Below are 142,925 nucleotides of genomic sequence, written 5' to 3' on the forward strand. Positions count from 1 at the left end.
CTGTGCTGGTTGTGGGGAGGGGCTGGGCAGGGCAGGGAGCTGGACTGACCTCTCCCTGTGGGTGGCAAGGGGCTCCCCCTCCAGTGGGGCTCCGTGGGCACTGCTTCCATTGGGACTGGGGCTTTCTCACCCTGGTGCTTTTTTTTTTTCTTATGTGCTTTGAAGACCATTTTTGCATTGTCAGGAGTGAGGAAAAAATATTCTGACATGATAGAAAAGATATTTACATACCCTGGTGGGCCGTAAGGGGAGGGTCAGCCCGAGGGGGAGGAGCTTCTCAGACTCCGCCCCCTCTGCTGTCTGCTTGGGATCAAGTCTGGGAAAAAGGGTCTTGGACTCTGAAACCTGGTTATCATATGACCTTGGATGAGGCCTGCCCATTCTCCAGGCCTCAGTCCACCATGTGGTACAGGAGGGGTGAGTGTGGGGATGGAGCAGCTCAGAACTGGTGCTCCCTGGTCCTGGGTGTGGTGGGGGCTTGGCAGCAAGAGGTTGGCAAGGGACCTTCCCAGAGGAGGCCCGGGTGTGAGGAGGGCATCAGAGACAGAGAGGGAGCTCAGGGCTCCTGGCCTTGGCCAGGCAAGACAAATTGAGCCAAGGGCCTCTCAGGCGCTCTGCTATGATGTCTAAAAAAAAAAAAATGGCCAGAGGGGCTGGCCGGGAACCCTGTTTTCCTGTTTGAGCAGCGGGGAAGCCAGGTGGAGGCTGCAGGTGGCCCCCAGCAGGAGGGGGGGCCTGGACCTGAGGTACAGCCGGGGGTGGGCTCACCCAGGCGGGATGGGGTGGGCCTGGTGCTGGTGAGGTTTAGAAGTGGCCCAGACTGCAGCCTCCAGGCATGGGGGAGGTGGTGGCGAGCCTCTGCCAGCCCCTGTGGGTGCTGGGGCCTGGGCAGCGTCACACCAAGTTCCCTACTTACATCTTTCATAGCTCATCACTCGTGACCTGTCACCTGTCACACACACACACACACACACACACACACACACACACACACACACATGCAGCCTCAGTCCTAACAGACAAGCACAGGCATGAGAACATGTGTACATCTGTGCCGGGCCCTGGCTGGGGACACACATACAATTACACACATCTGCAAGGGTTGCTGTGACCTCGAGAACACGTCACCACGTGAGCCAACCTGAGCACGCATACGTGCGCTCACACACTTGCACAGAAGCAGCACACATGCACATATACACACACCGGAGCGTATGCACACACATACAGACACAGAGGCAGGTGAGCGACATCTCTGTGGAACTCTGGCTTTGAGGCCCCAGACTCTGGAAGACAAAAAACTTTTCACCCCAGAGGGAGGCAGGTGTCCTGGCCACTCCAGGCACCAAAGGCCGCCCCCCCCTCCAGGGGCTTGAGCTCTGTGACTCTGGGTCCTGTGGCAGCCCTAGTGCCTGAGAGGTGGGCAGCGATGAGGACCCCAGGTGGTCCTAAAGTCTTCTGACAGGGGGCCAGCGGGGGAGGGCCTCACAGCCGCTGTCAGAGGTGCCGGCGGGGCCCCTGGGTGCCGGTCAGCTGGGCCCGCATGGTCTGGATGCTGCCCAGGATCTTCTTCTGGTGGCCCATGAGAGTGATACCCAGGGCACGCACATCCCTGCGGACAAAGCAAGCAAGCTGCTGACCAGGGGCGGGCGGGGGGGGGGGGGAGACTGGCACCGCACCCATCCCCTGAGCTGCCCCTCACCAGACTCTCCCTCCCTGCCACCCAAGGCCCTCTACACCCCTCACTCACTGAGCATTCATGTGCAGCACCATGCCCAGGGAGGAGTAGCCCCCAGCAGCAAAGTGGTCTCGGTAGCGGCCCATGCGGATGGAGTCCAGCCAGTCCCCCACGGTGAGGCCCCCGCCACCCCCACGTAGGTCAAAGCAGCTTCTGGCCAAGGCAGGAGGTGGGCACCTGGGGACACGGGACTCAGTGAGTGGCCTGCCAGGGCCTTGGCTCCGGTTGGCACTCGGCCGTGGGTGGAGAGCTCGCCTGACCGGGCTCCTGCTCTGAGTGGGCAGGGGCTGGGACTCTGGCCGGGGCTGCAGCAGGGGTCAGAGTGGAGCCAGGCCAGGCTTGGATTGAGGCTGTGTCTATTTGGGGGGGGCAATGCTGGGATGGCAGCCCAGCCTCTGTGATGCTGGGGCGGGCGCTGGGTACCTGCCAGCGGTGGCTGTGGCCCTGAGGTTCTCGGGGCTGTGGATCAGCGCGTCCAGGACACTGACAATGTGGGAGAAGCGAGGCCGCTGCGCTCGGTCCTTGTGCCAGCAGTCCAGCATGAGCTGGTGCAGGGCACGGGGGCAGCCCATGGGTGCGGGCAGCCTGTAGCCCTCCTCCACGGAGCTGATGACCTGTGGGCACAGTGCTGGGCTCGGGCCATGCTTCCCACCCAGGCTCCATGGCACCGCTGCCCAGGGGACCCCACACTCACGTCCCGGTTGGTCATATGCCAGTACGGCCGCTCCCCGTAGGCCAGCACTTCCCACATGACCACGCCGAAGCTCCACACGTCGCTGGCCCAGGAGAAGGTCCTGAAGGCGATGGCCTCGGGCGCCGTCCAGCGGATGGGGATCTTCCCTCCCTGTGGGGTGGGTGGACCAGTGGGGCGAAGGGGTGCCGAGGGCTGCCCAGGGCAAGGAGCAGAACTCTGAGGTTGTTTTCCGGTGCAGTGGGGGGTGGCAGACAGCTGCCACCTTCCAACACATCTGTTCTAGGGATGGGCGAGAGTGGGGAGCGGCCCAGGGCTCCCCACATGGCACTTGCTCAGTGCATGCGGGTTGAGATCAGGGCCGGAGACAGCACAGAGAACTGGCGGTACCACTGGCCAGGAGGCAAGTGCACATGGGAGGGCAACGCTCCTGGCTGGGAGGACCCAGGGTGCCACCTGCCCCAGGGAGGGGGGGAGAACGCACGGCAGTGGTGTAGGCGGCGTCGGGGTCGTCCTCCAGTGCCCGGGAGAGCCCAAAGTCTGACACCTTGCACACCAGGCGGCCATCCACGAGGACGTTGCGGGCAGCCAGGTCCCGGTGGATGTAGCCTAGGTCTGCCAGGTAGCGCATGCCAGCGCCCACGCCTCTGAGCATGCCCACTAGCTGCACGATGGTGAACTGCCCGTCGTGGTTCTGTAGGGGGACACAGCACGCCTGGCATGGGCAATGGGAAGGCACTGAGGGCGCCTGACCGGGGGCCAGAAGCCCTTGAGTGAAAGACGAGGACGAAGACAGCTCCTTGCGATGCACAAGGCACTCTGCTGCCTGGGTCAAGCGGATGAAGCGCTGGAGGGCCCGAGCTCACAGAAACCTTGTGGGGTGGGCAGACCTACGACCGTTACTGTCCGGTTTCGGGAGAAAGCCCAGAGAAATTAAGCCCTGTGCCCAACAGCACCCAGCAAATACCTGGAATCTGCTGCTTTGCCCAGCTGGCGGGGGGGGGGGGGGGAGGCACGGCCCAGAGACAGCCTTGACCTGGAAGAGGTCAGCAGGGACCCACTGACGTTGGAGATCCCGCCTCACACCTGCCTCTGCCTTCTCCAGGTGTGTGGAGTGCAAGCTGGGGAAGGGGCTGGGGGCTTTGCACCCCCTTCAACACCCAGACTGAGGCTCCCCCGTGGGCTCGGGTTGACACGTACCCTCAGGAAGACATCCAGAGAGCCATTCTCCATGTACTCTGTCACAATCATTGCCAGGCGGCCTACATGGGGGAGGGGGAGAAAGGGGCTCTTGGTGATGGTGGTAGTGGAGGGCTGTTGATCAGGCGTGCCAAGAGCATGTACCCCAGGGGCTGGGTCAGCACGGAGAGTCCCAGGGAGTCTACATACCCCTCTGGGGATCTGAGTACCCTAGAGTCATGGCGGGGGCGGGGGCGGGCGGGAGAGGCAGAGCAGGGTGTCCTGGGGGGGACACAGGGTCCACTATGGGCAGGAGGGGCTGGCAGGTGACCTACCTCGGGTCACCACGCCCTCGAGGCGGATGATATTGGGATGGTCAAACTGGCCCATGATGGACGCCTCACTGAGGAAATCCTGCCTCTGCCTCTCTGTGTAGCCAGCTTTGAGCGTCTTGATGGCCACGGGCACGTCACGCTGCCCCGGCACCTGCAGCCTCCCATAGCAGACCTCTCCAGACTCCCCTGCGGACCCCGCAAAGGTGGGCAGGAGAGCGGTGGGACCCCCCCTCCCACTCCCAGCCCTCCTACCCCAGCTCGCACACTGTGGCCTGGAGCTTTAGTCCTCCCCCTCGATGATGGCCCCTCTCCACAGACCCCGAGGCTCACCAGAGCCGATGATTTTCTCGATGTGGATCCGAGAGGCTTCGATCTCTCGGGTGAAGCCCCGCCCCGCCCGGCCTGGCTCCTCATAGGTGTGGGGCTCTGCGTAGAACTGGGGTTCTGGAAGCTTCCCTGGAGGGTGGTGCAGTGGCAGGAAGACAGGTGGGGGTGCTGAGAATGGGGAGTAGGACTCAGTGGGGTTCAAGGTAACTTTCTCTCCCAGCATTCCCTGGGGTGAAGTAAGAGGTATTTCGGGGAGTCTCTAGATTTGGGAGCAAACAGCAGGTGCCCCATAGGTGCTGGCCAAGGGAAAAAAAGGGTTTCCATGATCATCTCTTGAGTCTGAGTGTCTGATGAATTTGAGGTAGACTTTTGTTTCAGGGGTCACTTCTATAGGCCCCAAGATCTTCCTAAATTGTTCTGGGGTGGCAATGTGCCCCAAAAGGGCTTCTCTGCAGTGTCAGTGTTGGCTGACAGTGGCTGCTCGATGGACAGATCAAGGATTTCGGTGGGGCAGTTCAGTCCCGGGGGCATGGTGCCATCCATGAGGACAGTGATGGGCACGGGGTGTGGTGTGGAGGTGGGCATCCCCAGATTTGCCATGCTTTCTGGGGTCTCTAGGTTCTCTCTGTACGAGAACCCCCTGAAGCCACACAAAAGTCCTGGTGTGCATTTCCCCAGCCAGAGGGTCCTCAGGGGTCTGTGAACCAGGCAGGGACAGGGCAGAGCCCCTGAGAGTGACTCTGTGACATCTGGCATTTGTCTTGTGGGCCACTGGCCCCTCTCATGCCCACCTCTGGCCCCACACTCACCCTGCCCATTTTGGTAGTGCATCTTCTCCTCATCCGAGTCCTGGAAGGCCTTGCTGTAGCCACAGTGTCTGCAGAGGACAGAGGTGGTCACCATTCTGCTGGACCCAGACTGGATCCAGCCCATCTGGTCTTTCCCCTTCCCCTGGCAGGGAAGTCTGTGAAAGAGCTTCTCCATGCCTGGCTCACTACAGCTGGACTGGCAGCTGGGACAGTCACAAGGCAGTTTTCAGTCTACAAAGCACTGTCCAGCCCCAGCTAACCACCACTGCAAAGTCCCAGTTTAACCCCCACCCTGGGCCCCCCACTGTCTCTGGCGGAGGGTTCTGATATCAATCCCACTATGCTATCCTAGCCAGCCTCTTCTCCCTTGCCTCCAATCTTCACACCCTGGGATCCGAACCCACATTCGGTATTGTTCCTCCTCCACCGCCTTCCAGGCGAGAATGGAATGGGAGAACAACTGAGAGCAGCAGCCTGGATTTGACAGGCCTGGTGTCCATGTGCTGTGTGGATGGCGAGTAGCTTAACCTCTCTGCTCTCAATGAACTCACCTGCAAAATGAGGCCAACTCTACCTGGAGTGTCACTGAGATTAAATGAGATGTTTGTAAGACAGCCAGCCCCAGGTGTACAAACCTTGGCAGGGCTGGAGCAGACTGGGGGGGGAAGGGCGGGGGGGGGCAGAGCACCCAGAAGGCCAGCCCCACCCACCTCTTCTTGCAGATGAGCAGGAGCAGAAGCACCACCAGGCCGGTGATCAGCGTCAGACAGATCCACACAATGGTCCGGGTATCATAGCGGGGCCCTGCAGGGACAAAAGGAGGGGCCTGCCCTCAGCCCTAGCTCCCTGGAGCTGCCAGGTAGACTCTTCAGTCATGAGCCGGCCTGTTTCCACCCACACCCTCTGATAAGCTCCCTTCTGAGCTGGGTTGCTGGGCTGCTAGGCTTCCTGAGGCAGGAGCTTGCTGCGTCCTGGGCTGTGGGTTACTTCCCCTCTCTGAGCCAATGAGCCAGAAACATCCATCCTGCCTGATATTCTCACAGCACGCTCAGGAGGTCCTGTGACTAAACCCCCCACCCCCCACCCAGACACTCTGCCTGTGAGAGAGACCTTCGCATTACTGCACCTTTCAGGTGAGAAGATTGAGGTTCAGAGAACTCAAGTGACTTACTTGAGGCCCCGCCAGACAATGGGATGGAGGAGGCAGAACCTCTACCCCCAATCTGCTCGGTATCAGACCTGTGGGCATTTTAGATGCACAGGTGGGGGCAAGTAGCCGGTGTCCTGTAAGCAGAGCAGCCTGTGGGCTGGAGGCTGAGGCCATCTGGAGTGGAAGGCCAGCCTCTCCGGTTGGGGTGGGGTGAGAGTATACACAGCCAGTTGTGAGACACCAATGAGGCCTCGTGGAAGGCATATGTGACTAGACGATCACATGCCAATGACTTAGCAGGTTTTGTGTAGTCCAAAGGCCCTTGAAATGCCATTTTTTTTTGCAAGGCCTGGGTCTTGAACTCAAGGACTGGGCACTGTCCCTGAGCTTTCTCAAGTGCTCTGCCACTTGAGCCACAGCACTACTTCTTTCTTGCTTTTTCTGTGTATGTGTTACTCAGAAATAGAACCCAGGGCTTCGTGCATGCTAGGCAGGCACTCTACTGCTAGGCCATGCTCCTGGCCCCAGCTCATTGAATGCCTCATTGAATGGGGGCTTGTGAAATCCCAGGACCCCATTGCCTGGGTTCTGACTCTGAGGGGTTGGGGCCTGGGAACCAGCATTTCCCACCAACCCCTGGGATACTCAGGCTGTTCGTGCTGTGGCCTGGGCAGTCACCTGACCCTTGGATCTTCGCATTCCTTGTCTGTAAAATGGGGCTGTGGGCAGCACCAACTCATAGGTAATCTCTGTGGCTAGCAGGACATGAGGTTGTCACGCATGCTGTGGCCTTGGGCAAGAATCTTTCCTTCTCTGAGTCTTATTTTACACCTGTAAAAATGTCACCAACAGCCCTTTTCAAGCCAGCTCCCTCCATATCTGCCAGGCCCTCCCTGGCCTCAAATTCCAGTCATCTCCCCTGCCCCCTGCCCCTCAGTTTCCATACTTACGGGGCTTCCCTGTCTCTACCTCCATGGCCTGGCTGAAGCGGCCACAGCCAGCCGAGGTGCGGGCTCGGACCTGGAACACGTAGCGTGTGCCCGGCTTGAGGCCTGACACAGTGGCGCGGGTGGTGACAGCCTTCAGGGTGGAGTAGCTCTGCATCTCCTTGTCCTGTCCGGGGAGTGGGGTACCAGAGGATGGGGGGCAGGGGAGAGGGGATAGGGTTAGCCAGGCCCTGTTGCACCCTTATCTGCTGCCAGCCACATGTTGAACTTGATCTCAGCCCCCCCTGCACCTTCTCGGAGTACTTTGTGTAGCACCTCTACCCCCTCCCCCCACATCTTCTCATGGTTCTTCCTGACCTCGTGCCCCCACTGCACCCCAGCACCCGCAGTACTTGACCACGAGCCCCTCACCCCGCACCTTCTCGTAGTATTTGACCTCGTACTCCAAGATGATGCCGTTGGGCTGCTCGGGCTCCTGCCACAGCAGCGACACGCTGGTCTGCCCAGCTCGCTCCTGCCGGATCACCACCACCTGAGACGGGGCTGGAGTGACCGGCCAGCCGGTGTCAGGCCGCGGATGGCCCTGGCAGGCCTCTCTCCCAGCCCGCCCCTACCCCTCCTTCCCGAGTCTCAGTCTGCTAGGAGGTGTCAGGCTCAGGTAAGGCTCAGAGGGAAGAAACACTCACTACTCCCTACACCCCCGTCCAGCCCTAGGCCTGGGGCCCTCTGCTCATCTCTGCTCTGTACCTCCTCGGCACCCACCGCCCTATAGGGTTATGCATCCTGTTTCCCCTGGGCACTCTCTGAAGGCAGAGACGGCACACAGTAGGTGCCTAATAAAGGCTTTGGGCTGACTGCCATGAAAAAAATATCAAGTTATTGGAAAGGTCTTGGACGGAGGACCCCTGCCATTCTGGAAGTCAGGTGCAGGGCCCCACCTGCCCCTCCCTTAGTAGTAGGAGTCTGGTCAGTCATTTGCTCTCTCAGGCACACAGGTGCTTCGCACTGCGTGCACCACGCCTAGTCCAGGACGTGCTGGTGGTGTCGCTCCCACATGCTGCCATTCACGAGTCTCCCAGGTGCTGCCTGGGCAGCGGAGAATGGCAGGCTCAGGAGTCAAGCGGGGAGTAGTCAGATCTAGGTTCAAGTCCTCATGTGCCTTTGTGGCCAGGTGGGACAGGGTGCTGTGGGCCAGGCCTGGGTGGTCCTGGAAGCCCCTGGTGCACCTGAGGGAGGTGACATCGATGGGAAGGCTGCCCTGCGTGTCTTCTAGGTGAAATCTGACAAGCAGACTGGAGAGAAAGCGTATCCAGGGGCTGAGCCAAGTCTAACAACTAGCCAGAAGCAGAGCAGTGGCCCCGCTCCAGGCCTGGAAGCCAGAGCCATGCAGAGCAGCAAGAGCAGCAGCTCAGGAAAATGGCCGTCACCGTGATTTGAGTTTTTGATGCCATGTACTGAATCAGTGGCCTGCGCCAGGAGCTGGGGGTACTCTCTGTGCCTCACAAACCCATCAGGTGGGTGCTAGCATTTCCACCACACCAGGGGAAAGCAGAGGTGTAGGGAGAGAACATTCTGGAGCCTAGGCCTATGACACCCATCGCGCCTGCCCCTGTGTTTTCGTTATCAGGGCCTGACTTGCTAGGTGTGGGCTCTAGCCCGAGAGCCAGATCTTCATACCTCCAGCCTCTCTCTCTCTCTCTCTCTCTCTCTCTCTCTCTCTTTCTTTTTTTTTTTTACTTTGAGCCATATTTCTAGCCTGTTTTTGCTTTTCTTTGTTTATTTATTTTTACCTAGGGGCTTTATTTATTTTATTTTTTTGCCTCATCTATTCATGGGCTGTGATCCTCCCATCTTTGCTTCCTGAGTAGCTAGGATGACTTGCGTGAGTCTGTGTGACCCACCCACGTCTTGCTTTCCTCTAGGGAGGAAGGCTGCTGCCTCCAGCCCCCAGCAAGTTCCCAGGCAGGTGGCACGCTGAGCTGGGCTGGGGCATCTTGCCTACCTGCCTGGTTCGTGGTGATGTTGACCACAGCGGCATGGCGGGGTTCGGGGCTCAGGTGGGACACTCCATTGACAGCCTCGATCCAGAAGGAGTAGTTCATGTGGGCCAGCAGGTTGGCCACCAGGAGGCTGGCCTGCACCAGGCTTGTCTGCTGTGGCACGAAGCGGGTGCCGCTGCCGCACGCCTCGCAGTGGCTCAGAGCCCAGGGGCAGCGGCGACACACGGCGTTGTAGGTGATGTCACTGCGGCCACCCGGGTCCAAGGGAGGGGCCCACTCCAGGGTCACGGAGGTCCCGTTCACACTGGAGATGAGGTTCACGGGGGCCGAGGGTGGTCCTGGGGTGGAAGGTGACAGGCAGAGCAGTGTTTATTTGGGCGGGTATAGTCTCCTCATCACCACACTGGAGGTCCATGGTATACTGGGAGCTGCTGGAGGTGAGGCATGTCTGTTCTGCCCTCTGGAAGCTCCTACAGGGCCAGGCCCGAGAGCCCAGCACCAGCCTCTGGCAGAGGTGCCCAGCTCCCACACTAAGTAGGACCACAGAGATTCCAGGCCAAGCCTCTGAATTCTCATCCAGGGCTGGTGGGAGGTGGTCTAAGCCCGGGGCATCAGTGGTGTCTCTCCCCAACATGTCTCAGACCCTGTGTGCCAAATGCCACTGAGGCCTTGGTGAAGGACCACGAGGAACCCAAGAAGCTGCCATGGCTCACAGCTGTGTGCTCCAGGCAATGCTCCCCGCCCTGCCCAGTGTAGGCAGCATGAAAATGCTGCAGGGAGGCGTGGCCATGGGGTTGACCCACTGCAGGGGGTGGGGCTGGGGGCGGGCAGTGGGGGGTCATTTGGAACTTGAGGTCTCAGAATCCCTGCAGGGGATCTTGGTCTAGAAACTAGACCTGCAGGATCTCAGAAGGGCAGATCATAGTCTACAGGGAACAGCAAAACCGGAGGGAGGGTGTGCGCCTCAGCCCAGCCTTTGCCGGGCTCCTGATCTCGGTGGCTTCATGAATGTGGTTTGGGAAAGCTGCCAGGCTAGCCACACGCAGAAGCCTGTAACTCTCTGGCTGCTCATGTTGGCTGTGGAGTCCAGACTGCCAAGGTGTCATGCCATCACACACACACCCTATGCAAGCCCAGCCTGTCTGGATACACAGCCCACGAGACATTCGTGTTCAAGACTCCCACCCCTACCTCACAGGCAAGCCCACCCAACCTCAGCACTGACACCACGGCCACACCGCAGGCCACCCTACCAGGAAGGGCAAATCCAGCTCACGTGTGCCCCCTGGACAGACAGGCACCCCAGAGAGAGGGCAGGAGACACCGTGCCTGGGTCCTCAGCCCCGTGGGATCCGGGGAGGTGCAGTCTGGGCATACTCACGGGTGCAGGCGGCAGACGGTGGGTCCAGGGCGGCACGATAGTAGCTGAGGTCGCAGTGGCAGGCCTGGGCGGCTGGGGCTGCAGAGTGGCTGTGGGGAGGGCAGCGGGCACACAGCTGGTCTCCGGGAGCTGACTTGTAGAAGCCCAGCTCACACGCTGTGGGGGAGAGACAGCTGCCAGTGAGCCAGCCCCCCTGGTGCCCTGGGGACAGGGCTCCTCGCCCAGAACTTCCTGGTGGCTCCTGGCAGGAGCAGCAGTGCAGAGTCATGGCAACAGCAGGTGCTGCACCCATATCCAGAAGCACAGAGAGGACATTTGGCTTATAGGGGACCGCACAGCATGTTAGGGGCAGAGCAGACACCGGAGTCCTGGCCCCACTCTTGAGCTCTCCAAATCCTCACACCACTCCTCAGCCTCAGATTCTATCCTTTGTGGGGACCAGACAGAAAGGACAGGCCCACATCCTGGGCATATTTAGTGGGGTGTAGGATGCAAAAGCAAGACAGGAACTGGAGCTGGGTAGGGAGAGACACATGCAGAAGGCCTTGGTTCCCAAACCTGGGCAGACCGGGATCCCTCCCTGCGAAGACAGATTCTCAGTCCTGCTGGAGACCTAATGCCCGGCCGAGTCCCCAACTCTCTGGGGAAGCCCACTGCAGGAAACACAGGCTGGGCCCTCCCAGACCAGCCCACCGTGGCCAGGGCTGCCCTTCCCCATCTCCTCCCTGTCCTCTCTCCTAGTCGCCACCCGCTTCCCTCCTCCCCTTGCAGGACAACGTTGCCCCCCACCCCTGCCTCCAGCCCTGCCCGTACTCTATGCCAGCTGCCTGTGAAGTCACTTGTTCACTCAATCACTGCTTAGAAGCAGAGCCCTGAGCCAGGCCTGTGCTGGGCGTAAGGACCATCCCGAGCGGGAGCCTGGTGCCAGTCCCTCCAGGGGCAGGCACGTCAGAAGGTGTTTAGCACATGGGACTGTGTCTGGGAGGGAGGCGGGAGCTTAAGTGAGGGGCAGTGAACATGAGAAGTAGGGCGTGCGTGATTACAGGCTGAGGGTCAAGACCAAATCAGCACGTGGAGAGTGGAAACACTCCAGGAAATAGGGGCCTCACAGGACCAGTGCCGGTTCAACCCTTCAGAGGCTTCTCACAGCCCAAACTACAAACCTGACATTCAAAACCCTCCCTGCTGCCGGGCACCAGCTGAGAATTGCGGTTCGAAACCAGCCCAGGTAGAAAAGTTACAGTGAGACTCTTATCTCCAATTAACCCCTCAAAAATTGGAAGTGGGGCTTTGGCTCAAAGCTGTAGAGCACTAGCCATGAGCACAATTGCTCAGGGACAGTGCCCAGGCCTTGAGTTCAAGCCCCACAAATGACCAAAAAAAAAAAAGTCCTCCCTGCTAGATTCTACCTGCATCCTCTTTCACTTCTCATTCTTGGGCCAAACTAAATCTCTCACCATTCCCTGGGGTGATAGGCTGCTTCCAGCCTCAGGATCTTTGTATATGCCATGTTTTCTTGGATGCCCTTTTCACTGTACCCACCTGTTTAATTCCTCTCCTATGATTTGTTTCAATTGTTCCTTCATTGCAGTTTTCACAGACACACCACACACACACACACACACACACACACACACACACACACACACACACACACACACACACCACACACACACACAGGGACTCCCCACCAGGAACTCCGAGGATATATGTGTTCATGTGTTCATCTTTGTATCATCTGTCTCTCCTCCTGGACTGGGTATAGTCCTTACGGGCAGATGGTTGGGAATAAGAACGGAGCTGGTAGGGGCCAGGAGTTTGGCCTAGTGGTTAAAGTGCTTGCCTAGCATGCATGAAGACCCGGGTTCGATTCCTCGGTACCACATACATAGAAAAAAAAAAAAGCCGGAAGTGGTGCTGAGGCTCAAGTTGTAGAGCTCTAGCCTTGAGAAAGTCCAAGGACAGTGCTCAGGCCCTGAGCTCAAGCCTAGAACTGGCAAAAAAAAAAAAAAAAAGAACGGAGCTGACTTATTCACCTCAAAGTCCCTGGCACTGGACCCAGAGCAGAACCTGGGAAGTTTCCAGAATAAGCCAATCCCACAGTGCTTGTTATGGTCAGAGAGAAACCCCAGGGGTTCAGGTGGACCCAATGTCACACCACCAGACAGGTCCCACTTGCATGTGTGGATTCTCTGCTTTAAGCTCTCTTCTGGAAAAAGTGTGCAAGACACTGAGTCCAAGGCCAGTGACTCATGCCTGGATTCCTCACTACTCAGGAAGCTGAGATCTGAGGATCACTGCTGGAAGCCAACCTGCACAGGAAAGACTGTGAGACGCCTATGTCCAGTTGACCACCAGAAAACCAGAAGTGGAGCTGTGGTTCAAGTGATAAGAGCGCTAGCTAGCCTTGGAGCAAAAAACGCTTGGGGGACAGGGCAGAGGCTCTGAGTTCAAGCTTTAAGACTGGTATCTGTTTTACATAAGAAGATAATTTCAGAGTATTGCGTATCTGTTTAGCTAAAACTAGGTTCATGTCTAAAATTCTGCAGATTCAAGGGAAAACCTAGAATCAGAGAAATGACAAGCCCTGAGCAGCTGCAGGAGCGGGGGCTGTAGCGTGAGGGTGGGGCTTAGCAGTGGCAAGGTGCGGACAATATACCCCCACGTTGAGGTATGACTCCATTCCTGGGGAGACTCAGGCTTGACTGGTGGCTGGGCTGCAGGCTGGGACTCCTCTCATCTTCCCAGAGATCCTCCCCTTCTTTCAGTGCCCCCACCCCTATGTCCTCCAGGCTAGTACTGGGGGCACAGCTGGTCACAGGCTCCAGCACTGGGAGCCATGGGGGTGGCACCTCAGCAGAGGCCTGGCAGACCCCTCACTGCCCTGTGGTTGAGCTGGATGCTATCGAAGCCACTGTGAGCAGCAGAACCCCAGCAGCCCAGCAGAGACCCCCCGCCCCCCGCTGGCTGACCTGTGCTAACATCCACGCAACCTCTTCTAGGGACCAAGATCCAGAGCAACAGACCTGCTGTCAGGAAGCTGTTAGAGTGCACAGGGACAAGCGAGTACCCCAGGTGGCATCCAGTGTGCTGTGAGACACTCATGAAGCAGAGGGGAAGACTGCTCACGCCCTTTCCTGCTTACCCCACCTCCAGAGCCCCGTGACCGGGGGCCATGCTATGGGACCTTGGTTTCCTCATGGCGTGCTGGCAACTGCCTGCCCTGTAGGCGCCAGTGATGGTCACATGGGTGAAGTTGGAAGTTCAGGCCCGGCTGGTGCCTGCCATGGATGATGGAACAATGGGAAGGCGTCAACAGCCAACACCACTGGGTTGGCTTTGGCAGTGCTGGGGATGAAACCCCGGGCCTGGCGCATGCACAGCAAGCACTCCACCACTCAACCACAGCTGCCTGACAAAAAGGAGATGGGTCCAGGGAGCGGCAGCGCCCTGCCCGGGGGTCCCAGCAGAGCTAAGCCCCATCAAACACACACACACCTCTCCTCTGCACACCACCCCTGAGCTCAGGGATCCCATCACTTAGTAGTTCCTGCACATTGGCTAATACCCATCTGGCTATAACATGTCAAGGCCAGATTAATCCCCACAATGAAAATAAAATAATCTTTAATAAGAATACTAATCACCAGGCCTCAGGGAGCCCGGAGACCTAGAAGCTGGGCTGGGAATTAGTGGCTCAGACAGATGGAGACACTCTAGGCCAGGGCCTGGACCTGCCCAAAGACCCAGGGTGCTTCCGGACGGCCTGTGAGCCTGTGAATCAGGGCCAGGGGCCAGAAGGGGCTACTGCCCCTGCCGAGGGCACCTTGCCCAGGCTGCTTGGCAGGCTGGCAGCTGCCTGTGGCCCCGGCCACCTCTCTGTTCCCCCCTGCAAAGAGCTGCAGATTTGACAAATAAGGTGTCCACTGGTGGACGAGCAAAGGAAATTAATTCTAAATCAGATTTTAAACACAGTCAGGAAGGCAAAAGAGCTCATTGTGCCCGCTCCCCCTCTGAAACGAGGCTCTGATATTTATAGAAAGATGATTAGGGCCGTGGAGGGTGATTTATATTCTGTGTCCAGGTGACAGGAAGGACGGTGGCTGGGACATCCGCTATCTCTCCGTGGACGACCCCTCCCCCTTCAGAGGAGTTGGGGGAGGGGAGGAAAGTAGTTACCATTTGTCCCTGAGGTCACTGGGTCAGGAACTGGATAGCCGGGGGAGATTTGAGACTCCATCTACCACTCTTTTGCTGTGTGTCCCAAGGCTAGTCACGTCACCTCTCTGGGCCTCCATCTCCCACTGGTACGCTGACAAGGGTTGTACTCTGGGGCCCAATGCAGTCTAAGCAAGGTCTCTGAAGAGCCATGTGACCTGGCAGGGCCCATTTCCTCCAGGGACTTTGCTGTCTCCCTCTGTAAAGTCCAGAGCTGTCCAGAGGTTCTTGGGGGAATTCTGGGGAGTAAGACAACACAGGGAGCCTGGATGGAAGGGGACCAAGCTGCTTGGTACCCCTGCTATACGCAGGTCCTGGGCTCCTAGCACTACAGGAAGAGGCTTAGGGCCTGACAACCTAAGCCCCTTTCTGCAGCTTGCCTCCAGAGAACTCCCCAGCAGGAAATGGGGGCCTGGCACCGGCCAAGGGTGCTGGGACCTTGGGAGACACCCAGGAACCTACCAGAGAGTGTGGAGGACAAACAAGTGGCCAAAAGGGGTACACAGTGCTCCTCCGCTCCTCCTGGGCCTGATCGCCCACTCTGGCTGCCCATGGAGGAGGCGATAAGGCTGCAAGAGGGACCAGAGCTTTCCGTGAGTCAGGTGTGGCCACACGGGAAAGGCTGCAAGGCCAGGCCCTATCTGTGAAGGCCTGGCTTGGGGACCTGCACGGCTCCTTCCCAACAGCCAGGTGGACTGTCACAGAACCCCCAGGCAGGGTGGGGCAATGTCTTCCCCCTCACGCAACTTCAAACAGGCATCAGTTCCCAAATCTCCCTGCCTGCAGCACACTAGGAATTAATATTTTGATAAAACCTGTAATTATCCTGCATCTAGCATAATTACGTTGCATTATGATTTAAATGTGAAACTGAAAATTATGCTGCAATTCCCTAACCCGGCATTGGCATTTGTTATTATTACTTTTTCTTCTTTTTAATGGCACTGGGTCTGGCTGCGGCTTCTCGGCCCAGGGAGGTATGGCTACCTAGGCCTGGAAGTTCCCTCTGCCAGCCCTTGACATGCTGTGGAGGCTGGGGCAAGACCCAGTCCTCTGGGCTCCATCTCCCACCTCCAAGTCCTTCCCACGGGCTAGCATGTTGTAGCACACACGAGAACTGGAAGGTACAGATGATCCAAGCAATTGTGCAGCCGCCTGTCTGCTTGGTCCTCCCAGCCTGTGCTGGGCCAGTCAGTAGCTCCAGGGAACGGCAGTGGGCTTTGGAGAGGGCTCTGTGGACAGTTTGAAGAGTCGCAGGCTCAGGAGCATGGTTGTATGAGATCAGGCCCCAACTCTGCTACTTACATTCAGGGGCCTCAGTTTGCCTCATCTGTGAACTGGGGATACAGTACCTCATTGAGAGGGCTGTGCTGAGGATGGGAAATTCGTGGACTCTCAAAGGCAGGTTCTCCCTGTCCAGGCCCCTGCTACCTGGGACACAGTGCTCAGCAGAAGGCCTGACCTAAGACCTATGAGCATTTATGCCCATGCTGCACGTGGCAACCACCCCACAGCATGTCACCTGGAGACCAGGTTAAAAGCCCCAACCCGTGCCTCATGCCTGTATTCTCCGGCTTATCAGGAGGCTGAGATCTGAGAATTAAGGTTCAAAGGCATTCCTAATAGAAAAGTTCAAAGACATCATCTCCAATTAACCAGCAAAATGATAGGCTTGAGTCGTGGCTCAAGTAGTCAAGTACCAGCCATGAATAAGAAAGCTGAGTGAGCACCAGGCCCTCCATTCAAACATGAAAGCCTCCACTTGGTCAGAGCAAGTACAGGCCTGACTTCAATCCCCAAGCTCCATGCCTCGTCCTCAGGGAAGACTGAGCAGGGGGCAGGACCTCCAATGCCTCAGTTTCCCTGATTGTAGATGGACAGATAATGCCCGTCTTCCCACCCTGGGCTCATGAGCACTGTGGGGTGAGTCCTCGTCACCTCCAAGGACTACAGGGATGCTGTGGGAGTGCTAAGCCGGCAGCAGTCTGTAAGGGAGCCAAGTTGGAGTAGAGGGAGCTGGATACCAGAGGGCATAGAACAAAGCAGACAAGACAATGCCATGGAAGGTGATTTGGGGCTTAGATCCTGGGACAGGTGACAACACATGGCAACTGGGGACATAAGGAAGCCAGAGAGCCTCCACAGAAGGGCTCAAAGGCCTGGCAGCTGGAGGAAGGCCCAGTGCCAGAAATTTCTGATGATGCCTGAGCTTGGAACTGGATGGACTCAGGACTGCCCCTGTGTCATGTGAAGTTGCCAGCCTCCACCCTCTGCTACACTTAGCTCTGTCCTATCAGCACCAAGGGACCTGTTAGGACCTTTGCTGCCTGTGGGGCAGAGGGAGGTGAGCTAAGGGGGATGGCAGGATCTGACCCCTGACCGTGGCTTCCCATTGCTGAGGGCGATCCCAGTGGCTGACAGGGCCCAGTCCTAGTTTTCACCGGGGAGGCTGGGGACAGCTCTGGCTTCTCTCATCCCTGCAAAGGGACAGCTCCTTGTGGCACCTCAGCAGCCTGCAGGTGGGGACAACAATGGTCTCAACAGTCAGGCTTTGCTGTGTCCTGATGGCTGCATGATAAGCGTCCAGCCCCCGAGGACCAGGGAGAGCCGAGGAATGCCAGCCAAATCCAATACTAGCTGGGCACCAGCTGTGAGCAGCCACAGAGCGCTCTGGGTGCCTGCCTGCATGGCCCCACAGGGGCCACATGTGTCAGCTGACCACACACACATGCACACAGCCTGGGATCTGGGTTCCCCGGTTGACCCAGTTTCAGCACACCGAAGGGCTCAACTGTCCTCTTGCTCTTTTCCTGCTGGGCAGCTTGGGTCTACACAGTCATGGTCTACTCTTGACCATGCACAGTGCCCTTCCTGCATGTCCCTCCCTCCCTTCACTTGAGGTCCAGTTCCTTCTCTCTCCTCCTAGTTGACAGGTTAGGGGTTTAGTGGTTTCTAACATAGACTCTGGAGGCACAGAGAGAGTCTGGCTTTGCTACTTGCTGGCTATGTGACCTTGGGCAGGTCATTTCACCTCCTCTATACTTTAGTCTCTCTATCTATAAAACCAGAAGAACAGTGCCTATTTCACAGGGTGGTGTGGTGGGGATTCAGTGACTTCTTACGTGCGTACAACATCTGATATGTGCATATGTTGAGTTCACTCATACATGCTAACAACGAAGTGCTAGCAGCAGAATCTGGCGTGAGTTAGCCTGTAGTATTGTTCCCTAGCTTAGGTATATAAAACATCCTGTGCGCACTTCCCTGTGCCTTTGGAAAAACCATGTCCAGTGCATCAAGGGCCCACCTGCTTCTCTGTCTCTGCCCTGACTCTCGCAGGTGCCAACACTGAAGTTCCCTCCCAGGTCATCTGGCCTCTCCCTCCTCCCAGGTGCAGGGTGTGCGCCACAGAGAAGACCCTTAGGCGGGCAGCCCCGCCCAGGCACCACCCCTAACACCGCGGTCCCGCCCACTTCCCTTTCCCTAGCCAATCAGCAGCCCCCGACACCGCCCCCTCCCCATGCTCTGTCCCATCATCCAGCAGCTCCTCCCACTTTCTTCCCCTAGACACCCTCCCAGCCTCAGTCACTTGGAAGCTCGGTCCAGGCCCCGCCCCACACCCGGAAGTCCCGCCCACTCCCTTCCCCCCAGCCAATCCAGCCACCCAGGCCCCGCCCCGTCACAGGAGGCCCCGCCCCGGCCCACGAGGCGCGCTCACCCACACAGGCATCCCGCCGCTCCTCGAAGCCCGCGCTGCACACGCACTTGCCGATGGGCACCAGCCACTCGCCCTCGGCGCTGCAGTACATCTTGGGCGTGTCCCGCTCCTCCGAGTGCCGCACACACTGGCCCCGCACCTCCACGAGCGAGGACGAGTCCGCCCCGGTCACCGCCTCCGAGAAGGCCGCCAAGTTGCGCACCATGGCGGGGCACTTCTTGTAGTAGATGCGCAGGGAGAGGATGGCGAGGCAGGCGCCGATGTCCTGGAAGGCCAGGTAGAAGCCGCGCTTGCCGAGCGGCCCCACGCCGCGCACCTCGGTGTTGAGCTTGAGGCGGCGCACGCCCAGGTCGGCGCCCGTGAAGCTCTCGTCGGCGGCGATGGTGTCGATCTTGAGGAACTGGCTCTCCTGCGTGCTGGCGCCCAGGTCGCGGTCCGACTCCAGGTAGTAGAGGTTGAAGGTCTCCTTGCAGGTGCCCAGCACGCCCGGCATGCTGTTGCAGTCGCGCAGGGTGAACTTGATCTCGGCGTAGACCCGCCGCGCGCCGTCCCGGGGCACCCAGCTCGTCCGCAGCCAGTTGTTCTGGTTGGGGCTCATGACGTTGCACACCTGGTACGTGTGGATGGGCCGGAAGGACTCGTCCACCTCGTTGATGGAGTCCCACTGCGGGCACGTGGAAAGCAGCCGGTTAAGCGGAGATGGACGGCACCCTCTGGTGTGTGTCAAACCACCCAGGCCACCACCGGGCCACACGACAGCCCCCGCCCAGGAGTCCTGGGGAGAAGATAGATGCCTGAGCCACCTTCTGATGGATGGCCCCTGCTGTCCAGCCAGGCATCTAGGGTGACCTGCCAGCTGCCAACCCTCCGGGAAGGCCTGCCTTTTTTTTTTTTTTTTGACTTATGACAGTGTGGCTTAGGTGCTCAGATGCCATGGGGGCTGGGGTCACAGGGTTGGAGTAACTGCCAGCACTTTTTGTATGGCTTTGCTTGTCCTTGCAGAGCAAAATGACTTGCTCCAGCAGCTTCCATTCGCTGCTACAGGAGTTCTCTCCACCCAACAGAAGAGCCAGGCGTGGAACACTGTGTGTGCCCCATCTCAAGGCCTACACTGGAACTGGCTGATATATGACTCAGTCCTGATGTTTTAGGGGGTCTCTGCCCCCACTCAAAGCTAGGGACACCTAACCCCCCCCCCGGGGTCCCCACTTATGTGAATCCCAAGATGAAGGACTCTACTGCCTTGACCTGGTCAGAGTAATTCAGAAAAGACAAACAAACAAAAACCCAGGCACTCTCCACTGAGCACACAAGGGCAGCCCTGGAAGCAGGAGAGGACTGCCCATCTCTTATCATTGCCAGTGATAAGGGATTCATACCTAGAGCAAAGAACGCTTTCAGCTCAACAACAGAAAACAAACGGTCTAATTAAAAAAATGAGTTCAGGACCTAGATAGATATCTTTCCAAACACTATACCCAGATGGCCAAATAGCCCATCAGAGGCACTCAACTTCACTGATCACTGGGGAAATAGAAATCAAAATCACAATTAGATACTACTTTGTGCTCAGATTTTTTTTTTCTAAACAGAAAATAGGTGTGGGTAAGGATGTAAGCCCTTGTTTTTATTGCTAGTGAGAACATAGAATATCCAGATACCATGGGAGTCAGTATGCCACTTCCTCAGAAAAAATTAAAAAATAGGATTACCATGTGATCTGAGTACATGCCCAGAGAAATGGAAGCAAGGGTTTAGAGGAGATTTTTGCAGTGCAATGGCAGTGGGCTTGTGAGTGTGCTTGGGGACTCTGGGTCTAACTCCAGCATGGCAAACCATGATAGCCCAAATGTGGAAATAACATACGTGTCCACACGGGTGCATGGACCAAAATGTATATTTGCATTCACTGGCATATTACTCAGTCTTTTAAAAAAGGAATGACCTTCTAATCTTCAACATGGGTGAGCCTTGAAGACCTTATGCGAAATGAGATAGGCTAAAATCAAAAGGACAAGCACTGTAGGTCCACTTATAGAAAAGTACGCAGGTTAGTGAGATTCGTAGAAGCAGAAAGTCCTGGGGAGGTTGCACGGGGCTGGGGGAGGGGGAAGGGGAGCTCCTGTAATGGGTATGGAAGTTCAGTTTGTTTAGAGGTGGATGGTGATGGCTCCACAGCAATGACAATGCAGTGATGCCGTTGAACTGCATGCTTAAATGGCTTAGATGGTAAATTTTGTTCTGTGCCTTTTGCCACAGTAACAGTGAGTAGGGCTGACTGTGGCTCGGTCTGCCTAGCATGCTGGAAGCCCTGAGTCTGATCTACTGCACCCGAAATGAGTAAAAAAAAAATGGAAAGGAAGGTGCTTGAAATATCCCCTGAACTACTGCCCCCCACCCCACGTACCCAGCAAGGTGGTGGAATGTGACCTACCTGAGGCAGCCGGGGAGGGTGGAGACTCATAGCCCCCCTCCCCAGCCCTCCTGCATGTGGTGTGTGCACATTTCCTGGCCAGCCTGCCCTTGGGTGCAGCAGGGATCACAGGCAGGGCTGGGGCGGGAGGAGCCCAGCTCTCCCAGTGGTACCACTGGCCAGCGGGGAGCGGAGCCTGGCTCCAGTCCCAAGGGCTCCTAGTTGAGCTGGGGCGGAGGGCAGATGGCCAGATTCGACTGTGACACAGATGCCATGCCATGACTATTGTGCTGTATGTCCTGTGGTTGTCCTTGAACTAAGGATCCTGTGGCTGAAGGTGGAAGGGAGCCCTGCAGACCCTCCTTGTGACGTTCTGGGAGTCCAGAACGAGCTTGCTCCACGAGCACTAGCATGGGCACCATGGGCGTCCCAAGACCTTTCCTGACACAAAGCTGTGCGTCTGTCCTTGTCCTTGCCAGCATGGTGTCCACCCCCAGCCTCTGTGAAATGGGCTCACTCAGGCTCAACTACTCGAGGCCAGAGAATGCAGTGATAAAATTCAAGTGCTGCAAGAACAGGGTGCCAACACCCTACAGGGCTGCCCCCATGTCCCCAGGCTGCTCGCGGCCCCCAGGCCAGTGGCAGAGTCCTTGTCTGCAAGGGCTCTGGGGATCACAGCCTTACCTCCAAGGACTTAACATTTCCTGCCTCCAAGTCAGAAAAGACCCCTGCCCCACTCCATCCCCCATGGCAGTGGGCACTCTGGGAAGCACTGTGCCACATCTGGGGTTAGAGTCATTGTCACAATTAATGGAACACCAATGAGCCTGCCAGCTGCTCCCTGTCTGTTTCCTGCCAGGGGCTTAGATAAATTAATCAGTTTGATCTGAGCCTGCTCCAGCCATTCCACCAGTGCCAAGGACCTAGCCTGGCCTGCCAGCCCAGGAGCCCCTCAGATACCTAGAGAAGCCAGATTCCTGGAAGCCTGGCACAAGAACAGATCAGCTACTCCATGCTGCATGCCACCCCCACCCCTCCAGCTGCCTCTGGAACCCAGGTAGCCGACTCTGGCACACCGTCCCCTGACCTTGTCTGATCTTAGACCAGTATATGGCAAACAAGCTCTGAGTCCATCGCAGCTCCTCTCTGAGCCTTGGGCATCACATGTTTGACATGGGGTTGCAACGGCCTGCTCCCTCCAGCCACTCCTGAATGAGTCCTGTGTACAGTGACAGGCATGGTGCAGGATGTCCCAGTGGATGGAGTTCCCAGGAGCAGAGGGAAGGATGCCGCTGGTTACCAGTGTGCAGTGCAGGCCCAGCCTCCCCTGCCCGCTAGACAAGTGGCTTCACTTCTCTAGCTCCGGCTTCTCATTGGTCTTGCATCCCCCACTGTGGACAGCTGCATAGGGCACAAGCACCCTCAGATTACAATGGAGGAGGAGGAGAGGGAGGCAGCACACTGCCTGGCAACCAGGTAGCTTTTCTGATGCAGATAGCCTTGGGTGGCCCTTCTGCACAGGTGGCTGGGAGACTCCACAATCAGAGGATGGGGGAACCTCAAGCACCATCTCCAAAGGTTCCCCCTCCTGCTAGGCAGGAGATCAGCCAGAAAGCAAGCGCTGCAGGCTCCCTGAGCCAGCCTGGCCAGGACTTAGGGCCAGGAACCCTCTTTGTTCCTCTCAGGGCAGTCCCAGGCTCCAGGATGGAGTTTCTCTTGGGCTCCACAGGCATGGCAGAATGACTGTTCACCATTTACATTTTTTGTGTTTATGTGTGTGGGTCCTAGGGCTTGAACTCAGGGCCTGGCAGCTCTCCCCATGCTCTTTTTTTGCTCAAGGCTAGTACTCTATCACTTGAGCCACAGCTCTCTTCCCTCTTCTTTTGGTGGCTTAATTGGAGATAAGAGTCTCATGGACTTTTCTATCCGGGCTGGCTTCAAACTGTGATTCCCAGATCTCAGCCTCCTGTCTAGCTAGGATTACAGGTGTAAGCCAGCAGGGCACTGCTGCATGTCCTTGGGTAAATTCCTTCATCTCTCTGGGCTCCTGCTTCCCTTTGATATGTCTTAACTTTGAACCTGCCTCGTGGTTCACTGAGGAGAACATTGCTCCAGCACTTACCCCATGAGCCGGGTATGTGAGCCAGCCCCAGTCCCCGTGGATCGTCGATGTGTCCAGCAAGTTCACTGTAAAACGAGAAGGAGGGTGTCAAGCCTCTGTCATCCCCCTTGGCCAGGGTGTGCAGCCTTCCCAGTGGCTCATGCAGTTCAGAATGCCTTTTCCTGAGATGCGAAAGCAGTCACAGGCATGCTGGGATGTCTCACTGCCCACCTGAGGACAGGCCTGTTTTTTATGGGCCTCCCAGCCTTCCAAGAGGTGGCTCAGCACATGCTGGGCCCTTATGCTGAGGGATTTAGATGGACCTCGTGTCGACCAGCTGTGTGCTGGGCTCTGCTTCCTGTGATCCTCAATTGAGCCCCTGATGGTCACTTACTTTTGCTATCACTATTACTAGTTTGGGGACTTAGCTAGAACCCCAAGGTATGGCCAGCAGAGCAAGGACGTGCCAAGTCAGGGTGTGGGCCCAGGGACCCTGCATGGTTTCTGTGACAATGTAAAGAGCCCACGGCTCCTGTCTCAACACAGCCACTTGTTAACAAGTGATCTTCATTCTTGCTCAGCTGTAGAACAGGTTGGTAACATCAGAGGCTGTGGATGAGGGTTAAGAAGCCTGGGGTAACAACTGGGATTAGAGCCTGGTCCAAAGCTCCAGCCTCTGCCCTGTCACTCATGCCGAGGTGCACGGAGCCATTCAGAAGTCAGCATTCCCATCGCAGCCGTATCCACGGCTGTGTGTGCCGGGGTAAGTCCTTCCACTTCTTGGAGCCCCTGCTTCCCCTTCATCTGTCTGGTGGCAACTGGATGAGAGGGCTCACAGCTTTCCTGTTTCCTGGCTTCCACGAACTTCCTTCCAACTACCCCAGACAGCAGGCTTGGGCAAGCCACGGAGGGAACAGCTGAGGCTTCTCAGGACTGTCCCTCGGGAGGCAGGGCCTCCTCCTGCCTGGGACTGGCATAGCTCTGAGCCCGGCTCTCAAGATGGAGACAAGTGTTCTCAGGAACTGTGACGTGAGGATGCTTCTGTTTGCTGATTGCCTTCTTGCTCCCCCCTTCCCACCATAGTCAGGGCATCCTGGATACCAGCTGGAGAGGGGCTGGCAGACCAAAGAGGGGGTGTCTGGGCTCAGGGATGGGGTGAGGATCAGGGGATGGAGCAAATGCCCATCAAGGGATCCCCTTGCCTGCGCCAGCCCCACACACCAGGGGCACAGGCAGAGAAGAAGTCTTCCCGCCTCCCTCCCTCCCTTTCAGGCAATGGAGAGAAAACTGGGTCAGGCAAGCTCTCTCCTCCTGCTGGCTGGTGGGAGGGGGAAGGGGCCCGCACTGCAGTTCCCCCAGACCAGCAGGGGCCCCACTGGAAGGGAGGGTGGGGAAAGGGCACTAGTGGGCTGCCCCCACCCTAACCCCAATCCCAGATGTGGGGCTCAGGCCCCTTCTCCTGGCATAGAACGGGCTTAGCTCAGACTTGCCCCTACCCAGATGAATGTCCACTGCCCAGGGTTGTCCCCAGTGGTGAGAGGGGAGACATCCAGACTTAAGGGCCACCTTCTGAGTCCTTCCCTCCCTGATAATGCCCTATCACATTTTGGGGTGACACTCTATCAGTCCATTAGGGGGCTCAGATGATCCACACCTAGGTCAAAAGTCAATTCCACAGGGTGCAGAAAGCGCTATTGGGTTCCTGAGCTATTTGTTGCAATTCTTTCTAGCTCCTTCTCTGTCCCTTCCCTTGCCTCCTCCCTTTCTCTCTCTGGAACCCATCTCCATCTCAAGGGAAGCCCCAGGCTGGTAAGAGTTGATTGGGGCAGAGTGGAATTCCCACAGTAGGCTTGCCTGGCAGGGGCCGGAGTCCTTGAAGAAATTTAGGCCTGGTCACCGCAGCTGGCAGCTGTCCTGCCTCTTACCTGCCGGGGGTGGAGTCACCTGCTGGCCCAGGGCCCATCTCTGCCTCCCTACTCACATTTGGAGGCCTGGACTCAACACTTTCTGGGGGCTCTTCAACGCAGCACATCACAGAATCCCTCCGGGCCTCAGTTTCCAGATCTGACAGATGCCCACAGGCAGCCCTCCTACGCCTGCTGCCCAGGCTGGCTGGGGGAACCAAATGGGTTTCTCCTGCTCTAAGTGGCACAGATAATTCTTCAGCTGCTCCCATTTGACCGTGGAAGGCATTACCCGATTCCTTTCTTTCTCCAGCACTGACACCTTCCCCATTCCATTTCGCTGAGACTAATACTTAAATTGATTTACATTCCCCTGGGACACAGTGCATGGTGGTGAGGCTGGAGAATTTGGGGTGGTCAGGGGGTATAAGCCAGGATGCAAATGCCTAGGAGACCATGCTAAAGTGGAGGATAATTCACCCCCGAGGGCAATAAGGGGCCATAAGCCTGGTGGGGTTTGGAGGCTGCAGGGTCTGGCCGAGCCCACAGCTCATTCACTGAGAGCAATGGTGGCAGTCACGCGGGGTGCAGTCACCTCTTCCCTGTGTCCTGCACTGTCAGGGGTGGGGGTTACCCTGGGGTTTGCATCCTGTGGCTGGCTGACTTGTATGGGGAAATCCTGCCCAGCTGGGCACTCTGCTGCACTGATGCCATGCTGGGCTGCTCTTCCCACTCCTCCCTTCCCCTCTGTGGCCACATCCCTAGCCCAAAGCTTCCATCTGTCCTCAGATGGGAGCCTGGGAAATGCCCTTCCCATAGACACTGGGCCTCACAGCCTGTGACTTGATAAAGGGGCCCTGCTATCCCACAAAGAGGGTGAAGAAAGAAATCCTTACTCCCAGGACTTTGCTGAGAGATGGAGAAACTGGCCAGCCCTTACCAAACCCACAGAACTGTCCTCTCCGGCCAGCCCCAAGAGCCCTAGGGCCACAGCCCTGTGCTCTTCCATCTGACCTTCTCTTGGTGGTCCTCAGAAATCTACCTCATCACTGCTCACACAGCCAGCCCACCCCCGCCTGCCTGCCTGCCATCCCACCTCTCAGCCACCCTGCAGTGACCCCTGCTCCCTGCTGCCCCAGGTCTCGAGGGGGACTGAGATACATTTCAGTGAGCAAGTCTGAGGGTGCTGTGACATGCATGCATGCATGGATGTCATGTGTGTATTTTGTGTGCATGACTGTGTATAGTGCTGTGTGTGTGTGGGGAGGTGTCCATACCCAGAGTCTTACTGGCCTGTGTCTGCGGAGGTGAGCCCAGAGAGTGTGAGTGTGTGCGTGGCTGTGGGTAGGCTGCCTGAGTGAGTGGGGCTGCTCTGGTGGATCTACCCACTCGGCTGGTGGAGGACCAGTCCACGCTGCAGCTCCGCCTCCGACATCCGCTCTCTCTCCTGCATACAGCACCAGCCCTGGCCTCCTGCACAGCAGGTGCAGTCTAGGGTCCCGGGCTTGGGAGGCAGAGCCCGGTGGCATCACCAATTAGACCTACAGTGTTTGGGGGGTAGGGTGAAATAAGGAAAGGTGGGGATTCCCAATGCCTGTTTCAGCTCTCCTTATCCACGAGAAGTCAACCTTCTAGACCCTTCTGATCCAGAAGACTCTTTCCAGATCTCCCCTCACTCCTCCCCTTCCCCCTTGACTGGCTCACTCGGTTTGGACCCAGGGCCTGCCTCAGTTTCTCCAGCCTCTACTCTCTCTTCATCCCACTCTCCTCTCATCCACTCCTTCTGCCCACGAACCCCCTCTTCTCCAGCTGGTCCTCTCGCCCTGCATCCCTTCTCCCCCACTCCCAAGACACCCCTCATTCCTGTGTGTCCCCCCGCAAGCCGGGTCCTCTTCTCTGCTGGCCGCTCCTCAGTGCGTGGCCCTGTCTCAACGCCATCTGCAGCCCCCCTTTCCTTCAGCGATCAGAACCTGTCCCTCAGCTGTCCCCTGGTGCCTGCTGCGCTGTCCTGTCCCCTGCCCTGTCTCTGTCCCCTCTCGCTCCGTGCTTCTCCTCTGGTCTCCAGTCCAGTCCTGGCTCCTCGTCTCCAGCTCCGCATCCCGGTCCTGTCCCCATCCCGTGTCCGCCCCTGCCCTCCCCTCCAGCCTCCGTCCCGCGGGTCCCTTAGCCCACGTCTCTGCCCCGGTGCCACCCGGCCTCGCAGCCCCGGGCTTCCGGGACTCTGGAGCTCCCCAGGGTCGGGGCCGGGGAAGTTGCGCCGCAGGCAGCCAGCGCGCGGCGCCCCAGCCGCCCCCCGCCCCGGGCCGTCCCCGCTCCCGGACCCCCGCCGCCGCTCACCTTCGCCGCGCGCCGCGGACACGCAGGTGGCCGCCGCCGCCGCGGCCGCGACGACCCAGAGCGCGAGGGGCAGGCGGCCCCGGGTGGGGGCCATGGCCGGGCGGGCGCCGCGCACCCCGGGGCTCGGCCGCGGCGGCCGCGCGTGGCGCGCTCCCTCGTCTCCGCACCCCGGCCGGCCGGGCGGCGGCGGCGGCGGGCGCACACCCCGGCGCACACGCGGCACACAGCCACGCGCGGGCACCCGCGCCCGCCGCCGCCGCCGCCGCCGCCCCGGGCGGGGGCCGGCCCGTCACGGCGCCCAGCCAATCGGCGGCGAGCCTGGGGGCGGGCGGGGGGCGCCGAGCCTGACCGCCGCCGCCGCACGTGCGCACGCTCGCGCCCTCCACCCGCACCGGGGGGACGGCGCGGCCCCGCCCCCGTGGTCCCCACGCGGACCCCGCCGCGGCGCGCCCTGACGCTGGGCCGGGCCTGCCACGGGGCCCCCGGAGGACGCCTGGGAGCCGGACACCCACCTGCGCGCCCCTCTCCAGGCACCCGGGGGTGACAGCGGGCGCGCGCGCACAGTAACCCCCCGGGAGCGGCTCAGCTCGGAGGCCCCGCGTGGAGGAGGCAACGGGAGCGCTTTCAGAAAAAAAAAAAAAAGAATCGTTAAAAACAATGATTTTGTTAAAGCCTCTCCAGCGAGGAATGATAAGGGTGGAAACCAGGCTAAGGGGAAAGTCCCCGAGATATAGCTCCAATCAACTACCAAAAAGCTGGAAGCAGAGCCGTGGCTCAAGTGGTATAGCACCAGCCGTGAGCAGACAAGCTCAGGGACAGCACCCAGACCCAGCTCTCAAACCAAAATCCCAAAAAACCTCCGCCCCCTCCCAAGGATTAACATTAAGTAGCTTCCATAACTTCGGGAAGAATGGCATCCAGTACAGGCAGCGCAGAAATCCTGGCAGTGTGGCTTTGAACATGTGCCTTGGCCTCTCTGAACCCCAGCTTGCATGTTCACAAAGCCGGGCTCATAGCCCCTCTTTGTGAGCTCTTGTGGGAATTAAATCCAAGGGACAAGGTTAGCCAGGGTCCCCTCCCTCCAGGTGCTGTCCATGAGGAGCACTGGTTCCTACTTTGCCCTACCTTCCACCCATGCCCAGGAGGGAGAAGGGGTTGCATATGGAGAAGAGACTGGCTTGAGGGAGCGGTGGGTGGCGAAGGACTCTTTGCCCCCTTCTCTAGCTCTTGTGCAATGCTGGACCAAGGAGTCCAGCAAGCAGGGGAGACACCTGCAGTCTCACCTCCAGCCCCTGAGCCCCACCGTCCCACCTTGTGCCTTCACTCAAAGCTCTGGGGGCATTGGGAAGAGTGGGGCCTTCTAGTAGCTACAGGTCACATCACTGATAATGTGGGAAACAAATGTGGCATGCGCACGCAGGCATCTTAACCACCTGCTCTGCTTGAAGCCCCAGGAGCTCTGCAGGGTGGGGAAAGCAGGGGAGGAGAGTGACACCCAAAAAAGCCATCAGTGACTCAGGTTGCATGGTTAATTAGTTGCTAGAGAGAGAGATCCAGAGAAAAAGCCATGTCTCCATAGCCCATTTCTTTACCCTGCACCTTTCTTTGGCCCAGAAACGGGAATGTTGGCTCCATTTAGGGGCCCTAACTAGCAACTCAGACTATCTCAAAGAACGTAAGGAGTCTCCTATTTCCAGAAGCTCCCCAGCAGATGCTAGCTGGGGATTTGAACTTAGATGTCCACATGAGATGGGCAAGTGCCTGGAGAGGGTATGGCTCCCCCACCATTGCCAGTGACCTTGGAGCCCAGGTTGCTGCATTTTCAAGGGCAGTTGTCTATGTGGCATGTTCCCATGGTATTCTCTGACTTTTGTGAGCAGCTAAATACTCTAATAAGGGCCAACCTGTGGGCAGGGTGGCACAGGATCCAGGACCCAGGCTGATTTCCTGATCCAGGCCACTGGAAACGCATGCAGATAAGGAGGCTCTGCTCTGGCTGGGGAGGGGTTCATCCTATGTCTGCCCACTGTGCAGGGGAGAAAACCCAGGGCAGCCTGTGTTCCGAGATAGGGGTCTCAGAGGAACCAGGGAAGCTTGAGGGTCTGTCCTGTCCTGTTCTGCTGGAGTTTGCTCCACACCCCAAATCCTCCTTAGCAAAAGGAGTTTATTTCACCCAGCCCTCCGTCTCCTGCCCCTGTGGAACTCCCAGGTGTGTCTTCTCCGTCTCTGCCTCCACCCCTCCCTTCCCCAGTCCTGTGCGGCAGAGGGCCTCATGGGGATGTAGAAGCCACTAGTTTGTCAGCTCCCATAGGGTGGGCCCATCTTGGCAGGTGACATCCTGCATGCTCTCCCAGGTGACTAAGCAGCCACAGGACACCAGGGTAGCCAACTATGGGACAGTGGCCCCTTAGCACTGTCACTCACTGGGCCCCCTCCAGGCTGGTCCCCCCCACCCCTCTCCCTTCCCTACCCCCTCCTCCTCTCACTGAGTCCCTGAAGACAGGGCAGAGGAGTTCTGTGAGGGAGCTGTGGCTAACTGTTCCCTCTTCTGGGGACAGGGAACAGAGTCCAGAGCTGGACCCTGGCTTGGATTGTCGAGATTGAATGACTAAGTGACCCATCCTGGCATCCAAGATAGATCTAACCTAACCTCCGGCTGTTCCTGGATTTCTGATTACTGCTCTGCTTCTGGGTTGCTGCTTAGGTGTTGGTGGCTGGTCCTGCTGAGGAAGGAAGGTTTGGCCCGAACTCTCTAAGCCGAGAGAGCAACTCTCATGCTCTCCCCTTTGCACAGTGGCTCTGATGTACAGAACAGGCGGAGTAGGGTAGGGTGGGCAGGGAACTTGGCCAGGCAACCAGACCCTCCCTTGTCTGAGCCCCCACAGACTGAAAAGCGTTTCTCACTTGTCATTATGCTTTAAAGGAGGGACACCTTCCCAGCAGCTCTACACCCCTGGTGTGTGATTGAAGATGGGTGTGCGGAGGATGCAGGCATCAGCCAGCTCCTCAATCCACCCAGGGTGGGGCCACCGTCCCCCATCCATCCCAGCTGGTCATCTCGTTGTCCACATCTTCATCTGTCCAGTGCTGGCAGGGCCCCCTGTGAGTGGCCGGAGAGGGGGCGGGGCAGGCCTCACCTTTGCATATCATCCCTTGGCTGGAGGGAGGATGGAGCCCTCGGAGAACCTAGGAAGAGCTTGGGTTCCAGGCAGGTGACCTGGCTCAGGCCTTGGCTTCTGTCTTGTAGTGTGCCACCCCATTGAATCGCTTCCTGTCACCGTGGTAATGGACACCGCTGGGTTTCCTAGTCTCAAGGTGTGCGCTTGGGGCTGAGGGGAGGCGGCTCCTCAGCAGCAGAGAGTGACACCCCGGCCCCCCACTCGTGTAGACTGAGGGCTAGGCCAAGTACCCAGCACTACTTGGTATTTGAGCTTTGTCCTCCCCCTCCAGAGTCTGGGCAGGAGCATCTTCAGACAGAAATACAAAATGTGCCACACATGAAATTTACATTTCTTCCACTATCACATTCAAAAGTAAAATGAAATAGTGAAAATAAATGTAAAGCTGTATTTACTGACTCACTGTTGCCTAGGTTTGAAATCTCATTAACCAGGTCACTAATCCAACAAATGCTGGGCCCTTCTGTGGCTGGCCAGCACCTGGGAACCACGCTGACCAGTCCTTTGTCCTCCCTAAGCGTCCATCTAACCAGGAAGCAGATCATTTGGCAAGGACCACATCCTTTCACATGTGAGGGAATACCATAAAATCAAATATACAATTAAAAATATTTTTGAAAGTTCCTTTGAAGCAGAAACGCTTGAATATAATTTATCCCTTCCTTGTGTCACAGGCTTCACAGTGAATCAAGAGATGGGTAAAGACCCAGAGGTATGTTTTCCAGAGCCACCGTGGTCGATGGTTTGAGGCAATGGCACTCCTGGGACACAGAGGAAGGCAGGCTGGTCCCCTTACACAGATGGATGGAGTGACTCCTGGCTGGGGAATTTCTCTGGCTTCCTCTCCTATGTCAGCTGCTTTTTTCTCTGCGGTCTTACTGCCCCTGAAAACCACTGTTACTAATCTCTTGTGGACTTAAAACAACAACAAAAAGCAACCCTGGTGAGAATTTGTAGGTAGTATAGGAGTCCGTGGGATCTAAGAGAGGAACTAACCCCATGTTTGCAGAATTTGAGTTGAATGTTAATGGGTGAGGTCAGTGGTCCCTTCTGCTTCCTCCTGGCTGTTCTCGGGGATCTTTGTTCTCAGGTTGGAGGGAATGAGAGGTGGTGTTAAAAGTACATAAGAGGCTTATTAATGGCTAGGCATGCACCGACTAATTGCTTGATCCTGTTTACACACAATCAATCACCTCCACCATTTGGAACCCGTGGCAAGCGACAATGTGCAGCCTGAAGATTCCTGGATGGTGGGGTGACAGCCTTGGATTGCTCCATCCTTCACATTCTTGCTTTAACTGCCTTAAGAAAAACAAACCAAAACAACCTTCGTCCCTCATTACCCAGGCCTACAGCCTTCGCTCCCTCCCCGCCGCCCAGACAACTCGCAGGCTCTTCGGGTTCTGTTCCTTTTTGCTTCCAGTTCTCCATGTCCAGTCTGTCCTCCTCTCCTGGCCACCTCCTCCCCCAGGCTCCAGAGCCACAGGCACAGCAGATACGCCCCATCTTCCCCCAGCTGCACACAGGTCAGGGGCTCGGCTTCCTCCTCATCTGGCCCGCCTCGAGGACCACCCGGTCATGAGGATTCCACCGTGATCTGTGCAGTGCCCAGATCACGACACCCTTGCCCGTGACCTCCCCTCCCCACTATAACCCTTCTACCCGCAGGCGCTGCCCGGTGGTCTGGACCCTGTCCCCTCCTCTTTATGGAATGCAGGGACCCCTCTGGAGTCTGGTCTTTCCTGGAGTCTGCCCCTCACCGTCAGCACCTGGGCTCAGCTGGCATTCTGCCCACCCAGAGGGACCCTGTGATTCCCACCCTCCTGCAAGTGCTCTGAGACACCCCTGCCCCTGGCAGACCCCAGATCTCAACACAGGGCATTAAGTGGGCGCCTCTGGATGTGCTGAGACTCCCTTTGAGGCCTGGCCCAGACCTGAACCTGTACCTGGGTTCTCCTAGCCACCAAGTGTCTGTGGGACTTCAGCCCCCTCCCGTGATACTCGCCCTGGGGGAGGTGCTGAGGACTATGCATACCTAGGCTGAGGTGACAGCAGTCACCACTCTTCTTAGTCTTAATAACAACCCTTTGAAGAGAGTTCTATTCTTATCCGCATTATCTCTATGGAAATGAGAAGCCGTGGGGGAGGGGTGACATGACTTGTCCAAGATGTCGCGGTGGTTAAATGGTAGATGAAGATCTTCTGCCTGGCCCCAAAGCCCAAGCACTTAGCCAGGAGACCGCTGGGAACAGGGGAGGGGGGAGCACTCCGGAGTGGACAGTCCTGGAGCAGGGGCAGACGGACCCCACCCTTCACCTTCAGAGGGGAGCAGAAGAACTCCTGGCTCTGAGGAGAGGCCCAGGATCAGGGCAGGGAAGTTCTGCAGAGCCCAGGGGCCAGAACTGGACGTCACCTCCCAGATGGGTGGGAGGCAGAGCCAGGAGTCAAGAGGGGACAAGGGGACAAGAGACAGAGGACAGGGCTCCAGGGCAGCCCCAGACAGAGGCCTGAGATTTGCTAAGAGGCCGCAAGGAGTTTGCACTCTGGACGTAGACTCAGGTCTGGCCCTTTCTGTGAGCTGTGTGGCTTGGGAGGTCACTTCACCTCTCTGAGCCTCAGTCTCAATCTATAAAATAGGGACACAGTCACCTGTCTTTTAGGCCTGTGAGATCTGAAAGGACACCTGGCACTGAGACAGGCTCTGTGTGTTACCACCCTCTGCCCCTCTCCCCAACCCAAGCCCTGAGGCAGGCAGCAGGAGGGAGCTGGGCACAGCTTGTTATGGGAAAGGGGGGCATCAATATCCCTGATATTAAAAAATAACCTTCTCATCATCCTGCCTTGTCGGGAGGTGTGCGCCCCGGTGGCTGGCAGCGGGGAGCAGCTCTCTGTTTGCTGTGGCCAGAGACAGACAGACAGAAAATGAGAAAGTGTGTGTATGTGTGTGTGTGAGAGAGAGAGACAGAGAGAGACAGAGACAGAGAGAGACAGAGAGAGAGAGACAGAGAGAAAGGAAAGAAAGATGAAATTAGAGAGGCAAGGCAGGAGAGCTAGTAGGCAAACACGTGGCTCTGCAGGGTTTTTGGGGTACCAGTGGGGGCTCTCTAGAGCCCAGCACTGGTCATCAGGAGCACTCCACAACCCTGGGGACCTGAGCTTGCTTTTCTTTGCAGCTACCTAGGCAGATAAGTGGCAAGTGGGGTGGAGGTTTGTGTCACTGCTGAGAATGTCTGGATCCAGGCAAAGAGCCAGGGTCATGGCCGAGGACAAGCTCTCCATCCCCACAGCCCCGATGTTGCCCTCCCAGTGATTGCCGACCCAGCCAAAGCCTCAGGAGAACAGCCCTGAGGAAACTCTGGCCCCACACACCAGGCCTTGCTGGAGGCCAAATGCCAGCCTCAGTCATTACCACTGCAACCCAAACCCCTCCTCTGGACTAAGATACTCAGATGTCATGGGCCCTTCTCTCTCCCAGACTCTTCCTGGGTTCTGTGCTCCTGGGGCTGACAGTGGGGAGCCTGCTGCTGGGCCTGGCTGAGCTCACAGTGGCCCTGGACAGGGGATGGGATGGGGCATGTTATCCTGATCCCAGCTCGGAGGCATGCACCATGTCTGAGAGCTTTGCAATTCTCCTCGGCCCCGAGCCTCAAACCCTTTGTATTAGATTGCCTAGGATTCTGCGGGGCAGAGTAGCATGTGAGCCCAGGTCCCACCCTGAGACAAGATGCTCAGAATCCCTGAATGCCCCCTGCATTTGTTCTCTTGGCCAGATGACTAGCAAGAAGATGGGGGGGGGGGACTTGCTTGAAAAAGAGACAATGGAGCTTAGAAGCTGGAGGTCTGTTCATGGCTCGGGGGTTCCCCAGAGCCAAGGGCGAGGGTTCTGAGAGTCCAGTTAAATTTGGATTTGCCCCAGATGCAGATTTACTCCCTGGAAGGCAAGTGGAGGTGCGGTGCGGGGAAGCAGGAGCCCAGGCCTTTCCCCACTGCAGAGCCGAGGGGCCCAATCAGATGCCCCTGCACCCAGCCTGGTGGAATCCCAGCCAGGCTGTTCCAGGCTGGCCCAAGGTCAGTTGTTCAGGAAGAAAGGTGGCTCCTCACCCTGGGCCTTGTCCCTGGCTGGAGCTGGGGCGGAGCTGGAGGATGGGGAAGTATCCTGGTGAAAGCAGACTACTTGGACAGGGGTGGGCTGGGTGGATGACACCGTGACAATAGATCCATTGAGCAGGGGGTGTCTCCGTGGGGGAAACCCCCATAGGCTGTAGAGCGGGGTGAGGTGGAGTGAGCCAGAGCTCATCTGCTTCCCCATGGACTCATGGGCAGGGGCAGAGCTTCTGATGCTCCCTTCTAAGAGCTCCAGGCTTCACTTGTCCCCAGACCTGCCCTAGATCACCCATCACATCCCTTCCTCCCCCCTCCCTCTCCTGATCACAACCAGGAGGGAGGAGACAGGGAAGAGAACTCTCATCTTTTCTTTCCAATCACAGCTGAAATGACCTAAAGCGGACTACCCCACTCCCTAGCTTTTTACCGAGCAGTGCCACTGTCTTAGAACACTGTGTCTCCGCCTGATCCAAGCAAAGAGACTTCTGTGTTTGTGGGAATGCCTTATTCCCCTCTGCCCTGCCAGGTGCCTTCCCCTCCCCTGCCACCCTGGCATCTCCCAGGAGCCCACTTCTATGACTGCCACAGGGCCTCCGCTGAGACATCACCTCCTCCTGGAGGCCTTCCTTCAACAGAGAGCACCAATTCAGGTTGGGAGCTCCGGTGCACCCCTTGAGAGTGTCCCAGGGGCCCTTAGCTCTGTCTGTCAGGTCTAATTACATCCTGGCGCTGACCACAGTGGAGCCGTACCTGACATTCACTTCATCAAAGGAACTGGAGTTGCCTTTTAAATAAAAGAAGAATGAGGCTCAGGGCAGGTCGTGCCACGTACACAGAGAATTCAAGGATTCTGATGTATCTAGAGCTCTGTGCCAGCCCTGGGCAATCAGATCAACCAAGGAGTGGCTCTCCTCAGGCAGCGCCTCTCCTACCATGCCTCCAGGAGCTCACACCCTCCTGTCCCCTGGTCTCATCCCTGGGTCCTCGAGCTAACCTGGCAAGTCTCAGACCTTACCCAAAGTGCCCCCCCTGGCTCCGAGCCTCACCTCTCGCGTGTTCTGGATCCACATCTCACTTCTGATCCACACTCGACCCCACCCCGCTTGCTGTCTCTGTCACAGCAGGAACAGAAGCGATCCAACCCTGGCAATAGCCAGGGTCCCATGCGTTCCATCAGCCTGGGTTTGGCTTTCCTGCCCATTGTCCCCAGCAGAGCTTGGAAACACAGGGGGCTCCAGCCCCACTTCCTCCCCTGCAGGCGGCAGGCGGAGGGCAGGGGGGCTCGCAGTGATGAAGTCGTCAGGGAAGGAGGCGGCTAAAGATGTAAACGAGCCCGTGAAATCCCCGCTGACAGCCGTGACCGCCGTGGCTCTAGCCATTAAACACGGAGCTTTAACGGCCCTGAAGTACACCTGGGGCACTTGTAGCCCTGCCTGCTTGACACATGTGCACACACACACACACACACACACACACACACACACACACACACACACACACACACTGGCTCAGCCAGCTGCCCAGAAGCATTGGAGATGGGACCAGTAAGCCCTCACGCTTGTCTCTAGTCTGTATCCTGGTGGCACCGTTCTCTGTCACACTTTTTATTTCAGGGGCACCTCCCATTGTCCCTGGATCCTTCAAAAGGCTTCAATGGGAGCCCTTGTGATTTATCATCAGGGCTTCCCATTCCCCAGCCCAGTCGTGGAACAAGCAGCCCCAGGCCTGGTGTTGAGCCGGCACCAGAACAGATGGGCTGGCTCAGTGTGTCCTGGGCCTTCTCTACCAAGGGAAATTGCAGAGAATCTCCTGGCTTATCTGAGTCCCATTTCCCTGTCCAGGCTCCATGTTCTGGTCTTATCTCCAAGATTCTGTGGCCATGCTGCCTCCTCCTCCCTGGGTATCAGTTTCCTTTTCTGAGAAAGCTTTGTCCTGGGTGCCCTGGGCATCTTCCCTGAAATCAAGTAGTCGCAGGTCAGTCGCAGAGGTTCTCAGAGCCTGTTGGGCACGCAGGTTACCTCCACTGTGACCGTCACTTCCATGAACAGGGCCCACAGGAGGCCTGGCTAATCTTTTACAGGACAAAGTCAGGGGGCCTTCCATCTGCACCACCCTGCATCCTGGCTCTCTCTCCCTTCTCCGAGGCTTCCACCACTCCTGCCCCTGCCCTAATCAAGGGCCACCCTGCACCCTATTTCATAAAGCCTGTCCTGCTTCTCTTCCTGCCTCTCCTGTATCGCCAGAGCTACCCAGCTAAATGTGAGTCTCCCAGAACGGAGATGGCCCCTGCCTTACTTTCCTCCAGATACCCAGGATCTCAACAGGGCCATTGGCTTCTCTGAGGCCCATGGTGAGCTGACCAGCACAGCCCTGTTGGACTGGTGACCGATCCAAGGGCAGCTCACAGTGGGCAGGCTTGGTGTATCCCACCTCCAGACTCCAGTGTCCTTCCGCCTGCCTGCCACCAGATGGTGGCCATTTCTAGGGCTGAGGCTCTGTTGTGGGACAATGGCTCTGTTCTGATTGGGTTCTTTCAGTGGTGTACAGGCTCATTTGGGGTCATCTCTCTAATGACATGTGCATGCCCGCCAACCCTTTCCAGCTCCCTGTTGCGTGCTGCAGAGGGCCACAGGGATCAGCTTTCCATCTCAGGCCAGTTCCTTTTGCCTTCTCCAACATCATCTAGCACAGGAATACAGTGTCCAGGACTTCTATTTTGAAGTTCCTGAGCAGAAAGTTTCCCCTCTATCTTGGCCTGCTGGTAGCTAAACCACCAGCTAAAGAGCAACCCTGAGTGAGCTCTTCCAATGGACAGGGTCAGGCAGGTGGGAAAGAGTGACCGTACCTGGCTACTGCCTGTTAGGCAGGTCTACTGGAAAGAACAGACAACAGGTGGACAGGTGGCAGCTGGTACAGGCTCCCTATTAGAGGGGAGGGGACAGTAGGATCAGTGCCCTGAAGATGTTGCCAGGGGAAATTTAAGTGTAGGTAGGTGGCAAAGAGCAATCCAGGGGTAGAGAGCTACCGCTGGGCCCAGGGACCCTGACGGGGTATCTGGGTGTGTTTGAGCAGACGTAAGCAAGGCACTTAACTTCTCAGCCCCATTTTGCTTAACTGTAAAATAGAGTATGGATAGTAACTGTGGTTTTAATATCTTCCCGGGGGGTTGCTGTGAGGTGAAGGGTTTGCCAATGGTTCTGGTTTTTGGTTTGTTTGTTTAAAAAAATTGTTTTTGTGTGTGCCAGTACTAGGGTTTCAAGTCAGGGCGTAGGTACTTTCCCTTAGCATTTCCCCTCAGGTTAGTGCTCTACTGCTTGAGCCACACCTCCACTTCTGGCTTTTTGGTGATTAACTAGAGATAAGAGACTCAGGGACTTTCCTTCCCTGGCATGCTTCCAACCAGATCTCAGCTTCTGAGTGGTTAGGATCACAGGCGTGAGCCACACTGCCCCTGCTCCTTGTGATTTGGCTGTTGTTGTGATACTGATTAAGGATTCAGCAGTGTCTGTGTCCGGATGCCGTTCATGGCGTCTCTCTCTGATGCTTGCTACAGCCTGTCGGGGTTTGCAGAGGAGATCATTGTAGTCTTAGGTCACATAGCAGCAGAAACGCAAGAACTCAGAAGCCAGGGTCTGACCTGAGAACTCCCAACACTGGCCCTCCTGCCAGGTGCCTGGGGCACCTTCCTCTTCCTGGCTGCTTCCTTCCAGGTCCAAGGTTGGTATGACCTGGGGTTGCAGGGCGGGGGACTGTGGCCTGCTGAAGCTGGTGGCTGGCTCGGGGGCCTGCTGTGCCAGAGTCCCCAGTGGTGACTGGGGTGTCTGGGTGTCTGTGGTTGAGGCGAGGGCCTACAATTCCTGGCTCTGAGACAGGACCCTGTCCAGAGCCTCTGCCCACAGCTTGTTTCCCGTGGGGTCCAGCTTGCTAGCCGACTTCAAAGATAGTATTTGATGAGTTTTTAGCAGCTTCCACAAAACTCTAATTTGAATTTCAGGCACTGGTGTATGATTTCCTCAGTGACAGCTCCGAGGGATGCTTTAGCATGGCTGTCATGGGGTGGGGGTGGGGGCTCCTCGCTGGCTTGCCACCTACCTTCCCTGGGAAGAGGGGAGGCTGAGAGGGGCTGGGTTCCATTGAAGCTTGGGGAGGAGGGGGAAAGTGGGAGCTAGGGAGGGGACCTGGGAGCAGAAAGAAAAAGGGAGGGAAGGAGGGGAGGAAGGGAAGAGGGGAAGAGGAGAGGGGGAAGGAAGGGTGGAAGGAAAATGGGAGGGAGGGACAGAGAATGAGGGTGAGGCTGGGGGGCCTCAGGGAAACATAGGAACAGAGAACAGCAGAAAGGCGACTCCGTGTGTGTGTGTGTGTGTGTGTGTGTGTGTGTGTGTGTGTGTGTGTGTGTGCGCGCGTGCGCACGCGCGAGAGCGCATGCATGTGTGTAAAAGAAGATCCAGGGAGAAATAGCAAGAGAAGAGAGTGAAGGAGAAAGGCAGACCAGTCCAACACTAGTCCAAAGGAGATCAGAAAGAGACAGAGACGCAGTGAACTAGAAATACAGAAAGAGGGACAATGAGAGGCAGGAAAGGACAGAGCAGGGGACACAGAAGACAAGGAGAGGAAGATGAGGAGGACGCAGCAGAGATGATACTGTCTTGTGTCAGGCCTGGTGGGCATGTGGCCCTGGACTGGCCAGATTGAGAGAGCTTGTGTTGGACGGCCAGGGTTCAAGGCCCTGGGGTGGCATGGGCGAGACTCTGCCTCCCAGCCCTCTCCGTGTTCACCCTAACGCTGCACTGCTACTGTAGTACCACAGTCCTGTTCTGCTGCTCCTCCACCTGCTGCCCCGACCCCTCAACCAGGCGATGGGCAAGCAGGGGCTCTGCTGCCCAGTCCCCGGATACACCCAGAGACCAAATGAAAGTGGGATGTGGGGGGAGAGCATCACACTTTCAAGGACTTCTGGGTCGAATCCAAGTGGAAGCTGTGCTGTCCCTCTGAATGGAACCGGGTGGTGAGGCCCATTCTCCCCTTATTGTTTCCTTTCTGAGGGAGCAAGGTACCTTTGTCCCTCCTGCTTTCTCCTCCATCCAAGGCCACCCAGGACTCCATCAGATGCAGAGCCGAGCTCTCAGCGTCGCTCACAGGCTCTGAGCTGCCACGTAGACTGGCACTCAGCCAGGTGGGGAGAAAAGCAGTCCCCAGTCCAGGAAGGACTCCCCCAGACTCCTGTGTGGGTCTACGCATGAGGAGAATTCCAGAGCCATACTCTGCACGGCAGCTACTGGCTCCGTGGAGTGCTTCAGATACAGGTATTTTGGATTGAGATGACTTAGGGAAGAAAAGGTAAACGAATCACTATTTTATATTGATTCTGTGTTAAAATGAAAACAGTTCTCAGGTTAAATATAATCAAATTACACGGGGCAAGATGTACCATAGTTGCAGTTTCTCAGAAAGGTTCCGTCCGCTGTGCTCAGAAATCCAAGGCCAACCTGGGTAACACATCAAGAATGTATCTCATAAAACCAGTTTACCTGATTCAGAGCCAGAGGTGTGGCTCAAATGGCAGACTGCCCGCCTAGCAAGTATAGGCCCTGAATTCAAATCCTAGTACCCTCCCTCCTGCCATGTTTAACCCTTTCATTTTCTCCATTTAATGTAGCTCCAAGAAGACTTCACATTGGGCCAATGGCTTGCAGTGTATTTCGGTTGGTCTAGACATTCTCAGCTACAAGAGCCACTAGACCATGAGGCTTCAAAAGCAGGTGGGGAGACTGATATCTTGCTCTGGATGTCTGTCAGGAAGCTGAGCTTGGGTCTAAGGAGCAGAGTAGGGAAGCCAAGCTTAACGCCTCTGGTGCTAAGTGGGCTCACTATTCACTAGAATGAGATGAGAAGGCATCATTTCTGAGTTCAAATACCTGCCAGGTGGATTAGCAGCTTGAAAAGGCTCCTGCCAGGGGCGTCAGGGGCGTCAGGGGCTCTGGATCTCAGCTTGAGACCTCCAGGAGGCAGCAGCCAGAGGCTTAATGAGGCCACATCACCAGAGGGCTGCACTGCAGAGTTTAAAACACTGCCCAGGCCGGGAGTTTGGCCTAGTGGTTAAAGTGCTTGCCTAGCATGCATGAAGACCCAGGTTCGATTCCTTGGTACCACATACATAGAAAAAAGCCGGAAGTGGTGCTGAGGCTCAAGTGGTAGAGCTCTAGCCTTGAGAAAGTCCAAGGACAGTGCTCAGGCCCTGAGCTCAAGCCCAGGACTGGCAAAAAAAATAAATAAATAAATAAATAAAAAAATAAAACACTGCCCAGAGGGCCAGGAGTGTGTCCTAATGGTAGAGTGCTCACTTAGCATGCACAAAGCCCTGGGTTCAATTCCTCGGTACCACATACACAAAAAAGCTGGAAGTGGTGCTGTGGCTCAAGTGGTAGAGCACTAGCCTTGAGAAAGCTCAAGGACAGTGTCCAAGCCCTGAGTTCAAGCCCTAGGACTGGCAAACAACAAAAACAAGAAAATCACTGCCCAAGAGGAAAGATGGCAGTGCTGGACAGGCTTTGATCAGGAAGCCTGCAAATAAAAGCAGAAGGGAAGTCTTGAAAATGTCACCCAACATCGCACAGCAGGCCCTAGAAGAAGGAGGCCAGGATCGTGAACCCCAGCTGGCTGGCTGACCGTGGGCTTGTAGGCAGGATGCTTTCCTTCGTGGCTTCATGCCTAAACTTGGTGGTCCTGTCATCAGGCTCTGGGTACGTGGAGGACCTTGCCTGTGACAGATGTGCCAGCCCATGCAGAATGCCGATTCACTCAGCCTGGGCACTGCCCAGTGAGCTGGCCAGGCCCCACCCTGTGTGCCTTTGCAGGCAGAGACAGGCCAGCAATAGGGAATTTACCAAGTGTTAGATGTAGACTGCCAGCGGCCAAGGCTTGTCAGTGAATGAGGGGGTGCTGTCAGAATAGGGAGCCCCAGTGTTAGGGGTCTGTGGAGGCTGCCCATGACACAGCAGAGCTGAGGGCAGATGTCAGACTTCAGGGTTTGCACCCCATTTCCATCTCCAGTGCTGTGTGACCCTCCGCGAACCCCCCTCTCCAAGGCTGCATAATGCGACAGTGCCCACATGGAGGCTGCCTCTGCTAACCAATGGTAGCCAGCACCAGTCAGTCTACCCCAGAGCCCAACTCTGCCTGCCCACACTGTTGGGCCTTCTGCATGGGGAACCTCGATGACTGCTCTAATCACAAACTGGGGTTCAGTGCTGGGGGAATGGGTTGATTTATCAGTGCTATGATAAGCACAAGGTAGGGGTGGGACAGAGGTCCAAGCACGGAGATCCCGGGAGGCAGGTGGAGGGAAGAGGCAGGAATAGGCCACGAGGTGGTCAGAGCTGAGCTCTCAGATCCCTCTGACAGGCTTGTGACAACAGAAGACAGCTCTCGGCTCCCTGGGCTGCCTCCTTCCCAGCTTGAGGTCTCCAGAGCCCTCTCGCAGTCCAAGCCTATCTCCCAGCACATGCTCTGCTTACAGATGGCCCCCAGAGAGCCAGAGATCGAAGCTCGCTCTCATGTGGACAGCGCAGGCCATCCATGAAAGGAGGAGCCCTTGAAGACTGGTGTGTGCCAGCCTCCCCCAGCGGTGAGCCTCCCCCTCACCGCTGCCATCTCCTCATCCAATAGCATCTGGCTGCTGGGCTCAGACCCTGCCTCTCTACTATCCTCAATCGTGGGTAAGGACTGACTTCTCTGGGCTGCCAGCGACCTGCAGATCCAGACGGGATCCCTGCACCCCAGGGCCAGTGAGATCCCTTGGAGGACAGGATAGCAGGTGGCCAGTGAGGCATGGGTGGAGGGGAGGTTGAGGCTGAGAGTGAGGTTCCAGTCTAAGGACACTCAGTGCATTGGAGATGGAGCAGGGCCAGGATTTAGCTGTCCTGGCATCTGATCTAGAATCTGTTCACTAAACTAGGTTGCCACCAAGAGCACATTGGCTGCTGGGGAAAGAAGCTCTGATGGGGCATCTCAGCATGTTGTGCTGGCAAGGGGTTAACCCTGAGTGGAGCCGATTCCAGCTACTTCAGCCTCCCCTCCCCCTCCCCTTCTTCCTGAAGGGGTCCTCAGCCTATGGCCTCTCCAACTCTGCCCTCCTGCCACAGACTCCCTGTCCCTGGAGGCTTCCTGATGCAGGGTGCACATGGCTGCACCCTGCTTTGGGCCTGGCTCTAGGTATTGGGGTCATGTCTGTGGATTTCCTTGTAGGGGTCTCATGAGACTGGGGTAATTTAAAGGTAGTGCCTCTGAGTGTGGCCACTCACATCCGTAGCATAGGATGTGCCCTTGCTGTGTGGCCATAGGATTGTGCTTCGGCAGGCCTGACCCCATCTTCCTTTCTTTGCCTAGCCTGGGGTTTCTCACCCTTTCTGCAGTACAAAGACATTTTTTCCCTTAATGAAATTTTAATACATCAGATAGAATGTATAGCTGTGGACGCACTGGGTTGCTGCATGCACATCTCTGTGTGTGTGTGTGTGTGTGTGTGTGTGTGTGTGTGTGTGTGTGTGTGCATGCAAGTGTGTGCCACTAGTAAAGCTTGAACTCAGGGCCTGGATGCTCACAGACATTCCTGCCTGAGCTGGCTTTGATCCTTGGCCTTACATACCTGTGCTTTGTAAGGAAAAAACAAAACAGCGGGGTTTTCATCCTCAACAGCTAGTCATGGTCCTGCCAAGACCTCACGTCTCAGCTCAGGCTACACTGTCAGGGTACGGCAGGCACAGGTACCGCCTGGCTGCCCTCACAGAGTTTGCACTGTCACTTCTCAGTGGAACCTGCAATTAGCAAAGCTGATGTCAGGACACATTTGCTGGTCAGATGGGGGACGGAGAGCCTGACTCAGAGCCCTGCTCCCCCAACTTACAGAAGGATGAGGGTAGGCAAGGGGAACTCAGGAAGTTTAGGGGGGGGTCTGAATCTGTTGTTCATTTAAAGTCTGTCTGGTTTAGTTTTTCTAATGGAGAAAGTGGAGCTAAGGGAAATGGGGGGGAGGGGAGTTGAGAATCTGTGTGACAAAAGCATTATCCTCTGAGGGGAGTGGTCAGCCTGGCCCAGCTCATGCCTGAATCCCATTGGCTGGCAGATGCCCAGAGCCGATGTGGCGTGCAAGTGGGTGGAATGGATGGGTGGATGGATGGATGGATGAGTCTGGTCTGTGTCACTGGGGAAGAAGATCCATGATACTAGGTGGTGGGGGACTCTGGTGTTCAGCACTCAGTACAGGCTCATCTGCTTCATAGGGGCATGCCAAACTCCACTGGCCCAGGATACCCCTTATCTCCCCCTGAAACCTGTCTTCCCCAGCCCGTCCCCACTATGGTGCCAAAACCCTGGGGAGTCACTCTTGAATCCTGTCTTGTCTCTCAAATCCCCTGTCCAATCCGCCAGCAAATCCTGTTGTCTCTAACTCGGCCACTCACCAGCACCAGGTCTAAGCCCCCATCATTTTGTTTGCTTGGGAACAACAAATGAGTCACTCAAATTTCTTTTGCTTGGAGCTTCATTTTCATTTTTATGGAACTCTGCTGCCACAAGATAGTGCAGTAACCCCTTAAGTAATTCCCCAGCCCCAGCCCCTTTCCCTTCTATTTATTTCCCTGCACAGCAGCCAAGTAGCAATTCTGCACAGAACCCTGCAACTGGCCACATCTGTGAAACGATCCAGAAGGACCTACATAACCAGGCCCTGAGTACTTCTCTAGCTTTGTGTCCCATGAGTCTCTTCACTGCCCTGCCCTGTTCCAGCCACAACGACCACTTTTATATCCTTCACAAGGGCCCCTTGCCTCAGGGCCCTTGGACTGGCTGTTCTTTCTGCCAGGAATGTTCTGGATCATTCACATGGCCTCTCCCTCAAAACTATCAGAGTCTTTGCTAGGGAGATCTTTTCTGCCTATACATCTGCTATGGCTTGGGTAAAATTCGAACATCTCCAGAAGGCCATGTGTTGGAAGCTGTCCCCCACATGGCAGGGTTGAGGTGCTATATCCTAAGAGGCAGGGTCTAAAGGAAGTGAACTAGCTCACATAATCTGTCTTGGAAGGGTTTGATGCTGGTCTTAGGAAGGGTGTTCTTGTGAGAGCTTCTTGTTACCAGGCAAGTCCACTGCATGCACCAAGCCCTGCTGCATGCAGCATGCGGCAGGTCCCCTTTCTGCTTATTCAATGTGTCATGATGCTGCCACAGGCACCTCTCTAGAGGCCACAGGATGGAGCCTCTTGAAAACTGGATGTTACATTAATCTTGTTTTATCATAAACCATGCATCCTCCAGTGTTCCATCATAGCCACATAAACCAGTCAGAGATACATGGTAAAGTGGCAACATCACCCAACACTTTCTGCATGCCCCTCCCCACTCTAATTTCCATCCATCTCCCCTGCTATCATGTGAGCTCCAAGAGAACCACAGTGTCTCCAGTGCCCAGAACACCTCCTAACTATAGCATGTGCTCAATAAATCTGTGTGAATGAAGGGATTCTGATTAAGGGATGTGTGAGTATGGTGTGGTGGGTAGTAGTGGTGTTTCAGGCTTTGTCCCTTGCCTGCAGTAGGGATGGAAGCCAGGACCTCATACATGCCAGGGCAGCTCTCTATTGCTCAGCCGCACCCCTGCCCTCTTTCCTCAAGCCCTTGTCACAGGGCTTTTCTTCAGCAACACCCAAACACAGATACCACCGGACACACTGCACGATTCCTTATGTGTCAGATACCTGGATGGGTCAGCTTCACAGACAGGGCGGAGCCTGGCTGCAGGGCTGAGGGTGTGGGGTAAGGGCAACTGCTGACAGACCAGAAACTTCTCTTGGGGGTGAGGAAAAATGGACGTGACGGTGAAAAGGTCTTAGGGCTGAATGGAGACCATGGCAGAACCACCATCTGTGTGTACTTTCCAACACTGCTGAACTTTGCCCTTAAAAATGCTTTAGTAGACTTGGTGCTTTGCATATTTCACCACCGAAACAAAGTAAAACCAAACAAAGGAAGCCCAGATCATGGGGATGATATTGCAGGTTGTGCGAGGTGACCTTTGGCAGGGTCACAGGCTGGCTGCAGTGGAGGCACTGGGGTAGGTCTTGGAGGGCAGGGAGAGTCTGGGTGGGAAAGCTTGTCTAAGAGGAGGTATGGCCAAAGGTAGGGCAGTGACCCCAAGAATATGTGCTTGGCTGGGGAGCATCTGTTCCATGTGGGCTATGATTCTGCCCCCCTTGACCACCAGGAAGGCTGTGGGGAAGGTTCTGGTCTGGAGGTGTGGCAGCCATGTGGCCAGGGATCCTATCTTCTCAGGCCTCCCTTGGGATGGATGAGTCACCACTACAAGCCAGGGTCTCCCAGCCGGCCTGGGGTGGCCTGGAAGATGGTACTCAGGAGCATGGGTTCCATCCTTTCCTGTGGCACTGAGGCCACAGCCTCAGGAGTGGGCCCAGGAGCTCCAACGCTCCTCCCCAACCCTCTGGGTCCCTGAGTCCAGTGAGACTAGGAGGCACAGCCTGGTCCTGCAGCAGCCTGCCATCCATCACCAGACCCCTCTGCCTGTACCTCCAGCCAGGGCTCAAAGACAGTGTCATGTGTCCACTCCAGAGTCCCAACTGTGAAGTACAGCCTCTGTACCAGAACCACTGTCCTCATGCCTCTCTCCTGGGCCAGGCCCTCCCCAGGTTGGCCAAGGTTCCATCCCCTAGATGCTGGGCAACCAGTCCCTGCCAAGTCCTCCCGGCCGAGCCTGCAGCACAGCCCCAAGGCCCTTATCCAGAGCTGTGCCACTTGGCCCAAGGAAGCTACATCTCCCTTTGCCCAGGAAAAGGAGCTCCTTTATCATCTCCCCAGTGGGAGAGCGCAGTGTCTGGAGTACAAAGCACACTGCGGCCTTCACTCTGCATGCACCAGCAGGAAGCGCTGACTGGACTTTCCAGCGAGGGCTCCCTCCGGCCCCACAACGCTGCTGGTGACATCACTACACATGGGGGTATGTGGCTCAGACAAGTCATGACACAAAAGGGGCAGGGTCTGGTCCTGATTTCTCCAGCACCTGTGCAACACAAGGTGCCATAGAGTTCTGGGGAAGGTAGGGCTCTTCAAAGTTATCTGGTCCACTCGTGGGTGAGAGTGGGGCTGAAGAACCAAGGTTGCTGAGCTTAGGAGTGACAGGGAATTCAGGTTCCCCCGACTTCCACTGTAAGTGGACTGGCATGTTCCCACATATGTTGTTAGTTCCAATACAGAACAAAAAAAAAATCACATTTACAATTTTGATATAGGGCTGTTGAGGCACAGTTCGGATGGTAGAGTACCTGTCTAGCAAAGCCTGAGTTCAAATCCAAGTCCTCTAAAAAATATTATGTCAGGTGTGGGTACCTGATATTCCAGCTACTCAGGAGGGTGAGGCAGGATCCTAATGAACCGAGGAGTTTGGGGACCAACCTGATCCCCAGAAGGACCTCATCGCAAAATAAAATTATGATATGGGGCTGGGAATGTGTCTTCATTGAGTGCTTGCCTAGCATGCATGAAAACAGGAGCAAGTATAGAACATTTGGTATTTGTGCAAGACCCCCTGTAGCAAAAGCTGGGGTCTCTGAACAAGATTCCACGCTTTCCTTTTTGGGACACTATGGGGATTTACCATCCTCCCTAAACCAGAATTTCTCAACCTTCCTGAATGTTCCTTTAATGAATGTCAGAAAGTCTTCTGAACCTCTCAACCTGCGCCTGCTACATTGAAGCACCCCCTCTCCCAACTCTGGGCCCTAGAAATGGGATCTGAAGGCCTGGGTGGCATCCATCTAGTTCCGTGGTAGCTACATATGACCACTGACGTGAAAATGAAAACCTTCCGTTCCTCAATCTTATTGGCCATGCATCAGTGCTCAGCAACTCAGGCCATCCTGGGACCCCAGGCTGAGGGTTGACTCAACCCTGCAAGGCACAGCCATTCAGTTGATGGGACGAATATGTTCTGCCACTGTGAAACTGCACAAAAACATAGGGTGCAGCTCATCCCGCTCAACACCAAGTCTTCCTGTTTCTAGCAGCTGGCAGATATCAGGTGCCCACTTAGCCACTGCCCAGGCCAGACCCAAATGTCTGTGGATGTGGACCTCTATTCTGATAGCCAGGAGTGATGGGGCAGGCAGAAAAAGGAGTCGGTCGATAGCCTTGATGCCTCATAGTGAACCTCGAGCCCTGGGGAAGTTCCAGACCCCAGAGTCATTTGACTACTTTTTCCTTCACCTAAAATACATGACTGAACATGACTCACAGAGGGCAAGCCCCTAACTCCAGAGGCAAGTGGGGCAGACCAGAATCCTCCTCCCAGAGGGTTCCTTTAACACCCAGAGGCCTGTTCCTTTGCATGGCCCTTCAGCTGTGAGGCCAGAGAGTTCTGAGAGGCCCTGCTTCAACCCTGGACGTGGTGCTTGGCAGGGGTGGAAGGGAAAGGCTCAGGATTAATTGCAGTATAGCCTAAAACCCCACCTCACCTTGGTTTTGGGCATTCTTTCCAGCCCTTTAAAAGGACCCTAAACAGCAGCCATCACTTAACAATGTGAGTAGGTTAGTAAGAAAGGAACCAGGGCTCCCATGTTCATCCCTTCCTGCTTGCTGTACTCCTCTGCCTCTCCAGCCAGCCGCCCCTGCTCGCCAGGGAACGCAGGGCCCATGTCATGGCAGCCCACAGCAGCATATACCTTCCTGGCTGGAGCTCAAACATAGGCTATACTTACCCTTGTAGCAGCCCGAGACACTGTCAAGAACATGCCCAAAGTATGAGCTGGCCAGCTAACCTCTGCAAAGCGCCCCAGAGGCAGGGGCATTGTGTGGGCTGCTCCAGGGCTGCCCCGGAGCCGCAGGGCCTCAGGCAGTGCTCTGGCTCCCCAGGCAATCTCCCCCTCCTCAGGCGCCACGTACCTGACCACGACCTGACCACGGCCTCCTTCTCATTTCCTGTCCGCTGCCAGCAACATGACATTTTCAGCTGCTCGCTGGGAAAGGTTTCTGCTTACTTTACACTTATCTGCTCAGTGCTTGGTGCTTTGGGGCAGCTGAGATTCAAGAGATAAATGAAATGTGGTGGGGAAGAGGAGACAAAGGTGGGGAAAGGAACTAAATCCAGACTTCTAATTCGTCCTGTAATTCCATGGGGCAAATGCAATCATTTCCCCTGTTTTAGAGCTGGCACAGGAAGCAGGCAGCTGAGTAATCACTAGCCCAAGGTCACTCAGTGACAGTGGCGCTGTCCAGGTGGGACACCGAAGCCTGTGATCTGAAATGGGGCCACACTCGCTCCTCTGGAGAAAGACTCTCCACGACGGTGTTCCCAGGCCTGAGCATGGCCTCTCCCACGGTAACACCAAGAGGCCAGGCCTCCTGAGCCCGCGCCACCTCATTCCCCGCAGCCCCCCACCCCCCAGCCAGAGAACACGGGCCTATAACATAACAGTCCAGCTGAAACTCACAGAGTATCATTTTTTAAAGTACATGTTTTATTTACATACATTAGTGTACACTGAATGTGAGTAACTGTTTGTAATCTAACTTATACAACATCATATATGGGGCGGGCTGTTCCAGGTGAGACTGGCTTCCTAAGAGAAACCCTGATCATGTCCACCACTGGGAGGAACCTACACTGGCCCCGGAAAGGGCTTTCTCAACAATGTAGTTCCCTAGAAAACAGACAGCTTCTCTCCTCCTCACTGGCCAAGGTCGTGTGTAACAAGTTTCTGTCCCAGCTGTGCTTCTGAGCTTCTGGCCTTTAGAGCAGAAAACAGTGCACTTTGCTCCCATGGCTCCCGGCACTCAGCGTCTTCTCCATTCTGGCCAGCTTTTTAGCCCCGATTTAATGCAGACACGCCATGTGTGTGCTCTATGCCAGGCTGGCAGTTTCCTCCATCCTTCAGTGCACACAGGTTCTTAGGCACAGGAGTTAAAGGCACAACCCTCCCTGCCTGGGTAAGAGGCAATCCTTAGGATCCCCTGTTCCCGATTCTGGGAGTTCACGATTAGAGCGCCTGGTCTCTCTACTCACCACTAGACATCCCTCTTTGTTCCCCAGCCTCGGGCCCTACAGGTCTAGACTGAGGGATGAAGCCGCAGGGTGTCAGCAGCAAGCTGAACTCCCTCAGAGGCATAGCACTCACATTTCAGATCTGGTACTTGCTTTAGAAAACAAACAAGAATGAACTCTGACACTGCTCTTTGCGGCCCTTCTGGACCAAGTTCCGCTCAGTGTATTTGGACAGTAAGTCTCATTTGCCTAAGTAACCCCTACTGCTCAGTCATTGATTTGCTTTCCATTTACCTGTGGTGGATACATCACACTCCACAATGAATACTGCCAGTCCGAGATGCATATTGCAGCTTGCAGCTTGGACTTCGCCTTTCCTTCTTCACAAGCTGGAGCTGGAAGATGAGCTCTGGGAACCAAGGCCATGTGGTTGAATAAATAAATCCACACGTTCCAAGAAGCCACTGAGTGTCCCAGAGCTCAGCCCTGGGACAGGCAGCGAGCATCCCAGGGCACAAAGCGAATGGAACACTGCCATAGGGCAAAGGAAGCACAGTGGACTGAGGACAAACAGTGGTTCAGAGGCAGCTGATTCAGTATAGGTCAGTCCCTCACTGCTGATAAAAACCAGCACCAGGTTTGTGCCTCCGGCCCGGAGAGCTTGGCAAGTCCAGCTTCACTGCCAGTGGCCCACAGCGTCTTATCTGGCCATCATCTAGGTTTCCATCAAAACCTCAGATGGGGTTCTCAGTGCTGACAACCAGGTTTAACACTTAACAGCAAAGTCAGTCAAAAGCTCTTAAAAAAATCGCTTACCCCTATAAGCTCCTCAGCATTTTTCATTTGGCAGGACATTTTTGTGACAGTATAGTCCCAGCCCCATCCCATTCTTGCCAGCTGGCCTTGGCAGCACAAGTTACTCCATCAACTTCAAGCTAAGATCCGCTCTGCTTTGCAGGCCTCAAGGCTGAACAAGCTCAAGCAGGGACAGCTGTGGAGGAACAGCACGGGTTTCCTAGGGAGGCAGAGTCTTAATGTGTGAGCACCATCTTCTGGTCACTGTTTAGCTTGTGAAGATGCTTTAAACAACTTCACTGACTTCAGAATGGGAAGACTGGCAGGGTGTGGTGGTACACACGCCTCCTACAATCCCAGCCAGAAGGGCAAGTGTGAGGCCAGACTGGGAAATACAGCAATATCCCAACTCAAAACAAAAACATAAACAAAACAACCCCCAAAACACAGGAATGGGAAAATCTTTGCTCAAGCAATCGGCCCATCAAAATATGAACAGGACCATGGCTCGGGGCAGTTGGTAGAAAGCTGGTCAGAGCTGGAATCCAGCTGTGGAAATGGTTAACAGGACTGCCTGCAACAAGCCAATGTCAGTGGCCAGCCCCCAAAGAGACTGAGCAGTGCTAGGATTCCACCTTCTGGCCCTCTAGCTATGTCACTATTGTTGCAGGGTGGCAGCAATAGATCAACCTCAACCCCTCACCTCTACATGGCCACGGGCAATATGCTTGAAGAGAAACGGTGGGCTTATCTGTCACTGAGCAGCTTGAGGGCGAGTGACCAAATTGATGGAGGGATAAGCCTCACACAGTGGCAGCAAGCTGTCTGGTGTAAACACTTCAACCTCTGGCCATCCACAGAAGATAAGTGCTACTTATTCTCTAATGGCAGGATCCGACATCCATCTAATTGCACTTCATAATGGATTCCACAAACCATTAATTACCAGATTATGTTTTAGGAAGTAAAGATGAAAAGCTTTGTGAAATTCAGAGTTGGAAAAATCATTGACCTGCAGAACACGCAAGCCTGGGATTGCTGAGGGCCGGCCATGCACAAGGCGCTTGGGCCCTGTGGCTGCTCCTCACCCCCAGCAGACAGGACTGCCTGCCTGGGCTGGTTCACTCGTGATGCTGTGTTCTGCAGGAGTCCAGCAAGAGGCCTCCAGGTTGTGGGGTGTTTCAGCCTTTGATAAGAGGGAGGGATGAGGATAACATGGAAGCGCTCTTGAAAAAGGAGTACCATGAAGACTATCCTAGGAAGGCAGGGTTGTCTTTGCAGCTGGGTGGCCTCAAGTGAAGCAGTTCCTTCTGACACAAATATTCCACAGGCTTTGTTTGGGAGGGTACAACTTCCCTGGATTAGGTGTGACCAGCACGAGGCCTTCCTGTAGTGTTAACATGGCCCCTGGCTGCAGGAAGCCCTGAGCACAGAGAGGATGAGGGAGGAGAAGGGTAACTGCTCAGGGCCAGGCTCCCTGGAGGCTCTGCTGGTGCTTCTTTCTCCATTGGCCAGAGGCACTGGCAGCATTTGCAGCCCCACTCCGTGGGTTCAGACTCTCTGCTTTCTGCCAGCTAAAGGCTGCAGGCACTCACCGGCTCACACCCCACTGTCCTTTCAGAAGCCCTACTTCTCTGGGGTAGGGCAGAGTCTCAGGTCTGAGCAAGCCCGTGGGAAGGACAGTGGTATTGGTGTGCCCAGCTCACACACCAGGAGTTTGATGTGAAAGAGGCTGCCCTGTTTCCAAGTGAGACTGCCTGAGTTGGTGCTAAGCTGGACTTCTCTCTGGCGTAGCACAGGTGCCCTCCACCCCTCACTTGGCCTCACCACAGATCAGAGTGACAGTACCATCCAGCAAATCCTCCACAGTCACTGCCACAAGCTCAGAGCTGGCCTGAGAGGTCTGTGAATCGGGCAATGTCACGAACACTTGTGAGCCAGCAAGCTGGGTCTCCTCCAAAGTGATCACCTGCTCAGTGGGGGTCGCCGGCTCTGGAGCCTGAATCACCTGAAAGGGAAAGACCAGGAGGCTGCTCTGGCAGTGTTGATAGTGGGCTCCCCAGAATTTACATGGCTTCTGTCTCATGCTGTAATGATGATGTTTATATTCTCACCTGAGGAGAGCAATTACTTGCGCCTAATGGGTACAGGCAAATCTAACACACTGGTGATGCAAAAGAGAAGGCAGGCGAACAATTTAAATAACTCTAGGTGCTGAATTGCTTCAATTGCTATAATTTTGCTCAGTGTGCCATCTCAGGGCACACGGACTCTATGATTACACACCAGTGAACGCAGGCTCAGCTCTTTATACTGGGTTTTCTTGTCTTTACGATGACACTGCAGAGGTGAGTGTCATGTGAGAAGAATGCCACCAAAGGTGAGGGGTGTCAACCTAACACACAGAACTGGAAGTGACTTAGCAGACACCGAAGCCTGCCAAGAGGCCATCCTTGGCCTGGTTGGGAGCTGAGATGCTCGTTGGAGGCTATGTGGGAACTCAGAGGGCTCCTAGCGCACGCGCTCCAGCAGACAGGCGTGCCTCACCATCTCTGCAGGCCTCAAATGCTTCTCCTAGATGTGCACGGTCTGCTGGAGATGGGCCTCCAGTTCTGAAAGAGCTGTTCTGTGGTGAGGCCTGCCCTGCTCCTCACCTGTGGATCCCAGGACAGTTGATACCCTGGATGCTGTCAACCCAGTGTGTCTCCAGAGGGCACAGCCATTTAAAAGGGAGAGCAAGCAGAGGGAAGGGGCTGTGCTCGGCACTGCCTGTGCTCTGCCAGTAAGATCAGTCAATAGGCATTTCCAAACTGCTCTGTCTCTCAGGACTGGAGCTGCCCTGTCCCTACCAAGGACAGCTTGCCAAGAGCCCTAATTTCTAAAACAAGATGAAAAGAAAGTGACTCTGGGATGGCAGCCGGCATTACCAGATGTCTGTGTGCCCCATCTTGGCATCACCAGAGGCCTATGTGCCCTATGGTGCCCCGATTCCTAGAGGCCACAGAAGATGCTTAGTTTACACATGGCTTGTCCAGCAAGCAAAGCCTCCATCTTCAGCAGCACAAGTCATTGGCAGGCAGCACAATTCACTTTCTTTCCTTTCTCTGTCTGCCTTCTCTGAAGAAGGAGGGAGAGGAAGAGGGAACCAGGGAAACAGAATGGTGGGATAACCTTGAACTATCGGAAAACTATCAGGAGGAGGAGATTTTTTTTTTCATCAGGTGAGTGGCTCACAGGAGCCATTCACAGGCTTCTGCTGCTGGGGCTCTGCACGACAGAGCTCAGCCAGCTTTCTCGTACAGTGTTTTCTCAGAAGGTGGGACATGTGTGAATGGGGGGAGAAACCGGGGCCATTCTCCTTCTAGAAGTTCTTGGGTTTAGGTTCTAGTGGCCACAGAAGACTCAACTTTTCTGGTCTGTTTGGTCAGTGATCCTCTGCCTGTGGCCACTGAGGAATCCCTTAGAGTCCCACAGAGTAAGACTGAGTGGTGAGACAGAGGAGCCTCCAACGATGCCCTAAGAACCCTGAGTTTGAACTTTGCACCTGGCAGCTGCAGACTCACCTGTACCACCTGTGATGTGGCTGCCTGCGCCTCCGTGCCTGTCACCTTTGGGTGCTCAGACTCCACGTGGCTGTCAAGCTGAGACTGGGAGGTGAAGAGCTCTCCACAGAGCTCGCAGGGAAACGTGCTCTCTGACTGCTTAAAGTGCTCCATGGTGACGTGGTGCTGCAGGGCTCCGGGGAAGCGGAAAGTGGCCGCGCAATACAAACACCTGAATGGCTGCGCCCCTGGAGGGGAAGGAGGCAGAGCAGATGGCTGTAGGTGGAAAGTAACCAAAAGTGGAGGGAGGAGCAATGGGGACTGTGGTGGAAGGACAAAGCTAGGTTTCATGTGACGAAGGCTGGTGTAGTTGTGGGGAGGGTCTCCCTATAAAATGATACAGAGCTAGATGCAAAGCCTTGGAAGGGTCCTGAGAGCAAAAAGCCCTTAAACTACAGTTTTGCTAGCTTGTGGCTTGGGCTGAATCTGCTCAAGTCCATCATTTTTCAGTGGTGGACAGTGATACTGACGGTACTAAATTTCCATCAGTCCTAGGCAGTCCTAGGAAGAACATTTAGGATCCTTGAATAGGCCTTGCTGTGGGCCAGACAGTTGTCAGGTACACTTGTTAACAACATGGCAAGGTGTGTGCCTGTGGTTTGGAAGAGTATTCCTATGACAGAGGATGACTGTTACCTTTAACCCACAGGGACCGAGCACAGTCCAGGAGGGAAGAGGTTAAGTGCGAAAGGTTTAACTACATCCCCAAACCAAGGATCAAGGACAGTCTAGTTTTATATTATATCCAAGAGGCCAAGCCAATGACTTCTGGTTCTTGCTGGAATCCTATACTTGGTACTCTACTAGAAGAGTAAACTTTGAGGGAACATCTCCCCAGCAGTCAGGACTGAGAGGGGCTGAGAGGTAAATTGATTAACAGGAAAATATAACAAGAGAGAGTGACATGATAAAAACCAAAGTTAGACTCAACTAGCACTGAGAATAACCTACATATTCTAGTTTCATCAGCAACACTTTTCTTTCTTATTCATTAAAATGGTGTGTCTTGTACGATGGCACTCTAGAGTAGATGAAATACAGCAAAATCAACCACAGTCATGGCTAACGTGAAGGGATGCTTCCAGGTGCCAGGCCTGTCACCCTGTGTGGCTGGTGCTAGGACTGCTCCCATCTTCCAAAGAAAGAAATGGAGGTGCAAGTCCATTAATGACGTGGCCTGGGATGCACGGAGGAGCACTGACCTGAATGCTGGCCCTTGACATGCACCTGGAGCAGAGCCAGCGTGGGGAAGAGCTCCTTACACTGGTCACACTCATGGAACTTCAGGTCTGTAAAGTCGAGAGAAAATGTGATTGGAAGAATAAAAGATGGTCCTTCTAAGGCTAGAGGGTAAGGGGCTGAGGTGAGGCAAGGACTCGAACTCCACACGAGCATCCAGAAACCTGTGCCTGAGGAGATTTGTGTAAGCTGGACACGAAGAGTGAAAACCAGAAGATAAAATAGAGTGTGTGGCTGGCGCCTGTATATAGGAAATGCTCTGGAACTGACAGCTGCTCGGACTATCCCCAATGGACCTAAGAGGTAGGAAGTAATAACCCCCATTCTTGAGAAAAGGAAGCAGACTTAGTATGAAAGGCAAGTCACCTGCCAAGGTCATGCAGCTGGTAAGAAGTGCTCGAGTCAGGATTTCCACCCAGCCCAGCTGCCAACAAAGCTAATATCCTCCCAGGTGCTCCGAGGAGCTTACACTGTTCTAGGCTTCCAGGTTTAAGAACTGCTGCCATATAAGCTATAGCCTCCAGGCATGCTGTGCAGAGCAGAGGAAGCCCACCATACCAAAGCGAAACAGGTTGGCATCTCAGGACAGTAGCTGGGTGCTATGTCACTGAACTGTGCCCAAGTGGCAGCTTGCCCTCCCGGCACCAACAGCACCTGTGTGCTCTGCTTTGATGTGTGCCTTGTGTTCCATCATGCTCGAGAAGGTTTTGTCACAGGAGCTGCACTGGAGTGAAGAGAACTTGGATGAGCGATGGTTCTGCGCAGCAAACACGTCCGGGTGGTGGGTCCGGTTGTGGTACCACAGACCAGACAATTGCTGCAAGGATTGAGACGAACGTTAGAAAGTTCCAACAAGCTGGAAAGCTCACAAGGTCTTCAGGAGAGCTACAGTTATACTTCTACCCATCACGCTGAGTGCTGACATGAGAAGCAACTCTGAATTCATTGACAGGCTGCTTCAGGCAGGGCTGAGCCAAGCCTTCCCTAAGCCCTCACTCCTGCATGCTCATGAGCAGATGCTAGGGCTTCCAGGTTGGCCAGAAGCTGACACCTCGAGCTGACTTGCCAGGGTCACATGGTGAGTAAAGAATGGGACCCGTGGACCTCTGTTCTTTGCACGGGGCCACATCTACTGCTTCCCAGAGCGCAGGGGTGTGGTGGAACACCCCGCCAGAATGCAAACTATGGGCTCTTTGAGTAGAGCAAGCGTTCTCTTCCCTGGCTCCAGAGAGTACTGGGAACACCTACAGTTCCTGTCTTCCAGAGACCATGCCCAGGTCTGAGCTGTCAGACATCATGAGGCCAGGCATGAAGTCAGCCCTCCATTTGTAAGTCTGCTGCTAGGCTTCTGTGCCCTCAATCTTATACCAACAAGGGGCACTCTTTTCTTTGTGACTAATTTCTCACAAATGTGGTTTTTTTGGTTACATTAGTATGAAAACAGAGCCATTTTCTGGAAGCTCAACAAATAAATAAACAAGAATTGTGTTAAAAAAGGTCTGGGTAGTGTTTCATTCTACATTATCATTCTTTTGATTCTTTCATTACAAAAATCACTTTATTACCCTGTAGTTTCACACTGATTGATGAGCAGTACTGGGGTGTGAACTTAGGGCCTCAAGCACACTAGGCAGATACTCTCCTATTTGAGCCATTCCCCCACAAATAGGTTTTATAGAATGTGAGCATTCAAGGGAAACAAGAGCAATAGCTCATGGCAAGGCTGAAATCCAAGAGGAGAGACACAAGCTTTCTGGTCTCCCTGCATCATTCTTATCAGAGCTTCTCAGAGAATCTGAATTATAAGCTTCTTCTGATTGCTTTCTCTGTACGAGGTCTTCAACTGAGCTCCGTCCCCAGCACACTCTTGGTGAGTTACTCAAACCGCCACATCCTGAAGATGAACTAGGACCGTGTGCAAGCCATAAACATGGGCAAGAGGGGAGCTAAATGGAGAGCATGTGGGGTCTGATGTTACCTGGTAGGCCTTGTTGCAGATCCCACAGCTGAAGGGCTTTCCTCCCACATGGGTTACCATGTGCCGCTCCAGCATGGAAGGGGCACTGAAAATCTTCCCACACGTGGGGCAGGGGTGGTACTCTTTGGAATGCACCTCGTGGATGTGTTTCCGGTGATCCTGTAGAGTAGGGAAACTCATCCTACATTTCTTGCAGTCATAAGGATCTTCTATGTCTGGTGTCAAGAGGGCCATCCATGGGAGAAAGGAAAGGAAAAAACAACACAGGCAGTAGTTAGTGAAACACTGTTTGCTGTGCACAGCAAGATGTAAGACTGTTTAGATTCTAGGCCAGCCACAGACTGCAAGGGTCACAACTCAGCACACAGTCCCTGCCTACTCCCACTGTTACCCCAGGAGGAAGGATTCTGCATGCTTTCTGGATTAACCACCTCTGTAGCCTCAAGTAGTTTGCCTCAATTCCTCATTTTAGGTCTAACATGTTAAATTCGACTCTGCTCTCCAGGGAGTATCACCCTTGTATTTTGGAGTCTTCTAGTTCCTAGTAGAGATTTTGAACATATTCTCAGAGCAGCACTGTTTCTTTTGCCATCACCAGTAGGAGAATGCCTCCTGGTTGCCCCCTGAAGATTCCCAGGTAAAACCTTTGTGCAAATGCTTGAGTGCTCTACGGCAGGCATGTGTGAAGTACTTTATGTGTATCAACTGCTTTAATCTTAACAGTCCTATGAGTAGATTCTACTTTTGTTCTCCTTTAGTAGATGATAAAGTCAAGCAAACCAAGTTAGGACCTTATCCAATGGCACAACAGGAAAATAGCTCTCACTGAGCCATATGTATAACTGGACATTTTAACTCGTAGGAGGAACACACAAAACGAGAGCTAGTGCCATCTGGATGGTAGAAAGTTCAGATTTCTTTATATAACAGAAGTAGAAGTATTTTTTTGTGTGTGTAAGTACTAGAGCTTGAACTCAGGGCACTGTCCTTAGCTCTCTATCACTTGAGCCACAGCTCTACTTCTAGCTTTTTAGTGGTTAATTAGCAATAAGAATCTCAAGGACTTTCCTGTTCAGGCTGGCTTCAAGCCATGATCCTCAGATTTCAGCCTCCTGAGTAGCTAAGACTATAGGCATGAGCCACTGGCACCTGGCAGAAAACAAAAGGTTTTAATAACAAATTTTTTTTCTCCACAAGGCCTTAGCAAAGTAAAGAAGTTTAAGGTCTCAATAAAAGTAAGTGGCAGGGTCAAGAATCAAGTCAAGCTTGTGTGCCTTTAGCCCAGGCTCTCAACTCTCCTGCTGTACTGTGTTGATTACACTTCAGCTGTTCGAGGAAAGCTGAAGAAAATGTGAGGTCAGCCAAATGCTATACCATTTCCTTCTGGATGTGTACGTGCTTGCACATACTCTATAGAGAAAGCAGAATAAAAGCTGTTGGTCTAGATGGTCTAGTGGAAAGTAAAAAGGTGGGGCAGGCTCTAAGAACGGAGTGAAGTACAGAGGGACTTGAAGAAGGCTGGGCAGGAAGCTTCCAAAGGAACATGGCAGGCACCACCTATACAGCAGCCTTTTATTCAGGAAGGGTCTGCCATGCTCTTCTGGTCAGGCCAGCATGCTTGGAGGGCAAGCATGGAGAAGGACAGTGCTCTGTGAGCCTGTCAGTATCAGACTTTCTCAAGCATAATTTGCCTCCACCAGTCAAACAATGTTAGCTTGGCTAAGAGGAAGAAAAAGCCACAGACCAGACACATAAAGAAGCATCAAGGTGATACAACTGTGGGTTTTGCAGGAGAACTAGGAAGGAGAAGAAACAGAACAGGGCTCAGCCCTTGTAGAGCCATTTAGTAAGATGTGTGTTCTCATGACATCCAGAATTCTAGTACATACTGTGAAAGGTGTGCAGGTGGATGGAAAGGCCATTGGCTTGCCGGAAGCCCTTGCCACAGTCCCTGCAGACATATGGCTTGTCGCCAGTGTGGGTCCTCACATGGCGGGACAGCTCAATGGACTGTGCGAACACAGCATCACAGTATTGGCACGCGTACATTTTCCCTGTGAATACAAGAGCTTATGCATTAGGCACTAAACATTTATTTCATTCTTGTAAACAAAATCAAAACTCTAATGCACACACCAGGGAAATGTCATATGGGAGAAGACATAAAAACCTCAGCAATCTGTAACACATGGTGGGGGGGGGGTCAGAGCCATCCTGTCAAATACGTGTATTTCTTAAACACAGCACCTCCTACAGCGTGAGGACAGCTGGTAAGAACGGGGCAGGGGCAGAACTCTGAACACAGAGAGAACCACTTATTTATCAGGCTCATAAGGAGAAAAAAGTGTTCATGCCACTGCCAGCCAACAGATCCATCTCCTGCCCAGAAAGGGGTGCATTTAAGTCTCCTTTCACAGCAGTACAGTGTGAACTCCCAACGGCAAACAGAGGTGAGATGCAGAACAGGAGAGAACCAGAGACTCACTACACTCATCACACAATATGGTTTTCTGTTTTCTCATGTGCACAGAGAGCACAGTGGGTAAACAGAATAGGTAAAGTGTGTGTCTGGAAAGCTGGCTGAGGAAGGGACCAGGAAAGGTAAAGAAACTGTCCTTCCAGACCCTAGCTTGATGATGACCTCCCCCCCTCTAACCACACCTTGAACTTCCTTTGCATTCTTCTCTGTCCTGCTATTAGCTCTCTCCTGCCTGACAGCCCACACTGTGACATCCCATCCCTTGGGCTGTTACTCCTCAAGCACAGGATTCCAGCCTAGTCTGTGGTACCCTGCACGGCCTGATCCACAGGAGGTGATCTACCAGGTCTTTCTCATGCTTGAAGTACATCAAACCTCAAAGCTTAGAGAATCCCTGTCCTTACATAAATATTGTAGCTACAAAGTGCTGATACTATACCAGCCAACTTCCCTTTTGAGCCCCCCATGGAGAGTGTTGGACATGCCTGTGCAGACAGCTCCTTGGGCTTTTATATGCGTGGGGATTTGGGGTTCTGGTTTGAATTTCCCTAAGAGCTCTATCTGCTGGGTACTGAGTGGGTTAAGTGGTGGCCTTGGGGAAGTCTATGGGTAACAAGCACACATGTCTGCCTCACCTTCAGAGTGCTTCTTCTTGGTGTGGTAGGCCAGGGCTGAGGCCTGTGTGAAGGTCATGAGGCAGTGCTTGCACATAAACGGACGGTCCCCGGTGTGTAGGCGGAGGTGGTTTTTCAGGGTGGAGTTGGCTGCAAACTTTGCCCCACATTCCTCACAGGAGAACGGTTTCTCATCAAAGTGCTCTGTCAGCTTATGATACTGCATGCCTAGAGGCATGCCGAAGACCAAAAGAGACCTGTGGTCAGCACAAGGAGGCCAGCAGGGGACACCTAAGCAGTCCTAGGCCAAGCTTAAGAAGCCACAGTGTGAACCACAAGAAGCAGAGTCATGCTAGCTTCTACCTTGCACACTACATTACTCATGTGCCCACAAGGTGAATGCCCAAAGTCACCTCCAGGCAACTTCTAGTTGAAGCAGGCATAAAGTGATCTGGAGTCTATTTTCCCAATCCTTTCCTCTCTCTTATATTGGACTTGACACCCCAAATAGGGTGTTTAATGAACATAAAACATGCATCCAACATCCAGAACAAGGGGCTACAAACTCTGACTATACATCCAATGTTTTCCTTGACTCTGGTTTAATAAGCAAGAGCCAAGAAATGGGGCGGGGGTGGGGGGGGGAAGAGAAGACTGGGTGTTCAAGAGTTGGTAACTACTATAAAGAACAGCTGTGTGTGCTAATTCTATTGTAGGCACTATTCTAGGTGTTTAGCTCTGCTAGTTTGAACTTCATAAAATGGCAAAAGGGTAAGCAGTGTCAAGGACCCATTTCATGGGTGGGAAAGCAAGGCTCAGGGACATGGCTCTCTATAGAGACTCCCTATGCCCTTGCTGACCTCCACCGGCCTCTGCAAGAACCCGTTCTACCCTCTAGGACCAGCCAGGCTCCTCATGGCATACAACTAAGGTATTAGAACCTAAGCTACCCCATTGTTACCTACTATTCTTCCTGACTGCCTAAAGAGAATGTACCTGAGGCATGGGCAAACTCTCTTCCACAGAGGTCACAGGTCACTGGAAGCCTCTTCTTCTTCTTCTTGGGGACATCAGGCTCTCCACTTGCACTGTGGGCCTCCAGCTGATGCTTCTCCAGCTCCTTCTTTGAGTCCTTGGTCTCACTGCAGTCTTTGCACTGCACCTGCTTGCTCTTGGCCACCCGGCAACGCTTCATGTGTACCTTAAGGCGGCAGTAGAAATGGAAGCTCTTGTCACAGGCCTTACAGACAAAGCTCTTCTTGGCAGAGTCTGGGGAGGCAGAAGTGTCCTTTTCTTGTTGCTCTGGCAGGGAACCAGTCTCCTCCTTTTCCTTTTGTTCTGTGGGCTGGCAGTCTTCTCCAGTCACCTCAGCTGCCTTCCCATTTTCTTTGTTGCTGGCTTCATGGTGAAATTTATCACTTGGCCTCCACATTCCCTTCTCTCCATTTTCCTTAGCAAGGAGGCCTGCATAGAAGAGAAACATAGGACTCTGGGAAGTCTGTTTCTACATTACTTTATAACCTTTCCAACATACTCTTAGAGTAGACTGGAGACTACTTGAGAATCTAAAAAGCCTAAGTATCATCACTGTCATTTTTACTTCCCACTAGACAAAGATAGCATCATGTCATATCTGTGTCCCCTGGCTGATAGGTATTAAGCATATAAGAGGAACAAATATCTTGAGGTATGATAGCCTCTTACAGAAACCTTTTCTTTTTCTCAACAAAGATCTTGGGTCCTGTTGGCCTCTAACCCCTGCTCCTTACCAATACATGCCAGCTCCTGCATGACAGGCTGTAGGCCAGGGAAAGATCTGTGGACAGTGCACAGGAAGTGACAGATTTCAATGGCTGAGACTGACTTTTCCATAGCTCTGTTCAGCACTGCTCTCAGGGAAGCTTCAGGGCCGACTGTCTCAGAGGAAATGCTCAGAATCTAAATGAACACCACAAGACAAAGGTACAGGGTCAATATCAGCAAATTTTATTTTTCCCCATGGTCTTCAACTTATAACAAACCAACAAAGCTAACTACAGAAGACCCAGCTCTATCTATAAGTAGTTTACAGTTTTCAAGATGCATAGATGGAGAGCCCTGTGTGCCAAAGGACTGAAGATTAACCAAAGAGTAAAAGGAGGCACATACTGAGAGACATATGCAAGTACAAAGATGGCACACACAGGGGCATTACTGTCTTCTGTAAGAATCTGCTCAGCAGCCATGGATTTCTCAGAGAGCTTTTCTGGATCCTCATATAAAAAGTCTGAAAGCTGTAGGATTTGGCTACTGGTGTTTCTGTCATGAAGATCAGGATAATTTTTCATAATATGTAATTGTCTCAATGTCTAGAAATAATTCTGCACCATCAGTAGCTTCATATTTTTAGACACTTAGATGTACCCTTTTAAACACCACTTTCTTTCATAAAGACACAGCAGGTTCAAATAGGGGCTTTAAAGAGGCCAAGAATATGATTTCAAAGCCATCCTCTTTCAGAATGTTAACACTATCGGCAGAGTCAGCACGCAGAAAATAAATTGAAACATCCACAGATGGCCACATGGACTTTGCATTTTGGAAGACATTTTACTTCTGCTCTTTTCAAGTCCATCTAAATAAACCCGATGTCCCTGGAGGCAGGCATGAGACTAATTAGTGAGGCTAACATGACCAGCTGCAGGAGGCCAGCTCTGAAGTGTGCAGTTGGAGAGGCCGGCAGCAGGTGAGTCTTGCCTCTGGAGCTGTACTGGAACATGAGTCCCCTTCTTCCAAACCGAGAGCAGGCAGAGGCAGAGCTGTCACCAGGGCAGTTAACACTTTTGCCCTCCTGCTAGTCTGGATCAAAAGGACACTACAGGTGCATCTGTAACTTAATTTTATGTCCTCTTATTATTTTATCTGTTCAAGAAGCACTTGATCATGGGTTGGACATTCACAAACCCTCCCCACCCCCACCAGCTTTTCTGGGATGCCAGCCACATTGTAAGAAGCCTCACAGAAAATGAGCTGGAACTACCTGCTACCCCATATGGGCAAGAGCTTTGTTCTTTCTGTGTTTATCTTAATTCTTTCAAGAAGCTAGAATAAAAATGTAATAAGACAACAACTTTACTTCCATCATCTGAGAAGTTGTTGCTTAGAACATGTTAGAGCAGAAAGGAGGTATTTCTAGGTTTATACAACAGGAATTGGTGTAGGATTGAGTTGTGTGGCTGGCCACACTTTTTACGTGAAGCATCTGAGACATGTGACTCAACTCTGTGGAGCTGAGCCTGATCACCTGTAAAATGTGATGACATCAACCTCAAGGTTGGAGGTGAAAGCCTAAAGGTGCTAGGAAACGCTCAGCACAATGCCAGATACAGAGCAAGGACTCTGCAGAGGTGGATCCTCCCTCAGAAATGAAGACAGGCCCATGCAACACCCTGCCAAATTCTCCTGCCTTGCTTTTATTGCTCCGCACCTCTTTGAGGGCCTCCACCAGGCGCTTCTCCTCTGAGGAACAGTGCTGGAGCACAGTCCTCTGCTGGATGGCCTCCGTGATCAACCTGCTGTGCTTCAGGATGGCTTCTAAGGCAGCACATTCAGGGGTGATCACTGAAAGAGACGGAGACTGGAGACTTAAAACAGCAAATCCTATTTCCCTGCACTTTACCTCTTAACTCCAAACTCTCCATAAAGGAACACATTTCGAAAATCTGTTCAAGGGCTGCAAGTGAGGAAATGGCAAGCAGCATTATAACCAGGGTGAAATAACAAATATAAGTTTAGAATAATTACTGCATAATTTTTCTTGAAAAGCTTACAAATGACTGTCCTTAAACAAAAATGCCAGGCTTTGCTTTTTTAAAAAATTGAGACCTAAAAACAGTATATTTATGAGGTACCATGTGATGTTTTGATACATGTATGTGTCGTGTAATGTTCAAGTCAGAACAAGCAAACTTAATGCTTCTCTAAATATACTCCATGTCTCTGTGGCCTTCTTGAAACACAGTATGCAATGGTTACCTCTGGCCACCCTACTGAGCAAGAGAGCAGGAGAACTGTCTGTCCTTATTCCTAGGGGTAGGGATGTGGACAGCTCTCAGAAGACAGCTCCTTCTTCTTCCTGGAAGGGCCAAGAAGTCTAAGAGGCAAACCCTTATGGAGGGCAAGGACTCACCTGCCTGGAAGAAAGCACTGGCCCCAGGCTCTCTTTCTATTTGTTCCAGGAGCAAGTTCAAGGGGCAGGTCTTTGTTTCTCGAGCTGCTAGCAGTAATTGCCAAATGGTTGTTGCTGGGAGAGTCTGCTTTTCTAGAGCTGCTGACATCAGGGAGTTGAAACCACCAGAAGCAGAGTCCCGTTCCACAAGCTTCTCCATAACCTTCAAGATGGAGCACAAACAAGCATGTAAGAGACTCTAGTAAGACACCAGCTGCAGAGCTACAAGTTGGGTGCTAGGGTTGAGTAATCTAATTTGGGGGTATTTCCCAACATGCTTCACCTCTTTCACTCTGGGAGATTTATTTTTAATATATTTGGAGGTGGGGCTGAGGATTTAGTTCAATGGTAAGTGTTTGTTTAGCATGCATGGGGCACTGGGTTTAAGCTCCAGCACACATGCATGGACAGACAGACAGACATAGACACAGACACAGACACACACACATACATATTTATCTACTATCTAGAGACTGAATCTTGCTGTATAACCTAAGTTGGCCTCAGATTCATATTCCATCTGCCTCAGTCTCTTCAGTGCTGGGATTAGAGGTGAGCACTGCCACCACACCAGCTAAGAGACTTCTTATACATGATGAAGTTCTTCTTGACTACCTTTCCTTCTTACCATAGAAATCACAATTATTCTATATGGTTCTCTGTGTGAAGAAATGATTCTTCTTTCTCCTTTTCTACTTTTCAATATGCATGCATAAGTATGCATGCATGCATACTTATGAGTAAAAATAAGACAATGTGTATGCACATAGTTTTCCTATCTGCCTCCCATTCTTACCTCTCTTTCTCCAGGGGCCAAACTTTTCACATGTGAGATAACCTTCAGCAGTGCCTGGTTGTCTGTGAAAATCTCGGAGAGGTTTTCATGGTATCGTCTCAATAGTTCAGTCCCATACTCCTCAGGGCTTGGTTGGACTGTAAGGGTATTAGCAGAACAACAATGTTTGATGCAAAAAAACCAAAACCAAAACCACCTGAGTGCTTCTATGGAAGATGAAGGATGGTGCAGAGAGGGAGGGACATTGGCATAAGAGCTGCCTCTGCCTGAGACTTTACACATGCATTCAGCTCTCTGCTCTACGTTTATCACCTGCTGCTTCAGGGTAATGAAACCACTAGATGCTGAAAGCCAGAGCCTGGTGGTAGAAGCCAGTAGCTGCTCAACAGGCGGGTAATGAGGTGGCTGTACTTGCAAGACATTTGGATGTGCAGATTCAAGGGGTGTTACTTGTGAAGCTTGAAGCAAATGATCCATGTGGTAATCCAAACTACAAACAGTCAAAATGTGCCCATGAAGCCCACTCACAGCACAGCTTGGATGCCCTGAGTCCATATGTTAGGCATTCACTTTTAAAACGTCAGATTGCCTTGAAAGTTTAAAAAAAATCAAAGTAAATCAGGTATTTCTCTTAGCTTTGCAAATATTTAATATTTTTATTCTCCACTTTGACCTAGTATATCCATTTTCTGGAAATCTAACCCTAAGAGCTATGTATAAAAACCACTGTCACTATATAATTTGTGATCGTTGAGGTAACATTTACTGAGTGCCTAGTATGTGCCAGATAGTGAACTGTTTTTGAAAGGACAGGTTGGTAGTTCATGGTCACTTAGGACATCTAGAATGGAAGTGTACCGTCTCCACCATTGTACCACATGGGCCACCAAATAAGAGCACAAGTAACACACTATCCACATCCTTATGATGGAAAACTACACAGAAAACAGACAGGGTAATGAGGAGCTGTTTTGAAATGCAGGGAACAATACGATTATACTGTTTAGTGAGGGAAATTATAAAACATGCAGAAGTGTTAGTGATATACTTGAGTAATAGGTTTTGAGGTTGTTTTCTTCCTTACTTCTAGAATGTCCCAGTATGTGTCAGTACACATTGTGTTCCCTGCTTCTCCTATTCTAGGGCACATTGCTTCAGCTGGGCTTTTAAATGACTGTCTCTGGGTGCCTTTCTGAAAGCCCATGAAGGTGGTGAGTCTGGGGACTGCTGAAAACAACACAGGGTAGGAATGGGATGACCAAGGCTTGAGTTTTGTACAGTCATCAAAATGCTGTGCCTTACTATGTGAAGCTTTTTCTTGGTTTGTTTTCCTTAGGGTTTATCCTCTGTTGTGCTTGCATCTGACTTTGGTACCTGGTGTACTGTATACATGTCTATATGTTTATGTGAATCAGGGAAGGGAAGGGGAAAAATAAGATGATGTAACAAACAACAAAGGGTGTAACAGTGATGTTTGCAGAACAACAGGTTGGAAATGAACCTTATTACAACATGGGGGGAGTGGGAAAAATCATGGGAAGGGGAAACAATGTTCAAGAAGTAATGTACTCACTACCTCATGAACGTAACTATAGCCTCATTTAAAAAAACCCACCAAAAAAACAAAGATGCTGAGCTGTGTGAACTTTTTGTTCTTTCAGCTTTCATACATGATCCTTCCACTGATAAAGCCTGGGATATGGGAAACAGAGGAGGGATCTTAATGACTAAGTTGTTCCTTCATTCCAGATTTTGACTGCCAGCATACTGAGATACTGATTTGTGATTGTGTGTGTGTGTGTTTTGCAGTAACATTTTCTAATAGTATCTCATCTCCCCAAAAATGTAGTCAAAGGGTCTTCTGTAGTCCAGAGAACAATAAACTAATACCTGGGGCACTGGGCAAAGGAGCTAATTTCTGTAAAATTTCCAGCAGAAAGCCCAAGTTTGGCAAGGTTGACTTTACAGCCTGGAGGACTTTCACCAAACTTTCAGCGGTCAGTGTCTTCTCTTCAGTCATTGTGTGCAACCAATTTTCTACAGCTTCCTTGGGTGTTTTGCACTCACAGCAATTCAGAATCACCTGCAGGAGCAATCAACCAGACCCAGTTACTGGCAATTCAAAAATGTGTCTTGATACACCAGCGGAAAACCTAGCAAGAGAGTATCATGAGATGCCCTGCCTCCACATCCTCTCCTGCTGGTTTCTAGCACTACTTTTGCCATAGTTTCTTCCTCACTCTGCTTCAGTAAAAATTCAAAGCATTCTCCAAAGAAAGAGCTCTATGCAAACCTTTCTCAACTGGAAATCTGTGCACATTCTTTGCCTCCAAAGAGCTTGTTATTTTTTAAAAAAGCTTTATATCTGGCTGATATGTTAGAGCAACGTTCTTTTGATGAAGTTTGTTCAAACTCCAAGGCAGAAAAACACTGGTCATTAGTTTACACAGTTAAAATAGTTCCCATCTGTTAGGTAAGGGTCATTATATTATCACAGTCTATAAATTTCAGAGCAGTTCTGTTATTGTACTTCCTTAACTCAGATAATCTATAGTTTATGGACTCTAAAATAAAATAATGAAACACTCTTCTAGACCATCTTTCCAGTTAGTTATTTATTATCCATTCCTTTTATTCTCAATGGCCACATATATCAGGTCCAGTCACAGCTCAACAATTCCACCCCGTTGTTCTTCCTTGCTGTGCTACAGGTCTTTCATAGACATTAGCAAAAGATTGAAAACTCAAATAAGAGACAGATCTTTTTCTATTACAACAGTTATTTCTTAATGGACCATAATGCAATATGCAAAAAAATGCTTTTGAAACTAGTGAATTGTTTGAATATAAGTAATCCACAGTTCCTAGTAACTGAAATTTGAGATTTCCTTTGGGAAATCTGCCTCTCAGGAGTAACAGTTAAGCAGCTCAGTCATGGTAGTATGCTACAGACTACCATTGTAACTGAATTCCCAGTTTAAAATAATGGAACTGGCTATATATAGGTGTGTGTGCACATGTGTGTGTGTGTGTGTGTGTGAAAAATACATATATAATAAATTAATTTGCCGTATTTCTTGTTAGTATAGAACATACTCATTTTCTTAAAAGTTAGTATATAGATTTGGGGGTTAAGAGTCTACTGTATAGATTTCTACTAAGTGAATCATAATTTAAAATTTGAGAGTTTGGACGTGGCATGGTGATTCACACCTGTAATCCTAACACGTGGGCGGCCAAGACAAAGATCAAGAATTCGAGGCCAGCTTAGGCCACACAGTGAGACCCTGTTTTAAAGCAGTAAATTAAAATATTTTTAAAAGCTCTGAGATAGAGTTTAAGAGCTCATATTTAAAAACTGCACCAGTGGGGGCTGGGAATGTAGGCTGGTGGTAGAGTGCTCACCTAGCATGCACAAAGCCCTGATTCCTTGACACCACATACACAGAAAAAGCTGGAAGTGGCGCTGTGGCTCAAATGGCAGAATAGCCTTGAGTAAAAAGTGTTCAAGGACAGTGTGCAGGCCCTGAGTTCAGGCCCCAGGACTGGCAAAAAAAGACTGCCCTGGTGGGACTCATACTTGTAATCCCAGCCACCTAGGTAGTTGAGACCTGCAAGATGTCAGTGCAAAGCCAGCTCCATGGAGAAAAGCCTTGAAACTAGGTGCCATTGGCTTATACCACAATCCCTTGCTACTCAGAAGGCTGAGATCTGAGGGCAGTGGTTTGAAACCAGCCCAGGCAGAAATGTCTATGAGACTCTTATCTCCAATTAACTATCAAAAACCTCCAAAATTAGAGCTGTGGTTCAACTGGTAGAGCACTAGCCTTGAGCAAAAAAGTTCAGGGACAGTGTCTAGGCACTGAGTTCAAGCCACAGTACTGACACCAAAAAAAAAAAAAAAAAAAAAGTCTGTGAGACTCCATCTCCAAAAACCACAAAAACTTAGTGAAAGATCTAAATTCAAGCCAAGCACAAAATGATGATGATGATGACATATCTTGGTTCCTAAGCAATAAGTTGGTACATAGTGAGGCAGCCAGACTATTAAGGTATTAACCTAAAAGCCAGACAAGCCTAGTTTTATATCCCAGCTCTAATATTTATTTTATGTGACCTTGGGCAAATTACTGAATTTTAATTTTCAATTTTTAATTTTTTTTGCCAGTCCTAGGGCTTGAACTCAGGGCCTGAGCACTGTCCTTGGACTTTCTCAAGGCTAGAGCTCTACCACTTGAGCCACAGCACCACTTCTGGCTTTTTTTCTATGTATGTGGTACTGAGGAATCGAACCCGAGACTTTGTGCATGCTAGGCAAGCACTCTACCACTAGGCCAAACTCCTGGCCCAAGTTATTAAATTCACTGGAAATTATTTTTCTCATTTGCAAATGAAGTTAAGTACTCCTACTGGCACAATTATTGCAAGGATTCTATAAAAGTAGGCTAGCAAGCCAGACACTGGTGGCTCACTCCTATAATCCTAGCTACTCAGGAGGTTGAGATCTGAGGATTGTAGTTCAAAGCCATCAATTAAACACTGGAAGTGATGCTATGGCTCAGTGATAGAGTGCTACTCTTGAGCAAAAGAGCTCAGGGATAGTGGCCAGGGCTCTGAGTTCTAGCACCATGACCCACAAAAATTAAAAAAAAAAAATAGGCTTCCATTTGTATAGCCAGCACAACTCCTAGAACAGGACTTGATTCTTCTTTGTCATCTTGCACTAGAATTAACTCCAAATGGATCAAAGACCTGGAGGTAAAAGCTGACACACTGAAAACTCTACAGGAAGAAATAGGAGATACACTAGGCCTCCTTGGCACAGGTTGAAACTTTCTTAATAAGGACCAAGAATCACAACAAATCAGAGAAAGGCTGGATAAGTGGGACTGCATTAAACTGCAGAGCTTTTGTATGGCAAAGGACATAGCTAGTAAATTAAATAGGAAGCCTACAGAGTGGGAGAAGATCTTCACCAACCAAACAACGGACAAAGGCCTCATATCTAAAATATATCAACAACTCAAAAAATTGAATCACTCCAAAACTAACCTCCAAAGTAACAACCATCCCATTAAAAAATGGGGCAAAGACTTAAAGAGAGTCTTCTCTGAAGAAGAAACAAAAATGGCCTATAGACACATGAAGAAATGCTCAACATTTCTGGTCATAAAAGAAATGCAAATCAAAACAACTCTAAGATTCCACCTCACTCCAGTTAGAATGGCCAGGATCAGGAAAACGAATAATAACAGATGCTGGAGAGGATGTGACCAGGAGGGATCACTACTACACTGTTGGTGGGAGTGCAAACTTGTTCAACCACTATGGAAAGCAGTGTGGCAGTGCCTCAAAAGGCTAAACATAGAACTCTCCTATGACCCAGCAATTCCACTACTTGGCATTTACCCAACCATCCAGAAACAAGGGCATACTAAATCCACAAGCACAACAATGTTCATTGCAGCACTATTCACCATAGCAAAGATATGGAACCAACCTAGATGTCCCTCAGTTGATGAGTGGATCAACAAGTTGTGGTATTTGTACACAATGGAATTCTATGCTGCTGTCAGAAAAAAATGACATCACCCCATTTGTTAGGAAATGGAAAGACTTAGAAAAAATCATATTAAGTGAAGCAAGCCAGACTCAAAGGAACTTAGGCTCAATGGTTTCCCTCATTTGTCATAATCAGTAGAAACCTTGGGCTCTACTAGCAGAGATCTGCAATAGAGCAAAATCTTGATACATAAGGCCATATAGTATGAAGCTAATTGAAAGGACCTCCAGGATATTGAAACAAAAGCCATATAATGAATGATTGTTGTCCTTAATGTACTATGTTATCTCTCATCTCCTTTGCTGTCCCTTGGTTATCTCATATTGTTACAGTATCTCACTTTGTTATCTGATATATTGAATTTATTTGTATTTGGTTATTTGAAATTTGATAGGGAAGGGGGGAAAACCAAGACAGGTGGGGGTGTGGGGGGGAGGATGATGGGTACCAAGACATGTGAAAGGGTATCAATGTATGTGAATTAATGCACCTTCTATCTGGCAGATATCATGTAACCCTTTTACTAATTACAATAAAAAAATTGAAAAATAAAAAAAAATAGGCTTCCATTTGTATAGCCAGCACAACTCCTAGAACAGGACTTGGTTCCTTAAGAAATAAGTGTGCTAAATGAATGACACGAATACAAAATAAGGGCAGAGGGATACAGGTAACAGAGACAGTGAATTTGATCCAAGTTCAGTATATGCCTATATTGAGGCATCACAGTGAAATCACCTTGTACAATTACTATGTACTTATCAAAAACTGAAAAAAGAAGTGATATGCTGCTGCTTATGGGAGTGGAACTCAGCATGTAAGTACAAAGACAATGTGTTTGATCATAAGCTGGGGCCTAGCACTGGTCTCAGCAGAATCTAGCCGAGCTGCTCACTCTCCCAAAGCCTCCACTTCTTCCTTATAAAACAACGGTGATAGCTACCCATGGCTTTACACTGTTGCTGAGAGGGTAAAATGTGGTAGTGTTTAAAAGGTCTTCAGCATATTGTTTGGCACACAGTAAATAGTAAACAAATGACAGCTATAGACATGGCTATTTTTATGTGCCGCTACCTGTTCTTATGGACAAAGCCTATAGCTATGACAAACATAACTTCTTGGAAGCATAGTGTTCTCAAGGGACTGGGCACACATCCCACATGGTGTCATGGCACTCTGACTACTGGATCAGCATTCACCTCAGCACTGCCATCTAGTTAGGCTGCCATTGTGGAGCAAGACCATGCTTAAAATGTGCATTCTGATGTATAACTAATTTAGGTTCTTTTGCTACAGACAGCCTTTTCAGTTAAGTAAACTGGAAGTGACAGCACAGTCCATTTTGCTTCAAAGAATAAGACTGGGTCTAGGCTCTATCTCTAACTGCTGTTTTACTAAGATAATGGAACAGTTAGAAGGACATGGTCATCCAGTCTGGCTAATAAGGAAAAGCTAGAGTTGAGTAATTGAATGAAACTAGCCAACAAGGCATCAGATACTTCTAGAGCTACAAGCAACCTTCTACAATTCAGTGCCTGGAATTATACTTAATCTGAAATCTCAAGGAGAAACACAGGAGCTATTCTTTTTTTCTTTCTTTTTCTTTGACAGTGGTGGGGTTTGAACTCTGGGCCTGGGCACTATCCCTGAGCTCTTCAGCTCAAGGCTAGTGCTCTACCACTTTGAGCCACAGTGCTACTACTGTTTTTTGGTGTTCAATTAGAGATAAAGAATCTCATGCCCAGCTCATGACAGCTACAACAATGGCTATTTTCATTGCAGGGTGGCTTTGAGCTTTGATTCTCGGATCTTACCCTCCTAAGTAGCTAGGATTACAGGCATGAGCCACCAGTGCCCAGCTACTACTTATTTTTTTTAAAATAATATCTTTCTTTGAGAAGTTCAACAATTAAAAAAATTGATATAGGGAGGGGTGTCACTGTTCATAAAGAAATGTACACATTATCTAACTTATATAACTGCAGGTAGGCCCTCTGTACATCACCTTTACAACAAAATTTAAACAAAAAGATGGAAATAGAATTAATTTGAAAAATACAATTTTAAGATGAAAAGTTAGATGCTTCCCTTTATCTATTTGACTGTTGATAGTAATGTAAGATCACTGAGGAAAAAAATGACATCTAGGATCCAGTTGTCCCTATGAATCCAGAATATAGCCATTATACCAGTAGTTTCTAAACATCTTCTCTCCCTGGCACTTAAGGCACTTCTCATAGTTTTAAGAACTGATGCCATGAAAGTTTTCTATCCATATTCCTTCCTTCTCTGATACAGACATATTTTTAGCACAAAGTTGAAATCAATAACACAACAAATACAGTTAGCTAGTTGCCTCAAGAAGTCATGCTAGCAGTTTTATGAGGATTTTAGCAGCTGGCTGGTAGGAGAGTAAATTGGTATGACCTTCCTGAAGGACAATTTGACAATACCTACCAAACACTGTTCCAAATTCCACTTCTTTGAAATTACTTTAAGGAAATAATACTCAGAAGCATGCAAAGCTTTGCCTGCAAGTACACCCCCTGCAACATTACTTGTAACAGCAAAAAACTGGAAGTGAATTCCTAAGAATAACGGGGTGGAAGGCTGGGAGCAAGAGTGAACAAATGCAATCATAGTATTCCATACATACTATATGGAAAATGAATTCCACAACGTGTGGGGCAGGGATAAGCGGGAGGGGGAAAGGAAAGTGTGACATTGTACAATAAAAATTGTACTTACTACCTGGACTTATGAAAATGGTACCCCTATGTATAACACCTTAACAATAATAGTAAAATTATATTTAAGAAAAGGAATGACTCATGGGGTTGGAGGTGTGGCTCAAGTGGCAGAGTGCCAGTCTAGCAAGCCAAGGTCCTACATTCAGAGTACTGTGAATAGAAAAAGAAAAAAAGAAAAAGAATAAATGGTATGTTCATGAATATAATTCAGCTATCAAATGCATTTAGAAGGTATAGAAATGTTTCAGCATATTAAATAAACAGTGAAGTCAGAAAACCATGTGTTCCATATAACTTCATCAGAGGATGGCTTGGAAAGACTGGACAGTAGGTTTTTAACAGTTAGCAGCAATCATCTCTAAGTGTGGGATGTCCCCCTCCCTTGTGCTTCTTTTCTTCATTTTCTACATATTAATCACGTACTGTTTCTGTAAAAAGTCACCATGATTACAAATGTTTTAGTAACAGAGTGAAAATCCAGTGAGAGCAGAGATAGTACAATTTGTCTATCAGACACTCAAGCACCTGTTGTATGGCTACTTTGAGCACTTCTCTCACTAAGTGGCTATGAGAACCACAAAGGGATATGAAACAAGAATCTGAGCATCAAGGTGATTATTATGCAGTAGGTATAACAATATTGTAAGGCAAAAACTGCTATGTGCCACAGAAGAGATTTAAAAAAAAAAAGCACTATAGCAATTCAGCAGGGGAAGGAGGCACTTGACACAGTTACCCTTTTCTGGGAGCCAGGCAGGAATTCCTCCTTGGCTGTTTCCAGGAACTCCACAATAGGTCTCAACTGTGTTATACTCTGTATCAGGTCCTCTCTGTGTTCCAATAACAGAACAGACAAGGTCTTTCCCTCCTCTGTGCTCCCTGGGGGAGAAAGAATTAGAGACACACAAGAGAAGCTAGTCAATTTGAAGAAAATGACAGCATGGTTTGTGGAGAGAGATCTAACAGAATAGTAAAGTGATTCTCAGCTTATTCTGTGCACCTGAATGCAGAATCACTTTTAGGGAGGAAAATACTTTATTATTCTGTTTAAACTTTATGAAAGGAAAAATGTTTCATTTATCTGTCAGAACACAAAGCTTCAGAGCCAGCCAGAGGTTAACTTCCGGTTGGCAAGGCCACTGCTTTGTACCTAACCCAAATGAGAGCAGCTTCAGACTTTAAGGCTGTCAGCGAGCAAGTTGCCCTGCCTTGAAGCACTGCTGTGGATATGCAGCTTTCTGAAACGCAGGAGGACACCAGTCACACTCTCCAATCTATAAGGGTACCAGCCTAGTTAACAAAGGCACAGAAATGGAGACTCATTCGGCTTGTATATATTTAACATGCGGCCTCTGCAATGACACACAGAACCTGGGTGAAACCATTTATTAAGCAAGCTGTCAAAGATCCATTTTGGAGCTGGGAGTATGTCCTAGTACTAGAGTGCTTGCCTAGTATACACGAAGCTCTGGATTTGATTCCTTGGTACCAGATACACAGAAAAAGCCAGAAGTGGTGCTGTGGCTCAAACAATAGAGTGTTAGCCTCGAGAAAGCCCAAGGACAGTGTTCAGGCCCAGAGTTCTAGCAGTAGTTCTGGCAAAAAAAAAAAAAAAATGAGACTTTAAAGCCTGGGTTGGTTGGATGGCCAGGTGTCCTCCTACCTTTTGGCTGCGTGGATGTCACACCTTCTGGTTCTGGGGTTAAGAAAGATGATTTGGCCACAGAAGCAGCATTCTGGCACAGCCTCAGCAGAGACAGAGCAGACTGCACATCCAGACTCTCATCGTGAACTTTATCCAGGAGCCTCTGGAATGCTGGACATCCCCCTTCACCCTTGAAGCATTCTGCAATGATCTATGTAATGAGAGTGCCCAGAAAGAGGTCAGCCAGCCACCAGAACTACATGTGAAGGGCAAAATGCCCCGCAATCCAACCCCTCCTACTTGCACCTCAAACCTGAAGTATGGAGGACCGGATTCATTCCTCTAGCCTCACTGCTATCCTTCACTCTGTGTCACACCACATTAGGACTTCTGTTTATTTGTTTCTCCTACTATAGTTCCTAAAGATAGGGATTAAGCTTTCTAGGCTCAATTCCCTTAGCAACAAGCACAGCCTGGCATACAGTAGGTGTTTAGTGCATTTTTTAACAAACTCAGTGCAGTTCTTACCTAATTAGACCTTTCTGAGTCTTATGACATTTTGAGTATTTCTTAGGCAAAGATATCTGAATTTCAAATTGAAAGAACTGTCATTTTATTATTTGAGAATGCAATTAAAATCTCACAAGTTAGTAAAAAAAGAACACTTTAAGTCATTTACATTATGAATGATCGACTATTTAGAAAGACACGAACCTATTACTTTTAGATATATTCTGTAATAAGGCTAACAATGTGTTGGCAGAACATGATTCACATATTAATGGTCTCAGGTTAATGACTGCCTCCACCGGAATGGACTCAAGTTTCCTTCCTTAAGCAGTCCTGCTGCTGGCTTGTCGGGGGCCTTCCAGAGGCCTCAGCATCACTTCGCCTCTGTTACTGCTCTCCTGACAGTGCGCCAAAGTACTGGGGTGAGAACGCGCCTTTTTTACCTGCTCTTCCTGACACTCCTCCATTCTTCCAAACTCATAATCATCAGCACAACCCAAGAGTGGATTAAACTCATACTGTTTTATTTTTTGAGGAGAGGGACAAGGTCTTATGTAGCACAAGCCTTAAGCTTGTGATCTTCCTGACTCATCGTTCCTGTCAATCCTTTGGGGATTTTTCTCCCTCTGGAAAGTTCTCAGCTCAGCCTTAACCTTTATGCAACAGCCCTGAAGATAGACTGCATTTCAGGCTTTCCCTTTCACCCACTAGATAAGCTACTAGGGTTTCAGAGACACAAGACAGTGTTCACACTCCTGGTCTCCACAGAGAAAACCAAACTCACCACCTAGAGTACCCAAACTACAGTACAGCATCATCAAGTAAACTAAACCACCACTCTATTCTTTGGTTGACAGAACATCTCTTACATAAATGGGAAGAAAGTCAGTGGGAATGTAGGGCTAACATTTTTATTTAGCAATAATTTATTGGAAAAAATCAGAACTGAAATTCATGTGTATAATATATGTGGTCTCTATATAATCCTTAAGAAGTTTCTTTTTTCTGTCATCTCTAAAAGTAAATTTGTATGTAATAGCTTAATAATCTTTACTTTGGTGTAAATAACTTCCATGATCTAATGTGACTCTTCTCTTTTAAAAATAATGAACAAAGCCAGGTGCCAGTGACTCATGCCTGTAATCCTAGCTTAGGAGGCTAAGAACTGAGGATAGTGTGTTCAAAGCCAGCCTGAGCAGGAAATTCCATGAGACTCTAATCTCTAATTAGCTAAACAGAAAGCCAGAAGTAGAGCTGTGGCTCTAGTGATATAGTCTTGGGCAAAAAAGCTCAGGGACAGTATCCAGGCCAAGACTGGTACAAAAAGAACAAGAAATAAAGTTATAAGCTGAATGCTGAATTCCTTTTGGTAAATAAATTCTGCTTTTCATGTTTTTATTAGCCGGGTAGCCTCCAAGTGGCTGGCAAAGGTCTATCTCTATCTCCAGGAATTAATGCCCTTTGGCTGGACCTCATGGCTTGTGTCTACCAAGTAGAGTTCTCTGAGTAATGAGACATTCCTTTTGAGGTTAGGTTACCATGACTTCTGCCTGGCCTATGTGCCTGGGTGAGGGTGAGTGCATCCACATGTGCTGAATCAAATGAGTCTTTCTGCCCATAGTCTGGGAAATGCAAGCTATACCATGTTATAAGCTCCCAGAGGGAGATGCCTCTATGGCAAGGAATGGACATCTGAAGTAAGCTTGAAGTGAGTAAGCTTGAAGTAGACCTTCTAGGAACTGTGGACAACCAAAGAAGCAAGCTTAAAGATATTCCATGTTAAGCCTTGGTTTGGAATGGCTACAGCTCTGGCTGACACCCTAAACTCAGTCTTCTGTGACTCAAGACAGAGGACTCAGCCATGCTCCAGCTGGTTTCCTGACCCACAGATACTACTTAAAGCAACTACTTGTTTTGAACTGAGTAATAAATTCTCAATAATGGACAATGTATTCTGACCCACTCACTGCTAATGCCTTCAGTTAACATATTTCTTCCTCTGCCCTTTCCTTTGTGCATCTTAATTGATAATGGCATACAGTGATCTCATTCTATCCCAGCCTACGTTTTCTTTTTCTTTACCTAGAGCTATCCCAGTTCCACCTCCCTAGTTATCCACCATGAGTGGTGGCAGTGTTCATCAACAGTGGCTTTTGATGTACTTTTCATTATCTTCTCTGTTGTCTCTCTCTCTGTAGAACTATTCAGCAGTGAAATTAAAACATTTGTTAACTTCACTGCTCAGCAGTGATGCTAGGATGGCCATCTGGGAAGGAGAAACAGGGCAGGCTATGAAAGAACCAGGAAAAGCAATCAGCTGCCTGGATAGCCCTGTGTTTCCTTCCAGAATCTACTGGGAATCCACACCAAAGCCAGCAACACAACTGCTGCTCAAGCTCACCAAAGCTGTGCACCAAGGTAGGTCCTATTCCTGAAACGTCTCTGCCCAAACAGAAGGGTTCCCACACTGTGAACCAAACTGCAAGAGCTGAACCAGAACAGAGTCTTGTCAAAAGGATTAACTTCTTAATCACTTGAAACTCCTTTGATTCTTAGGCTGTTAAAATCAGTGAATTCATGTCAACACATAATACATGTACAATTCGATTGCTTTACCTAGGAATGAAATATATATTTAAAGATGTGACTATTTCCTCAATTTATGATAGGGAAAAACCATGTAATCTTTCCTCTAAGTCATCTTTGAACTGAATAAACACACTTTCTAACTGTTTGCCTACTGCCTTCAGATTTGCTTGGCAAGTCTATTGCTGCATGCTAAGGGCCAGGAAATGGCAACATTGCTACTGCCGGGCTAGGGCGCAGCTCAGTGGCAGTGCATCTGCTTAGCATGTATAAGGTCCTAGGTTAAGTCTCCAGCAAGAAAGATAAATATGAGTGTAGGCTCGCTGTCTACAAGCCTTTTGTTTCAGATGAGCATCAGAGAAGTTAAGGAACTTGTCGAAGGTCACAGGGTCAGTAAGAAGGGTAGCCTGGATAAAACAATGGACACATGGAATACATTGGATTTTATTGGACCTACCAGAATCAGTATTACTGGATGCTGAGTATCATTGTTTTCTTTCAATGACTAGTACAGAGACTAGCATCTAGTAGGTACTCAATAAATGTTTGCTTAACTGAAGTTCCTTCTATCTAGGACTATGTATCTCAGACTTAATAACACTGAGGAGGCTTGGAGAAATGATTTTTACCTCTCAGAGGCCTACAAAATGAATCCCTTAACTCATTTGTAAAAGGGTTACCCCATATTGTGAGCACAGTCCTGAAAGAGACCTAGTTCACTGACAAACCCCAAAGTCGTGACAAGTTGAAAACAGCAGATTCACACAGGAGGGGAAACTTGTTTGCCTTTGAAATGTGGCTTTAGAAGAAAGATGTTACCAGGCATTTGGCTTTGGGAGTCTTTCTAGAACTGTAGGTGAAAAAAAGTGAATCAAACAACACAGAAATCAATAGCAGAAAAAGTTCACTCCTTACTCTTGGTAAAGATCACTGGGTTGTATACACAGTTAATTAAAAGCAGGGATGTTGCTAAGAATGGAGAAGAAAGACAATTAAAACTTCTAGCACAAAAACTGGAACAAACAAAACAAAACTCTCAGTTTGGCCTTACCTAAAGGTATACTTAGCTCAGGCAGAAAACTTCTTGGGCCATGACTTGTTTTTCCTGATGGTAAAAAATGTGTTCCAGTAACAATAGTTACCAGGGCACCAGTTCCTAGTGTCTGAGCCAGCTGTATACCCTGTATCTCTCTGCCCCAGCCAGAACACCATGCTACTCAACAGCTGCAACCAAGTTCAAATTCATACGATCAGTAGTCATTTATTTTGTGTGTTCAATTGTCACATTAAGGTGACCAAACTAACAACAATAAACAAGAAAAAACATTCAAAGCTACTTCCAAGGTTTAAAAAAAAAGCATAACTAAAAGAACAAACAAAAAACTTTAATCTTAAAAAAAGAGATGTACTAATTACCTGACATATGAAATGGTAACCCGTCTGTACAACACCTTAATAATAAAAATAAAATTATACTAAAAAATAATGTTGCTCCACGTGAGTAGTTCTTGAGGGCACTCACTGAAGCCTCACAGCAATTCCTGTGGACCTCCAGGAAATAATCACAGACATCACAGGATGTCGTTGGTGTCAGGGTAGGCAAGTCTTAACTGTATTTTCCATGGCATCACTCAACACTGACAGATGGTAACACAGATGACATCTGCCACCATATGCTACAGTTTTTAATTTTTTTCTTTGACCTCATGATTTGATTGTCTTCTTAACACAAGTTGGAGTTTAGAACTGCATCACTTTCTTCTTTGACTTCTCATCTCTGCCCAATTCAAAGCTGCTTCTACCTCTTAGCCATTAGAATTCTCTCAGAGCTGATGTGGGGCTCAATACACTCAAGCCCAACACTCAAGCATCTTCTTCATAGTTTAAATTTTTGGGTGGAAAATCAGCTTAATCTGTCTATCACAGCTCCTCTGCTTCCTGTTACAATGCTGCTTTTCCTGGACATACAGAAGACCCTTGCCCTTTTGTACTGTGTTACTTCATGATGTTGGTACTTGCCATACTGTGTGTGTGTGTGTGCGTGTGTGTGTGTGTGTGTGTGTGAGAGAGAGAGAGAGAGAGAGAGAGAGAGAGAGAGAGAGAGAGAGAGAGAGAGAGAGAGAGGAGGGGGGAGGGGGGAGGGAGGAGGGGGAAAGGGAAGGAGGGAAGAAGGAAGGGAGAGAAAGGGGGGAGAGGAAAGGACACAGAGAGAAGGGAGCTTGAATTCAGGGCCTGTGCACTGCCTCTGAGCTTTTTTGCTTGGGGCTAATGCTCTACCAATTGAGCCATAGTTCAAGTTCTGGCTTTTTGAGGTTAATTGGAAATAAGAACCTTCTGGGCTTTCCTGTCTAGGTTGGCTTTGAATCACCATCTTCAGGTCTCAGCCTCCTGAGTAACTAGGATTTATAGGCATGAACCACCTGTGCCTGTTTCTTGCAACACTTTTTATAGGGAGTCTGGTGGGTTTTAGAAACATTACTATGATGACAGGAGGACTATTGGCACCAAAAACACACTAAAGCTTTTATAGGTCATGAATTTATCCAGCAGTACTTATCTGAATATGGAACTTTGGCCCCTAGCTATAAGACAGTAATTTATTGTAAACCTGGTAAAAATATAAATCCCTAAGTTCTTATTACAATCTAGGAATCTGACTCTGGAGGCATTGAATAAGTGTATCAAATGACCTTTGTATGCACTGTACCACTGTTCAGATTTCTTTGTACTAGATTCAAACCTGGCAGTTCAGGAAGCTACTTCTAAGTGGATGGTGGGACCTATTTGAAAACAGACTTTATAAATTAAGCTGAAAGTATTACAAACTATCTCATATATCAGAGTAACCACCATAGCACTAGCAGTATATTACAAGACATTTACTAGTAGGACAGCATTAGTAGGATATTACATTTATTCAAATGTAAAGAGAACTTAGAGGTCTAGTAAGTCTACAAATGCTGAGTTAATCTATAAGCAGATGATAGCAAGGCTACCTACTGAGGCCCTACTGTTGCTCGGCTTTTTTATTCTTTAATTTTGCAGCACTGGGATTTGAACTCAGGGTCTTATACTTCCTAGGTAGGTCCTCTACCAGTTACCTTGTTCGTGTGTGTGTGTATGTGTGTAAAAGTATATATGTATTATGTATATGCCTATACTAGGATTTGAACTCAAGATCTCAAGCTTTCCACCTTTTCACTCACAGTTGGCACTCCCCCGCTTGAGTTACATCTCTAGTACAGTGTGTGTGTGTGTGCGTGTGTGTGTGTGTATGTGTGTGTGTGTGTGTGTGTGTGTGTGTGTGTGTGTAGGTGTGTGTTAGCGAGTAATCAAACCCAGGGCTTTGTGTATGAGAGGCAAGCACTCTATCACTAGGCCACTACCACCCTCCTATTAGTTTATTTTATTTTATTTTTTTAACAAGGATTTCACCTTTATGCCTAGGATATCCAAGACAATGATCTTCCCATTTACATTTCCTGTATTGCTGGGACAACAGGCATGTAGCAGCACATACAGCTTTTATTTATTGAGATGAAATCTCCTGAACTTTTTTGCCTGAGATGGTCTGGAACCAAAATCCTCCCAATCTCTACCTTCCAAGTAGCTAGATTTACAGGGGTGAGCCACTGCACCTAGCATAGGTCTGGCATTTTTACTATGAGTCTTACATAAATGATCCTAATAAATTCATGATGACCCTATGATATACTGATAACATCCTCATTTTACAAACAAACAAACAAAAACCCTAAGGTTTTTAAAGAGTAAGTTGCTCAAGGTCACCATGCTCATAAGTGGTAAAGCCGGATAAAAAAACCTTCATATCAATACAATAGAACATACTCACTCAGTGGTGACAGGGAGTGAACACACAGCAGGGTGGACAAATATCAACAAATTATGATAAATAAAAGAAGTTAGATGAAGCTGGGCATGGTGGCTCACGCCTGTAATCCAAGCTACTCAGGAGGCTGAGATCTGAGGCTTGTGGTTCAAAGCCAGTCTGGGCACTAAAAAGTCTGTGAGACTCTTATCTCCAATTAATCACCAGAAAACCATAAGTAGTGCTGTGGCTCAAGGGGAAGGGCAGTAGCCTTGAGATGAAGAGCTCAGGGACAGCGTCCCGGCCCAGAGTTCAAGTCCCTCGACCAACAACAACAACAAAAAAAGAAAGCTAGATGAAATGAATTGTACATATGATTCCACTTATATAATACTCTGAAAAATACAAACTTAATTGACACAATGTTAATCAATAGCAAAAAAGCTCAGGGACAGTGCACAGGTCTTAAATTTAAGTGCCAGGGCTAGCACCAAATATTAAAAAAAAAAAAAAAAAAGAACCACCTGAGAAGGGGTATCAAGGTTCAAAAAGTAATGTACCCTGGGCCGAGAGTTTGGCCTAGTGGTAGAGTTCTTGCCTAGCATGCAAAAGACCTGGGTTCAATTCCTCGGTACCACATATATAGAAAAAAGCTGGAAGTGGTGCTGTGGCTCAAGTGGTAGAGTACTGGCCTTGAGAAAAGTCCAAGGACAATGCTCAGGCCCTGAGTTCAAGCCCCAGGACTAGCAAAAAAAAAAAAAATCTAAGAAGTAATGCACCCATCTGATGAATGTAACCCCTCTATACAGTATCTGGAAAATAAAATACAGTCTTAAAAAATAGGGGCTGGGAGAGTTTGGCCTAGTGGTAGAGTGCTTGCCTAGCATGCACGAAGACCCAGGTTCGATTCCTCAGTACCACATACATAGACAAAAGCCGGAAGTGGTGCTGAGGCTCAAGTGGTAGAGCTCTAGCCTTGAGAAAGTCCAAGGACAGTGCTCAGGCCCTGAGCTCAAACCTATGACTGGCAAAAACAACAACAACAACAACAACAACAAAACCAAAAAGCCCACTAAAATAGGGAGAGGGGAAAGAAAAAAATGCACCAATATGTAGTATCATTTCTTGAGCTATCTTACATGTCAGACACACCGACACCAGTCTTCTAAAAAAGCAGAAAACACAACTGAAGGAAGTACACAGGAGATACTAATTGCTATGTATTTGCCTGATAGAAGGAACAGTGCTGCTCTTTTATGGTCAGAAGAAGCCTTTTGGAGAGGAAGCCTTAGGAGTCTAAAATGATCAGGATGGATGATAACATAATGGTTAAATAGTTGAGCGAACATGCAAGAGTAAAAATATTAACTGTTACAAAGAATATCAAGGATATCTAACTTGAAACCAAAGAGAGTCATCAGGATTAACTCAGCTTTGTAAACAGCATGTTTTCCAAGACAACAATTGGTTGTGGTAGCCAACTGTTGAGGAATATGGCTAAGGTCAATAGGAGATCTTGAATTCTTTTCCTTTTACTTAAATTTAATTTGTTATAAAGAAGGTTTTTATATACAATCAGTGTGCACTGTAACAGTTTATATTAAAAGTCAATCGAGTTTATCTAAAATGTTAACCTGGCAGTATAGCACATTTGACATTCCTGCCCACAGAAAAGAGAGAACAAATGCATTTACCATCACTTTTGGCTATTTTGGATTTTAAAAGATCAACTGCATCTGAACAAATGTTTCCAGAGCATGCAGTTTAGGTACTGCACATTATCGTTATCTTATCAGCTTTTTATGGTACAAATATAATACTGAGTTAAAAAAATAAGGAATAGGGGGAATAATATGTATCTAATAAAATACTTCATATAAAAAGAACTAAAGGAAATAGGTGGCCCTTTCCCCGTTTTTGAATTTTTTTTTTTAAGTAACCTGCTAGGATTCAGGAAAACATTGACATATTGGAAAGTATTTATTAGTTGAATGAAATGACCAACATGGAGGACATTCACCACTAGAGGAGCCAGCTCCCTAGGGCTGCCTCTCATGCCGCTGAAGCCTCTAGGCTTGGAGAAGAGGCAGGTGTAGCTCTAACATGCCTGTGGAGTGGAATCAGGGGCAGGAGCATGCTGGTAGGAATGGATCTCAATTGTGTTATGGCAGAATAACTGAAAAACACAGCAGGGCAAGTACTGGCGGTTTCCTATCAAGATCCCTAAACATGTGGGCTAAGGTTTCATCTCCAATATCAGCCATACAAAAACAGTCAGAATACTTGGGAATTGAACACAGCTCATGGTCTCATAAGCACTATGCTTCTGTTAAGTTATACCACCTCACTGAGACAATTTTCTCATCTATAAAACAGAAATAGAAAATAGTATCTTTGATTTTTGTAAGTATGTACTAAACTTCTCCCAGTGTTAATATATATTTCACCATTATGCTTTTGTTTGATGATCATGGTTTTCCTAAACAGTGGATACAGCTTACTATGTAAATTAATATTAAATCCTTTTTATAAATGCATTTGAGAATCTGCTTTTCTAGTTTAAGTCTCTGATTTAGGATTATCTAAGACAAACTTCATTTCATTCTTGATTAATCAAGAAAGAAGAGTGTGATAGGTAAAATGTCCTACATCAAAACTGGTGCTCAGCTAAGACTCATGTGGTGATCAACATATAACTTCCTTCTGAAACTATCTTGCCAGTACATATGGATGACTGTATATTACGTGAAACCCTGGGACATTTTGCATGCTCATATTTCCTTTCCATAAGAAAAGCTAACAAAGTACTCTGAGAACATAAAGCTAGAAACAAATGAAGCTCACGGGTACCTACCTCCTTCTGTGGGCCTGTAATTTCTGAGCATTCTTCCAGTCTCCTCAAAACATCCTGGGTAACTAAGACTGCATCTGAGAAGACATTCTCATTTTCTAGGAGAAAATTCAATTGGAAGTGTTTCTTCTCATGCTCTGAACATAGAACAAAATAAGACACAGTGATATGTTACTTAAAATGACTATGAAGTAGTTTCAGCTGTCCAAAAACATCCAGGTCATAGCCTGTCTGTCTACCACACTGGTACTGAGTGGCAGACATAGCTTCTTTCACTGCTTCCTCCTAAGACCTCCTCTGCCTGCTGGAGACAGTGGTAATAATGAGGAGGGGGACATGGTTACTTCAGTATTCTTTTATCCTCCCCTTTTCCCTCTGCCCCCCACCTTATCCTGGGACTTGAGCTTAGGGCCTGGACTAGGCATTGTCTCTGGGCTTTTTCACTCAAGGCTATGCGGTACCACTTTGAGCCAGTTTTCTGGTAGTTAGTTAGAGATAAGAGTCTCCCAGACTTTCTTGCCTGGTCTGGGTTCAAACTGAGATCCTCAGATCTCCTGAGTAGCTAGGAGTATAGGTGTGAGCCATCAGTACCTGGCTCATTCTGAGACTTCCAACACTGAAAAAAACATGTTATAAATTTATCAGTAGAACAAATAAGATAATAAAGATCATGATTTTAGTAATTAGTAAATATAATTTTTTTGTTTGGTCATGGAGTTTGAACTCAGTCCCTGGGCACTGTTCCTGAGTTCTTTTGCTCAAGGCTAGTGCTCTACCATTTTGAGCCACCATTTCACTTGTAGTTTTTTTGAGTGGTTGATTGGAAATAAGTTTCACAGACATTACTGCCTGGGCTGCCTTTAACTAAGATTCTTAGATCTGAGCCTCTTGAGTAGCTAGGATTATAGGTATGAGCCACTGGTACCCAGTGGTAAATATAAATTTAAATGGAATTAAATATAGATGTAAAAGTATTACCTGGTTTTGTGCTTGCCCTTTTTGCTTCACTAAGGGTTTGTCCCACAGGGGAGGGAGAAAGAAGAGGAGTCTCCACTGGTGTCTCTGTGTCCCCCTGAACCTCCTTGCCAGAGGAAGGATCTGCACTCATTTCCTGTGGAACCATGTGGACAGCCTCCTGGCTCTCGGCCTTCTCAGTGCTCCCTGGAGTGTTGTGCCCCTCCAAGGAAGGGGTCTCCCTGGCACCTTTAGAAGAAAGGACTTCTACTTGAGGCTTCTCAGCTTCTTTCCTGTAGGTCTCTGAGGATGGCATCAAGACGTCCCTTACCACCGGTCCCTGGATGGAGCAGTTTACAAGGCTAGTCAGAAGATTTTTACAGCTAACAGCCACATCAAACATCTGCAGGCTGTCTGCTAAAGAGATGATTTTGGAGAAGTTGTGCTTGCCCACTGGTAGTTTGCCAGTGTACATCATTTCCAGCAAGAGGGCAAACTCCTCAGGGCTCACCACAGAGGCATCGATGGAGATGGTATCTGTGTTGTCCAGCAGGGTTTTGAAGAGGAGGCTGGCAGCAGCCAGAACGAGCTTGTGAGCCCTGAAGTAGATGGTTCCTATAGAGATAGTGCAGTCGCAGAACTGCTGTTCCTTGCACAGTGTGTACAGCTGTAGCAGCAGCTGCTGGCTATAGTTTGGGAGCTCCATGGAGTCAGCTTGGTCCACAGGTTTTCCACACTGCTTCCAGAGTCCGCTCAGTGAGGAGCAGCCTTGGAGAGACCCATACAACACTATGTTAAAACTTCACATGCATACAAGAAGGCCTAGCACAAATGCCAACCAAACTCTAAGGCAATTCACATATTTACTCAACAAATGATGCTTTACTAGGGAGAGTGTGGCAGGTATACTTAATAATATTAATTTACAGTAATTATCATGTGCTCTGCTATAGGAAAGGGACTATATACAGTGCTTATGTGGCTGATCTCTGTTGATTATCACAATGAGTTGGTGAAAAAGACATTTCCTACCCAGTTCAGACCAGAAAGAAGCTTAGAGGGCCTGAGAGAAGCAGCAAGAAAAGGAAAAGCAGCCATGAACTGGCCTGCTGTATGCACTACCTTCAAAGCCCTAACGACATTATTATATGCTACTCTTGCTCCAAAGGAGCTGTCAGCCAACTAGAAGGGATAAATAAATCCAGACAGACTGAAAACACAATGTCCTTTGTGAATTCAAGCTACCCATGACATTTGGTAGGAGTTATTGTCGTCCCCCTCAACCCTGTTTTTCTCACCCAGGTCTCTCCATTCGTTTTCTTGTTTGTTGTCCCCCTCAACCCTGTTTTTCTCACCCAGGTCTCTCCATTCGTTTTCTTGTTTGTTTTTTTCTGTTCTGGATTTTTTTTTCTCCATCGGTTTTGTTGTTGTTGTTGGCAGCCTTTGTCACTTCTCTAACTCCAGCAATTCCTATGGCCTCCCACATGTACCCTTCCAACCTGGTTTCTGAAATTTTATATCTCTAAAACTCCTGCCATGTTTTGCAATTCACAATGATTCCATTCTCCAGTTGTTCAGACTAAAACTCTGAAAGTCATCCATGACTCTTGTTTTTGCTCATACCATAGATCCCATCCTTCATAAATCCTGTTGGCTCTATCTCCAAAACACCTATATGCCAAATCCAGTCACTTCTCATTACCTTTGCTGGCTCTGATCTGGTCAGCCCAAGCCATTATTACCCTTTACCTGGATTACTGCAATGATCTCCTAATGGGTCTCCATGCTCTGCTCTTGTCTAGCACTACCCAGCCAGAGTTCACCCTTCTTTGCATGAAAGCTTCAAATGGCTTTCAGTCTGAGTAAAAGTCTAAGTACGTGTAATGGCCTACAACATAACCCTGCACGAGTCAGTGGTCATCGTTCAGTCTCGAACCTCATCTTCCACTCTGCTCCTCATCCACTCAGCTGTCAGCACACCACTTGCCTTCTGGACTTGGAACACACTGAGCACACTTTAGTCACAGATTTTGCTTTCACACATGCCTAGCTGGCCTCTCATTTCCACCAGATCTCTGCTCAAAGGCCATATCAGTTGAGCATCCACATTTGAAAATCTAAAATGTTCCATAATAAAAAACTTTCTGAACATCAACATAATAATACACGTGGAAAATTCCATATCACATCGCATCTCCACATTCACTAAATTTACTATGGAAAATTAACTTCAGGCCCTGTATACTAAATATATATGATACTACCTGATCATAGCTAGGAGGTCAAGAAGTGTTGGCGCACATGAAACATGAATGATTTTCATGTTTAGCTCTTGGTTCTATCCCCAAGATATCTCATTAATATATATGAAAATATTCTAAAACTCCTTGCCTCAAGGATTTCTGGGTTAGGAATACTCAAATCTGTATTTTCTGTAAGGCGTCTTCTAATCATTTTTCCAAAAAGGAGCCTCCTCTCTAGTCCTATCCTTAAATGTGCTTTCCATGGTAGCACTTACCACCTGCGGAAGTGCTGCTCTCAGCTGTCTATTAACTACTTCCGGCGCTAAAATGAGAGCTCCATTAGGATAAGGTCTTTACCATCTGCTACATTCCAGCACTGAAAATTCTGCCTGCCACAATATTGTTGGTTAGCTGGTAGAATGAATCAATAACCAAAGGAAAACATAAGAGAGATTTGCACATAAAAACCCAGTTTGTGGGCGGGGATCCAAGAGTTAGCATAAAGCTTTGAGAAAGATGTAACAGCTGCCCTGAATCTTAAAAGAAACATAGGTAAAAGGGATAAAAGAAAAAGGCATTCCTGGCAGGGGACGTGGCATGAGGCACACAGATAAGAATGCACCCTGAGTGGTGGGGGGAGGATTAGAAGGTGAGATTATAAAGAGTGCAGTGATACTAGAATATAAAGCAGGGGACTGAGAGAATCACAACAAGCACAGGAAATCTGGGCACAGAGGGATACACAGGTCATGCGTAGGAGCTTGGATTTTCTCCTAAAGACTATGAGAAGCCATTAAAGGATTTTTTACACAGGAAAGCCACATAGCAGATATGCCTTTTAAATAGATGTCACTCAGAATTTGAGAACAGATCAGGGGGGAAAGATCAATGAAGGATTGGATGAGAAGTAGTAACAGGAAAGAGGTAGATCCAAACACCATTTAGAAAAACTGTCATGATTTGGGAACTGAATCAGGTTCCTGATTTGGTAGTACATTGGATGAATTGATCCAGATACAAAAAAGACAGCTCAGGGGAGGAGATATCCAGTACAGCTTTGGATCAGAGGATCCTATGGGGATGACAAAATTGTATAATCTCACTTAAATGAACAAAGACATGCTGGAAAGAAGTATTTTCCTTTATAAGAGAATGAATGCTGGTTTTCGTTTCATTCACCACTATTTTTACATTTTCTGACATCTGAAACTGACATGAAAATAGAAATAAAAATATTTCCAAGGCTTTTAAGGCTTAGAAGTCAGTACTCTAGCCTAGCAATAATTAAAATGCTAAAAACCTAACAGCTCTTCTCAGATTTGCCAGAGAAAAAGAGACCATAGTCTTTCCCTAAAATTGGGAATGGGCAGCAACAGAGAAACACAACTCAATGACAAGAAATTAAGAGTAAAATCCTCCGTGGGAACAAGCATTAGGCTAGGAAAACCTGATAAATTGCCAGAGGTTGAGTGTCCACAACTCTAGAGTTAAAACCCCTACACGGAGACCCAGGCACAGGGTGCCCCTCTCAAGCTCTAGTTTTCAGGTCCTCACACTGGCTGTCCAGCACATCCTCTCTGATTCCAGAAGTGGAAGAGGACAGGAGCTATTCTGAAATATGCCAGTGTACTCTGGCCTGGGCCTCCAGAGAAATCATTTTATCAGGATCTACTCTGCTAGGATTTCATCAGAACCACCTATCTGGGAAAAGAAATACCCAACTTGATTCTCAAGTCATTCATCCCACTAGGAAACAAATGACCGAGCAAAACACTGAGCATTTTAGGGAGTAGAAATGTTGTATACCTCTACAATTATAGATCTATCATTTGGTGCTTATCAAAATCAATAGACGTACAAGACTAAGAGTGAGCTTTAACTTAAACTATGGACTGTAGGTTAGATGAATACATAGTTCAGTGTGTATAAGAAATGCACCACTGGTTTTGATTGGGGGAGGGGGACTGAATACACAACAGGGGAAAAAAAGAGTAAACAGGAACTCTACACTTCTGCTCACTTTCACTGTGTACTTGGCATTGCTCTAAAAATAACACTTATCAATAAAAATAAAGAGAGAAATGGGGAAAAAACATGAGAAGGGGTATCAATGTGTGAGAAGTAATGTACCTACTATCTGGCAAATGTAACTGTAACTACCTCTCTATACATTACAATAAAAATTTCAAAACTGGGGACCGGGAGTTTGGCCTAGTGGTTAAAGTGCTTGCCTAGCATGCATGAATACCCGGGTTCGATTCCCCGGTACCACATACATAGAAAAAAGCCGGAAGTAGTGCTGAGGCTCAAGTGGTAGAGCTAGAGCCTTGAGAAAGTCCAAGGACAGTGCTCAGGCCCTGAGCTCAAGCCCAGGACTGGCAAAAAAAAAAAAAAATTTCAAAACTGGGACCGAGTTTGGCCTAGTGGTAGAGTGCTTGCCTAACATGCACAAAGTCCCAGGTTTGATTCCTTGGCACCACATACACAGAAAAAAGCTGGAAGTGGTGCTGTGGCTCAAGTGGTAGAGCTCTAGCCTTGAGAAAAGTCCAAGGACAGTGCTCAGGCCCTGAGTTCAAGCCCCACAACTGGCAAAAAAATAAATATATAAAACTAAAATAAAATAAAATTTCCCAAAGGGAGTATATATTTTGTTTTTCAATTCTAGCCACTCTAAACCACATCTACATCATATAGCTGACATTAATAGGCATTCATTAAGTTGTATAATTTTTTCAGTTTGCTCAAATAAGACTTTTGAGAATATCTAATCCTGCTGTGTAAGTAGTCTGTTTTAATATCAGTATTATTAAAATGTACAGATTTTAAAAACAGATGAACAGGGCTAGAGGTGTGGCTCAAGTGGTTAGAGGGCTTATAAAAGTTCTTCTTGGGCTTGATCCCCAGTACCACCAAAACTAACAAACCAACAAGTAGTTCAAGAAGTCCTGAGATCTCATTTCCAATCTCATGTCAGCATTAACAAACCTCCCTGCCAGTCTCGGCCTAGGTAGACCAGAAATTCAAACAGGCATCTATGGTCTTAATACTACCTACTGGTCTGGTTTTGATTTTCATGTCTCTTTCATTTCAGGTACTGAGGATATTCTTTTTGTTTTAATAAAAAGAAAATAAACAGCTTGATTATTTTGAAGCATTTGTCTTGCATATCTGTGTATCTACAGTGGAAGAAACAAGCTAAACTTACACCCACTCAGTGTGCTATTCAGAGAGGAATATGGCTCGATATTAAGTGCCTAGCATTAAGTAAAAAGTATAAACAACAAGATGAGATCTCATGTATAATTGTGCATAACACATAGTCAAAATGATGCCATGTATTAGTTAAGTTACACATGTAGTACAATATTTTTTAGACATTTATTTATTTATTTAGCCAGTTTTGGGCTCTGAACTCAGGGCCTGAGCACTGTCCTTGGACTTTCTCAAGGCTAGAGCTCTACCACTTGACCCACAACACCACTTCTAGCTTTTTCTATGTACGTCGTACTGAGGAATCGAACCTGGGACTTTGTGCATGCTAGGCAAGCATTTTACCACTATGCCAAACTCCTGACCCAATACAATATTTTTAAAAATTAAATATGCTAGCTGGGCACAGTAGCTCACACCTATAATCCTAGCTACTCAGGAGGCTGAGATCTGAGGATCACAGTTCAAAGCCAGGCTGAGACTAAAATCTGTGAGACTCTTATCCCCAATTAACCACCAGAAAACCAGAAGTGGTGCTGTAGCTCAAGGGGTAGGGTGGTAGCCTTGCGCTGAAGAGCCCAGCGACAGCGTCCAGGCCCAGAGATCAAGCCCCATGACCAACAATAACAACAAAAATTTAAATATGCTGAAGAGTACACCTATAGGTAGAGAAAGAAATGCAAACAGGTGTTGGAGTTGAAGGATAAAAATAAGAGGTCACAGAAGAGAAGTCTTCCCACATTCCTACAAAAACAAAACATAAAGTCATAGATGCAATGAATCACATGACTTCACAGTGAAAGAAAGCCAATATATGTAGGGAACAGGAGAAACAGCATATCCAAACGGCAAAAATCATAAAAATTATGGACTATAAAACACAAATTGTGCTTAATTTTCCAAACAGATAAAGTCATAATGAAAGAATAAGACAGTATGAAAAAAAGAACAGACAGAGTAGAGTATGGGTGGTGGCTCATGCCTTTAATCCTAGCTACTTAGGAAGCTGAGATCTCAGGACTGCAGTTCAAAACCAGTTGGGCATGAAAGTCTGTGAGATGCTTATCTCCAATTAACCACTAGGAAACCAGAAGTGGCACCTGTGGCTTAAGTGGTGGAGTGATAGCTTTGGGCTGAAGCTCAGGGACAGCGCCCAGGGCCAGAATTCAAGCCCATGACCATCAGAAGAAAAAAAAAAAAAAAGGAATAGGCTGATGTAAATTAGAGTAGACATAGTGAAAGATAAAATTAGTGAGGATGAAGAGAAGCCTGAAAAAATTGCTCTGAAAGTAGCAGAGTTAAGAAGTCAAGAAAGTATGAAAAAAAGTTAAGGGCCATGGACTCTCAGAGACTAAGAGACTGAGAATGCATTTCAGTCAGTATTCCAGATGGAGAGAACATGTGGAAAAGCAATCTCAAGGCATTGTTTCTGAGACCTTCTCAAAACTAAATATAGATATAAACGTGTCTTCAGAATGAAAACTTTAAAAATAGCAACAACAAAGAAAAAAGTTTAAGTGAACCAAGAAAAGATACTATTTATAAGAGAATGACAAGTAGACTGATAAACGTCTTACTGCCATTGATAGATGTCAGAAGAGATGAAGCAACAGTTTTCAAATATTAAGTGAAATACCAATCAACCAAGTAGCTACAAGATAATAAATAATCATTAGAGTCTGTGTTTCAAATTAATAGTCTCAGTGACTTCTCACTGAATTAACTATAGGAGGGAAAATGAGTTAGAGAAAAGATAATGTGTTTAGCAGAGAAATTGCTAAACATCACATCCTCTAAAACAGCTAAACACCAGAAAGACTAGTGACACCAAAAGTTAGTGAAAGTATTAGGTAACGAAAGCTCTCATATACTGTTAGAAGTGTAAACTGGTATGACTACTTAAGGGACTGCATATAAATTCTTCTAATGAAGAATAAACTGTTATACCTATAATGTGGATAAATCTTTAAGATACTATGCTACATCAAAGAAACCGGACATAAAAGAGTACATACTACTTGGTCCAATTATAGAAAGTAGAAACACAGGTCAAACTAATTTACCGTGATAAAAAAAAATAAAATGAAGGAAAACTAGCTGGTTAGTTATTAAGAAAGAAATCAGAACTTTGCTCACCTTAATACTCAAAAACAAAATAAAATAAAATAGTGGTTGTATAGGTGTTTGGATAAGTAGCTAAGTGGACAGATCCAGAACTTTGAGTAGTAATAACCTGCCCCCAGCTTCTATTTCCTTACACATCAACACACACACTTATCAGACAATAAATCTGCTAGAACCCTCTAATCCTAGCTAACTTCCATGCTTTACTTTATTTAACAGAGGCAGTGAATGGTAGGGTTTGAGAGAATAAACATCCGCATCACACTGCTTGATTTTGTGCTCTACCCTGTACACACTAGCTATGTGACCCTGGGCATGTTACATAACCACTCTGGGCCATATTTTATTTGTAAAATGGTGATGATAATAAAAGTATGCACTACACACCACAGAACTATTGAAAGGAAGAACAGTGTCTGAAACAGTTGTTAATATTCATTATTTGGTAGTGACAATGATTCCTGTTTTTTTTTTATCTTGTTCATTCTTTTCCATATCCATTTAAAAACACTCTGAATTTTAGCTATACCTACACATTCAGTCATCTTTTTAATTATATAACACACATCAAAATGATTCACAGGGTCGAGATCCATGAGGGAGAAGAGAGTGTAGCTCAGCTGTGAAGCATTTACCTAGTATGAATGAACCTCAAGTTCAATACTCAATAACACACAGACAGGCAAACACACGGTCTCTCTCTCTCTCTCTCTCTCTCTCTCTCTCTCTCTCTCTCTCTCTCTCTCTCTCTCTCTCTCTCTCTCTTTCTCTCTCTCTCTCTCTCTCTCTTTCACACACACTCTCACACACACACACACACACACACACACACACACACACTCAGCAGGTGGGGAGAGGAGGCAGAGAGAGAGTGTGTGTTTAATGAAGTGTTTACAAACCAAGAAAGACAGTAAGAAAAATGTTACCAATACAGTAGTAGGAAGAGAAAGGCAAGAGTACAGCAAACACTAAATAGGTCAGATGGTAAAAGTACATCCAAAAGTATTAATAATCACAGAAAAAAAAAACACCAGGTAAAACTTTTATTCAAAGGCAGAAATCTGTTTACATTTTTCAAAAACCAACTATGTTGCTTATCAGTGTGTGGGTGTGTTTATACTTAAAATAGTGCTAAGCATACAGCAGGCACTGTATGTTAGTTGCCAAACAAGCTTATCATCTTCATATGTCTGCTTAAGTATTTTTCTATAAATCAACAATTAAATGAATTAAACTAATTAATTAAACTAATCCTTATAGACCACTTCTGGGTATAGATTCTAGAGTTAAATAAATGTATGTAATCACAAGGGGTAAACCAGTGATTTGGGAGCAATGGAAATGTACTGCAGATGCTAAATTCTACTTTACTCATCTAACCAATAAACTGTAAAAACCTCTAACATATATTTTACTGTGCTTCTTCTACCTTCCTTTGAAATACAATGTAAGTATTTGGTTTTTTTTGGTTTTTTGGTTTTTTTGCCAGTCCTGGGCTTGAGCTCAGGGCCTGAGCACTGTCCTTGGACTTTCTCAAGGCTAGAGCTCTACCACTTGAGCCTTAGTACCACTTCTGGCTTTTTTCTATGTATGTGGTACCGAGGAATCGAACCTGGGCCTTAATGCATGCTAGGCAAGCACTCTACCACTAGGCCAAACTCCCGGCCACAATGCAAGTATTCTTTCAGTGGTGAGAAGCCATGCAGATCACTGCATGTTGCAATCTCTGGGTCCTGTAGATTAACAAGCAACCAAAATTATGTTATTAAGCTTGAAAAAAAGGTCAAAGTTCTCATGGAAAAAACTTGAAAGCAACAACAGCAATGAAAAACACCAGAAAATGAAAAACGCCAGAAAGATAAATGTTCCTCAAAGGAACAATACTGACAGAGAACAAAGATACTTAGAAGACACTTAATTGATGGAACCAAGTGTTGTATAATGACCGAAAACACAAATGAAAATTCAACACAAAGTAAAAAACTAGGCCAGCATTCTAAAGGTGAAAAAGGAATATTTATTTATATTTAAATTTGTGTTGGTCCAAAAATGACTTGGAAATTTGGAGGTTAAATTACAAAGAAACAACACAAGAGAAAGACTAGAAAAAGCAAATGGTTTGTAGGACACGGAGGCCCTTTAAATGAACAGGAAAAAAAGTAACTCTGAAGATTTATAGTATCAATATACATTGTGGAATTGAAAAAAGCAGATACTCAGAAGTACACAATTGCTGGCAAGCTCCTCAGCATACGCTCAAGCCAGGGCCTTTGCTGCCACTATGAGAGAGCTAGAGACTCTTTTCTTTTGCCTCAACTATCCCCATTTTACTGCACTATTTTCCCATTAACTGTCTATGAGTTAAGTGTCTACCACCTCTGCCCACTGCCAGGAGTTGTGTGGTGGCTGAGTGGAACATAAAACAAGATCCTGTCTTCTGGGAGCTGGTAAAAAAAAAGTTGGCCCAATACTGTTGTGAAAACAGAGTTCTTAAAAGGGACTCAATCCATAAGAGACAAAAAAGAAGGAAGGAAGAAGAGAAATGGGGAAAAACAGATCTCACAGAGAGGCCAAGAGATGGAAAGGGCTGGCTAGAGCTTGTAATTGCAAATTGGGAAATTTCAATAGATGAAAAAAAAGTGACATCCAAACAGAGGGAGAGGCACACTTGACCCTGCCCCCGACAGTGAAGACACCTAGTATGTACTTGGCATTAGTACATAAGAACACTGGCTTGCCAGGAACAGATCTCCAAAAACCACTTGCTGTTGAGAAGTGTGGTACATAAGGTCCGATACAGAGCAAAGGAACTACGCCTGCCAGTAACAAGTGGAAACTAGTGATGGGAATCCGCATTGTTTTCATAACCAATGCTGTCTTCATGGCCCACTGACGCACACCCTCCGCCTGAGTCAAAAAATCTCACTCTAGCTCACCCTTGGCCCTTTCTAAAAGTGCACACTGCCCCTGATGAGACTGCTGTGTGCAGCAGCTTCCCATTTTCACAATCTAACAGCTCCTTCATTTTACTATACTTACACCCCAGGTCCCCTTCTCTCTCTGATTCTTGTATCTCTGACTCTGTTTTATGCTGCTTGGCACCCCTCTTCGGTGATAATTAAAATCTGATCTGATCTGTTGAGGTCCCTCTTCTTTCTTTCCTTTTTCTTTCCTTTCTTCCACTTGATCTTTCCTAACAACTAGCACTGGAAGAAGGGGGAAAAAGACATCAGGCATCTTCTACACAGTGTCTACCAGTAGCCACAAGGAAGTGCGCAGAGCAAAGCTGCACTTACCTATGCCTGTATTTCTATTTCCAAGATAGCAAACTGTTCTAATTCTTTTTTAGTCGAGTCTTCAATTCCCATTCACCTAACAATTCTGCCTCTCTCTTTGGGGCACATCAGCCCCTCATGGTTTGAGGCGCACCACTTTTGGTCCCGTCTGATGAGACCTTGCCTGCTTAGAGCCTTCCTTTTTTGTTACTAGGGATAATCCTCATCTCTTGAATAAAATCCTGACCTCTCTCTTGATGCTTAGGCTCTGCAGGAGCCAGAGAGCTGGAAGGGTCCTTGGAGAGCCCTTTTCATTGCTTTCCTGGAGCAGGAGTTCATTGCTTCATCTATCACGTACTCCTGTCACCTAACCAAATGACCTCAGACCAATCTCCTTCTTTGTAAGGGAGAAAACTGAGGTCCTAAGAGGCACTGTGATCCTAGTCTGCCTTAACCCCATGGCTATTTAGTATTTCACAAACAAGCAGGGCCAGGGGAAGTAACGGGTACTATCAACATAATTAGAGCAAAGATCACACAGAGACAAGAAATGGGGGGGATATGCTACATATAAAAAGATGGTTTAAACTTTCAACTGTCTAAGGAATCAGCTAAGTTAAAAAAGAACCCATAGCAATTATTTCTGCGAATGAAAGGAGGATTGGTGAGGTTAGAAAAGGGTGACTATAGCTTTCAACAGGCCCAGATTTCTCAAGTTCAAAAGCAGCTGTCATTTGGTATTTTTTCGAACAAAGAGTCTGATAGGCAGCAATATACTGTGTAAGGAATGAAGATTTTTGTGCTTGACATGCATAGGTTGGCAGTCTCTCCCCCATTATATACACTTATTGTTTCTAATGGCATCATCACTAGTCCATCCCAAATATTAGTCTACTTTGGTTCCAATACCCAAAATTTGGAACAATAGGGCCAAGACTGTGGCCTAGTGGTAAAGTGCTTGTCTAGCATGCATGAAGCCCTGGGTTCCATACCTCAATACCACATACACAGGAAAAGCTAGAAATGGTGCTGTGGCTCAAGAGGTAGAACATTAGCCTTCAGAAAGCTAAAGGACAGTGCCCAGGCCCTGAGTTCAAGCCCCAGGACTGGCAAAAAAACAAAACAAAACAAAACAAACAAACAAACAAAAAACAACAAAACCCCCCAAAACCCAAATTAGAACAACACCTGAATAGCCAGTGTGTTTTCCTTCAGGGGGCACATTCTGGTCAATGGGAAATCCAGATAGCCAGAATAGCTCTCTGAAGAACTCCATTGTGGAATATTCTAAAGGTGCTACCATGGAGAAATGATGTCGATAATAACATTTCATTTCTGTACTGGTATCTATAGCTCACAATCCCATCTATCCTTGTTTTACAGATGAGGACTAGGCACAGAAGCGTTAGGTGGCGTGGTGAGGGCCACAGGGCTACTCAAGGGCAGTCTGTGTGGAAATTCAAGTCTCGATCGCTAGGCCATGGGTCATTCCTCTGCAATGAGAAGGACTCATTGGATGCTAAGACTTAGCCATTGATCACTATTTTTTTGGTTCCGGTCCTGGGGCTTGAACTCAGGGTACTGTACCTGAGCTCAAGGCTAACCCTCTACCACTTCAGCCATAGCTCCACTTACTGGGGATAAGAGTCTCATGGAGCTGGGTGGGGTGGCTCACGCCTGTAATCTTAGCTGCTCAGACGGCTGAGATCCGAGGACTGAGGTTCAAAGCCAGCCCAGGTACTAAAGAATGTGAGACTCATCTCCAATTAACCACTAGAAAACTGGAAGTGGGACTGCAGTTCTAGGGGCAGAGCTGAAGAGCTCAGGGATAGTGCCCAGGCCCAGAGTTCAAGTTTCATGATGGACTAAAAAAAAAAAAAAAAGTCTCATGGACTTTCCTGAGCCATGACCCTCAAATCTCAGCCTCTTGAACAGCTGGGAATACAGTTGTGAGCCCCCAGCACCCAGCCAGTGGTTGGATTTTTGAGACACAATCTCACTGTGTAGCCAGGATTGGCCTTAAACACATACTCCTTCCTCAATATAGGATTATCGGTGTGTGGTACTGTATCAGGTGACAATGTTTTTCTTAGCTGGCAATTCATACCTCATGTCAGGGTTAGCCATAATGGTATTCTGCTCTTTCTTTTTATATAGCAAATTATAACAGGGCATTATTTATCAAATAACCTGTAATAGCTAATGATAAAGTACCTTACTGTGAGAAAAGCATCTTTTCTGTTAAAATAATCAGCTTCTTGTTAATCTTGAGAGAATTGTTTTTACATTACATTATTTTTCCTGCTGCATTTTAATTAAGACATTCCATTGGAAGCTCCTTGAATTTTAATTACAACCTGTCAAAAAGCCCATATTCTTCTTGAAGATTGTGCTCAGTCAATGTGAGAAAAGGGGTGTGGCCTGCTGGATTAGGAATTAAAAAGGGAGCAGCCTGCCTGCTCTGTGTTTGCTTGCCACATTTTGGCTGATGCCAAAATTGTTCTCTTTCTTTTTTCTTTCTTTCTTTCTTTTTTTTTTTTTTTTTGCCAGTCCTGGGCTTGAGCTCAGGGCCTGAGCACTGTCCTTGAACTTTCTCAAGGCTAGAGCTCTACCACTTGAGCCTCAGCACCACTTCTGGCTTTTTTCTATGTATGTGGTACCGAGGAATCGAAGCCGGGTCTTCATGCATGCTAGGCAAGCACTTTAATCACTAGGCCAAACTCCCGGTCCCTTTCTTTCTTTCTTTTGTGGTCATGGGACTTGAGCTCTAGGCTTGGGAGCTGAGCCACAATGCCACTTCTAGCTTTCTGGTGGTTAATAGGAGTTAAGTGTCTCAGACTTTCATGCCCAGGCTGCTTTGAATTGCAATCCGCAGATCTCAGCATCCTGAGTAGCCAGAATTATAGGCATGAGCCACTAGATGCCTAGTTTAATCGTGCACTTTTCTGAATAAATAGACTTGGCCTTGCTCAGTTCCTTCCAGTTTATGTTCTTATTCTTACTAGACACCCCAACATCCAACGTTACTGTTTTTAAGCTGTCTTTTTTTTTTTTTTTGCTGCAAAAAGCTTTATTTCATTTGGTCCATGGCTTGGAAAGGGCTACAGGGTGTTTAGTTAGGAAGTTGCCCAGTGGCTAGAGGGAGAAGCTCAGGTGAAAACCCTGATGTCAGGCGATGCAGAAATGGCCCTCAAAGGCTGCTGGACTCTGGGATCTTTTAGTCGTGCTTGAGGGTGAGACGTTCGAAGAGATACTCGCCCAGCCCAGCCTGAGGAGCAGCCAGCCTGGGAGGTTAGTCAGATGGTCGCCCAGCTTCTTGATAAGCTTCACCTCTTCATCCAGGAAGTGGTTCTCCAGGAAGTCACAGAGATGGGGATCCGAGCGGGAAGAACCCAAGGCATGAAGGTCCAAAATGGCTTGGTTCAGGTTCTTCTCCAAGGCCAGGGCGGCTTCCATGGCTTCCAGGGTTTTACCCCACTCATCGTGAGGAGGTTTCTGCACATCCTGGAGCAGCGCGCGGCCGCCACGCTGGTTCTGCATCTTCAGGAGACGGTGGGCGCCCTCGCGCTTCTCCTCCGCCAACTCGCGGAAGAAGTGGCCCACGCCATCCAGAGCCACATCGTCGCCATCGACATAGTAGCCCAGAGAGAGGTAGGTGTGGGAGGCCCGCCAATGCAAGTTGACAGGCGGTTGACAGCAGCCTCCACCTCGGTGGAATAATTCTGACGAATCTGGGAGGTCATGGCTCACCACACACACACACACCAAGAAGGCGTTGGTTGGTCCTGGAAGCAGGCGACGGGCGAGAAGATAAGGTTGTGAGTGGAGAGGAGATCCGAAGGTAGTCGCTGGCGGGAAAGAGGAGTCCCCGGGTCTGTTCCGTCCAAACACTGTTGAAGCAAGAGACAGATCCGCGGGACTGGCGCGCGCTGCTCTTAAGCTGTCTTTTTACTTGCTTTACTACTAACAACTATGCAAAACAGTTTTAAGCCCAAGTATAAGTAAGGTCCTAGTAGTGGAGAGATTATATAACAAGCTCACCACACATTAGCAGAAGAGCTGAAGTGTTCATCTGGTCTGTCTGACCCTTCTCTCCACTAGAACAGCTTCTCAAACTTCGATATGCATAAGGAGCATGTGAAGATCTTGTGGAAGAAAAATCCTGATCCAGAAGTGCTGGTGTGATGCTGAGATTCTGCACTTCTAAAAAGTCATAAGAAGACACAGATGCTGCTGTGTAGTCGAAACTACCTAACATTGTCACACCTCCATTCCTATTTGTTCCCACATGTAACTATTATCAAATGTTTTAACCAATCTTCATCTCTGAAAACTTATAAGCTATCGTCATATCCCTCCCTTTTACACCAGCTCTTGAAAACAACAACAAAAAAAGACAACAACAAAAACTCCACAGTACTCAAGGAACAAACTCGGTATTGGCTCTGGGAATAAATCTACAAACTTCTGATAATTTTATAACCAGCCCTTCAGCAAACAGCTCCAGAGCTTACTGGAGCCCACCCAGATGCTTTCAAGAATGCATTTTAAGTGCAACCTGGTCTTCTGAGGTGACAGGTTTCCCTGGCAGCTGCCAAAGTAACTAGACCAAGACAGGCCCTGTCCTACCTTTAGCTATTCCTGACCTAGAATGAAGCAGCCATGGGGACCTGGTTAAGCCTCTCTAAAGGCCTATGATGACAAAGAGAATCAGTTACTGTTATGTGGAACTGCATACAGTGAAGAAATCTTGGCTCTTGCCACTACGAATGACCTATTGTGACATTTTCACTCTAGACAATATACCATCTATTTTCCCCACACAGAATCTAACAACTTCTCTTCGATAACCCCCTACCCAGAGCCTCTGAAATGCTTGAATACTAAGCAGCATTCAAGGCCAGTATTCTCTTTTGTAATGTCAGGCAGAAAATTAAAGCTCAATATCACATGTTGCCTTGGCATCTGGAAAACTTGGGAGGATCTCAAAGGACCCCACCACCAGCCCCTCCCCACTCTGTACCAGGTTCCCTAGGCAAACCATCTTCCTATCACTTATCCCTGAGTAGTGCCAGGACCAAAATATTCAAACAAGTTAATCACGTTCTCTGGCAGAAACCTGGAGTACCTCATCTTCCTTATGTACAAAAACTGCTGTTCACAGACCCTTGTTGTTAACTCTGCTCCTAAGTGAACCCTCTCTCCTCCCGACCCCATCTCCCAGCCCCGTCTGCTGTTGCACCCTCCTCCAGACTGTGTGAACAGGTGCCTAATGAACTCCTGTTAGTCTGTTCTGTCCAGTCAGCTTTCATGTGCTCAACCAACTCCATAATTCTAGGACAGAAACCTTCCCTCATCCAAGGGGTAATAGAGGAGATCAAGATATCTTTTTGTGGCCCACTCACCCTGCTTTTACATGTCCTTGCTTTTGGCAAGGTCACCAACTGCTCCACCATAATTATAATGTCTGGAACTGAGCTGAGCTCTTCCCATACACTTTCCCACCTAATACCCTTAACATCCCTCTCACATAGATACCACATTATCCCTATCTTACAGAAGGGGAAGATAGTGTTCAGCAAAGCTGGCAATTTGCTCAAGACTACACAGTCAGTAAGTTTGAACAGGCCAAATGCAGATGCGCCTGGCTCCTGGTCCTTCATTCCAAACTTGGTCTCTGGTTGGCAGGACTTCTGGATTCACTGCCATTGTTCCCTAGTCCCATTTTCAGGAGCCATGTACTGCTGACCAGCTAGTGGGGAATTACCTGCATTTGAGGCACCTTGCTGTTTCCACTGAAAGCTGGGTAGAGATGTGTCCCTGAGAAAGAGTGGTTTTGCATGTCTACCAAGCGACATCCCTAGATGGCTTGAACTTAATTTACCAAAAGATCTAGTTTACTTGGTGATCTAGCAGATATAGAAGCTCTATTCTCTTAGTTCCACAGCTAATCTGACTTTGGATAATTTAATCTAAACCGAAACCAAATATAAATCAGTCAGTTCACTAGTTCACAATGCATAATGTTTATTCTTTGCAGCTATCTGTGAAAAACTTCAAGTAGCAAAGTCAAATATCATCAGAAAACCTTTCAGCATCATTGAGAAGAACAAAAAGAGTTTCTTGCAGGTAGCCAACAGTGGAAGCCTGCCTGATACGTCTGCCTCTACCATGAAAGCAAATGCCTGAGGGTCAATGTATCTAGCCTACTGAACTGTCTTGTTTCTTCCATCAAAGAGTTCCTGGACTCTTCTGTGGCTCTAGTCTCTCCAGTGACATAGGTACACTGATGAATTCTGCTTTGGTGTGGGTTTTTCTGTTCTTTGTTGTTGTTTTGTTTCTGTGCGAATACTAGGGCTTGAATTCAGGGCCTTACACTCTCAGTTTTTTACTTAAAGCTGGTGCTTTACAACTTGAGTCACCTGTCTGCTTTTTGTTGGTTAATTGGACATAAAAGAGTTTCTCAAATTTGTCTACTGTGGCTGGCTTTGAACATTGAGTCTCAAATTTTGGCTTCCTGAGTAGCAAGGTTACAGCTGTGAGCCAATGGCAACAACTAAAGGTGATTTTTCTCTCTCAATACTAGGGGTTCAAACTAATGATTGCCTGAACACTTCAGATATGCTCTGACCTGTTTTGCTTTAGTTTATTTTAAAGGTAGGGTCTGGCATTGATAGTCCTCTGTCTCTGTTTCATAGGCTCTTCTGTTTGGTTTTTGAGATGACCTTTGGCAGATATTTAGCAGCACTGACCATGTGCTAATCCCTCCCATTCTCTCTCTCTCCCCTTTTACTATTGCCTCTACCACTCAGGCTTTTCTTTAGTTTTGACATCTATCTAGCATATCCTCCTTAACCCAAGAACTCCCAATACACTTCACACTCACCCTCTTCTCACTTTCTTCTAAGCCATCTACCATGGATGGTACCAGTGTACTGGCTGCAGAAGACTCAACATTTGCTCCCTTTCTCTCTGCTCCCACTGTTTCCACTGCTTTCTCTACATGCCTTACCCACTGCTCTGGTTACCTTATAGCCAGTCCGCCACTTGTCACCACACTAAAACACAGAAAAAGAAAGCATTTATCAATATAACATACATGAAATGGTGCCCATCAGACAATAAAAGATAGTTGAAGTGGGAGGCCTTGAGTTCAAATCTTAATACCAACTGAAAATACAAAGAAAAAATAATAAAAATCAAAGACCAGAAAGCGGCACTGTGACTCAAGTGGTTAGCACACTAACTTTGAGCACAAAAAGGCTCAGGGACAGCACTCAGGACCTGAGTTCAAGCCACACACCTGACCAAAAAAAAAAAAAAAATCGGAGAACTATGTAAGTAAATTCATCATAAGAAACTATATAATTCTTCCCTACTAGTTTACAAATGAAGAAATTATGTGGCCTGCCCAAGTAATGTTAGTCTAAGCAATGACAGGATAGAACCAGAATCCCAGTTTCTGGGTCCCCAGTCAATATTTGAACCAAAATACCAAACTCCTAACTACACCCCACAGGCTCTCAGTGGAGAGGATTGTCATGTAACCTTGTGTATTGGCAGAGTATGAGGCATGCTACAGAGCACATTTACTATTCTGCAATTTGAATGTGCATATCAGCTTTGTGCATGTGTGTGATAAGTCCTGGGGCTTGAACTCAGGGCTTGAGTACTGTCCTTGGGCTTTCTCAAGGCTACAGCTCTACCACTTGAGCCACAGCACCATTTCTGGCTTTTTCTATGTATGTGGAACTGAGAAATGGAACCTGGGTCTTTGTGCTTGGTAGGCATGCACTCTACCACTAGGTCAAACTCCTGGCTCCTCAACTTTTTTTTGTCAGACGTGGAGCTTGAATTCAGGGCCTGAGCTTTTCACTCAAGGCTAGTACTCTACCATTTTGAACCATAGCATCACTTCTGGTTTTCTGGTGGTTAACTAGAGATAAGAGTTTCATGAACTTGCCTGCCAGGGCTAGCTTTAAATCATGATCCTCAGATCCCAGCCTCCTGAATAGCTAGGATTACACGTGTAAGCCACCAGCACCCAGCTTCAAATATCAACTTTTTTAAAACTTATTAAACTGTGGTACTTTTTTTTAATTGTATTTCATCGTTGCGGTAATATAGAAGGATTAGTTACATCTGTCAGTAGTGGACACGTCTTGAACACTGATACCCTTTCTCATGTCAAATATTAACTATTCATAGCTCTTTCAGTAAGAAAATAAATCCACGCTATAAAAATGACCCAACGCAGTGATTGTATATAGAGATTCCCTTCTTGAATACTTGTTTGTTAAACATGACATTTGAAATATGATGTAAAAATCAATGTTAATAAATTCTTTAATAAAAAAAACTAATTAAAAAAAATGACCTAATGGTTTCAGGGAACATGTGATTTCAAATTTTCCAATCTACTATCAATAGAACTGAAAAGTTTTGTAAATCAAGAACAAAAAATTTAAATAATAATTTACAACATTTAAAAGGACTAGGTTTGTTAGCCCAGAGACAGAACATTGCATAGTGAGCGCCAGACCCTGAGTTCAATCCCCAGTACCACAAAAAGTAAAAAGAGACTTGAATTACTTAAAGGCTGGAATTGTAGTTAAAGTGGTATAGCATATGTGTAATAAGTAAAAATTATTGTACAAATGAACAAAAAATTACCATTTAATTTTTGTTTTAAATGTTCAGAGAAAAACCTAATGATCCACAGAAGAAATGAAGTCAATAAACTGATATGAGAAAAAAGCTGACTTTACTGGGTGCCTATAATCTTCACTACTCAGGAGGCTGAGATCTGAGGATCAAAGTTCAAAGCCAGCCCAGGAAGGAAAGGCCATGAGACCTTTATCTCCAATTAGCCACCAAAAAGTAGAAGTGGAACTGTGGCTCAAGCGATAGAATACAAGACTTGAGATTAAAACCTCAGGGACAGGGCTCTGGCCCTAAGTTCAAGTTGCAGTACTTGTACACATATACACGCAGTTAGCCTCATGAGTAAAGAAAAATAAAATGGTAACTTGCAGGTACTTGGTGTGTGTGTGCGCGTGCACGTACATGCATGTGCACGCACACACACTTTTCCTTGAACTCAGGGCCTCTCCCCCCCCCACTTGTGGCTGGCACTCTACTATCTGAACCACATCTCCAATTCTGGTTGTCACTGGTTAACTGGAGATAAGGGTCTCAGATTTGTCTACTCTGGCTGGCTTTGAACTGTGATTCTGAGATCTCAGCCTCCTGAATAGATAGGATCACAGGCATGAGCCACTGACATCAGGCTCTTTGTGATTTTTTTTTTAAGTGCTGTTAATAAGGGATAGTAGGGCTGGGAGTTTGGCCTAGTGGTTAAAGTGCTTGCCTAGCATGCACGAAGACCCGGGTTCCATTCCTTGGTACCACATACATAGAAAAAAGCCGAAAGTGGTGCTGAGGCTCAAGTGGTAGAGCTCTAGCCTTGAGAAAGTCCAAGGACAGTGCTCAGGCCCTGAGCTCAAGCCCAGGACTGGCAAAAAAAAAAAAAAAATAAGGGATAGTAACCTAATGGAAGTTGTTTCCTTACCTAAAAATAGGGATAATCATGATACCTCTCTCATTAGGATGTTGGGAGAGAAAATGACTCTGGCATGTAAGGCAAGAATAAAGTGCTCAATGAATTAGTTAGCTGCTAGTCGTTATCATCACCACCTCACAGAGTCTCAAGGAGGAAGAGATATGTTAAAGACTTAAGGCCACTAGGAAGGCTTATTTCCAAATTCCCAGAGCCGTAGCTGACAGTGGATTCTTGATGAGCCTATAACAATCCTTCTAGTCATCTAATTTTCTAGATGGTCTCAATTCCTCAGGAAAATCTTCTGAGACACCCTACAAAATACAAGGAGGCAACAACATCAAAATAGTCAGCATAAGAAACTGCTTGTATCCTCTTATCTTGTGACTAATTCATAGAAAGAAGTGATTCTTCAAGGCTATTACAAAAGAAGGAGGCTCTGTGAGACTCAGGTGCCTTTCTGGGCATGTTGCTCTGATCCAGTTCATCCAAACTGCTCTTCATAGACCTGACTGCAAAATCCCCGAGTAACATGCTGATCTAATGAGTGACGAGGGATTGTGACTGCATTATACTTAATGCCAACTTTTTATCCTGCAGTCTCAAGGGTCTCAACAAGCAATTACCACTTCAATGCTTTCAAATCCAGCCTCTTAGGCGTATAAGACCCTTGGCGTTGTCACTGGTAACTGATAGATACCTTCTGCTCAGGTCAAATGTGGATGATTCCTGAGTTTTCATAACTTGATTAACAACACATTTTTTTCCCAGTAGAGAATAAATCTGGACCACGTATTAACACAGAACAGAATTCAAAATTCAAAACTTCCCATCTGGGGCTAGGAGTTTAGCCTAGTGGTAGAGTCCTTGCCTAGCATGCATGAAGACCTGAATTCAATTCCTCGGTACCACATACATAGACAAAGCCAGAAGTGGTGCTGTGGCTCAAGTGGTAGAGCTCTACTCTTGAAAAAGGCTAAGGACAGTTCTCAGGTCCTGAGTTCAAGCTCCAGGACTGACCAAAAAAAAAAAAAAAAAAAAAAAAAAAAGTTCCCAACTAATGTAAAAGTGAATGGACCCTGGCCACTAGGGAGCATTCTATCTGGCACTGTGGTGTTAAAGACTGTTTGCTCAACAGTAAAGGTTTATGGCATAGGCTCCGGAGACAGGCAGCCCGGTATGAATCCCTATTCATCTCTATTACTGACTTACAACTTAAGCAAGCTGCTTAACTTACTGGGCCTCAATTTCCTCATATGTAAAGCAGGGGTAATATTAGTGCTTATTTCAAAAGGTAGCTGTAAACATTAAAGAATAGTTCTTAAAATACTTTAAACGTTCATTAAATGTTAATTATTATTACCTATAACCACCTACCGTCTCTGTCTCTCTCTATATACATACATATACATATAATTATATATATATATATATATTTTTTTTTTTTTTTGCCAGTTCTGGGCTTGAGCTCAGGGCTTGAACACTGTCCTGTACTTTCTCAAGGCTAGAGCTCTACCACTTGAGCCTCAGCACCACTGCTGGCTTTTTTTTTTTTCTATGTATGTGGTGCCGAGGAATCGAACCTGGGTCTTCATGCATGCTAGGCAAGCACTTTTACCACTAGGCCAAACTCCCGGCCCCCTGTTTCATCATTTTAAGCCATATATGTATTGTCTGTATATATTAAATGTTATCTAATTGGCTTTACAAACAAACACATCATAGACAATCATATGGTTAGTTTTAAGCAACTGGTATGGAATGAAAGTAAGGAATGGAAACAATGGGGGTGAAGCTATAATCTTGAGATTACTATAATCTCTAGATTAGTTAAAATTCTTATATACACTGAAAATGAGGAGATACGATTCAACTTCTAAAATAACCTAGTCCAATATTATAGGTAAGAAAAAGTGCTTTTAGACCTTCCAGTTCACTAATAACAGAAACCAACTCCTGTTTCCTAAATCTTAGATCAGGACTTCTGTTAGGATTGGTTCAAATATCCCTGTGGATACCAAAATCTGAGTGCTTAGATGTATATGTACATATAGATATACAAGTGGGTTCAAGAGCTGAATCAAGGACTGAGAAACAATCCTCAATCCTAAATCTTTTATTTATTGAATTCATTATAAACAGTTGTCCCTCGGATAGATACCAAAATCTGTAGATGCTCAAGTTTCATATTAAATAGTTTAGAATTTGTACATAACATGTATATCTTTCCACATACTTTAGACAATCTCTAGATTACTTAAAATGCCTAGATATTATGAAAATGCTATATTATACTGTATTGTTTAGGGAATAACAAGGAAAAAAATCTCTGCCTGTCAAATACAGGTGTAACCTTTCCCCCCAAATATTTTCAATTCAAGGATGGCTGAATTTGGAGATGAGGAATCTAAATGGAAGCAGTAAGTCAATCTGGAATGGAAAAGATGACAATCTGGGAGGTGATGGCATAGATCTAAAAGGAGTAACATTTCTCAAGCATTTACTAAAGCTTACGCATGGTGTCAAGCTCTTCACATGAATGGCCTTACATAATTTTTGCAAAACCAGTGAGACGGTTACTATTATTAGCCCTACTTCCCACTAAGAAAGTGGAGGCCTAGAGAGATGAAATAACTTGCCCAGATCACAAAGTCAGTGAATGGCAAGGTCAATAAAAGAAACCATGCTGTCTGACTGCAGAGCACGAATTTTTACCACTGTAACACTGCCCAAGCTTGAGAACTTAAAATGCAGTGCAGCTCTTAATCTTAGAGTCCTTACTAAAATTATGTATACCTTTCTCTGATAAGAGGCACTGCAGAGATATGCAGTAAATAAAGTGTTTTAAACAGAAGAGGGTGCAGGAGCTCAGTAGTAGAGTGCTTACCCAGCACGCTTGAGGCCCTGGGCTCAAACCTCAGTACAGAAAGAGAGGCTGAGACTGGGAGAGAGCTATATCAAACTGCAATGTTTGGATCGTAAATGCTCCCTAAGGCTCAGGCCTCGAAGGTTTGTTTCTCAGAATGAATTATTTGGGAGGTGGAACCTAATGAGAGGTCCTGTGGAGTGTGTCCCTGAGGGGGACAGGGGGACCCTGGTCTCTCCTTGTTTGCTTCTCCACCATGGCGCATGGTTTTGTTCCTCAAGCTCCTGACCCTGTCACAGGCCCAATAGCAAGGGGGATTGAAACTTCTGAAACTCTTGAAACAAAATAACTATTTTCTCTTTGTAGGCTGATCTAGCTCAGATATTTATTACGCTAATAGAAGGCTGACCAACACAGGCACCAGCCACACATTCCTCCAGCCCCCACTGCTGCCCCTTCCTTGTCTAAGCCATGGGGCTGGTAACAGTGCAGTTGAGAGATGTGAGCCCGTCTCGTAGCCTTGCATGTGCACCCAGCAAGTCTTCACGGAGCTCAGGCACTTCCTACAGGCCAGCACTACCCAGGGAAGACAGCATATTCTGCACACACTGCGCTCAGGGAGCTGCGGCATTGCTGGGAAGAGAAAGCTCTTCCTTTTCTCACTCTTTTGTAGCAAAGCACCAGAAACACCCAGAAGAGGGCGGACTCCATCCTCTGCTGTGTGTCCTGCTGCTACCCAGATCACTCCACCTGGAACCACTGTGTACACTTCAGAGCTTCACTCTCCTCACCTACTGTAAGCTTCCTCCTTTGTCTTTGAAGAAGGAAGGCAAAGCTTTCATCTCTAGCTTTCCCTGGCCCATCACCAGGGAGTAGAACAAGAGGGTTACCTTAAGGAGCTAATAAAAAAAATATGCAAAAGAGGGTAGTTCTTTACTGCTTCAACTCTGGGAAAGAGCCTGTGGGATTCCATTGTTATTTGTTCAAAATGTTCAAAGGAAGACATGGAAAATTTCATCTTCAACATTTTCCTGACCAAGAAAAAAAAAAAAAGAACTCTAGAGGCCAATTATTCCACTGTCTTGGACTTTGACCTTGAACAGTCCCCCTCTGGTTTTTAACCTGACTGGAACTAAGGGCAGCTAACAGCAGAGAGCCAGCCGGCTGAATGAGCAGCTATGTCTAAGATGATCTAACTTAATGACCACCAGGCCTTCACAGCATCCTTGGGAAGTCATAGTGCCATGCCAAACCTGCAGGCTAAATGGGCAATAAGTTCCACTGCCACTTAGTTTAAACATATTCTATTAGTTCCTGCTATGCTCAGCACATCATGCTAGGAGCGGGGGCACTGAAAATGGGGGCAGTACTTTGAAAATCAGCCAATACCAAAGAACTAATAAAACAAGAGAGTAAGCAGAACCAGAAAAGAAGTGGTGAAATAGGAGGGAGGGAGAGCTATCTGCAAACAAGCCAGGGCTAGCTCTAGGTAGAGACTTCTATACTACCCAAATGAATAGAGGGCTCGCCACCATTCCCTTGCTTCTGCATGTCCAGGACCAACAGGAGCTTGTAACAGGGACTACACTTGGCATTCTGAAGTGGACTTTAGCAATGCCACTTTGAATAGTTAACTTTCAAACAGTGTTTTTCCAAGTGTGAGAGTTAATGTGTACAGAAGCTCATCATGCTATTTGCAATTTAACATGCTTGAAATTTTTCTGGGCCTAGGGCTATTTCTGGGGGATGTTAATAAGTTATAGAAGCCCTGGGTTCCATCTCTAGCACTGCAAAAATAATAATTTATTTTTATCTGAGACCAGGACTCAAACTCAGTATATGACACTTTACGCTTGTTGGCAGGTGCTCTACCACCTGAGCCATGTCTCTAACCTCACTACTATTATTTTTTAAACAGAGGCAATAATATCTACTGTTTGGTCGCTATGAGGATTATGACATAATTATGTAAAATATCTAGTACAGTGTCTGGCACTGGTCAATTTTATTATCAACATGGAACAATCTACTCTCAGCCAATTTTAACGACTGTAGACTGAAGAATATCTGGACATGAACACAACTACAGCCACTGACAACCCTGTGGTGCCACCCATCAAGAAGTAGAAGACAGAGGTAAAATAGCAGGTTCACTCCTGCAGAAGCTCTCACCACCGCCTTCTGGAACTCATAGGACAAAGAGCCAAAGGAGGGGCCTAGTGGTAAAGTGCTTACCTAACATGCACGAAGCCCTGGGTTTGATTCCTCCATATCACATACACAAAGGAGTTAAGATGATGCTATCTATGATCAGGCCAGTCTGAGAAGGCAGACAAACAGGCAAAACGAGTAAGTTCAGTTACCCCTTGCAAGGGCTTCTCAAAGTCAGAAATAAGATCCTATACTGTTCACTTTCTTATACTGGTTATTTGGTTATTGGTCATTTAATTTGGCACCTCCAGAGCTATTACTTTGTACTTCTAATTCTTTGTTTCTACACTCCTTCCTCTTTCTTGGGCTCTGTCATTAAGTATCTCATATTGCTTTCTTTTGTTCAAGACTCTGGCCAGAATTACAGCTGTGAATTGATTTCTCAGAGATTTAAGTATTAGTTTAGTTCTGACATAAGATTGGTCTCTAACAAAAGCTCTTTCCTTTCACACATATAGGCAGCGCACTTTCCTGGGAAAATGTTCAAGGGTGACATTCTTTCTTCTTCCTTGAATCAATCCTTTCTCCCCTTCCTTACCCGTTTAACTTTACTAAAGAGGAACTGACTCCATTTGCCAAGAAGCTCATACCTATAAGCAAAGTACCAGCTTGTTTTTATCAAAAGAGTCTGTTCATGAGATTTTTGCCATTCCACAATCTTTATATATTCAGAATATCATACTATCCATATTGAAATCACACAATACTACCTACCATGTTTTTAAAAATTAGGGGCTAGGAATGTAACTCAATGCCACATAATTAGTGTGCGTAAGACCCTGGTTTGATCACTGGCACCAAAAATAAATTAACCAAAAAATGAGCATGGCATCTGCTGAGACAACATGTTCACATTTTATCTGTCTCACATCATGACAAATATCTGTAAGACACTGATTTCTATAAACAAATCATTGGATAGATTTCTGTATTATACATTCAATTAAGCTTGAGTACTTCAGAAAGTAAACAAAGCTTGCAAAGGTACTTTCAACACTCTGAAGTGAAGGTCAGAGAACAGTGGAAAATAGTTGGTTTCATGACTTCAGATTGGTAATGCTACATATTCCAGTTTTGCCCTTTTGAGGGGTCTAGGACTCCTCTGAGATATAATTAAAGAGATGGGTTCCTTTCCCAACATGTCAGTCATAGGCATCTTCAAAAGATCATGGCTCCCTGTTCAACAGTTTCCCCAGATTAACAATCCCTCATTTATATGGATCAGCTATACCATGATTACTTTATGTGAGGATCATGATTTCAGGATTTGGAGTTAAGTAACAAGGGGGAAAAGAGGGCAGGCCAACTTTCTTCCCTTGCCCAATGAGAGCTGTCAGAGTCTCACAATTGTATATACTCTGCAAATAAAATACTGCACCCACTGAATGACTTAAAGAAAGTGACAATCTCATCTCTGAATTTAAATGCCCTTAATATTAATTCTCCTTTCAGTATGGTTAGTAGCTTGCCTCTCTGCATTATCAAGATGATGGCTTTAGAAGGCAGGTTATTGGATATCCAAAAAACCCACATGCCCTCAATCCAATTTCCTTGTGAAAATCAAAGCACTCACTCAGTGGAAGAGTTGAAAAAGGCTGAGGGGTCACTGCCTTCCCCTAGGGTGCCAGCACAGGCAGTACACCAGAAGGGTAATGTAAATACTCAGTATGAGGCAACAGGGCACACCAATTTGTTTTTCAATCTATTTTATTTCAGTTCAAAGCATCATTGCAGACAGATAGTCCAAGAAAACAAACCACACTTTGGTTATACTCAGTCTTCCTCAATCTCCAAAAACCATTGAGTATTGCCAAACTGTGGCTTGTTTTCCTGGGCTGCTGTCTGTACTGACGCTTTGAACTGAAATAAAATAGATTGAAAAACAAATTGGTATGCCCTGGCTCTTCCTGCAGTTTCATATTATCCTTCAAAGCTACCGTTGCCACCTACTCTTTACCGGAACCCAACAGACCCAAATCACAGAGTAGAACTGCAATCCTCAGATGTGGAGGTCCCACCCAAGCCTAAAATAGCAATCTAATTCAGGGCTTGTTGTTTAACATTGCATTAACATGCCACTCTTTGTCCAGTTCCTTGCTCCATTTGCTGGACTGGATAATATCTTCTGATGACATGTGCAAGACAGTTTCTGGATACAGTTTAAAGCAAAACTTGACAGTGCTACCTTTCTTCTATAGGTCCCTTGATTTATTACTGCCTTGAATTTCTTATGCTCACCAGCCCAAACATCATCCTATTTTTATCCGTTCAAAAAGAAAAAGCCAGCTACATTTCCCAAAGCATTCAGTGTTAAAAGTATTCAACTTTAGTTTGAAAACACTGACAGGAAATAGAAGCTCATCTGCAAACATCAGATTTTGAAATTACCACCACTAGAAGTCTGGTCTTTTCTTAAACTGCCTTTAAAAGTGCAAAATTTAGCCAGGGGTCAGTGGTTCCTGCCTATAATCCTAGCTACTCATGAGGCTGAGATCTGAGGATCACAATTCAAAACCAACCAGGCAGGAGTCTGTGAGATTCTTATCTCCAACGAACCACCAGAAAACTGAAAGTGGTGCTGTGGCTCAAGCTGGTAGAGCCCTAGCCTTGAGCAAAAAGCTCAAGGACAGCGCCCAAGCCCAGAGTTCAAGCCCCATGACAGACAACAACAACAATGTAGATTTTGCTGGGTGCCAGTGGCTAACACCTGTAATCCTGGATATTAAGGGGACTGAGATCTGAGAATTGCAGTTTGAAGCCAACCCCAGGCAGGAAAACCTGAGATTCTTATCTAAAATTAATCAGCAAATAGCTGGAACTAGTGCTGTGGTTCTGGTTCAAGTGCTAAAGCACTAGTCTTGAGCAAAAAAAAAAAAAAACTCAGGGCCAATGTGCAGGCCCTGAGTTCAAGTCACAGAACTGGTACAATAACTAAACTAAACTAAACTAAACTAAAAATCAGATTTTTAACATGCACTGTGGCCCAATCCCAGCTATTTGGTAAGTAGAGATCTAGAAGATCATGACTTTAAGGCCACCCCAGGCAAAAGGTTCATTGGATTCCATCTCAACCAACAGTTGGACATGGTGACACACACCTGTCATCCAACCACATGGGAAACATAAATAGGAGGATTGCAGTCCAGAACAGCCAGGGCATAAATATGACTCTATTTTAAACATAACTAAAGCAAAAAGAGCTAGGAACAGTGGCTCAAGTGGTAGAGTGCCTGCCCAGCAAGGGCAATGCCCTGAGCTTAAACACAGATTAAAAAAAAAAAAAGGAAGAAAAGCAAAAGTCAGTAGCCTTTTTGTATGCCAACAATACACAAAATAAGGAGAAATCAAGAAAATGATTCCATTTTGCAACAGCTCTAAAAAGAATAAAATATTTAGGAATTAACCTAACCAAGGATGTAAATGAATTATTTAATGAAAACTATAAAAGTCTAAAGAAAGAAATTAAAGAGGATACTAGGAAATGGAAAGACCTCCCACGCTCATGGATAGAGAGAATCAACATTGTGAAAATGGTTATACTGCCAAAATTGATATACAATTTCAATGTAATCCCCATCAAAATCCCAAGGACATTCTTCACACCACCCACCACCCACCTCTGCACCGGTCATGGGGCTTGAACTCCGAGCTTAGGCGCTATCACCCCTGAGCCGCAGCACCACTTCTGGTTTTCTAGTAATTAATTGGAGTCTCACGGAGTGCCTGGGCTGGCTTTGAACCACGATCCTAAGACCTCAGCCTCCTGAGTAGCTAGGATTATCGCGCGCTGACCCTCGCCCGCAAGGATCCGACACACGATACAGGTTGCAAGAAGCTTCTTTATTCTCCTGGTTCTCCTCTCCTTCCTCCTTCCTCCGGGTATATATGTACAAGCCCACCAATAGGAATAGGCCACCTCAAACACTCCACCAATCATCTCCTGCCACCCACAGTACATGCACCTGGCACTGGCTCGATCACGCAGTAAAATGGAGAACAGCATGCTTCCGCACATGCACAACGCAGGCTTCTGCTAAGCAGTAGGGGGCATGGGCAGCCACGCCTGATTGCGTCAGACCCCCATTCCAGGAAGTGAAGGTATGGCCACCAGGTCCGTGTGCCGCTTCCCACATAGGATTATAGGCGTGAAGCCACGGTATTGGCTCCAAGGACATTCTTTACTGAAACAGAGGAAGTAATTCAAAAGTTCATATAGAATAGCCAAAGCAATTCTAGGCAAAAAGAGCAATGTAGGTGGTATTACAATACTAGACTTCAAACTCTACTATAGAGCCACAATAACAAAAACAGCATGGTACTGGCACAAAAATAGACCAGAAGATCAATGGAATAGAATAGAAGACCCAGAAATGAAACCACATACTTATAGTCAACTTATATTCAACAAAAGAGCCAGAGATATACAGCAGAATAAACCAGCCTCTTCAATTACTGATGCTGGGAAAACTGGGCAACCACATGCAGAAAACTAAAAATTGATCTTAGCCTGTCACTATGCAAGAACATTATGTCAAAATGGATCAAAGAACCCAATATCAGACTTGAAACTCTGAAACTGCTACACGTAGGAAATACTGGAACTCATAGGCACAGGCAAAAACTTCCTGAACTTCCCAGGGTTACAACAGTGAAGAGAGAGTTCCCCTTAAAATATAGAGACCTCCTTTGAGACTCCTCTTCCATCCCCTATAGGCATTTCCTGTCCTCATGACAAATGAGTATGTGACTTGCCAAACATTAAGCTGGGGGCTATAAATTCCTGACAGTAGAGCAACGCAAGAAACCAGGTAGAAATGTTACAATTTTATTGGCCACTTGCATGTGGTCAGCTTGTGTCGTATGGTATAAAAACTCTACTAACCAAAGGGTCAGGGCTCACAATTCTGACCTGCTGCGTCGGTAACGGTTGTGAGCCCAGGCTCAAGCTTGCAATAAAAAGACTCTCATGTACTTACATCGGTTTCAGTTCCTCAGTGGTCTTTGGGGGCCCCAAATCTGGGCATTACAATAGATTGGAGAGAGATTCAACAAATGGGATTAGCTAAAAGTAAAAAGTTTCTGCACAGATAAAGACATAGCTACTAAAACAGAAAGACTATGGGCTGCGAGTGTAATCTAGTGGCTTTATGTATAAAGCCCTGGGTTCGATTCCTCATTTGCTGCGAAGTGGATAAAACTAGAACAAATCATGTTGAGTGATATGTCTGTGATGGGATACATATTCTATAGACATATATTGACATATTATATAGGTCAAAGATAGCTTAATTTTATGTTCATAAATTTATGTGCCAGTGATTTCATATGGAGATTCTTTTCTTGAATACTTGTTTGTAGAACATGACATCTGAAATATGATGTAAAAATGCAGTGTTAACAAGAGCTTTTAATTTAAAAAAATAAGGAAAGAAAAAAGAAAAAGAATTTTGGGGTTCAGTGGTAGAGCATGTGCTTGGCATGCTAGAGCCCTGGGATTCATCTCTCGTACCCATCCTCACAAAATGCAGATACCTGTGATGGAGGAACACACAGCTTTCAACTTCTCATGCTCTACACAGACTACTGTAAAATTTGGTTTAAAAAAACTAAATCCCACTTGAAAAACTTGTTTCCTAAATACAAACACTAAGAAAAATCTGTTCCCTTCTCCATAAAGACTGAAAAACACTTGTGTCAGCCCCAAATTTGTCTGTAACACATTTTTGTTATTTAGTACCTTAGTTTGCACTGGGGGACAAATTTTGGTTTCCTGAATTGAATTCAGCAATATATATATATATATATATATATATATATATATATATACACACAACAACATGCTCCCAGAACTACCCAGGCTGAGGACAGAGAGCCCAATTCAAGATAAGTAAGACCATCTCAATCCTATCAATAGGAGCAACACAGCTCTTTAAGCAGGAGCCAATATGCAAATATATATACCCCTCAGACAAGCCATCTTTAACTGGCCAAGAACATGCAGCCATACCAATACAAATCCAGAGAAAGGCACTGGGCACAAAACTGTTAACTAGAGCACAATTTCTTACTCCTTTCATTACCTGACATCCCAAGTTCCTGCTTCTCTTATAGTCAGTCTCCAAGCCCCTTCCCTTGGCTTCTTTCCCTTTTCCCATCCTGGACTAGTTCTGTTACTTATCGGTTTCCACAGTAAACAGTCTCAAGAGGCCTTTCCTGACCTGTCAGGTAGGTTTATCTAAGCACTGTTTTGTTCCCCATAGAGCAGCTGTCACAATTTTAAGTCCCTGTTATTTTTGCACTGCCTAGATACTAAGTTTTAGTATTTGCCCCAGTGCCCCCTGACTGTCCTAGTAATCACAGGGCCCCATAGTGATGCTTGGTACACAATGAGCCCTCAAATATTTGCTCAAGGGACCTGGATTTAATATCTTCCTAGAAACATGAGGTTTAGAACTGGCTGGCTAGCAGCTGAGGACACAAAAAGTCAGATGTGTTCTGTCCTTGAGGATCCCCCAAGGTAGCAGGAAAGACAACAAAGGAAGTCACACAGCATGGTATGATCCGTTTAGCTTCAGCTCCCTTAAGCAAAAAACTGTGTAAATCTCCCCCCTCCCCACCTGTGTTACTGGAGTTTGAACTCACAGCCTCCAACTTGCTAGGCAGGAACCAGGCCCCCCCCAGTCCTTTTTGCTTTCATCATTCTTCACATAGGCTGTCCATTTTAACCAAGATCCTTTTATTTACACTTCCCATCTATGTGGGAAGACAGATATGCACCACCATACCCAGGATTTTTACTGAGAAGAGCATTTCACAAACTTTTTCCTGGACTGACTTTAAACTGAGACGAGTAATTAATATTATAGATGTGAGCCACCATACCCCGCTATAAGCTATGAACTCTTAGACCCCTCTCCTCCCTCTATGAGCCGATTTCCTTCTTTATAAAACAGTAATGGTGATAAAACACTATGTGTTAAAACTGAAAATTGTTTAAACCAAATTGTATATCATCTTGATGTCAGGATTGAGAGTACATACAGGGTATTTAGTGCAAACACCTGGCACATAGGAATTACTCAATTAGTCACATGATGCTATGCCAGCTGTGTTTCAAATGATCTTTGTGAGCCATGTGTGGTTGTGCATCTCTATAATCCCAGCACTAAGGAGGCCGAAGCAGAGGTATCTTGAGTTCAAGGCTAGTCTGGGATCTCTTTGAGATCCAGTCTCAGAGAGAAAGAAAGGGGAGGGGACATGGAAGGGAAGGGAGAAACTATCAGGTGTGTGGGTATATCAAATTTTTAAATTCCACAGCCAAATATGCTGGCTCAAACCTGTAATCCTAGCTACTTGGGTGGTAGAGACTGGGAGCCTGAAATTTGAGACAAAAAGTTGTTTTCAAGATTCCATCTCAACCAATGGCTAGCATGTAGGACCTTCCAGAAACCCAGGAAAGCAAGTTGGAGCATCATAGCTCTCAGTGGCCTGGATACAAAACAAGATCTCATTCAAAAGTGGCTGCCAGGCATGGTGTCTCACGCCTGCAATCCTAGCTACTCAGGAGGCTGAGATCTGAGGATTGTGGTTCAAAACCAGCCTGGGCACTAAGAAACTAAGGAGACTCTTATCTCCAATTAAACTCTAGAAAACGGGAAGTAGGGCTGTGACTCCAGGAATAGGGCGGTCGGTAGCCTTGAGTTCAGGAATAGCCCAGGCCCAACCCCCCCCCCCCAAAAAAAAGAAGTCGCTATATATGTGAATTAAGTGGTAAAGGCTAGTTCCGGAGTTCAAGCCCCAGTATATGTTGTTTTCTTTTTAAAGAGACTTTAAAATTCATAAATGAATTGAGATCATCTTTGCCATCAACACTGTTGTATTTCCAGGGATTTGAGCTATCCCTGGTACGTAGTAGGTGTTCATAAAATAGTAATTAAGGAAACATACATATAAGGAACAGATGTTCCAAGCTATTTGTTAAGTAAAAGCTAGGTGTGGGAAATGAAGGTTTGGCTTGAGTGGTAGAATGGCAGCCCTGAACAGCAGAAAGAGCCAAGGGAGAGCCGGAGGGGTTCAAGCTCCATTTGGCTGGGGTGGGCTGGGGGGAGGGAGGATAAGGGAGAAGTGCGCAATGTGATGGAAACTACTGCCATTTCAGAAGGACGTCTTCGTTAGTTATGAAGGGGCTGAGGACCAAATGTGATGACTCCAGTACAGAAACGTTTGACTGTGAAGGCGCTCGCACGAGGCTGCAGGTGGAGAAAACTTGAAAGAATATGAAGTCCGCAGCCACCTGATCTAGGGCTCGACCTACCGAGCTACCTGCAATAACAGTGAAGGCCAGAAGGTCAGGCTTCCAGCTCCCGTGAGCGGGGACCGGTGGACAGACCCCATCTCCCCGTGTCTCGCTCAGGGGTCAGCAAACGTCTGCAAGAGCCAGGGGGAACTGTTGGGAGCTTTGTGGACCCCACGCCACGGAAGCCACAGGGAGCAGCCACGCCAACCTCTCAACACCGCCCCAGAGCAGGAAAGCGGCCAGACCGCCCAGAAACCAAGAACAAGGCGACGCCTCCACGACACTCCACCCACGTTTCGTTTCAGATGGTTTACATCCCCCCTCCGACCATCTGAAAACAAACAAGCCGGGCTGGGGTCCCAGAAAACAAGAGCCAGGAGTGGGGGGGAGGCGGCGCCTGCGGGCCGCCAGGCTGCGGGGACCCGAGGCCTCGGGCCGGCTCCCCGCACGTCCCGGCGGGGCCGGGCCGGGCCCGGGCGGAGCTGAGGCCGGGACGGGGGCCGCCCCGCCCCGAGGGGCCCCGTCCTCCCCCCGCCCCGAGGGGCCCCGTCCTGCGGGACGGACTGCGGGCGGGACGGAAGCGAGCCCCGTGGAGCCCGCCACGCGGAGAGGTCCCCGGGTGCCCCTCGGCGAGCCCCTCGGGCCTCGGCTGCAAACGGGAAAAAAAAAAAGAAGAAAGAAAGAAAGAAAGGGTCTCACGCAGAGTCCCCACCTCGTTTCTATGGTTACCTGCTCAGCACCGATTCAAACTGCGGTTCTTTATTGACAGCGCCGCAGAGGACACGAACACGCCTGCCCGAAGGGAACAATAAAGCTTTCACCATTCAACAGCGCCGGAGACGCCCGAAGGCGGCCATCTTGAGGCCGGCACCGAAGCCCGCAGAAGCCGAGAGGGCGGCCCGGAAGTGCGCGCGCCGCGGCCACGTGGTGGGTGGGGCTGGTCTCGCGAGAGGGCGGGGCCCGCGTCCCCCCCCCTCGCTTCCGGGCCGTGGTGAGACTGGGGGCGGCGGCGGGCGGGCTTTCGTCATCGCCGGGGCCGCACCTGAGCTCGCTGTGCCCCCTCGTCCCCCTTTCCGCGAGCCCCACCGGGAAGGAGTGCGCGGTGTAGCCTGGCACATAGTAGGTGCACCTAGGAGGAGAGGGAAAGAGCGTGCGCGCCGGCCGCCCACAGGCCCGCGTCTGGAGTGCGGAGGAGAACGGGAGGAAAGCGCCTCAGGAACGGCCCTGCCCGGCCGGCCGTGGGGGTCCTCAGGTCCCAGCCTCCCGAGAGCCCTGGTTCCAGGCTCGGTGGGGTGTTAAGACCCACGCTGCGGATTCTCGCTACCGCCTACATGCTCTGTGGAACTGGACCCGGACCGACGGAGGCTCGAGGAATAGGCGGAAGGGCTCAGGCTGGATTCAGATTAAACGGCAGGAGCACAAGAAAAGCACCGTGGTCACGGAATTTCTGGGACCTTGGGACCAGAATAGGATTTTTTTCTTTTCTTTGTATACTCATTTCTTTTGGTGCTAAGGATCAAACCCAGAGCCATTCAAATGCTAGGTATTACAGGGATCTCCTTTAAAGCTACATCAAGAATAGAACTTTTTTAAGTTTTTCTTTTCTATTTTAAAAGGAATACATGTTTATTTGTAGAACATTTAGAAAAAGGTGTGGAAAGCTGGGCATGGTAGCGCACACATGTAAGCCCTAATTAGGCTGGGTTTGGGGAAACTAAGGCAGGAGGATTGTGAGTTCAAAGCCCACCACACAGTCTTTGAGAGAGGGGGGGAGACAGAGAGAAAGAGAGAGGGAGGGAGAGAGAGCACGAGCAATCATGTGAATATGGGAAAGAATCTTCTGCACAGGACTGTTAGACATAACAGAAAATGTAATCCTCAAGCACATCCACATTCATAAAGTCAATGGATCAATACCAGCAGGTTCTCATAATTTTTTTTTTTGCCAGTTCTGATGCTTGGACTCAGGGCCTGGACACTGTCCTTGGGCTTTATCAAGCTAGTGCTCTACACTTGAGCCACAACACCACTTCTGATTTTTGCTGTATATGTGGTACTAAAGAATTGAGCCCAAGGCTTCATGTATGCTAGGCAAGCATTCTACCACTAGGACATGTTCCTAACCCATTCATAGTCTTTTATTTGAGGGTTTGCATCACAGATTGTGCATCCCTAATCCAGAACTCCAAAATCCGAAATGCTTCAAAATCAGAAAGTTTTTGACCAGCAGTTGAAAATTCCACCCCAGATCTCTTGTAACGGATCAGTTAAAGCACAGAGTCGCTTTAAAAAAAAAAAAAAAAAAAAAAAAAGCAACACCAAACAAGTGCAAAAGCATTCTTGAATTTTGTGTTAAAACTTAAGTTCCATTCCCCAAATTTTACATTATGTATATGAAAATATAATAACATTTGGAATATTTCTGGATCCCAAACATTTCAGGTTAGCAGTGCTCAAAATCTACCTTAGACATTCAGTGGGACTGACCTACCTACATTTCACAGAGAACAACATAGTAGGGCTGCAGGCAGGGAAGGAGCTCAGTGATGGCATGCATGCTTAGGATGCAAGCTCCAGCACCAAATAGTTTCCCACAGTGAAGTGCAAAATACTTGGGTAGGGGCTGTGATACATGCCTGTAGACCCAAGTACTTGAAAGGTTGAGGGAAGAGGATTGCTTGACCTCACAAATTTGAGAGTGCGGGTAATGGTAAAACAAACTCCAAAATACACATGCACACACCATAGAGTCATAGAACGTTAGCCCTAGTTTTAGACTGGCCACAACTGGAAGAATGAGAAACCAGTAGCTAGACCATCCTCACTTCCTCTGAGAATGCCATCCATTTCACAATAGCAGGCGTTTCCCACTTGAGACCTTTTCGACTTTTTTTTCTATCTTAGGAGAGAATGTTCTCAGGCCACTGTCTCATGTAAGATGCCTGAGGTGGGTCCACTTAAACTCCCTGCTCCTGGCTGTGCTTCTGACTCAGTGGCAGAGCCAAGCCTTCAAATATAAGAGGCCCTAGGTTCTGTCTTCAGCAGCAAAGCAAAAAAAGCCTACCAACTTCTACTATACACCTAGGACACTGAGGTGACTAGCACATGTTCCCAGCCGGGACAAGAAGTAGTATAGTACCACTGCTGCCAGTCCTAAGAGCAATCATCCTCAGATACTGTGCCAAGCGCTGTATCAGAGTACTCCACTTCATTCTAGCATTTCCATCCCAGCCTCAGAGAAGAAACAGAATTTGCTTGGGGAAACACAGCTGTTCCACAGCTGTGGGGTTTGGAGGTCTGACTGTAGAGCCTGTCCTTTTTTCAACCTAGAATATTGTTTGGGATTTTACAAAATAAATGTATTCATTGTTAGCAACTCAAGGATTCCAAAAAACATCTGAAAAACAGAGTGAACCTGAATCATTATAAATTCTACTACTTAGTAACCAGCTAGTCTTTTTTCCTTTCTCTTTTGTGCAGATTCTGGGACTAGAACTCAGAGCCTCGTGCTCCCATTTGAATTTTCTGCTCAATTAGTACTCTACCCCTTGAGTCACACCTCTACTTCTGGCTTTTAGTTGGCTAAACTAGAGATAAGAGTCTTGCAAATTTGTCTGCCCAGGTTGGCTTCAAGCCACAATCTTCCTCCTGAAGCTAGATGTGAGCCACCGGTGCCTGGCACAAGCTGTTCTCACAGCTGAACATTTCTCTATCTCTGTTCATATTTGTACAGTAGATGGATAGAGAGGTAGCAACAACCATAATGATAATTTCTACTCAGAAAATGCTGTGTGCTGGACATCATTCTAAGCCCTTTCCACATTTTGCTTCTCTAAGAAATATGGACAGGGTATAATTTTATGAAAATTTTATGAGGGTACACAACATCCGCCAACCACCTGCTGATGGTACCCCCACTCTCAAATCTCCTTCCTCAGTTAGGTTGTCTTCTTACCATCTTCCAATCAAATCCCAAGCCCAGAGTCCTCAAGCTTCAGGAGCTGAGTCTTTAAATAGAATCTCTGCACAGCTGTTGCCCGGTCAAATGTCTCTGCTGCTCCCCAAGGCGGTGGTGTTATTTGTGGAAGCGAAGTTTGCAGCAGCCTCGACATATGCTTTTTAATTTGTTAGAGTAAGTGTCTGGGCCTTGGCATTCTCCTTCCTGGCATTCGAAGTGTTAGAATTTTACTATCCTGTTCTTCATATCCGGTCTAGTGGAGAGCAGAGTCTCTGATGAGGATGCTGCGGGAATTTGCTGGATGCCTCAGAAAGGTCAGCTGCCCACTCATGCATCCAGGAAGACAAAAGACAAAGAGGTATGAGAGGCCTTATTCCCACCACTCTTCTCCACCATCGGGGCTTGGAGCACTGCTCTGGCCTTGCACCTGCTGAGACGTGGGGAATGAATCTTTTGACTCAGCTGCCCTGAAGACCACATTGAAAATGCTGAGATCAGTGCCTCCTCGGAGATGTTTTCCAGGTCCTATTTCTCTAGCAAACCCTGATTTTCCTTGGGGATCTTTAGCCGATTAAAAAAAATTCTGGAGTTGGGGGAGCTATCCCTGAGGGTTTTTTCTTTGTTTGTTTACAGCTTCACTTTAGGCTTTTTGCTGGTTAATAGAGGTAAGGGTCTCATGGACTTTTCTGTCTGGGTTGGCTTTGACCTTGATCCTCAGATTTCAGCCTTTCGAATAGCTAGGATTGCAGCATGGACCACTATGCTTTCTTTAACTAGCTTTAACCTATTCGAGTAAGAATATGAAAAAGGGTTTTTTTTATTATGCTTTCTCTTATTTACTCCATAAACCATAATCTTTGTGTCCTCAGATCTGACTCTAATCTGTATTTTTCCTTTTTCTTTTTTTGCCAGTCCTGGAGCTTGAACTCAGGTCCTGGGCACTGTCCTTGAGCACTTTTGTTTAAAGCTAGTGCTCTGCGACTTGGGCACAGCACCACTTCTGGCTTTTTCTGTTTATGTGGTACCAAGGTATCAAACCCAGGGCTTCATGCATGCTAGACAAGCACTCTACCACTAGGCCACACCCCTGGTTATATTTTCTTGCTTGTCTCTAGAATTCAAGTGTGATTCCCTGGTGACTAATTCCTCAATTTTACTTTGATTGAGAATGTCTCTTCATTCCCCTTTGGAAGATAAGTACAGGATCCCAGGAAGGTGAGTTTTCCCCTCAACAGTAAATATTTCTCTTCACTCTCTTTCTGATGCTATGTTTTGGGGAGAACTTTAATGGGAGAGCTGGATGTAGTTTTTATCTTTATTTCCCTGTGAATAAAGTCCTTTTTTCGAAACTTAGAAATAATATTGCCTCTGTAAAAGCCCTCCCCCCCCCGGTGAGTGTGTGGGGGGGGTGTCATTTATACTTCTTGTTGTTCACTGAGCTTTTATAATCTGTAACTGGGTGTCTGCCATTACCTTTAGGGAATTCTCAGTCATCTCATTTGGACTGTCTCTTCTTTTCCTTTTCTGGGCATTTATACCTATTGCAGTTACCTACTTTAGGACAGTCTGGTCTGGTCTCACAGTTGATTTCCAGTTTGCAGTTTTGGAGGCTTCCTTTGACAGACCCTTAAATTCAGAGGTTGTTGGTTCCCCTTATTCATTACAAAAGGCATTCTTTATTTCTTCTACAGTGATTTTTATTTCTTGTGTTTTTTGTTGATTTTTCTTAGAATTTCCTTCTTTTTGTTTTTTCCTACTTTATCTACTAGAGCCCTCAGCATGTGAACCCTCGTATTTGTTTTAAATTCCTGGTCTGTGATTCTAATATCTCCTCCTGAGTCTGCCTCTGACTCAGTGTCTGCATGCTCTGACTCTTCACACTATGTTTTTAGTGTGACCTGTAATTTTTTTTTCTTAGCTGGATATGATGTCATTGGCAAGCCAGGAAGTGTTCTAAATAGTTCCTTGGGGATTTGGTGGTAGGGGGTGGGAGGGTGGGGAGTGTTCTGCAGATCCATGTCTAGGTCTCTACTTTTTGGTGAGCCTGAACCCCTGCACTGTGAATTTTGAAGTTAACAAGTGCTTCCTAGTATTTTTCTCTCTTATACTTATTAGCCTCCAGCGAGATTGACTAAGAAAAAAAAAGAGATAGGAGACTCTAATTGCCAAACTCAGAAATGAAAATGAGGACATTTCTATATTAGTGGTAATTACATTATCACAGAATCTAGAGAAATAAGGAGTGTGTGTGTGTGTGTGTGTGTGTGTGTGTGTGTGCGCGCGCACGCGCACATGCCTGTTGAGGTTGAGCCAATGGTCTCATAAATGCTCACAAAGACATCCTCAACTACTAAGCTATACTCCCAGCCTCCATAAAACCATTTTAATGAACTAATGTCAACTTTTGTCCACCAACAAATTGGATAAGCTAATTGAAATGAGCAAATTCCTAGAAAAACCAAATCTACCAAGATGAAATCCTAAGGAGAATAGAACAATCTGAGTAGATTACCATGGCTAGTGAGGAGATGGAATCGGTAACCAGCAACCAACAAAGAAAGGTGCTGTACCTAAGCGAAGCACTGGAAAATTCCACCAGACATTAAAAAGATGGACAAATAACAATTCTACTCGATATTTCCTCAAAATTTGAAGGGGAAAACTTAATCGAGCCAGCAGTACCCTGATCCCAAAGCCAAACAAAGGCACTACAAGAAGACTCTAGACCAGGCCGAGCACTGGCACCTCACACCTGTTAATCCTCGCTTCTCAGGAGGCCGAGATCTGAGAATCGTGGTTCAAAACTAGGCCAGGCAGTAGTGTCCGTGAGACTTAATGAGTTAATCACCACAAAACTGGAAGTGGTGCTGTGGCTCAAGGTGATAGAACACTAGCCTTGAGAACAAAAGCTCAGAGACCATGCCCAGTCCTTGAGTTCACGCCCTACACACAACAAAAAGCAAAACAAAACAAGACCCCAACAACTCTAGACCAATATACTTTATGAATACTGATGCAGAAAGCACTAAAAAAAAAATTAACTGCAATGATAGCTCTGGAACTAGACCAAAGTCCCTTGAAGACAGATCTGGGCTCGACTCGTTTTTAAACATAATAAACCCAAAGCATTGCAAATAATTCCTTGCTTAATCCTTCATATCTCCTTCTCTCTTCTCTTCCTCCCTTTCTCCCATCCTCTCTCTTTTTCCTCCTTTCTCTCCCACTCCCTTTTCTCCCTCCCTCATTCTTTTTCTCCCTCTCTCCCTTCCTCCTCGCCTCTTTCTCTCCTTCCTCCTCCCCCCCTTTTTTTTCTCCTTCTGGTACTGGTACAGATCTTCACACAGCTTTCTTGCTCACAAACTAGTGCTCTACCACTTGAACCATGCCTATAGCTCAGCTTTTTGCTGGTTAATAGAAAACAAAGTCTCTCAGGCTCAATTCTCCAGCTTTGGTCTTCTGAGTACTGGGCATTGGCCACCCTACAAGACTGACTTGGTTAATATTTCTTTTTTTTTTTTCTTGTATGGGGCTGGGGTTTGAACTCAGGGCTTTGTCCTCTCTGCCATGTGACCCCTTTTGGCTTTAGTTATTTTGCACATGTTTGCTGGTCCTGGAGCTTAAACTCAGAGCCTCCATTTGGCTTTTTAGCTCAAGGCTGGTATTGTACCACCTGAACACACTACGATCCCCTAGATATTATTATTATTATATTTATTATTATTATTTGCTAGTCCTGGGCTTGTACTCAGGGCCTGAGCACTCTCCTTGGCTTTCTCAAGGCTAGACCTCTACCACTTGAGCCATAACACTACTTCTGGCTCTTTGTTTTTTTTGGGGGGGGGAAGTTGTGGGGCTTGAACTCTGGGCCTGGGCACTGTCCCTAAGCTCTTTAGCTTGATGCTAGTACTTTACCACTTGAGCCACAGCACCACTTTCTGGCTTTTTTTTTTTTTTTTTAATGTATGTGGTACCGAGGAATTGAACCCGGGTCTTCACACATACTGGTCATGTACTCTACCACTAGGCCAAATGCCTGGCCCCCTAGTTATTTTTTAATAGACTATTGCTTTTTATGTGAACGGTCCTAAACTTTGATCCTCTGATTGATGCGTCCTATGTAACTGGATGACAGGCACACTCTGCAGTGCCCAGCTCTCTATTGTTTGAGATGGCATCTTGCAAAAGTTAACCTCAAATGAGGCCTAGAGTTGGCCTCAAACTGTTGTCTGCCTAAATAGCCAGGCTTACAGGCATGAGCCACTGCATCCTGCTTGGCTAATATCTCTTGACCGAATGGCGACTGTTCTCCAAACAGAATATCGCTGAGTTGGCTGAGAGACAACATGGGATTTGTGGCACACGGTGATTTATGTGGATAGTTTCCTCTTTGGAGCTCGCATCGTTTCCTTCCAACTGTTTAATCTCATCAAGCAGCGCACTCACGATCTCAAGTTATTTCTTGCGTGGCCATTATTATTGCTGGGGTTTTTTTTTTTTTGCTTTGTTTTTCATTTGGAATTGTTCTTTCTAAAGCATTTCTTTCCCCAACAGATTTTGAGCCATCTGCGATAAAGGAGGCACTTAAGATTTCAATAACAGCAAAACCAGATTAAGCAGAGGCTGGCCTTTCATGTGGAGTGTGTTTCTGTTCCGCTTTTGGGGCTCTGTGCTACAAAGCGTCTTTGTTTTGTTTCATTCGATTGAGAACAGGGCCTAGATGAAATGCATCTGATCTCCCTTCAAGTGTGGGAATCTCCTGTCACGTGGCTCCCTTCACATCTCTGCTCCAATGTCATCTTTCTCTCTCCCTTCCCTTCCCTTCCCTTTCCTTCTTGTGCCAGTACTGGGACTCAGGGGCTGGGCACTGCCCCTTAGCTTTTTTTGCTCAGGGTTGGCACTCTCTCCCTTGAAGCACATCTCACTTTCCATTTTCTGTAGGTTAGTTGGAGATCAAAGTCTCATAGGCTTTCCTGCCTGGACTGGCTTCAAACCATGATCCTCAGCTCTCAGCTTCTTGATTAGTCAGGATTACAGGCATGAGCTACCAGCACCCAGCTTGAGCTCTCATCTTTTCCTGGGAGATGTATGCTAAGACCCAGGGCCTTGCACGCACTGCTCTACCACTGACTACTGCAGCCCCACTGTGGCCTTTTGAAAGGCTTTTGGTCCTGTTCTCCTTTACCCAGCTTTCTTTGCCTTTGTGACTCTGGTGACCATCACACATCTTGTGACAGTTCATTAGCGATCTGTCTGAGCATGGGAAAACAGAGCCTCACCTTCACTGCCCACCCTCTCTGCCTGCATGTGGAACAGAGAATGAGCTTGCTAAGCATCTACAGAGTGCCTGCAGGATGACTTTTCTCTCCATTGTCCGCCTTCCCCTTGTGCCTTTGTTATACCTGCCCTCTGTGCCATTCCCTGTATGCTAACCCTCCCACCTCGACTACATTTATTCACCCGCCAGGTCTACTGCTTGCCAGGAGGCTCTGCAGCCCTGAGGTGCAGTGGGTCTCATCTGACACTCGTGTGGGTTCCCGTGGCCTGTGGCCCCACACTTCTGAAATGAAAATTGCTTACTGCACGTTGGCTCTGTGCTGGCACCATGTTACACCCACTTCGGAACTTCAAGCCATCCCTGGACCCAATGCCTCGCAGTTTCCTTCCCGTTAATATTCGATTTGTTAGCAAGAAATAAAGACGGTCGTGTTATACACACACGAACAATGGCTGGTCGGTGCAGGATGGCTGCTTCCAGGGAGGGTCTGCAGGCACCCCTGCAGAGTGTGTGCTGGGACCCCCCCCACATCCTTACCACCTGCCCCCTCCACCGAGCTGGCTGGACGCCATCACAGCCCTCAAACATGTGACCGCCATCTCAACACACTGGCTCGCTGCTGGGAGCTCTCTTACTCATGGCCAGGGAGAGGCCGGTTCAGGACTTAGATTCAGGCATCTGACCCAGGTGTGTGTCTGCCAACCCTGCTGTCATCCCTGGAGCTGTGGTGCTGCCACCATGACCCTCAAAACCCCGCCTGCTTCCCTCTGCAAAGCGGGGTGTGGCTCCCATCACTGGATTCTGTGTGTGCTGTGTGGGGCCCAGTTCCACCAGACAAGTCCCATTAGCTCTTTCCACAGCTTTCCTCCTGTGACTACCCCACCCAAGGATACGTCCCTGATCCTCTGTGACACACACACACACACACACACACACACACACACACACACACACGGACTCAGATTGCAGGTAATCACTGCTGATTCCTCAGGAAGTTCCGGGTCCACCTTTGGAGACACTGACCTGGAGCCTGGAGCCAGGCCCACTGTGGGGTCCCACAGGAGGCCAGTGGGTGGCTAGAGTCTACCTGGTCATTAAGTCATGAGAGCATGTCCCCTGTTAATCTCCCAGAGGATTTATTGTCTGCCTAGTGCACCATGGGCGTGGGTTTGGCACTGGGAAGCAACAGCAAATGAACTTTTCCCTCCCTCCCCCTGTGGAACCCCATCTCCACCTCAGTTGTTTCTATCCTGCATCTCTCTTCATTTTCCAGTTTGGAGAACTTTGTAACAAGTAAGAAAGCGAGCCACCTTCCCTGGTTCTGTGCTAAGACAGCCTCTGCCTGACCAGACACCTCCTCCAGGCAGTCCTCCATGAAGATGCCCCTTCCTCAGATTGGTCAGAGTCCTGAGCCCCTGTAACCAAGTCTATCCCCCCATCACCAGCCTGTTCATGTCTCAGCATGTGTTGTTTCTATGTGTCCTAATGTACTGAGAGCCAGGACTTGGCTTTGGGGTGAGGGAATGAGTGAGTGGGATTGATCCTATTCAAATGGCATAGTGGTCTCCCTAGTTATAGAATGACTAGCAGATCACAGAGGCCTGAGAGCACGAGGCATTGACTAGGTAGACAAAGCAGGGCACTGCGGTGCCCGCCTGTCATCCCAGCACTTTGGAGGCTAAAGCATGAAGATTGTCAGTTCAAGGCCAGTCTGGGCTATACAGTGAGAACCTATTGAAAGAAGGAAAAGAGCCAGGCCAAAGCCAGCCAGTGAAAACTGATCTCAGAGGCTCTTACCTCCAGTGAATCAGCAAAATGCTAAAAGTGGAGGTGTGGCTCAAGTGGTAGAGCACAAAAAAAAAGCTGAGCAAGAACGTAAGGCCCTGAGTTCATTTCCCAGTTCAGATGTGCACACACACACACACACACACACACACACAGAAGGATGGAAGGGAAAGACAGGAGGAGAGAAAGAGGGAAGAAGAGAAAAAGCCAGTAGCCAGTATGAGGGTCAGGAAGGCCATAGCCATGAGCCTTGAAGCCCAGGGTCCAAGGCCAGGCAGGCATGAGGAGGCTCCATAGTTCTGACTTGGCCCGTGAACCAGCCTCTGGGCCACAAAGATGACAGTGAGGCTTCCTTCCAGGTAACTGGAAGACAGTGATGGAAGGCCAGGGCCCCTTCAAAGCCACCTCATCTTTCCCTGGGGGACTGCTGGGAGCAGCTTCTGTCAGCCATGCTGGCACTGTGCGCTCGGCCTCCTGCAAAACCTCAGAAGGAGCCTCATCCAATAACCAGCCAATACCTCGGTCTTCTACAGACCTTGCTGGGAACGACCTGAGGAGATTTGGCCCCGGGAGCCTTAGCCTCGTGGCTCTTTGGCCTAACAGTGATTACAATTCCTGGCTCTTTGGGCCTGGCAGTGATTAGAATTCTTCTGTGTCAAACTTGCAAAGATGAAACAGGTAGAGCTGCCTGGAAGATCAGCTGGGGCCTGCACCACTGCTTTTATTCCAGTCTCTCAGGACACGGTACCTTCCCCCCCCACACACCTTGCTTCCACCCCTGATTTTGGTCTGCAGTAGAGGATAAATTGGTATCCAGCGTAGCATAAAGCCTAAGCTAGACTCTGAGACATTCTTCTTAGGAGGAGCCCCTAGGGGGGCCATTGATCTGGACCTGCCTGGTGAGAAGTCTCAGTGCTTTTACGCCCTATACACCCAAGACCTGGGAAGTAGTGCTAGCATGCGCACACATATGTATACATAGAATATTACATATTCACAGACACACATGTATGTACTGCTGGAGCTGAGGCATGTACTCTAGGCCTTGTACTTGCTTAGATTGTGCAGGTGCTGTATCACATGAACTATGTCACCAGTCCAGCTCTTTGCTGGTTATTTCTTTTAAACTAGTCTCCAACTTTTCTGCCAGTACTGGCCTCAAAGCACCATCCTCTAGATATCAGCCTCCTGGGTAGCTGGGAGGACAGGCAGGAGTCACCAGTGCCTGGCTTTGCCAATGTTTGTAATGGGGATTTTAAGAGGGACAGGTGTGAATAGTTCACCCAACGCCACCCATCCAGTCATGCATAGCACTGGGGCTTCTGTCCTGTCATCTGTTTGCAGAGCCTGTTTCTGACACCCAAGCTGGTCTGCCTCTTGGGGGGGGGGGTGACTCAGAGGCCTCCAGAGGGGCTGTGATGGCAGGTGTGTGCCATTATGCCCAGCTAGCAAATGGATTTTCTCACAGTGCCAAGCATGGAGGAAGCTCAGGGCCTTATGCATGCTAGGCAAGCCACCTGCCACTGACCACCAACCCCAGCCCCAGGGAAGTTTTATCTCATGGAAGGTATTTCCACTGCATGCCCTTAGCATCCATTTCTAACTGATCAGTTCTCTGAGAAGCTCCCCCTCCCGGGGAGGGGCCTGCTGAGGGTGCAGGTTTGAGCTGGGCAGGCCTGGGAGGGAGTCCCCTGGACTGCTCATCACGGCCAGCTGGGATGGACAGGGTCATAGGATGCTCAGATCTGCCTGGATTCAGATCAGTCAGGACAGCTGTGGTACAAGCATGACGTGCGCTATTTGGGATGTACGTGTGCTAGTCAATCATTCCTGGGGGTCTGGAGTTCCAACTTTAACTGGGCATTGAGTTTTTTTTTGGGGGGGGGCAGCCTTACCTGCAGCGGAGCGAGTAAGGAATGTCTACCTGATCAGAAGCAGATCCCCACTGAAATCTGCACATTGCAGACCTTGCAACTGGATTTGTCTTGAGACCTGGAATTCATTCACGGGAGCTCACCTGTGTGGGGTGCTGGAACCCTGAGATTTCCTGTGGCTGTATTACATGCAAGTTTGGGTGGATAGACAGGATTTCAGAAGAGTCTCAAAGGCCTTTCTATATCACAAGTTCCTGTGTGCAGGTTTCCCTGCTGGCCAGGAAGAGCACGGCCCTGCAAGTTCTGCGCCTGACTGGCTGTGCGCTGTTCCACAGTCAAGGGCGCCACCTGGTGGCAGCATCTGGCTTGTCAGCTGGGCATGAGGCTCCAGCCAAGGGCCAGGATCTAGCTGACTCCTGGAGTGGAAGCCCCCCAAGTGTTGATTCCTTCCACGTTCATCCTACTGGGCCAGGGAAGCCAATATGTCACTCTGGAGGAATCAGGCCACTCCTTGAAGGTCCTTGCCTCCGAAGACTTCACCCTTGCCTTGCCTGGCTTCGTGGACTTTGCCTGCAAAAGTGTCCTGAACACTAGGAGGCGCCAGGGGGCACTCCTCAGTCATTTCGTAGCACTTTGTGACAGCATCCACAACGTACAGCTCAGTACTGGGTTTTTTTCCTTTAAAAAATTAAATAGTTATTATAAAGGCGATGTACAAGCTGGCACAGTGGCTCACACCTGTCATCCTAGCTACTCAAAAGGCTGAGATCTGAGGATCACGATTCAAAACCAACCCGGGCACTAAAGACCATGAAATTCTTATCTCCAATTAACCACTAGAAAACCGGAAGTGGTGCTGTGGCTCAAGGGGTAGAGTGGTAGCCTTGAGCTGAAGAGCTCAAGGCCAACGCCCAGGCTCGGAGTTCAAGTCCTATGATCGACAAAAGGAAAAAAAAAGGTAATGTCCCGAGGGGTCAGTTTTCCCTCCACACCCACAAGTTATGTAGTTCATTTTCAATATAATATTAGGTGTGTGCCATTGCTGCATCGGTACACCATGTATCCCTCCATTTCTGTGCCTCCCCCGCTCCCCTAAAGACAAATAAATGAACAAACAGAACAAAAAGAAAAGAACAAAAACAACAAAAAAGAAAAGGAAAACCCCTCTTGTTTCCATTTCCTGGAATTTATTTCAACAAATATTATTTTATGTGATCAGAGGCAGATAGGCCTCTATGATCTCCTAAGAATATCCTTCCTTGCTCTCAATGTGTGTGAATTTCTAGAGATCTGAATAATTTATCAGGTCCTGGTGTATTTTTGGTCTAGCTTCTACATATGGGAGAAAACATCTATTGTTTGCCTCTCTGAGTTTGGCTTCATTCATTTAACAGCATTTGTTCTAGTTCCACCCATTTCCCTGCAAATGACACAGTATTCTTTCTAATGGCTGGGTAAAGTTCCCTTGTATAGAGCTACCACATTTTTTTTGATCCACTTACCTATTGTAGGGCATCTGGGCTGTTTCCGTAACTTGGATATTGTGACTAGTGCTGCGATGAACATGGACGTGCAGGCATCTTTGTGGTAGCCTCACTTGTGACCATCTGGGTAGACCAGGAGTAGCATGGTTGGGTCATGGCATTCAATTTGTTTAGAAATCTCCAGGTTGTTGTCCAGAGTGATAGCATTCCCACAAACACTGCAGTAGGGTTCTTTTTTCTCCACATCCCCACCAGCATTTGTTGCTGTTGGAATTCACAATATTGGCCAATGTAACTGGGATGTCATGGCAGCTCAGAGTTGTTTTGATTGCATTTCCTTATGGTCAAGGATGATGAGCATTTCCTCACATGTTTCTTTGCCATTCTTGCCTCCTTTTCTGAGACATCTCTCCTTAGCTCCTTTGCCCATTTAGTTTTTGATTTATTACCTTTGGGAGGGTTTCATTTCTTGAGCTTCTTGTATATGTTGGATCTTAAGGCCTTTGTCTGATGTGTTGCTGGTAAAGGTTTTCTCCCGGTCTGTTGGCTATCTTTCTAGTTTAGAAACTATGTCCTTTGTTGCACAGGATCTTCTTAGTTTGATGTAATCCCATTTGTCAGGTCTGCTAGTGCTGTGTTCTTAACAACAGTGAACACAGCGGTATTCCCTTGCTGCCTGCACCGGGTCTGACCAGTGAACACCTGGAGTTAACTCTTCCTGCCTCTCCCACCTGCTTGGGGCATTTCCCCCAAGGGCAGCCCACCAGACCACTAGAATACTCGTTCTGAGATTTGAACTCAGGACTTTGTGCCCGAGTTCAGGCAGGTACTCCACTGCTGAACTGCACCCTCCGGCCTTCTCACTTGTAGGTTCTTTTTCAGGTAGCGTCTCATGTTTTTGCATGGAGTCAGTTTGGGTAATGATCTTTCCATAGACTCTATAGACTCCGGCATAGTTGGGACCACAGAAGAGAATGACTATTTCTGGCTCATTTAAGATAGGGTCACTATAACTTTGCCCATGTGACCTAGACAAACCACGTGCCTCTCTCGTGATCCTGCATGTCTGGGGTTACAGGCGTGCACTGCCACTCCAGGCTGATTTAGATACTGCTGGCATCGGGGAGGCAGAGTGACTCCTGCAGCAGGCCAAGCCCTGGATCTGCTTCTAAGTCTCAGTTTCCCCATCTGTTTAATGGGAATGGTAGACAGTAGCCTGCTCTCTGTGGGAGTTCAGCGTGAAGCAGCCAGAGTAGGCTGCACAACTCGAGGTCTCTTCCAGCAGTGGTAGGCCCTTGTGGAAGTCACGAGGACCCAGGCAGCGGTGACTTTGAATGTCATGGATGTCATTGCCTGGGAACCCTGGTGGGTGTCACTTCAGTCTCTGCAGGGTGAGAATTTCCATTTGGTGCTGTTTCAGTTTCTTTCAGGGTTGAAATACTGTCATGAGCAGGGGCCTACGTGGGGTGTCAAGACCAGTGGCCAGCCACCACTGGGAACCAGCACTCCTGGTCTGCTGCCCCAGTCCCTAGTGCTGTCTTGTAAGACAGACACCATTGCAGGGCAAAGGCCACACGGGGGCGCCATTGGCCCATAGTTTTGCCTGTTTGCCTCTGTGGCTCTGCAAGAGTGCTGGGGCTCTGGAGCTTGGGGGGCGGTGGGGAGGGGGGTAGGTACCGGTACTAAAGAGGCCACTGGATACAGCATCACAGCATGGTCCCACCAGGCTGCATGGGGCCATGAGGATCTGCTGTGACAGGATGTGCTGTAGTGGCAGCCAACACAGAAGGGAGCTCCACTCAGGGCAAATGGTGTCACCTCATTGAGCCTCAGTTTCCCTATCTGTCAGTCAGGGAATGTGATTTCTGCCTTTTGAGAACATCACAAGAAGCACTGTACAGATGATCTCTGCCCTCCAGCCACACTTCACAAGTACAAAACCCAGACTGGGAGAGGGGCAGTGGCTTTCCTGTCCCCAGGCATAGTGGAGAAGAAAGAAGGGGGCGGTATGTCTAGCATTCAAGCCCCTACCTGTTCAGTTCTTCACGTGTTTAATGAATTATAACCCCCCACCCCACTCCCTCTGCCTCAGGCCTAAGCAAAAAAGATTTTGTACATCCCACCGAAGCCTCTCTGCCCAGGTTTCAGGGCTGCCCTTTCCTGGGTCTTTCCAGGTGTGGGCTCCTTGCCCTGCTTCTATCCTGCAAATTAGAATGTTCTAGAAGCAGAAGTCCAGCCCCCTTCATCAAGATTGTTCATTTTCTCTGTACTTGAACTTGCTCAGGAATCTTCCTTCTCTCTAGGGAGCACAGCTGGCTCTGGGGCCGTGGTGGCTTCTCTGGTGACATGGATGAGCTGGCACTGACCTTTCCACGGGTGGCCTGTGTGTGCACGTGTGTGTGTGTGTGTGTGTGTGTGCAGACTATTTGCTGTGACAAGGAACAGGCCTGCGGGTTTTCTGTTGATTTTCTGCATGGGAGATTGTTCCATTTGTGCAGTCTCAGGTAAGTGGAAAGGTGGCTTTGTGTCTGTAATTTCTGGTTTCACTTTTCATGTTTTTGCTTTTGGTGTTACTGAGATTTGAACTTGGGGGCTTGGTGTTTGCTCTACCACTGGAGCCATGTCTCCATTCTTGGTTCCACTATTTCTGTTCTCCTCCCCCTCGCCTTCTTCAGTGTGAGTAGAGGTGAAGCTGGGGAGACAAACACAGATAGTGACAGCCAGGTACACCTGAGTGTCCTTGCCTGGGAGACCTTGGAGTCCCAGAGGTACGGATCATGTCACTGGGGGTGAGGGTCTCAGAGGTCAGGCACCCCCTGCAGGACAGAAAGGAGGTGACTGAGGCCCAGGAAGTGACTGGAGGGTGGTTGGTTCGGAGACTCCGAGCAGGCCAGGCAGGGTGGGGTGGTGGAGGGGGCAGGCAGGGCTCACCTTACTCCTGGAAATCGTGAGTGGGGAGCTGGTTGTCCTCTTGGTGGCCAGGAAAAATGGCAGCCACGGAAAGCACAAGGGTGCTTGGGGCTGCCTCCTCCTACTGGGGACCAAGGCCCCACATGGGCAGAGAGGCCAAGGTTCCCCAGAGGAGGGACAGGGTTCAAGAGAGCTCTTAGGGTCCTGGGAGGACTGGAGAGACCCATGACCACATCCACCCTGTGCTGTGTCCTGCACTGGGCCCCACCACTCCTGGGCACTCCAGGCCTGCACCAGCACCCATGCTTGTACACCCGGATGTTAAGGCTCAGAGAGGTGGAGTAGCTTGGCCACAGTCGCTCATGGCAATCGCCACAGCAGGACTCGATTGCAGGTCTGTCTGATTCTCTTAACTCTGATTCCTTTCAAAGTCTGGACCACCTGCCTGAGGATGTGGGAACTCTTGTTGGAAAGAGGGTGACCAGGGTATCTCCTGGCATTGGATCCTTGGAGGAAGAAGAAGAAGGAGGTCTGGGAATTGGTCAGGAGCCTGGGCTGGCCATGGGTTTGTGTAACACACTGTCTAGTAAATGTGGTAGCCCAGTTACCTCACGCTCTCCGTCCCCAGTGTGATTCCTGAGCAAGCGTGGCTGCTTGCTCACATGGTCACAGCCCTTCCGTCAGTCCTCAGCTTGCATGAATCCTCTCAGCTGGTCAGTCCCTCTTGCTGTCACCCAGCATGGAAATTGGGCTTCGTCCCGTGTGCAGACAGGAGGCCAGCTCCAGAGAGGCCCCTGGCGGGGCAGGGCAGAGGTTGGCATACACTTCTGATTCCCACTTTGGGGGTGCTGGCTGGGACTGCGCTTACTTGGTGAGAGAGGCCACCCATCACTGAGCACCAGCAAGTTCCAGGCCTGGAGTTCTTAGGGCTCAAAAGGTGCCACCCAGATGGCAGATGTCTGCCACACGGGGAGGGGGGATCACAGCTTCCCTGGCAGGTGTCAGGGGGAGGGCATCTGTTGAGTATTCTACTCTCTGGTTCCTATAACAGCAAGGGGGAGCTGCTGACAAGACACACTGCCCTTTCATGCTTGGGAGTGGGGAGCTCCCCTCCCCCTTCCCCTTCCACACTTTGAAACACACATCAAATAGACCTGTGGTCAGCTGACCGCTCTTTATCCTGGATCGGCGAACACAGAATCTGGAGGCCGGGAGAGAGTCCTGGCTGTGCCAGAGATTTCCAGGCAAGATTAGGGACCAGGAAGCTGGCCGGGCTGTGGGAGGAATGCTGGACTTGCACTTGGCTGGGATTTCACGCCACGCCATCTCCCTCCTTCCCCCACCCTCCACCCCAGCCCCTGTTTGGCCCCCCAATGCTTGGTGACTTTAGGTGGCACTTTTGTTCATTGACCACATGAGTGTCCCTTTCTGAATTCATCCAGGGAACTAAGCCCGTCACTTGTTAAGTCACCCATTCACTCATTCACCATCCGATGATGGTGAATCTAGAATCCCTGCTGTCCAGGAAGGAGGTGGCCACCTGGGGTTTGTACTTGGGGACTTCTGCAAGGGAGGGGACCCATGCCAGGCACAGAACTCACGCTGTGTGAGATAACCAGGTGTTTCCACTCTGAGGGTGAAGCCACTTTAAGTGGGGTCCGAGCCCCACATGGAGATGAAGGCATCCTGGTAGCTGACCTCACCTCCCCCTAGGACCCGACCGCTGCCTCCTCTCCCTCAAACTCAGCTTCGCCACACTGTGTGCAAGTCTCCTTTCATGCCTCTGAGCCTTTGCACACTTTTCCTGCTGCCCAACACCTGCTTGCTCTCCAGCCTTAGCCCGGGTGTCACCTCTTCCAGGAAGCTTCTCCTGATTGACTGTGACAGGCTGATGTGCTTGCTGCATTTCCCCATAGGCCTCAGCCCCCCTCCCTGCCATTCACCCCACCCCAGGGGGCCTGGCTTGCCTGTTAGGGGCATGTGCTCAGTGTTCCCGGGCTAGGGCGCTATGTGCTCTGGCTGTCTGGTTTGAATTAGAACTAGACCCTCTGCTGCGTGGAACCTCTGGCTCATTAGCGGTTCCATGGCCCAGCCTGGCGCCTGCGACATGATAACGTTTTATTGTTTCCTTGCCTTTTTTCGTTCTGTCTCTCTCTTCCCTCTGCCCCCCCTTCTGATTTTATTACCTCACATTTCCTCCTAAAGCCACAAAAATGCAAAGTCTGCCACATTCCCACTGCGGGGACTCAGAGTCACCCTCTGCCAGCACTGCATCCACAGATCAGGCCTGGCAGATCACACCAGGGGCACACCAGGGGCGTCTCCCCAGAGCCCCACCCACCAGACACCTGCTGTCCCCAGCTGCCTTCCTCAGGGGACAGTCAGGCACAGCTGTCAACTTCCAGAATCCCTGCCTGGTTTGTTTCTCCATCTCAGTTTTGAACTCTAGTCTACAAGTCATTCTCTCAACAAGTCTCTCTCCCAACCTTTCCCAGTGTCGGGCTAGAAGGAGAGAGGAGCAGAAACACCTCATCCCAAACTGGGCACATGGTAGGCACTTACTATGGAACAAACTGGATTATTATTCTTCCAACACCTGGCAACCCCTACCCTGCAGAGGACACCTGCCTGGGTGGCAGGTGGCCAGAGTGGACAAAAAGTTGAGCCAGGTCAGGTGTGAGGGTGCACCTGCCTTACCATCACCATCTCCATCATCTTCATCCTCCTCCTCCTCTTGAACATCACTGTCCTCGTGGCTATTGTCCTTATCCCCATCTTCATCTCCATCGTTGCTATCTTCATCCTCACTGTCATCATGACCATCATCTCACTGTAATCGTCATGTCTCCCCTTGGCCCCCTCAGTTAGAGGACAGGAAGTGACAGGAAGAGGGGAGGTGGAAAGGCCTGATCAGCCTGGTGTGCGGGGGTTCGGGGTGCATGGAAGACAGGTGCAGAGGCCCCTGGGAAGGGGCAGGGAGCTCATTTATCCATCCAGCCGTTCGACTCATTTTTGTTGAGCATTAAGTGCATGCAAGGCCCGGCCCGGGGCGGGGGGGGGAGGGGAGCCGGTGACACTCATGAGCCCTCGCTGAAGGCCTGTTTTGCATCCAGTAGGTAGTTTAAAAGTGAGAAGGCAGCAGATCGAGCAGATGTAGAATCAGCTGGAGCTGAGCTCAGAGGCGCCTGCTCATAGGATTGGCCAATGACGAGAACAGAATTGAAGTTAGAAAACACGCCAGGTCGTCCGCTCAGGCTGAGTTTGTGGTCAGCCAAACCCCAAAGCCCTTTCTTTACAGCCTGCTGGCTCCGCCAGGGCCCCCTCAGCCTTCATTTGTGGGTTTCACTTCTTTTTTTTTTTTCTTGTGGTCTTTTGCTTTTTTTTTTTTTTTTAATGTTCCGGATTATAAAAGTAATATATGCCCACTGTGGGAAGTTTACAATGAGCATAAAATTACAAAGGGCAGGAAAAAAGCAGGTTACAAATCAGCGTGAATGGTTTGAATCCACTTGCGTAAAACGTTTTTTATGTATTTCTAAAGCAAGGCAAGACAGACAGGAATAGAGCTGAGGGAGGGAGGGGAGGGGACAGAGGGGGCAGTGGGGAGAGATGTCACAGCCCTGATTGTTTGGGGGGGCTCTTCATGTGGCTGTGCTGTATTTTTTGCAATTTTCCTTTCTTACTATCCAGAATAATAATATAATTAGTATATATTTCCTTTTTACTCTTTGGACTTTATAACAAATACTTATTTATCTTCTTTTCAAATAAGTTGCAGAGAGAGAGAGAGAGAGAAAGAGAGAATGTGTATGTGTGTGCTCACATTCACCAGTCCTGGGGCTTGAACTCAAAGCCCTGGCACTGCCCCTGAGCCTTTTTGCTCAAGGCTAGCCTGCTATCCCTTGAGCCACAGCTCCACTTCTGGTTTTTGGTGGTTCATTAGAGATAAGAGTCTCATAGACTTTCCTACCCAGTCTGACTTCAAACTGCCACCCTCACATCTCAGCCTCCTGAATAGCCTGGATGACAGACAAGAGCCACGGCCCTTGGTTCAAATATCAAGTCTGGATAACCTTTTTCAAATGGAAGTCAGGTCATTGACACCTCTGCTTCAAAGGCAGTGTGGATCTTCCTCCACTCATGAAATTGCTCTGTGAGCCAACTCAGCCTGACCCACTCTGCCTCCCTGTGACACCTCCTCAACACCTGTGACATCTCTGCCCTGCACACAGCCTCTCTCTGCAGTTAAAACGATGCCTGACTAGTAGCACGTGCTCCTTCGATAGATTTGTTCAGTGAATAAATGAATATATGAAAGTAACTTTAAAAAAGAAAATTTTAGCCAGACACAGTGGCTTATGCCGGTAATCCTAGCTATTCAGGAGGCTGAGACCTGAGGATCAAGGCTCAAAGCCAGCCAGGGCAATACAAAGCTGAGAGACTCTTATCTCCAATTAATCACTAGACAACAGGAAGTGGGGCTGTGGCTCAAGGGTAGGGTGGTAGCCTTGAGCTGAAGAGCTCAGGGACAGCACCCAGGTCAGCTTTCAAGTTCCATGACAACCCCCCCCCAAAAAAAGTAAAAAGAAATCTCTCAGCTACCTAGGGATCACTACTATCATGTTGAAATGTTTCCACTTGAATCTTTTTCTATATTGCTTACATGAATATAATCAGGAAGACATTTTATACCTTCCCCCCCCTCAAATCTACTAGTAAGGTAGTAAGTATTCTCTAACTTTGTTTCTTTCTTTGCTTTTTTTTTTTTTGCTAGTTCCGGACTTGAACTCAGGACCTGAGCACTGTCCTTGGGCTTTCTCAAGGCTAGAGTTCTACCTCTTGAGCCACAGCCCCATTTCTGACCTTTTCTATGTATGTGGTAATGAGGGATCAAACCCAGGTCTTGGAGCATGCTAGGCAATAACTCTACTACTAGGCCAAACTCCTGGCCTTTTTTTTTTTGCCAGTCCTGGGGCTTGAACTCAGGGCCTGAGCACTGTCATTGGGCCTTTTCAAGGCTAGTGCTCTACTACTTAAGCCAGAGCACCACTTCTGGCCATTTCTGTATATGTGGTATGGGGAGTCAAACTCAGGGCTTTGTGCATGCTAGGCAAGCACTTTACCACTAGGCCACACTCCCGGCCCCCCTCCTTTTTTTTTTAAATTGAGTGAACCATGGCTATTCTCAACCAGGGGTGATTTTAACTCCCCTTTGAGGACAGTTGGCAATGTCCGGGGTGGCAGAGAAGAGGCAGTAAGGGCATTACATTGCCCTATAATGTCCTAAACATCAACCACCCATGGCTGAGAATCTGCCATAGTCTCTGCAAGACTAGATGTAGCCCGCACCTCTTGCTGAGAGTAGAATTATTTCCTGATCTCCCCCCCCCACCCCAGCCCACCACACACCACACACACACACACACACACACACACCCCAGTTTGGCTTCCTTCCACTGTGTAACTTGTCACGCGTCATTCTTGAGATGGCTTCAGTGAAGGCTGGCATTGATCTTGCTTGAACTTCGCGTGTCCACTTTGGCCAGGCAGCTGGCCATTCTGGCCTCTGCCACTTTGTGGTCACTCCCCCACATGCATGGCACAGCAGGGAAAATAGCCACACTTCCCAGCCTGGTGATTTGAGACCAGGGCTACCCCACGAGGCCTCACCTGTCCAAGCTGTCCAGCCCTCCTTAGGACAGGTGAGGCCTACCATGCTCTAGAAAGAGTCCTCCTCCTGGGAACTGAAGCAAGGTTGGGCCCTCCCCACCCCATAATGATGGCAAACCCCTCTGTCTCAGCTGGTTTGCACCTGTTTTTGTGCAATAGGTTTTGACTCAATCCTTTTACCATTTGATAACCTGTTGCACACTGCATAGCTAG

At 48.6% G+C, this 142,925-nt stretch overlaps 2 protein-coding genes and 1 pseudogene across 4 annotated transcripts; all 3 read right to left on the reverse strand.

Annotated features, from left to right (window-relative positions):
- Positions 1–1,179: 1,179 nt before the first annotated feature.
- Positions 1,180–27,342, reverse strand: Epha8 (EPH receptor A8). 3 transcript variants are annotated; one of them, XM_090335603.1, is made up of 17 exons: positions 27,249–27,342; positions 23,029–23,093; positions 18,494–19,157; positions 10,558–10,713; positions 9,179–9,514; positions 7,595–7,719; positions 7,180–7,342; positions 5,790–5,883; positions 5,080–5,147; positions 4,274–4,438; positions 3,944–4,129; positions 3,630–3,691; positions 2,914–3,123; positions 2,433–2,582; positions 2,162–2,352; positions 1,751–1,915; positions 1,180–1,612 (listed from the first exon to the last, which is right to left on the reverse strand). In XM_090335603.1, exons 1-17 carry the CDS (start codon positions 27,340–27,342, stop codon positions 1,498–1,500), a joined length of 3,009 nt encoding a protein of 1,002 aa, XP_090191729.1. In that variant the 3' UTR covers positions 1,180–1,497. The 3 variants fall into 3 exon arrangements, with proteins under 3 accessions (XP_090191729.1, XP_090191728.1, XP_090191726.1); XM_090335602.1 differs by lacking the exons at positions 23,029–23,093; positions 27,249–27,342 and having other exon boundaries at positions 18,494–19,154; XM_090335600.1 differs by lacking the exons at positions 23,029–23,093; positions 27,249–27,342 and having other exon boundaries at positions 4,274–4,399; positions 18,494–19,152.
- A 22,170-nt stretch (positions 27,343–49,512) lies between these two features.
- Positions 49,513–120,621, reverse strand: Zbtb40 (zinc finger and BTB domain containing 40). The gene is made up of 18 exons (XM_090335604.1): positions 120,486–120,621; positions 85,997–86,740; positions 85,022–85,155; positions 75,261–75,453; positions 74,334–74,476; positions 67,175–67,367; positions 65,285–65,421; positions 64,450–64,651; positions 63,748–63,881; positions 62,051–62,219; positions 61,278–61,745; positions 60,303–60,509; positions 59,078–59,242; positions 57,189–57,403; positions 55,865–56,027; positions 55,174–55,260; positions 53,933–54,159; positions 49,513–52,377 (listed from the first exon to the last, which is right to left on the reverse strand). Exons 2-18 carry the CDS (start codon positions 86,676–86,678, stop codon positions 52,183–52,185), a joined length of 3,714 nt encoding a protein of 1,237 aa, XP_090191730.1. The 5' UTR covers positions 86,679–86,740; positions 120,486–120,621; the 3' UTR covers positions 49,513–52,182.
- On the reverse strand, positions 99,867–100,567 carry LOC150062353 (ferritin light chain-like; annotated as a pseudogene).
- Positions 120,622–142,925: the final 22,304 nt, after the last annotated feature.

This window comes from Megascapheus bottae, chromosome 6 (assembly GCF_031878675.1).
Source record: "Megascapheus bottae isolate mThoBot1 chromosome 6, mThoBot2.hap1, whole genome shotgun sequence".
NCBI lineage: Eukaryota > Metazoa > Chordata > Mammalia > Rodentia > Geomyidae > Megascapheus > Megascapheus bottae.

Coding starts and splice junctions, on each gene's coding strand:
- Epha8 (XM_090335603.1), bottom strand. CDS start 27,342: ATGGCCCCCACCCGGGGCCGCCTGCCCCTCGCGCTCTGGGTCGTCGCG. Junction 10,714..18,493: donor GCGGCGGGATGCCTGTGTGG/GTGAGCGCGCCT, acceptor TCTCCCCCACAG/CGTGTGAGCTGGGCTTCTAC. Junction 3,692..3,943: donor CGAGGGCGTGGTGACCCGAG/GTAGGTCACCTG, acceptor TCCCCCATGTAG/GCCGCCTGGCAATGATTGTG.
- Zbtb40 (XM_090335604.1), bottom strand. CDS start 86,678: ATGGAGCTCCCAAACTATAGCCAGCAGCTGCTGCTACAGCTGTACACA. Junction 64,652..65,284: donor TGGCCCCTGGAGAAAGAGAG/GTAAGAATGGGA, acceptor TCCATCTTGAAG/GTTATGGAGAAGCTTGTGGA. Junction 56,028..57,188: donor TCTGCAACAAGGCCTACCAG/GTAACATCAGAC, acceptor CAATCCTTGCAG/CAATTGTCTGGTCTGTGGTA.